The sequence below is a fragment of the Elephas maximus genome, chromosome 4, assembly GCF_024166365.1.
Source record: "Elephas maximus indicus isolate mEleMax1 chromosome 4, mEleMax1 primary haplotype, whole genome shotgun sequence".
Classification (NCBI taxonomy): Eukaryota; Metazoa; Chordata; class Mammalia; order Proboscidea; family Elephantidae; genus Elephas; species Elephas maximus.
The window spans coordinates 158,593,690-158,715,585 of record NC_064822.1 but is presented as its reverse complement, the minus strand read 5'-3'; the positions used below and the strand labels follow the sequence as shown (position 1 = coordinate 158,715,585).

Here is a 121,896-nt window from a genome sequence, read left to right as displayed (position 1 = left end):
ATGTGTAAAGCAACTGAACAATTCCTTAAGGAAATAAATGAATATTTAAATAACAAAAATTATATAAATGTATTTTATTTTCCATTTCCCTTCAGACTAACTTTTTTTTAAAGAAATTGGTATTGTTATGACTCACAAAATAAACTTGCTTGTTGAGAAGTGGTGCTATTGTTACATCAATAATGCACGTATCTCCAAATACAGGAGTTAAACAATTCTACAAAGAAATGAAATGTATATTTTATAAATTGTGTTTACAATAACAATTATATTTTCCTTTTCATTTCTGACCAATCCAGTATAACTTCACATTCAATCCTCCCTTGTGGACCACACAAGAACGCGCCAGTGGCGCTGTAATCACATGACTCTTGACATATCTGGTCCTGTCGTGCCCAAAGCAAACAAAAACTTGTCTTCAGATTGACCATACCCTTGTATTTGTGTCATGCTCTTTGCCATCGCTCTCACCTTCAGTCAGGTATCAGCAGTAGTCCAACAAACTGTGAAGACAAGCATCAAAGGATGGAAATTGAATAAGCAAGTTTTTAAGCATTATTTCAAGACAAAAACACTTGTGGAGGTCTATGAAGAGGCCGCCAACAAACATCGGATGACGAATGAAATTATTTCTGCCTGCCTTGTAAGCACGATTTCTTTTGACTATCTCAGACCTGAGGAACAAAATTACATATTCTAAATAAATTTTTTTACTTACTAATTTTCAAATATAAATTTTTGTGTTAATGTCCAAATTCGAATGTAAATTTTATTTTATAAATTTTACGTGTATAAGTGTTAATTATTTTCATTTATTCAAATGTATTTGCTACGGTAGAACCAAATTTGAAAAGTGACATGATTTCACATCCAAGTAAAATGAAATGGCAACTAAGTGGAGTACATAAATGAAAGCTCACAAAAAGCGAAGAGAAAAGGATTTGTGAATTGTGAAAGACGATTCCAAAATTAACTTCCTGTTTAAAACGTAAGGAATCAGAAGAGACGTCTTCCATTGAATGCTCCAGTTCAATGCGTGCAAATCGTCACACTAGTGCCACTAGTGTTGAAATTACTAATAGCAATATGAATATAACAGAATTTTTCCAAATTCTGCATCCATGCCTTGTTGTAGTAAAAAAATTAATAATGGTGTAGAACGTGAAGCTATTTTAAAGTGAAGCTATTTTAGAATCTGAAATTGTCACATCCCATAAATAACAGAACTACAGATCCTGCTTTGTGAAATAATTTTTCTTTGAATGATGCCAATTTTTGGATCGAAAGAGGGTCATGTGATTGTCAGCATCACAGTGGACCATTTGAAAATTTGCGTTGAAAATTTCTGGATGGTAAACAAACAAGATTCTGTAGCCAGAATATATTTCTAGGGTACAAAGCTAATGGAGAAAATTATAAGAGCAAGTGGCTACTGTATGCTCCGTCAGCCAGTTATCTATATAGTTTTGTTTGCAAACTATTCAGTCTTAAATCATTTAATTTTTTATTTGTTATGGATGGATTTAGTGATCGGTGCAACTCAAATATGATTGAAAACAGTTCAATTCACAGAGATTGTATGTTGTCATATTTAAACTGAAGACAGGGTTTTGGCTTAACTCATGAAGTGGAAACACAAATTAATGAAGAATGTCAGTACTGGGAAACCATTTTGCAATGCATTGTTGCTGTCATTATAACAATCGCTGAACGTGGACTATCTTTTCGAGGACGAAATGAAGCCTTTGGGTCCCCACAAAATGGAAATTCTGGGAGTTTACTTGAATTTGTTGCTCGGTTTGATACGTTTTTTAGCAGGTCACATCTCAAAATATAACACAGAAAAGGGCAACCTATTGTATATGTCTAAAACAACGTGTGAAGAATTAATAAACTTAATAAGTGATAAAGTTCAACTATTTTTCAGTGAAGTAAGTATAGCCAGATATTTCAGTTTGTCTATAGATTCCACTCCTGATCATTCTCGTACAGATCAGCTAAGTGTGGTATTAAAATACGTATCTCCAACAGATGGAAAAGTTGTCAACCGATTTGTTGCATTTTTGTGAAAATAATGTGCTCCTTCTACATTTGTTTGCCAATTGCTCCCTTCCACTGCGAGATATTTTCATAAGTGCCACTACACCATTACATGCCGATATAAAAAAATCAGCATAGCATCCTTATGAAAATACCTCACAGGGAGAGGGAGAGGTTGGCAAACAAACGTAGAAGGTGTGCATTATTTGCATAAAAATACAGTATCGCTTTTGCTAGCTTAAAAATCATACTGGTGAAGAAATTGCAAACAAGTACTTTATTATTTACGAGAAGTTTGCAAAATTGATTTTTCTAAGTGCAGAGGCCAGTCCTATGATAGTGCTGCCAATATGGCAGAGTGTTATAAAGGCAAGCAACAGAAAATCTTAGAACGTAATGAATATGTCATTTTCATACCATGTGCTGTGCGTTCACTTAATCTTGCAGGGTGTAGTGCAATAGGTTGTCGTCCGGAAGCAGTGGTTTTTTTTTCCTACTGTTCAGTTACTCTACGTATTTTTTGTTGCCTCGCCTCTACTTGCCGACAGGGAGTTCTTAAAACGTATTTAGGCAATGATCAAGTATTAAAATGTCTTTCTAATACACATTGGGAAGCACATGCTGTAGCAACAAGCACAATCCTGGAATCGTACGCTGAGATTCTAGATGTCTTAGAAAATATTGCTGAAGACCGGACACGAAAGGGAGATAGCAAAAGAGAAGCTGAAAACATTGCCAACAAAATGCAAACACCAAAGTGTATATCTATGTTGGCTATGTGGAATAATATATTGCAGCATTTTCATTGGATGAGTCAAGCTCTCCAAGATCCAGAAGTAAATTTAAAGACATGCACAGATCTCTACCAGTCATTAACAAGGTATTTACATAACTGAAGAGAAGATCTTGAAAATGTTGAAAACAACAAAACAAATACTGCCAAATACTGATTATCGATAGCAGTTCACCGTTACAAAAACATTAGAGAGAAATAACTAAATATGGAAGTGCTCCAGAAGTATTGAGTGCCAGAGATCAATTTTGCGTAACCATACTACACCATCATTGACACATTTGAATCTTCCATGAAAAGAAGGGCAAAAGTGTACGAAGTTCTTTCAAATAGATTTTCCTTCTTAAACAATGTAGATGTGCCTGATGAAGAATGCATAAATGCATCCAAGAAATTAGTGGAGGCTTATCCGGATGATTTAAATGTAAACCTTCATGAAGAAGCTCGACAATTTCCTTCTTACATGAGAACTAAGTTTACAGATTCAGGAAAGACAAATTTTACTCATGTAGGCATGTATGATTCCACAACAGAAGCTAAAATACAGTGTGCATTTCCCAATGTTGAAATTGCTTTATACAGATTCCTAACTTTAATGATCACAAACGGCACAACAGAACGCTCATTTTTGTCACTAAATAGACTCAAAGACCTTCAGCATACAGCAATGATTCAAGAAAGACTCAATTCATTATCCTTATTATGTATGTAAGTAGATATTAATTGTGATGAAATCATTTAAGAATGTGTAAGAGCAAAGAATAGAAATAATGTTTTTAATTATAATATGTTAGAGATGAAAGATCTAAAAATAAAATACAGCAATGTGTTGCAATATTTGTTTTCTGATCATTAAATTTTCTTTTATGATATCTTTTTATTTGTTCATTTATAATTATAGCATTTATTATGAAAAAAGCATCAAAATTGAAGTGTAATCCATTTAAAGCAAAATTGGTGAAAGTCAAGTTTTCGTTCTGGGAGACTGACAGAACTTTGCATTGATTTTTATATTCAGTTTTACATTTTTACAACTAAGTTCACCGACTCATTTTCTTTGTTGTGAAATATGTGTGTCTTAGGCTGGGTTCTCTAGAGAAGCAAAACCAGGGAAGTGTATATATATCTATAGAGAGAGAGGGAGAGATTTATATCAAAGAAATAGCTCACACGGTTGTAGAAGGTGGAAAGCCCCAAGTCTGTGGGTCAGGTGTCAGGCTGAGGCTTCTTCTGACTCACACAGCTGCAGGGGCTGGTGAACCCAAGATCAGCAGATCAGACAGCAAGCCTTTGGCTCACAGTCTGCAAAGGCTGACAAATCCCAAGATAAGCAGGTAAGCTGCTAGCTGAAGTCCTAAGAACTGGAGGTCAGGTGCAGGATCCAGAGTGAGCAAAAGCCCCGAGCTTTGCCAGAAAGTCCATGTATATTAGATGCAGGCCACACCCTCGAGGAAACTCCCTTTCAGCTGATCGGCTGCTCATAGCAGATCTCATCATGGAGGTGATTACATCATTACATAGCTGCCAAACTACATCATAACTGCAAACCACTGCGAATCATGGCCCAGCCAAGTTGATACACAACCTTAACCATCACAATGAAGGATATCCTTTTTGTAGAATGTGGTATATGGTAAAAATCTCAGTACCCTGTATCCACTAAAAACTTTATAATCCAGTTTATCTCATTCCACTGAATGGCACGTACCACTTTTGCATTCAATCGCTAACATTATAGTTGCATTTAAAAAGAAGTTATGTCATGTATAGTTAAGACACACACACATGTACATACATGTGTATATATCTCACATATCCCATTTGAAAGCATAAGTAAGCAGAAGAGTAAGCATCAGATTATCAACATTTAGGGCCCTTACACACCTTAATCCAGCCCTGGTCACCAGGAGCAAGTTCCTTAACTCTCTGAATCTCAGGGTCCTCATTTCTAAAATAGGAATAATTCTCCTTGCAAAATTGTTGTGGGAGGTAAATAAGATTGTCTATGTAAAAGTGCTTTCTTTATGTTTTCAGTGTCAATGGATTGTACATATAGAAATTGTTGAATTGCTGTGTATATTTTCAACGACAACAAAAAAAATGAAAATAAATTATTAAAAAGAAAGTGCTTTCCTTATAAATTGTAGTGCTTGTGCAAATGAGGCACAGGTCCTGGCAGACAGTTAGGTAGCAATGAAAGGCTGTTGCATCTTTTCCTTAGTTTTTTGAAAAGCAACACAATGGCATAGCCTTCTCCCCCAAAACCAGGACACTATCATGCTTCATTTTAACGGCCCGGAGGCTCCTCTGAGGATAACTCCAATTGTTATGTTTAAAGAAACCATCTCTCTAATTTTGCCCTAAACACATGCCCTTTGCAGCTATTTCCTTTGCATCAATTTAAGTCTTATTGGAATCTGTAAGCAGGAGTTTCCTGGACAACTGCTCTGGGAAACCTCTTTTACTTTTTTTGGGAGTGGGTGAGGGGGTGAATAACTACCACTTGAATAACCTCTCAGCCTCCTACTGATTTCAGTGGTTCAGTTCATTTCTCACTGGACCTTCCACCAATACTTTCCCATCCTCCTCTGAAGGACACCTCATGCAAGCTTTTGTTTGCTGCCCAGGTCCCCTTAACCAGGCCCATATGCCCATCTCACAGCAACTGAGTATGGGCTGATAAAGACTTGCAGTTGCACCCTTCTCTGGAGAATTGCGCTTCACCAAAAGGAGGCACCTTTCCCAGAAATGTTTGGGACATTTTTCTCTCTCCCTGGGGCAGCCCACAGCCAATGGCCAGCCAATACCAGTAAAAACCAGTTACAGTTGAGTCTATTCCAACTCACGGTGACCCAACGTGTTTCAGAGTAGAACTGCGCTCCATAGGGTTTTCAATGGCTATGATCGTTCAGAAGTAGATTGCCAGGCTTTTCTTCTGAGGTGCTCTGGACGGATTTGAACCGCCAACCATCCAGTTCATAATAAAGTGCTTAACTGGTTGTACCACCCAGGCTATCTTGGCTAGCCAATAGGGAAACAAAAGCCTATCCCCTTTACCTCAAGTTGGGACAACTTTGTGTTGCCAATCACCCACCAGAGCTTCTCAGGGGACCAGGCCGAGGCTACAATCACCTTTTGCCTAGCTTCTCCTCTGCCCTATTCTGCTTCACTCATGCCCTTAAAGGTATCACCAAAGAGCCTTCCCTCAACACACCACTTGCACACGAGCCTCTTCTCCAGCTCTACTTCAGGGATCCTAACCTAAAACACACCTGTAGCTTTCTACTCCCTACAGACATCTTTGAATCTTTTATGTGCCTTCTTGGACTGAGAGTTCCTTGAGAAATAATTCTGTGTCTAATTTATCTTTGTCTTCCTGTTTCCTGTAACCCCTAGTATAATGACTTGTACATATAAAATTCTCGGTAAATTTTGTGGAATGAGTATTTCGTATTTTGAAATCATTTACATGAATTTTGTTGTTGTTATGGCAACCCCAGGTATAATAGCCATCTTTATGATCATTGGTATGTATGAGTGCATTGTTACGGCCATTGTGTCAATCCATCTCACTGAGGGTTTCCCTCAGCTTTGCTGGCCCTCCAATTTACCAAACATGATCGGTCCCTCCTGATAACATGTCCAAAGTGAGCAAGTCGAAGTCTCAATGTTCTGATTTATAGGATTTTCATTGGCTAATTTTCAGAAGTAGATCACCTGGCCTTTCTTCTCAGTCTTAGTCTGAAAGCTCCACTAAAACCTGTCCACCATGACTGACCCTGCTGGTATTTTAAATACCGGTGGCATAACTTCCAGCATTATAGCAACACAGAAGCCACCACAGTAGAACAGACAGACAGACAGGTGGTGGTTTACATGGCTGTTGTTGTTAGGTACAGTCAAGTCGATTCCAACTCATAGTGACCTCATGCCAGGCAGGGTTAAATGACTGACTTGTTTTCTGTAATTCCTGTTCTGCACTCCCCAGAACCTGGCACACAAACAGTTCAATTCTCCACCCCTGAAGATGAAGGCAAAGGACTTCAGAAACTGCTGGAGAATAGGCCCCTGTGGAAATACCTCCAGGCTACTGGCATTCCTGCCTGTTGCCAGAGACACAGAAGGCTGTTCAGAGCCTCGAGTGTTTTTGTTCTTTCCAATTCTCTGCCCGATCAAGTTAAACAGTCCCTATGAGTAAATAAATGTGGCAAAGATAAAACAAATATTTTTTTCCAATTGTATTGGTTCATTCCTTGTGTGGGTTCAGATGGGGGAAAACCAGAATGTTTTGATTAAATCAGCCATTGCCATCAAACGATTTGCTTGTTTACTAACGGGCTGTCATATTTCTTGTCATTATCTACCAAAGTGTGAATTCTTGGTATTGTTGATACGACTGCTCTGAATAGGAAAATGGCAAGGTTCCTTAACCTAATGTTCTCTCTGTGTTGCAAAGTGTAAAAACAACAAATCAAAAAGTAACGGGCAAAACACAACCCTGTACAGAGAAGAGAAGCACGTGGGCTCTCTCTGTGACCCTTCCAGGGGCCTTTCTGTACAGGGGGTGGGGGGAAGGGCAGTGGTGGTTCGGTGGTAGAATTCTTGCCTTCCATGCAGGAGAACTGGGTTCGATTCCTGGCCAGTGCACCTCATGTGCAACCACTAGTGTTTGTCAGTGGATTCTGGCATGTTGCTATGATGCTGAACAGTTTTCAGTACAGCTTCCAACAGACATGGACGAGGAAAAAAGACCTGGTGATCTACTTCCAAAAATCAGCCAGTAAAAATACTATGGATCACAATGGTCCAATCTGCAACCAATCATAGGGATGGCACAGGACCGGGCAGCCTTTCATTCCGTTGTGCTTGAGTCGCCATGAGTTAGGGCCAGCTTGCTGACAGCTAACAACAACTTCTCTTTCATGGGAAAGGAAAAAATAGCTACATAAAAAAGGTGATTTCAAAGATATCTGTAAAAATTTTTTAAAGACGTTTCCAGAAAGTTATGAAGATTGGGAAGATTTACTCCCATTTCCTACATACACGCTGGCTTCATGGGTGGGTAATCTGTGCAAGCACAGGGCCCCACACTTAGAAAGTCCCCATGCTTGGATTAACGCTCTGCTCTTGAAGTTCGTAATATTTTTGAGCAAGGGACCCCCGCATTCTCATTTTGCCCTGGGTACTGCAGATTACCTAGCCAGTCCTGCATACCCATGCTATATTTATGGTCCTAGATGGTGAAAATTAATGCTCAGAATGGTGACCCTGAAGCCTGTAGGTTCCTGAGTGATCCAAGATTCAATTACAATGTCCATGTTCTTTCATTCATTCAACATGTTTATTGAGTGTCATTACTATTCTAGGTTTTAAGGATAAAGCCCTTGTCTTAGAGTTCTCTAGAGAAACAAAATCTATGTAGATACACCCATAATGATTGGTCCAAGGAAAGTTGGAGTTATGTTAACAGGCACACACACACACACATAGAGAGAGAGGGAATGAAAGAGATATACTTCAAGGAATTGGCTCAAGTTATGGTGAGGGGCTGGCAAGTCCAAAATCCATAAGCCAGGTGACAGGTTAGAGACTTTTGCTTGCTCACACAATTCAGGGGGAGGGAAGGCAGCTGACAAGTCCAAAATCCATAGGACATGTAACAGGCTAGAGATTCCTACAGGCTTGTGTCCCGAAGTCTACAGGTCAGGTGATGGGAAGAATGCAGATAGAGTTCCGCAAAAATATCTATTTATAGCCTGGAGGCAGAACACACCATAAAGAAACTCCCTTTTAAACTGATTGAGTGATTCCACCACATTGTTGTTATTATTAGGTGCCGTCGAGTCAGTTTCAACTCATAGTGGCCCCACAGAACGAAACCCTTAGTCCTGCACAATTCTCACAATCGTTGTTATGCTTGAGCCCATAGTTTCGGCTACCGTGTCAATCCATCTCATTGAGGGTCTTCCTCTTTTTTCTTGACCCTCTACTTTACCAAGCATGATGTCCTTCTCTAGGGCCTGGTCCCTCCTGATAACGTGTCCAAAGCGTGTAAGACAAAGTCTCACCATCCTTGCTTCTAATGAGCACTCTGGCTGTGCTTCTTCCAAGAGAGATTTATTCCTTCTTCTGGCAGTCCGTGATACATTCAATGCTCTTCACCAATGCCATAATTCAAAAGCATCACTTTTTCTTCGGGTCTTCCTTATTCATTGTTCAGCTTTCACATGCATATGAAGTGACTGAAAACACCATGGCTTGGGTCAGGCTCACCGTAAAGTGACATCTTTGCTTTTTAACACTTTAAACAGATCTTTTGCAACAGGTTTGCCCAATGTAATGCATCCTTTGATCCCTTGACTGCTGCTTCTATGGATGTTGATTGTGAATCCGAGTAAAATGAAATCCTTGGCAACTTCAATCTTTTCTCTCTTTATCAGGATGTTGCTTATCGGTCCAGTTGTGAGGATTTTTGTTTTCTTTATGTTGAGGTGTAATCCATACTGAAGGCTGTGGTCTTTGATCTTCATCAGTAAGTTCTTCAAGTCATCTTTACTTTCAGCAAGCAAAGTTGTGTTATTTACATATTCTAGGTTGTTAATGAGTCTTCCTCCAATCCTAATGCCCCATTCTTCTTCATATAGTCCAGCTCCTTGGATTATTTGCTCAGCATGCAGATTAAATAAGCATGGTGAAAGGATACAACCCTGACATACACGTTTCCTGATTTTAAATCACACGGAGTCCCTTTGTTCTGTTCAAACAACTGAATCTTGGTCTAAGTACAGGTTCCTCAACGAGCACAATTAAGTGCTCTAGAATTTCATTCTTTGAAATGTTATCCATAATTTGTAGAGATCCACACAGTTGAATGCCTTTGCAAAGTCAATAAAACACATATAAACATCTTTCTGGTATTCTCTGTTTTCAGCCAAGATCCATCTCACATCGGCAGTGATATCCCTTGTTCCACGTCCTCCTCTGAATCCGGCTTGAATTTCTGGCAGTTCCTTTCTGATGTACTGCTGCAACTACTTTTGAATGATCTTCAGCAAAATTTTACTTTCATGTGATGTTAATGATATTATTCGATAATTTCCACATTCAGTTGGATTACCTTTCTTTGGAAGGGGCACAAATATGAATCTCTTCCAGTGGGCTGGCCAAGTAGCTGCCTTCCAAATTTCTTGGCACAGACAAGTGACCGCTTTCCATGCTGCATCGGTTTGTTGAAACATCTTAATTGGTATTCCCACAATTCCTGGAGCCTTGTTTTTCACCAATGCCTTCGGGGCAGTACCATTGGTTCTTGATCATATGTTACCTCCTGAAATGGTTGAACGTCAACCAGTTCTTTTTGGTACAGTGACTCTGTTTATTCCTTCCATCTTCTTTTGATGCTTCCTGCGTCGTTCGATATTTTGCCCATAAAATCCTTCAATTTTGCAACTCGAGGCTTGAATTTTTTCTTCAGTTCTTTCAGCTTGAGAAATGCCGAGTGTATTCTTCCTTTTGGTTTCCTATCTTCAGATCTTTGCACATGTCGTTATAACATTTTGCTTGAGCTGCCTTTCAAAATCTTCTCTTCAGCTAGTTTACTTCATCATTTCTTCCTTTTGCTTTAGCTACTCTACATTCAAAGCAACTTTCAGAGTCTCTCTTGACATCCATTTTGGTCTTTTGTTTCTTTTCTGTCTTTTTAAAGACATCTTGCTTTCTTCATATATGATGTTCTTGATGTCATTCCACAACTCGTTTGGTCTTTGGTTATTAGTGTTCAATGCATCAAATTTATTCTTGAGATGGTCTCTAAATTTCAGTGGGGAACACTCAAGGTCATACTTTGGCTTTTGTGGACTCGTTCTAATTTTCTTCAGCTTCAACTCGAACTTACATATGAGCAATTGAGGTCTATTTCAGAGTCGGCCTCTGGCCTTGTTGTGACTGATAATATTGAACTTTTCCATTGTCTCTTTCCACAAATGTAGTCAATTTGATTCCTGTGTATTCCATCACTGAAGGTCTACACGTATAGTCACCGTTCATGTTGGTGAAAAAAAGGTATTTACAATGAAGAAACCTTTGGTCTTGCAAAATTCTATCATCCGATCTCCGGCATTGTTTCTATCACCAAGGCCATATTTTCCAGCTACCAATCCTTCTTTGTCTCCAACTTTCACATTTCGACCACCAGTAATTGTCAATGTATCCTGATTGGATGTTTGATCAGTTTCAGACTGCAGAAGTTGGTAAAAATCTTCAATTTTTTCTTCTTTGGCCTTAGTGGTTGGTGTTTAAATTTGAATAATAGTCATGCTAACTGGCCTTCCTTGTAGGCGTATGGATATTATTCTGTCATTGACAGTGTTGTACTTCAGGATAGATCTTGAAATGTTCTTTTTGATGATAAATGCAATGTCATTCCTCTTCAATTTGTCACTCCCGGCATAGTATAGTAAACCATATGATTGTCTGATTCAAAATGGCCAATACCAGTCCATTTCAGCTCACTAATGTCTAGAATATTGATTTTCATGCATTCTATTTTATTTTTGACAATTTCCAATTTTCCTAGATTCATACTTCATACATTCCACATTTGGATTATCAATGGATGTGTGCAGCTGTTTCTTAACATTTTGAATCTTACCTCATCAGCAAATGAAGGTCCCAAAAGCTTGACTTCATCCATGTCATTTAGGTTGACTCTGCTTTGAGGAGACAGCTATTCCCCAGTTGTGTTTTGAGTGGCTTCCAATCTGAGGGGCTCATCTTCTGGCACTATATCAGACAAAATTCATAAGGTTTTCACTGGCTTATTTTTTCAGAAGTAGACTGCCAGGCCCTTTTTCCTAGTCTGTCTTAGTCTGGAAGCTCAGCTGAAACCTGTCCAGCAAGGGTGACCTTGCTGGTATTTGAAATACCAGTGGCAAAGCTTCCAGTATCACAGCAACATGCAAGCCACCACAGTACAACAAACTGACAGGCATGTGGTGGACGGAAGGTCATTACATTACATTACATCATATCATATTACATTACATTACATTACAGAACAGCAACTAGAGTAATATCTGGCCAAATCACTGGAAACCATAGCGTAGCCAAGGTGACAGATAAAATTAACCATTACAGCCGTGAAGCTACCAGACCTGCTCTCCTGGTGTTTACGTTGTGCCACACTTCCTTCATCTGTCACAACAGATAACATTCACATATCAGCTATCATCTGGACATCAGCTGCAGACACTTATATCAGAGTGCACCAGATAATGTATGTCAGGGTTTGCACACCAATCCAGCAGCCCACAGGAGCTCCATCCTTCCCAGTTTCTTTCTCTCAAGAAAGTAAATCAGAATGCAAGTGAGTCAGAGTGATACTATTAGGGAGGTAGTCTTAAACCCACTCTGATTTGTGAAAATAGTAAATCTTTCATAAACTTTGCTATTTTGAATATTATTCTAGTCTCTAAAATGACAAAAAGATTCACGTTAAAAAGGTTTTCAACCATAAAGACTGAAGTCAAAGGACATTACTAAGAAATAACACTGCCAATTAGAATATTAAAAATGGCTAGATGCCATCTATTAAAAGATGCCCCCAACTTCAGAAATGTTAAAATTGGAGGATGTGGTACAATGAATCCATTTTATGTGGCCTTTCTAGCCATGGTCCTGTAACTCCCACAGAATGATTGCCTGGGGCAATGGAAATAGAGTGATTTATAGACTACTGAAGGGATTGGATTGGTCAGGTCATGGTCCTGCTGGGAGGACCAGGCCTTGATATTGACAAGGAGTAGGGTTGTATAAATGTCAACCCCACGGAGGTTCAGGGGGACCTCACTACCATCAGAAAGAGTCTGGAGTACAACGCATTCCTTGGGCCTGTGGTCCTCGCACTGAGAACCTGCTAGACCCAGAAAAGAGAGCTGTAACATTGAAGACGGCATGAGACAGCAAGAGACAGTGGTGGTGGGCTTTCTAGCCCACAGAGTGAAGTGGCTACAGTGGGCTTGCTGGCTCACAGAATAAGACCTGAGCACCTTCGGGCAGAAGGCTTGCCAGCAGGGATAAAAGAGCTATAACACTTTCCCTTGCAAGGCAGAGGCCTAAGTGTACCCCGTGCACAGGTAGTCTCAGAAGATCCTGTGCAAGGGTCTTCCTACAGCAGGGTGGAAGCCTCCGGGCAGGAGGCTTGCCAGTGTAGGTAAAAGAACTGTAACACTTGCTTGTGCAGGGTAAGAAGGGCCTGAGTATGCTGTGTGCAGGGATTGCATGCCTCCCCTCCTGGGTATCCGGGACACAGGTAGCATGGCAGTAAGAGAGCCCCATAGGCCTGAGTAGTATGGTAGGAGCCAGAGACAGAGGTGAGGTGAACACAGCATCTGACCCGAACCATAGTGTGCCTGCCCAGCAGCATAAGAATGGACATGGGTAATTTGGCGAAGGCACACTGATCTCCTTTTGAGAATCTGTTGCTGTTCACTGTTTACTTTCTATAAATAATAGTAATGGCTTTCACTTTGCCAACCCTGTGTAAGTATTTCGTGTATCTGGCTCAATCACAGATGAACGTAGCACCCACAGAATAGTCAATGCCAGTGGGTGTACGTGTTTCATTTCTAGCAGTCTAATGGCGGCCTGAAAGTTTGAGGCACAGCCTGTCTGCACGTACAATGCAGATAGACAGACATGTACATATAAAAGACTTTATATAATGAGATACAGAATATGGATGCTGGGAGGAAGAAGCTCTTTCTCCTGGAATCACTGAGCTGAGAAGATGTAAATGTGGAGTTGTGATCATACCTACCCCCTTTACACTGCATGGAGGAAGCAAGTCTGCAAAAGAAGAGAACAAGCCAACACCCAAAAGGAAATGGAACTCAAAAATGGACAGAGAAAGAAGGAGGGTGGACTAGCTGTGCTACCAGGCTTCTGTCCTTTTATTCTTAAACTATTTGGAATTCCTGATGAAAAAAAAAAAGTTGCCATCAAGTTGATTCTGACTCATGGTGACCCCATGTATGTTGGAATAGAATTGTGCTCCATAGCGTTTTCAATGGCTGATTTTTTGGAAGTAGATCATCAGGCATCTCTTGTGAAGCACCTGTGGGTGGACCCAACCACCAACATTTTGGTTAGCAGCCAAGCACGTTAAACATTTGTAGCACCCAGGAACTCCCTGATGAATATACTGCCGCCACCCAATTATCTCCAGTATGCCCAGTATGTAGATGACTTGACCATCCATCATGTTATCCAAATCACCCTTCGTCCCTTCCTCTCTCAACACTCCCACATTTAACAAATAAGAAAGGTTACTTTTCTTTCATTCTCTTAAACATCTTTCCAATTCTTCCATTTCTCTCCATCTGCTCCTCCACTACCTACCTGTCTACTGTCTCCCTTCACTGCACCACTGGGACAGCCTCCTAACTGAGCCCCCTGGCTTTAGTTATGACCCATCTCATTCATGCTCCACACTGCAAAGTGGCCTTTTCAAATCCAAGTAAGGATATGTGACATCCCTACTGAAAATCCTTCAGGTGTTCCCACTGTCCCTCCACAATATGGCTCAGGCCTACCTCCTCAGCTTCCTTCAGTCACATTGAATATTTTTTCTGCTTTAGACCTTTAAATGTACTTTTCCCTGCCTTGGGTGTTCTTTATAAGGTACTCCTGACTAACATGTATTAATCCTTCAGTTCAATTTAAACATCAAGTCTTCAAGAAGTATTCCCTGATCCCCTAGACCAGGTTGGGTACTCTAGCTTCACTGAATGCTTCCCCAGTTTCTATGGCCCCTTCATCATTATGCTTGTAAAAATATGATGTTTCCTGTACCTTTTTATGTCTGGGGATATAATGAAATCTTGTTTGCACTCAAATCTTTAGAATAATAAATGCCATCTTCTTTAGGTATTAGTAAGAGACAGGTGAGGAACCTTGGGTGAGATGGTTAAGTGCTTGGTTGCCAATCAAAAGGCTGGTGGTTCGAACCCAACCCAGCAGCTCTTCAGGAGAAAGACCTGGTGGTTTGCTCCCATAAAGATTCCAAAACAAGAAAACCAAACCCATCACCACTGAGACTATTCCAGTGCATAGCGACCCTACAGGACAGAGTAGAACCGCCTCATAGGGTTTCCAAGGAGTGGCTGGTGGATTCGAACTGCCAACCTGTTGGTTAGCACCCAAGCTTCTTAACAACTGTACCACCATTACAGCCTAGAAATCCCAATGCGGACAGTTCTACTTTGTCACATAGTGTTGCTATGAGGAGAAATCAAGTCGACGGCACCTAACAGGAGACAGACTCACTTTGGGGGTACTTGGTGGGTTAAGCATTTGTGCCAAAATGGTAATTATCTTCCAAATGACTGTCAGTCCCCTCCTAGGATGAGCCTCTGCCCAGTGGACAGCACGGCAGAGCATCCCTCCTTTGTAATGAATGAATTAACTTGCAAAGATTCAGTGTGTAACAACTTAAAATGGTTACCACCACCATCACCTCTAGAGGCAGATTGGGCTAGACGATCAAAAACCCTTACCCACTGTAGTAGGTTAAACTGTGCCTCCTCCCTGAAAAAAATATGCCTATGTCCTAACATCTGGGGCCTGGGACTGTGACCTTATTTGGAAACTAGATGTAATTAAGTTAAGGGCCTTGAGATGAGATCATTCTGGCTTAGGGCGGACCCTAAATGTAATGACTAGTGTCCTCATAAGGGAGAAGACACACAGAGCAGAAGGTGATGTAAAGATGGACACAGAGATTGGAGTGATGAGTCTACAAGCCAAGGAATACCAAGGATTGCTGGCAGCCACCAGAAGCTAGGAGAGGCATGGAAAGTATTCTTCCTCAGAGCCGCTAGCCCTGCTGACACCTGGATATTGGACTTCTGACCTCAAGAACTGTGAGAGAATAAAATTCTGTTGTTCTAAGCCACCTAGTTTGTGGTAATCTGTTAAAGCAGCCCTAGGAATCTAGTATACCCATCTTCCATTCTAATGGGGGTACCCTGCTTAAGAGGTCTGACCTAAGCATAAAAAACAAGTTGCCATTAAGCCAACTTTGACTCTGGCAACCCCATGTGTATCATAGCACTATGATCCAAAGGGTTTTCAATGGCTAATATTTGGGGAGTAGATTGCCAGGCCTTTCTTCCAAGACACCTCTGGGTGGACTTGAACCTCCAATCTTTCAGTTAGCAGCTGAGCGCTTTGACCATTTACACCACCCAGGGACTCTGACCTAAGGTATGGAAAACGAGAAATTTCAAATCTCCCTCAGGGTAGGCCTGGCTGCTTGAAAAAAGTCCAGTTACTGTTTTTTTAGTGCCTGAGGTCTTAGGGCACTCTCTGGTGGATAACAAAAAAAAAAAAATTTATTGCCACCAAGTCAATTTCAACTGCTAGAGACTCTTTAGGACACAGTAGAACCGCCGCATAGGGTTTCCAAGGCTGTAAATCTGTACGTAAGCAGACTGCCACATCTTTCTCCTGCAAAGGGACTGGTGGGTTGGAACCACTGACCCTTCCCTTAACAGCCAAGCACTTAACCACCTTATCACCAGGGCTCTTTCTCTGGTGGATAGAGGGCAGAATTTCTTTGTTTATTAAATCAAGAAAAAAAATTTAGTTCCCCTGACCAGCTCCTTTCCCAGAAAGATTAAAATTAATTTCTGGTGACAAGTACTGATAGCAGATTTCCTTGCTTGCTTTTGTAATACCAGTGATGTCACAGAACCTCCATCGCTGTAGAAAATTATTCTTCTAGGTGGTTGTGATGACATCAACAATTACAAGGAAAGAAAAGCAAAAAACAAAACCGGAAATTCTGAGCTCAGTTGTTAACTGATAAATGAAGGAGGAACTAGTTTTCAGTAAGTTTCCCTAACTAAGCAGCATTCTCCATGACTTGGCTTTATTATTTTATTTATTGGTTTGCATAATCTCACTTGTACTTGTCCCTGTCAGAAAGCTTACTCCCAGTAAATCGAAGGCTCTATCCCCTCACTTTGGTGGGAGCCCCAGTTCACACTGCCTCACATTAACAGAGGGGCATAAAACATCTGGGCAAAGTGCAAGAAGAGAATTAACAACAACAACAAAAAAGGAAGAAATGAATGTGCAGGTGGCCCATAAGCATTTGAGCCGGGCAATCTCACTAATAATAATTTTAAAAGAAACGCAAATACAATCAACAATAAGCTATTTTTTACCCAGCATATTCACAGAGATTGAAAAGAATCATACCCAGATCTGTCAAAGGTTAAGGAAACACTCATGTACCATTGTTGGGGAGCCCTGGTGACAGAATGGTTAAGAGCTTAGCTGCTAACCAAAAGGTTGGTGGTTCGAATCCACCAGCCACTCCTGTAGGGTCGCTCTGTCCTATAGGGTCGCTATGAGTATGTCGTGGATTCAATTGTGTCCCCCAAAAATATGTGTATCAATTTGACTAGGCCATGATCCCCAGTATTGTGTGATTGTCCATCATTTTGTCATCTGATGTGATTTTCCTATGTGTTGTAAATCCTCTATGATGTTGATGAGGTGGGATAGGTGGCAGTTATGTTATTGAGGCAGGACTCAATCTACAAGATTGGATTGTGTCTTGAGCCAATCTCGAGATATAAAAGAGAGAAGCAAGCAAAGAGTCAGGGGTCCATAGGCAGCATCAGGAGCACAGCGTGTCCTTTGGACCCAGGGTTCCTGTGCAGAAAAGCTCCTAGGCCACAAGAAGGTTGATGAGAAGGACCTTCCTCCAGAGCTGACAGAGAGAGAAAGCCTTCCCCTAGAGCTGATGCCCCAAATTTGGACTTCTACCCTACTAGGCTCTGAGAAAATAAACTTTTGTTTGTTAAAGTCATCCACTTGTGGTATTTCTGTTACAGCAGCACTAGACAAGCAAGACAGAGTAGGAATTGACTTGAAGGCAACGGTTTTATTTTGTTTTGTTTTACCATTATTGGGAGCACAGACACCAACACGTCTGTAGGGCAGTTTGGCAGTATCAAGACATAAAGTGAGCATCCCCTTGGGCCCCACAATTCCATTTCTGAGAACTTACCCTAAGGGGATAATCAAACAAGCACAAAACAGAGGGTAGTGTGGATGCCCGGGCAACACTGTACATAACAATAGAAAATTGGAAGCAGCTTCAATGTCCATCAGCTGGGAGCAAGTTAAGTAAATTATAGTACATACATACATTGGGATACAACCTAGACTTTAGAGTGAGGATGACCTATATTTAAGGTCATGAAAAAGTGTTTACAGTAAGATGTTGTATGAAAAAAAGCAGGTGTCAGAACATCATATAGAGTATGATTCCAATTACGTACAATTAATGAGTAAATTCATATATTTCCGAGGAAGGATATTTACCAAAATCTTAATTGATGTTATCTCTGGGTGGTGGACTTTCAATTTATTTATTTATTTTTTAAATTGTACTTTAGGTGAAGTTTATAGCTTAAGTTAGCTTCTCATACAAAAATTTATACACACATTGTTGTGTAACACTAGTTACTATCTCAATTTATTTTTGCTAATGTTTATTAAGGCAGCTTATTATGTGTCAGGCATGCTTTTAAATACTTTTCATGTATTACTTCATTTAATAATCTGTATTGTTTGTATTTTTTTTAATCATTTTTTCCCCAAAACTATGAAGCAATTTTTTTATCCCTTCAGTTCTTACACATGTACAGCCCCTGTTTCCTAAAGTTCCACAACCTTGGGACCAGCAAGAGCTTGAAACTACTCCATAGAGATCCCATCCAGTTTAAGTCTCTGGGTGGTGCAAATGGTTAATGTTCTTGGCTGCTAACCAAAAGGTTGAAGATTTGAGTCCACCCAGAAATGCCTCAGAAGAAAGGTCTGGCAATCTGTTTCTGAAAAATCAACCACTGAAAACCCTATGGAGCACAGTTCTATTCTAGTCAGTTCTACTCTCACACACATGAGGTCACCATGAGTCAGGATCAATTCCATGGCAACTGGGTTTTTTTGGTTTTACATTTCACACACATATGCATACACACACAAATAAACACACACACAAATTGAAGTTCCTCCATTGCTGTTGGAGTGTTGCTTTTTGTTTGTTTGTTTGATTGTTTTCAAGGCCCACCCCTCCTTTGATCAACTATGGATAAAGTGAGTGTGTAATGTAATCCTTTTTAATCTACATTCTTACTCCTAATCCTATCCCATAGGCAACCCTTCTAATCTGTTTAATTAGCATCATTTTGTTTCTATATGTTCTTGAAAAACGTGTGTTGTTGTTTGGTAGGCTTGTCTTATTAGTTTACATAGAGAGTTTTGTGTTTTTTATCTTATTCCAGTGTCCTCCCTGCCACCACCACTGCTGCCCCCTCTTCCTACCACACGGTGCCGAGACCCCCTTAATGCTGTCACCCTTTCTGCTTTTACTGCTATGGGGATTTCTGGAGTTGTAAGTGTGTCCCCCATCAACCCTCCATCAACCAGCCCTCCCAGTCCCATTGCTTCTCCAAAACTTAAGGTTCATTGGACCCCCAAAAGTCCATCTCGGTTTTGTTTTGTTTTTGTTTTCATTTGTGCGGTCTTCTCCACTTCAAAACTTGGTACAATTAACCCGTTTGCAAAGTGCCCCATCAACAGCATTCCTTGATGATTTCAAACTAAAGTACCAAGACAAGGCACCGACTCCCTCCAAGTACCCCTGTGCCCTCCTGCAGCACTTCCCCCTCTCTACTGGGTTGAAGCAGTCTTGTTTCCCAACTTGTGACAATGCTTATGTCCTGGAAGCCTGATCTTTAGCCCCAAGGTTCTTTTACTGTATTTTCCAGAGGACCTAACATGCCCTGCATCATCTGCCAGCCTGAGAGGCCAGAATTTGCAAGGTGAGTAGGAGTGAGTCCCCCACTGTGCCCTTTTTTAAATTTCTGTCTTCTACCCATTCCATTAGATCAAGAGGCAGTTGTTCAGACAGAACAAGGGAATACTGATTGGTTTAAAGTCAGGAAAGGTAAGCGTCATCATACCTTTCCCTATACCTATTGGCCATACCTTTCACCATACCTATTCAATCTGTATGCTGAACAAATAATCCGAGAAGCTGGACTATATGAAGAAAAATGCAGCGTCAGGATTGGAGGAAGACTCATTAACAAGCTGTGTTATGCAGATGACACAACCTTGCTTGCTGAAAGTGAAGAGGATTTGAAGCACTTACTTATGAAGATCAGAGACCACAGCCTTCAGTATGGATTGCACCTCAACATAAAGAAAACAAAAATCCTCACAACTGGACCAATAAGCAACATCATGATAAACAGAGAAAAGACTGAAGTTGTCAAGGATTTCATTTTACTTGGATCCACAATCAACAGCCATGGAAGCAGCAGTCAAGAAATCAAATAACTCATTGCATTGGGTAAATCTGCTGCAAGGGACCTCTTAAAGTGTTAAAAAGCAAAGACGTCACCTTGAAGACTAAGGTGCACCTGACCCAAGCCATGGTATTTTCAACCACATCATATAAATGTGAAAGCTGGTCAATGAATAAGGAAGACCAAAGAAGAATTGACACCTTTGAATTGTGGTGTTGGCGAAGAATGTTGAATATACCACGGACTGTCAAAAGAACGAACAAATCTGTCTTGGAAGAAGTGCAACCAGAATGCTCCTTAGAAGCAAGGATGGCGAGATTGCATCTTACATACTTTGGACATGTTGTTAGGAGGGATCAGTCCCTGGAGAAGGACATCGTGTTTGGCAAAGTACAAGGTCAGCAGAAAAGAGGAAGACCCTCAACCAGGTGGATTTACACAGTAGCTGCAACAGTGATCTCGAGCATAACAACAATTGTAAGGATGGCACAGGACCGGGCAGTGTTTCGTTCTGTTGTGCATAGGGTCGCTATGGGTCGGAACCAACTCGATGGCACCTAACAACCTTACAACAACCCATTCCATTGGCTGCTTTCAACTTCAGTGAGATTTAATCTGTAGAAAAATGCTAGGAGTGGGGCACCAACCAACCGATAAGTTGCAGTCGAGTCAATTTTGCCAAAAGATCACTAAGCCTTTTCTCCAAGGCACCTCTGGGTGGATTCAAACAGCCAACCTTTCAGTTAGTAGCTAAGCACTGAATCATTTGTGCCATCAAATGATGACTCCAGGATGGGGCACAGTCAGAGAATTTTCCTCGAAGTTACTGAAGCTTGAGCTTCAAGGCCAACAACTTGAAGACGGTCCTTCCAAGGCCCTACGAATCCTAGCAATGTACTCACAATTTCATATGTTTTTGCTAAATTTGTAAAAGTAAGATATTTTAACTATAGTCAGTTAAGACCTTTGCTCTGTACTCTGGCTTCCCACCCATCACAACCTCCATCATGTCAGAGTTTTGGAGTGGCATAGGCATTATCAGATCTAGCTAAGGGAAAGTTGCCTTAGGGCACACGTAGTTGGTCTTGTTATTGTTAGTTGTTGTTATGGATTGAATTGTGTCCCCCCCAAAATGCTGTTTTAAATTCCAACTGCTGTGCCTGTAGCTATAATCCCATTTGGGAATGGGTTGTCTTTGTTATGTTAGTGAGGCAGGATTAGTGTAGGGTGTGTCTTGCTTGAGTCAATCTCTTTTGAGATAAAAAACCCAAAAAAAAGAGATACAGGAGATTAAACAAGTGAGCAAAGCAGAGATGGGGGATGGTTAATGCCAAGCCACATGGAGATCTCCAAGGAACCAGGAAACAGAAGCTGAAGAGACAAGGACCTTCCTCCAGAGCCGACAGAGAAAGAAAGCCTTCTTCTCAAGTCAGCACTTTGAATATGGACTTCTAGCCTCCTAGACTGTGAGAAAATAAATTCGTTTGTTGAAGCCATCCACTTGTGGTATTTCTGTTATAGTAGCACCAGATAAGTAAGATAGTTGCCATGGACTCAATTCCAATTCATGGCAACGCCATGTGTGCAGAGTAGAACTGCTTCATAGAGTTTTCAAGGCTGTTGCCTTTCAGAAGCAGATGGCTAGGCTTGTCTTCCGAGGCGCTTCTGCGTGGGCTCGAACCACCGATCTTTCGGTTAGTAGCTGCGCACTTCACTGTTTGCACCACCCAGGGACTCCTAGTTGGCTTAAATGGTTATGTATATGTGTTTCTTAATCACTGCCATGTACTTTTGTTATTGTATTTGTACCCTGATTTTTAATTTTTTTTAAAGAGAGTTTCCAAAGTTGCAACACTCACCCCACCCCCCAAACACACAAACCTGAGCCTACCCCCACCGTGAAGCACAGCATAATTTGCTTCAGAATTCATGTATCCCTAGGGTAGGGCTGACCTTGGACTTTGAGGGCTCTGTCCTGATCTCAGTTTTGAAACATTCCAGTTCTAAGTGGGCCCCTAATTTCCACTTAACAGGTACAGGTCTCAGCTTAGAGTCTGACTTCCAATCTACACCTTCTTTGGCCATTTGCTTTCTGTGTCTCCTTTCCCACCACTCCCCTACATGCAAACACACACACACACACACATGCACACAAACATACACACTACATATGTATATACTCAGGCATACATACAGACACATAATACACTACGCACATACACACGCATACACCATAAAATACTACACACACATATAAAACATGCCCCCAAACATTCACACACACTTCTATATCTGCTTCAGTCACATCTCCTATTTCAGTATCAGAAGCTGGGGTACAGATTGTCAATGAGTCGGTTTTTAAAATGAGCTCAAATGCAAAAGACAAACATTTTTGGGGGGAACGCCCAAGGCTGACAGTTTTAACTTTAGAGGACAAGAGAGGGACACATGCTAACGTGGCGGGGACCCTGACAAGTTCTCAGAAATTGAGACTGTTTGCTGGGAGGTACAAATATTTTCCAACACTTCACCTAAGAAAACAGGGAAAGAACAAAGTTCTTTTCAATTACAAGAGGGATATCTCTCAGATCAGCATCTCCACAATATTTTTGGCACACAAAAAATTGCTCAAGAACTATTAAGGTAGGAGAAGTTCAGTTTAAATGAAAGCACCCCAGTACTGCAAATGGACTCTGTTGCCTTCTAAAATGTCTTGGGAGATAATTCTTTCCACTGGCCCATATTCAAGATCAAGCTTTTTATTATTGTTGTTGTTTTTGTTTTGTTTTGCTTGGGGGGGGTACATTTATCTTTTTTCCCCTATAAAATGCATTTCCAGAAGTTTTAACACTACCCATGGGGTCGCTATGAGTCAGCAACGTCTTGACAGCTACGGAGTTTTTTTTACGTTAGTTTTTAAAAATGTGAACTTTCATTTCTCTGGTAGATTTTTAAACCATCTTTTCTGATTATAAAAGTAACCCATTCATGTACTGATTGAACAAATATTTACTGAGTGTCTACAGTATTCCAGGCCCTATCCCAGGTACTTCTTTCACTAAGAGAGTTTTCCTATCCTATTGGTCTTTGAAAACATTATTTAATATCATAGTATTTTATGATAAAGAGGCTCCAAGATTCATGTAGCCATCCTTTGTTAAATGTTTAGACCATTTCCAACTTCTCCCTAGTGTAACTAGGGAAGATCAGCTGTGATCTTCCTGGTATATAGACCCTTGTTTATATCTACGATTAATTCTTCAGGACAGATGCTTTCAGTCATCATCCATCTAACATCAGCAATGATTCCCTTGTTCCACATCATCTTCTGAATCCAGCTTGTATTTCTGGCAGTTACCTACCAATATGCTTCTGCAGCCACTTTTCAATGATCTTCAGCAAAATTTTACTTGCGTGTGATATTAATGACATTATTCAATAATTTCCACTTTTGGTTGGATCACTTTTCTTTGGAATGGGGATGAGTATGCATCTCTTCCAATCAGTTGGCCAGGTAGCTATCTCCCAAATTTCTTAGCATAGATGAGTGAGCACTTCCAGCGCTGAATCAGTTTGTTGAAACATCTCAATTGCTGTTCCATCAATTCCTGGATCCTAATTTTTTGCCAATGTATTCAGTGCACGTTGAATCTCTTCCTTCTTACCATAGGTTCTTGATCATATGCCACCTCCTAAAATAGTTGAACATTGGCCAATTTTTTTGGTATACTGACTCTATGTATTCCTTCCATTTTCTTTTGATGCTTTTGGAGTCATTTAATATTTCCCCATGGAATCCTTCAATATTGCAACTCAAGGCTTGAATTTTTATTTCAGTTCTTTCAGCTTGAGAAATCCCAAGCATGTTCTCCCCTTTTGGTTTTCTATCTCCAGGTCTTTGCACATGTTATTGTAATACTTTGTCTTCTTGAGCCGCCCATTGAAATCTTCTGTTTAGCTCTTTTACTGCATCGTTTCTTTCTTTTGCTTTAGCTACTTAAAGATCAAGAGCAACTTTCAGAGTTTCTTATGACATTCATTTTGGTCTTTTCTTTCTTTTCTGTCTTTTTGATGACCTCTTGCTTCCTTCATGTATGATGTCTTGAGGTCATTCCACAACTCATCTGGTCTTGGGTTAATAGTGTTCAATGCGTCAAATCTATTCTTGAGACAGACTCTAAGTTCAGGTGGGTTATACTCAGGGGTCTACTTTGGCTTTTTTGGCCTTGTTCTAATTTTCTTCAGCAAGTTCAACTTGAACTTGCATATGAATAATTCATGGTCTATTCCATAGTTGTCCCCTGGCCTTGTTCTGACTGCTGATACTGACCTTTTCCATCGTCCCTTTCCATAGATGTTGTCGATTTGATTTCTGTGTATTCCATCTGGTGAGCTCCACGTGTATAGTCATCATTTATGTTGTTGAACAAAGGGATTTGCAATGAAGAAGTTGTTGGTCTTGCAAAAATCTTTTAGGTGATCTTCGGCATTGTTCTATCATGAAGGCTGTATTTTCCAACTACTGATACTTCTTTTTGTTTCTAACATCCACATTCTAATCAGCAATAATTATCAATGCATCTTGATCACAAGTTTGATCAATTTCAGATGGGGGAAGTTGGTAAAAGTCTTCAATTTCTTCATCCATGGCCTTAGTAGTTGGTGCATAACTTTGAATAATAGTTGTATTAACTTGTGTTCCTTGTAAGTGTATGAATACTATTCTATCATTCACAGTCTTGTAATTCAGGATAGATCTTGATATTTTCTTTTTGACAATGAATGCAACTCCATTCCTCTTCAAGTTGTCACTCCCGGCATAGTAGACCATATGATTTTCTATTCAAAATGGCCAATACCAGTCCATTTCAGCTCACTGATGCCTAGGATGTTGATTTTTATGTGTTCCATTTCACTTTGATGATTTCCAGTTTTCCTAGATTCATACTTCATACGGTCCACCTTCTGATTATCAATGGATGTTTGCAGCTATTTCTTCTCATTTTGAGTCATGCCACATCAGCAAATGAAGGTCCCGAAAGCTTGACTCCATCTAAATCATTAAGGTCAGTTCTATTTTGTGGAGGCTGTTCTTCCCCAGTTTTCTTCTGAGTGCCTTCCAACCTCAGGAGCTCATCTTCCAGCACTATATCAGACAATGCTCCCCTGCTATTCATAAGGTTTTCACTGGTTAGTTCTTTTCAGAAGTAGACTGCCAGGTCCTTCTTCCTAGTCTGTCTGTCTGGAAGCTTAGCTGAAACCTATTCAACATGAGTGACCCTGCTGATATTTGAATACTGGTGGCATAGCTTCCAGCACCACAGCAACACGCAAGCCCCCACAGTACAGCAAACTGACAGATGAATGGGGGAAGAAGGCAATGGGATGACATATATAAAGCCTTGAAGGAAAAAAATTGCCAACCAAAAATTATATATCCAGCACAATAGTCTCTCAAATATGATGGTGAAATTAGGGCATTTCCTGATAAACAGAAGTTAAGGGAATTTGTAGAAACCAAACCAAAACTACAAGAAACATTAAAGGTACTCCTTTGACTAGAGAACTAACAATAGCAGACAACAACCCAAGACTAGAACACAGGACAGAACAACCAGATATCAACCCAGATAGAGAAGTCACAAAAATAAGCCAAAGTTAAAAGACTGAAAAATAGGGAAACAGAGATGTCAATATGTAAATGATGACAACATTAAAAAAAGAAAAGACACTAAATAATGTATTCATAGAACTTTCACATGGAGAGTAAGTTAAGGTGATATCAAGAAATAAAAGATCAGTTTGAACTTAGAAAAATAGAGGTAAATTTCAAGGTAACCACGGAGGAGACTAACAAATGTACCCATTAAAATAAACAGAGAAGAAAAACATAAAGAGGCAGTAAACACAAAACTAACAATTATAAAAAGGATGAAAAGAATATATATAAAGAAAAATTGCTCAGCACATAAAATTAAGTGAACAAAGAAACCGTCAATACCACAAAAAAAAAAAAAATACATTGAAATGACAGCAGTAAACTCATAAAAAAAAAATTAAAAAAAAAAAAACTCATACCTACCAATAATTAGACTGAATGTAAATGGACTAAATGCACCAATAAAGAGACAGAGAGTGGCAGAATGGATTTAAAAAAACATGATCCATCTATATGCTGCCTACAAGAGTCACACTTCAGACTCAAAGACACAAACTAAAATTCAAAGGATGGAAAAAAAATATATCAAGCAAATAACAACAAAATAAGAGCAGAAGTGGCAATATTAATCTCTGACAAAATAGACTTTAAAGCAAAATCCACCACAAAGGATAAGGCAGGACACTATATAATGATTAAAGGGTCAATACACCAGGAGGGCATATCCATAATAAATATTTATGCACCCAACGACAGGGCCCCAAAATGCATAAAACAAACTCTGACAGCATTGAAAAGAAAATAGACAGCTCCACAATTACAGTAGAAGACATCAACACACCACTTTCGGTGAAGAACAGAACATCCAGAAAGAAGCTCAATAAAGACATGGAAGGTCTAACTGCCACAGTCAATCAATTTGACCTCATAGATACATATGGAACACACCACCCAAGAGCAGCCAAGTATACTTTCTTTTCCAATGCACATGGAACATTCTCCAGAATAGATCATATATTAAGCCACAAGCAAGCCTTAACAGAATCCAAAACACTGAAATATTACAAAGCATCTTTTCTGACCATAAAGCTATAAAAGTAAAAATCAATGACAGAAAATCAAGGAAAAAAAAATCAAATACATGGGACTTGAACAACAACTGGGTTACAGAAAAAAATCAAGGATGGAATAAAGAAATTCATAGAATCAAATGAGAATGAAAGCATATCTTATCACAACCTTTGAGACACAGCAAAAGCAGTGCTCCGGGGTCGATTTATAGCAATAAATGCACACATACAAAAAGAAGAAAGCACCAAAATTGAAATATTAACCCTGCAACTTGAACAAACAGAAAGAGAGCAGCAAAAGAAGACCTTTAGCACCAGAATAAAAGAAATAATAAACATCAGAGAAGAAATAAGTGAAACAGAGAATAGAAAAACAATGGAAAGAATCAGCAAGACCAAAAGGTGGTTCCTGGAAAAGATCAACAAAATCGATAAACCACTGGCCAAACTGACAAAAGAAAAACAGGAGAGGAAGGAAATAACCCATATAAGAAATGAGATAGGTGATAACACAATAGACCCAAATGAAATAAAAAGGTTCGTAACAGAAGACTATGAAAAATTATACTCCAATAAATTTGGAAACCTAAAAGAAATGGAAAAATTTCTAGAAACACACCACCTACCTAAACTAACACAAACTGAAGTAGAAAAACTAAATAAACCTATAACAAAAGAAGAGATTGAAGATGTAATTTAAAAAAACTCCCCCAAAAAAGACCTGGCCCTGATAGTTTCACTGGAGAATTCTACCAAACTTTCAAAGAAGAGTTAACATCAGTACTACTAAAGGTATTTCAGAGCATAAATAAGTATGAAATACTCCCAAACTCATTCTATGAAACCAGCATAACGCTGATACCAAAGCCAGATAAAAACACCACAAAAAAAGAAAATTATATACCAATATCCCTCATGGACATAGATGGAAAAATTCTCAACAAAATTCTAGTCAATAGAATTCAACAACATATCAAAAAAAAAAAAAATTCATCATGATCAAGTGGGATGCAGGGATGGTTTAACATTAGGAAAACAAACAATGCAATTCATCACATAAATAAAACAAAAGATAAGAATCACATGATCTTATCAATTGATGCAGAAAAGGCGTTTGACGAAGTCCAACATCTGTTTCTGAAAAAACTCTCAACAAAATAGAAATAGTAGGGAAATTTCTTGACATAATAAAGAACATTTATACAAAGCCAACGGCCAACATAATCCTAAACAGAGAGAGTCTGAAAGCATTCCCCTTGAGAACAGGAACCAGACAAGGATGCCCTTTATCACCACTCTTATTCAACATTGTGCTGGAGGTCGTAGCCAGAGTAGTAACGCAAGTAAAAGAAATAAAGTGTATCCAAATTGGTAAGGAAGATGTAAAAGTATCCCTATTCACAGATGATATGATCTTATACACAGAAAACCCCCAAAGAATCCACAAGAAAGCTACTGGAACTAATAGAAAATTTCAGCGAAGTGCTAGGATACAAGATTAACATACAAAAATCAGTATGATTCCTCTACACCAACAAAGAGAACTTTGAAAAGGAAACCACCAAATCAATATCATTTACAATAGCCCCCAAGAAGATAAAATGCTTGGGAATAAAACTAACCAGAAACATAAAAGACCTATACAAAGAAAACTACAAGACACTACTGCAAGAAACCAAAAGAGGCCTGCATAAGTGGAAAAACATACCATGCTCATGGATGAGAAGACTCATCATTGTGAAAATGTCAGTTCTACCCAAAGCGATCAACAGATACAATGCAATCCCAGTCCAAATTCCAACAGCATTTTTTAAAGAGTTGAAGAAACAAATCACCAACTTCATATGGAAAGGGAAGAGGCCCCAGATAAGTAAAGAATTATTGAAGAAGAAGAACATTGTGGGAAGCCTGACACTACCTGATTTTAGAACCTATTATACTGCTACGGTAGTCAAAACGGCCTGGTACTGGTACAATGACAGGTACATAGACCAGTGGAACAGAATTGAGAACCCAGGTGTAAATTCATCCACCTATGAGCAGCTGAAAAGGGCCCCAAATCTGTTAAATGGGGAAAAGACAGTCTCATTAACAAATGGTGCTGGCATAATGGGACCTGCAGTTGGCATAACTCCATCTGCACAAAATGAAAAAATCAAACACCTGTGCTCACCAAAGACTTCACCAAAAGAGTAAAAAGAGAACCTACGGACGGGGAAATATTTTGGCTATGACATATTTGACAAGGGTCTAATCTCTAAAATCTACAAGATACTGCAACACCTCAACAACAAAAAGACAAATAAACCAATTAAAAAATGAACAGACGCTTCACCAAAGAAGACATTCAGGCAGTTAACAGACACATGAGGAAATGCTCACAATCATTAGCCATTAGAGAAATGCAAATCAAAATGACAATGAGATACCATCTCATCCCAAAAAGACTGACACTAACCCAAAAAACACAAAATAATAAATGTTGGAGAGGTTGTGGAGAGACTGGAACACTTATGCACTGCTGATGGGAATGTAAAATGGTACAACCACTTTGGAAAACGATTTGGCACTTCCTTAAGAAGCTAGAAATAGAAGTACCTTAAAGAAGTACCTTACAATCCAGTAATTCCACTCCTTGGAATATATCCTAGAAAAAGAAGAGCCATCACATGAATATATATGTGCACACCCATGTTCATTGCAGCACTGTTCACAATAGCAAAAAGATGGAAACCGTATAATGTGCCCATCAACAAATGAATGGATAAACAAATTATGGTACATAACAATGGAATACTACGCAACGATAAAGAACAATGAAGAATCCGCGAAACATCTCACAACATGGATGAATCAAAAGGGCATTACGCTGAGTGAAACTAGTCAGTCACAAAAGGACAAATATTGTATGAGACCACTATTTTAAGAACCCAAGAAAAGGTTTAAACGCAGAAAAAAAGCATTCTTTGATGGTTACAAGGGTGTGGAGGGAAGGGAAGAAGAATTCACTAACTAGACAGTAGACAAGAATCATTTTAGGTGAAGGGAAGGACAACATACTATACAGCGGAAGTCAGCACAACTGGACTAAAACAAAAGCTAAGAAGTTTCCTGAACACAAACAAACACTTTGAGGGACAGAGTAGCTGGGGCTGGAGCCTGGGGACCATAGTTTCAAGGGACATCTAGGTCAATTGGCTTAACAAAGTTTACTAAGAAACTGTTCTGCATCCCACTTTGGTGAGTGGCATCTGAGGTTTTAAAAGCTTGTGAGTGGCCATCTAAGATGCATCAATTGGTTCCAACCCACTTGGAGCAAAGGATAAGGAAGAACATCAAAGACACAAGGAAAATATTAGCCCAAGAGACAAAAGGTCCACATAAACCAGAGACTCCATTCATGGATTGAATTTTGTCCCCCAAAAACATGAGTATCAGTTTGGCTAGGCCACGATTCCCAGTATTGTGTGGTCATCCACCATTTTGTCATCTGATGTGATTTTCCTATGTGTTGTAAATCTTATCTCTGTGATGTTAATGAGATGGGATTAGTGGCAGTTATGTTAATGAGGTAGGACTCAATCTACAAGATTGTGTCTTAAACCCACCTCTTTTGAGATATAAAAGAAGTGAGCAGAATGACATGGGAACCTCATACCAACAAGAAAGCAGCACCGGGAGCTGAGCACATCCTTTGGACCCAGGGTTCCTGCTTGGAGAAGCTCCCAGACCAAGGGAAGATTGATAACAAGGACCTTCCTCCAGTGCTGACAGAGTAAGCTTTCTAGAGCTGGCACCATACTAGACCGTGAAAGAATAAACTTCTCTTTGTTAAAGTCAACCACTAGATGACTAAGACACTCCATCAGCCTGAGACCAGAAGAACTAGATTTTGCCCAGCTACAATCAGTGACCGCGCTGACAGGGAACACAACAGAGCACACCAAAGGAGTGGGAGAAAGATGCAGAGCAGAACTCAAATTCATGCAAAAAGACCAGGCTTAATGGTCTGACTGAGACTACAGGAACCCCAGAAGACATGGCTCCTGGACTCTCTGTTAACCCAGAACTAAAATCATTCCTGAAACCAACTATTCAGACAAAGATTAAACTGGGCTAGAAAATATAAAATAATACTCGTGAAGAGTGTGCATCTTTTAGTTCAATCAGATACACAAGACCAAATGGGTGTCTCCTGTCCAGAGGTAGGATGAGACGGCAGGAAGGGACAGGAACTGATTGAAAGGACAGATGAAATCCAGGGTGGAAAGCAGAAGTGTACCGTCACATTGTAGGGATTGCAACAAATATCACGTAACAACATGTGTCTAAATTTTTTAAAGGGAAATTAACTTGACCTATAAACTTTCACCCAAAACACAATTAAAAAAAAAAAAAAGGGAAAAGAAATAGCGAAGGGAGCAAAAGCTATCATTGTTAGCTGCCTTTGAGTCAGCCCCCGATTCATGGTGACCTCATGGAATGAAATGCTACCCAGTCCTGCACTATCCATCCACATGATAGATTGCAGGTTGGATCTTTTTGATCCATAGGGTTTTTATTGGTTGATTTTTCGGAAGTAGATTGCAGGCCTTTCCTCCTAATCTGTCTTATTCTGGAAGCTTCACTGAACCCTGTTCAGCATGCAAGCTTCCACTGATAGGTGGTGGCTGCGCATGAGGTGCATTGGCCAGGAATCGAAACTGGGTCCCCTGTAGGGAAGGCAAGTGTTCTACCACTGAACCACCACTGCCTCACCTGGAAGCAAAGGCAGAACACCTAAAAAAGAAAGAGTATCCACACACTCATCTGCTTATGAATCACTCTAGTCAGAGAATGAAGGCCCTTGTGTTACAAATGGTTAATGCACCCCACTGCTAACCAAGAGGTTAGAGGCTTGAGTCCACCCAGAGGTGCCTCAGAAGGAAGGCTGGGCAATCTACTTCCAAAAACTCAGCCACTGAAAACCCTGTGGAGCACAGTTCTCCTCTGACACACATGCAGTTGCCATGAGTCTGTATCGACACTAAGGCAACTGTTTTGTTTTTTTTTTTAAAAAAAAGGCAAAGAAGAAATCAATCTGGGAGAAAATATGGAGTCCTGTGAAGATATGTAAGATTATACTACACTTCATTGTTGCTGTTGTTTTTGTTAACTGCTGTCAAGACAATTCCGACTCATGACAACCTCATGCGTGCAAAGTAGAACTGCTCCATAGGGTTTTCAATGCCGTGACCTTTCTGAAGCAATCTCCAGGCCTGTCTTCTGAGGTGCCTCTGTGTGGGTTTAAACGGCCAACCTTTCGGCTAGTAATTCAGTGCTTAACCTTTTTGGCGGCTCAGGGACTGCATTAAACTTTATTACTGTACTTTATTTTTGTGGGGATGGGGCTGATGTAGCTAAACACATCCCTAAATAGCCTTACAATACAACACATTATGTGACTGTGCCTTCCTAGCTCATCAACACCACGGCCAGTCTCTGAGGCGCTTTTCAATACGGAAGCAAATTTCATTTTATAGCATTTTGTCTCCTCATTTTTCCTGGAATAATTTCATGCCCTGACTCTCTACTAAGAAAACTGTCTGCTTCTCAAGAAACCCAGTGTCGTCTTGAGAATGCCCCCAGCATATGATGCTAAGGGGCAAACAAAACCAGGGGCAAGCCCTTTTGGCTTAATTCAGGGTGAAATGTTTGCTACCTTCATTGCTTTGTTGCCTCATTTGGATCAGAAGCCTGATTAGCAGGGATTTTGTTTACATAATGGTCTGCTTAGTACAAGAGCTATTAAGACTGAAACTTGAGCTTTTCTCTTTCCTGGAAGCCTGGCAGCCTGGACTTTGGCCCACCAGCTGAGTCCAGGCCATGGAGGCTTCATGATGAGGGCACAGAAGGTTTCTTCTCTGGGTGACCTAGGGCTGCTGTAACAAATTGGGGGGGGGGGGTCCTAATTCAATTTGAATGGTGTCCTATAAAAGAGAAGAGACACAGAGACAGAGGGAAGACTGCCATGTGACGATGGAGTTACGCTACATCTACAAGCCAAGGAACACCTGGGGCTACCAGAAGCCAGGAGAGATAAGAAAGGATCTTTTCCTAGAGCCTTTGGAGAGAACATGGCCCTGCCAACACCCTGAATTCAGGCCATTAGCCTCCAGAACTGTGAGATTATAAATTTCTTAAATCACTCGATTTGTGGTAACCTTTCTGGAGGAACCCTGGTGGCGCAGTGGTTAAGATGTAGCAGCCTGCTTCCATAAAGATTACAGCCTTGGAAATTCTACTCTATTCTACAGGATCGCTATGAATCAGAATCGTCTCAACAGCAGCGGGTGCGGTTTTTGTTTTTTTTAATCTTTACAGGAGCCACATCTTTCTCCCACAGAGTGGCTGGTGGGCTCGAACTGCCGGCCTTTTGGTTAGCAGCCTAGCGCTTTAACCACTTCCCCACCAGAGTTCCTTAACAGTGACTTACTGAGTGCTTCTTAAGTGTCAGAAACTAGGCTAGGCACAGTGTGCATAAAACAGACCCATAATCTGCCCTTATGGAGCTTGCTGCTAACTGAGAAGCTAACGTTAAGCAACTAATCATAAACATAAATATAAAACCGCAGTATTGGTCAGTGTTAGGGCATCAAGAACATAGAGCTGTGAATGCCTATGATTAAGGAGATTGATCTTAATGAGGGAGGTAGGCAGCTGTTGCTGGAGTTTAGATCTGAAGGATGAGTTGGGGTTGCAGGAAAAGAGGGAAGAAAGTACGTTTCAGGCAGGGGGACGAGCATGAACAGAGGGTTCAAGTTCAGAGAGCAAGGAGGAGGGGGGACTCTAGATATGTGGTCAGAGCCATGCAGGGCCTTAGGATATTAGTTGTCATCCTAGCTGAGATGCATACTGGGATTAGATACCCCACCGTGCTTAGCCCTAAACCTAAATAGTGATTTAACAAAATTATTCACCCGAGTACTACTAGCAAAAGCTTATGACTCAAAAGACTTGGGTGTGCTTTATATTCTCCAGTTCTGTAATCAATAAACTTCATAAACCTTGCTACCACTTGCTAAAAGCAACGAGTCTTTAGACCATTAAAGGCCCCATTGTTGTTCTTAGGTGCCTTCAAGTCTGTTCCAACTCATAGCAACCCCATGTGACGAGTGGAATTGGCCCATAGGCTTTTCTTGGCTGTAACCTTTATACAAGCAGATGGCCAGGTCTTTCCTTAGTATAGCCACTGGGTGGGTTCAAACCGCCAACCTTCTGGTTAGCATCTTAGCCATTGTGCCACCAGGACTCCTGTATTAAAGTCCCTATGACATGGAAATTCCACTCTTAAGTATTTTCCCAAGAGAAATGAAAACAGATGTCTTCAAAAGACCTGAACGTGAATGTTCATAGCAACTTAAAAATGGCCCAAAACTGAGAACAATCTAAATGTCCAACCAACAGGTGCAGTGCAATGAATTACTTCATATGGCCCTTCTAGCCATAGTCTTTGTAACTCCCACCAAATGACTGGGTGGGACTATGCAAATGAAGTGCTGTGGCCCACCAAGGGATTAAATAGCTTGCTAATAATGCAAATAAGGTGCATAGCAACCTTGTGAGGATGAGACTATGCAAATAAGCTATATGCAACCCGGAGCCCTAACGAGGGGAGGGGATTGATCAGTTTTGCTATTCTGCTGGGCTTAAAGGGAGACAGAGGGAGAAAGGAGCTGTAACATGGAAGAAGAGAGAGGAATCAGAACCAGGACAGGGAGGAGAGCTGTAACACTGCAGACAGTGAGAAGCAGCAGCAGAGAAACAGTGGCAGCAGAGGCAGCAGAACCAGGAGACCGGCAGGAGACTGGCCAGACATGGTATAGTGGGCTTCATGGCCGAAAGAGTGAGAAAGCTGAGCACCTTCAGGCACGAGGCTTACTGGCAGAGTGCGGTGCCTCCAGGCACTTATCAGCACAGCTAAAAGAGCTTCCTAACACTTGCTCTCGAGCCGGGTAGAGGGTCCCAGGGCCAGAGAGAGGCCTCTCTGCAGACATGGCTAAGAAGACACTGTCTTGATCGAAGAAATGTATCCTGAGTGGTCCTCGAAACTGAATTGTAACCTGTTACTTCCCTAATAAACCCCATAATTGTGAGTATTGTCTGTGAGTTCTATGTGGCCATTGCAACAAACTATCATACACAGCAGGAAAGGAGAGGGTGCCGTGGGAGGAATTATTGGTGTCAGAATTGGTAAAAATGTTGGAGGGTGGAGGCAAGTCCAATCTCCATCTCATAGGAATCAGCCTTGGGCTGTTCATCTTGATTCGCCTTCCCCCTTGTGGAATTAGAGGACATCAGTCACCCCTGCTACACCATTTTTACAGTTGGTGTCAGGACCGAGATTTGTTGTAATGACTCCAGACTCATGGAAGCATGAGACTTTTTAAAAGAAAGAATGAAGGGTGTGGGAAGTGAAACTTTTGATTCTTAGATGGTTACTTTGGTGGTTGTTACCTATAATGACTGAAAGGAAATTAAGAGCTGAGAGGGGAAAAGCTGCATCTGGGGTAGCCTGGGAGAAAAGATAGGTTGATTAAACAAGATGATTGATGGTGGGGTCAGAGTCTTCTGCTGCCACCCAGCCAGAGGCCAAAGACCATATGATATGGACGGGAAGACAGTCAAGGTGTGGAGAATAAAAGAGAAAACTGAAATGTTTTAGAAAGGGTTATGTGCTTGTCTGAATGTCCTATGATAATGAACGTTTCTCCTATCTAGTGTGTAAAACAGACCTACATGTATGATGGAAATGAATATTGGGTATTATTGATTACAGAGAGTGTACAACTTCAACCAGTACTAGATTGGATATGCTAACAGGGGAACTAGGATTTGCCAAAAGGAAACACAGGCTATTTGTTCGAATGCAGCGGCACTGTGCATAGAATGTTGTGGCCTTAGGTTGAAAACCTGAGCTCAACCCAAAACTTTCAAAGTCAGGAAATATGCATTTGAAAAGACATGCAGACCTACCCAGAACTGCTGGTAGAGGAAGAAGTTTGCATTTGAAGGAAGGGCCTGCAGAAAAAAATAAAATTATTGTTTTGCTTCTGGAATTTTGAGAACAGTTTGCCTTTGGATGGGTTGAGGCAGGAAAAGTCAGTGCCCATCAGAAGAACCCGCTTCTCAGACTGGAAGTTAAAGGAAGCTTGTAAGTAGACAGTTTTGTATGCTCACTTATAGCGACCACCTGAGTCCACTTGATGAGCAGAAGTGGGGAGGTGCAGTAATAAAGAGATGGAAGGAGTTTGGACATGTTCCATTTGTGCACGTTGACCTAACCCATGGGGACTAGGGATAAGAGAGAGAGACAGAAAGGGCTGGCTGGTCTGAAGTGCAGGGAGTTGTGTGGACTCCCAAGCCTATGGCTGGCACCCTTTGGTCTAGCCCACAGGGACTAGGGGTGAGCTGACCAGAACCCAACTGAATGAAGAGAAAGATGTTTGACCCTATGAGCTGGTGTAAATTGCCGCAATTTGATGGTTTGTTCTGGACTGGACTTTGCTTATGGATATAGATGCTCAAAGTACCAACTGGAACAGAAGATTCCTCAGATAAAGGAACATGCTGGTCTCAGAGTACTAGTTTGATAAAGGGACAGGCAATTTAAACATTGGCTGTCTCTAACAGGGGGAGATAAAAGCATGAAGTGGCTGGCTTATATGCATCTGTGACTGTGTTTACACTTAAAATGAGGGGGACAAAGGAGGATCTCCACTGAATAGATTCCTCTTTTACTGACGGGTCTGGAGAAGAGAGCGTGGGGGGAAGATGCTGATAGGATCGTGTGATTCAATTGTGAGTGTTAATTGTTAACAGGGTTAATTGTGATTATAAAAACTGTAATTGTAGAGGCTGTAAGTGTGAAAGAGTAGACTAAGGGGGAGACACTGCTGGGCTGGAGTAAGTGGCTAAACCTATAGTCCTTTAAAGGTTTGCTGTGTGCTAGTTTGTGAGGCTCAGAGCCAGGGAATAATATTCTCTGAGTTAAATTTTATCAGAGGCCAGAAAGGATGAAGCTGAGGTGACTTTTGGAGAATCTGATCAGATAAGATAGACACCTCAGAAGACCCGAGTGGCTGGTACCTGAGTAACCTCACCCTGATAACTCTTTTCCCTACTGAAGGACTAATTGTTAATTACTGTTTTGGACTGGTAAAATGATTGGGAGGGGAAAGTTATCTTTCAAGTATGAAAGAGCCAATGGCTAGAAGCACAGGAGGAGGCCTGCAGTGTAGTGAATTACTTAATATGGCCCTTCTAGCCATTGTAACTCCAACCAAATGACTGGGTGGGACTACACAAATGTGCTTGTGGCCCACCAAAGGGATTAGACAGCTTGCTAATAAAGTAAATAAGGTGATGGCGCCCTTGTGGGGGTGGCACCAGGCACATAAGGTGTAAGGAAAACTAATGAGAGGACTGGTCAGTTTTGCCATCCCATTAGGCTTAAAGAGAGGAGCCTCAGTGGCACAGAGGTTAAGCACTCAGCTGCTAACCAAAAGACCAGTGGTTTGAACCCACCAGCAGCTCCATGTGAGAAAAATGGGGCAGCGTGGTTCTAAAAAATCTATGGCCTTGGAAACCCTATGGAGCAGTTCTACTCTGTCCTACAAGGGAGCTATGAGTTGGAATCAACTCTATGGCAGTGAGTTTGTTTGGTTTAGGCTTAAAGGGAAACAACATAGAGAGAGAGAGGGAGAGAGGAGCTGGAAGACACAGAGAGGCAGCAGATTCAGGACAGAGAGGGAAAGCTGTAACAACAGAGATGGTGAGAAGCAGCAGCAGAGAAACGGCAGCAGCAGATGCAGCAGAAAAAGAACTGGCAGATGACTGGCAGGAGACAGCATGGCAGAGCCCATGGAGCGAGAAAGCTAAGCACCTTTGGGCACAAGGCTTACAGGCAGAGTGGGGTACCTGCGGGCACTTATTGACAGAGTTAAAAGAACTTTGTACCACTTGCCCAAGGGGGACAGAGGCTGAGCCGAAAGAACAAGGGCCAGAGAGAGGCCTGCCTGTGAACATGGCTAAGAAGAGGCTGTCTTGTTCAAAGAACTGTATCTTGAGTTGTTCCTAGACCTAAATTGTAACCTGTTGCTTCAATAAACATATGCAATGCTGGAGGTGCTCACTTGCCCTTGACAAGAAATTTGGAAGACAGCTACCTGACTAACTGGAAGAGATTTATATTTGTGCCCATTCCAAAGGAAAGTGATCCAACGGAATATAGAAATTATGAAACAATATCATTAATATCACATGCAAGTAAAATTTTCCTGAAGATAATTTAAAAACTATTATAGCAGTACATCTACAGGCAACTGTCAGAAATTCAAGCCAGATTCAGAAGAGGACACGGAATGAGGAATATCACTGCTGATTTCACATGGATCTTGGCTGAAAGCAGATAATACCAGAAAGATGTTTACCTGTGTTTTATTGGCTATGCAAAGGTATTGGACTTGTGGATTATAACAAATTATGGATAACATTGCTGTCATGGATTGAATTGCATCCCCCCAAAATATGTGTCAACTTGGTTAGGCCGTGATTCCCAGTATTGTGTAGTTGTCTTCCATTTTATGATTGTAATTTTACATTGAAGAGGACTAGGGTGAGATTCTAACACCCTTACCCAGGTCACATCCCTGATCCAATATAAAGGGAGTTTTCCCTGGGGTGTGGCCTGCACCACCTTTTATCTGTCAAAAGATAAAAAGGAAAGGGAAGCAAGCAGAAAGGGGGGACCTCATACCACCAAGAAAGCAGTGCTGAGAGCAGAACGTGTCCTTTGGACCCAGGGTCCCTGCGCAGAAAAGCTCCTAGTCCAGGAGCAGATTGATGAGAAGGCTCACAGAGAGAGAGAGAGCCTTCCCCTGGAGCTGATGCCCCAAATTTGAAATTTTAGCCTACTTTTACTGTGAAGAAATGAATTTCTCTTTATTAAAGCCATCTACTTGTGGTATTTCTGTTATAGCAGCACTAGATGACTAAGACAATTGTGAAGACTGGACATTCCAGAACACTTAATTGTGCTCACGAGGAAACTGTACATAGACAAAGAGGAAGTAGTTCTTCCCTATACCTCCTTGTTTCCAATTTTCCAATCATAGTCCTTCCAAGTCCCAGACCACCCACAAAACCATTGGCAGCAGCCCCTGAAACAGTATACAATCACACATCTGGCAATTTCTCCTTCCAAGTACAGTGAACAACCAGTTGCACTGCTCGAAATTCTGCCCATTGGGAGGATTTCCCTCACCACTGTCCTTTAGGGAGGTCCCAGAAAGGGGCTGTAGCGCTGCTGCTGTCCACTTTCAAACGTTGACTGCATATCGCGCAGAACCATTTGTAAATTGGGCACCAGTTTTCTCCTCCTTGGTCAACCGATCATAAGGAATTCCCCATGAGGCCATAGGTAAAGACTGGGAGATAGAAAGTAATATAACAGGAGTGGAGTCCATGGGCATTTGGGCCCCTTCCTCATGCAACTTACTTGTGCCTTCAGGTCCTGCTCGGGCCAGATCTTATATACACCACTTTCAATTAATGATGGAGTGCTGCTGTTCATGTCCGACTTTATGACTCTGTGGTCAGACAGTGCCCAGTTCATGATGGGCAATTCAGGCTGCATGGTGACTTGGTGACCCCTGGCTAAGCATTCAGTCTCTACTAAGACCCAGTAAGGATCCAAAAGCTGTTTCTTGAAAGGAAAATAGTTATCTCCCAATAATGGCAGGGCTTTGTTCCAAAATCCTAAGAGGCTGTGAGATATGATTTACCAATAGGGGCCTGCCAAAGACTCCAAACAGCAACTCTATCTGCCATTGACACTTCAAGCACCATTGGATCAGCCGGATAATATGGCCTGTCTTAGTTATCTAGTACTGCTGTAACAGAAATACCACAAATGAACGTCTTTAACAAAGAGAAATTTATTCTCTCACAGTTTAGGAGGCTAAAAGACTGAATTCAGGTTGCCAGCTCCAGGGGAAGACTTTTTCTCTCTGTCAGCTCTGGGGAAGGTGCTTGTCATCAATCTTTCCCTGGGCTAGGAGCTTCTCAGCGCAGGGATACCGGGTCCAAAAGACAGCTCTTCTTGCTCGGTGGTAATGAGGTCCCCCATCTCTCTGCTCACTTCTTTCTTTTATATCTGAAAAGGGATTGACTCAAGACACAAACTAGTCTTTTAGAGTCCTGCCTCATTAACATAACTCTAATCCTTTCTCACTAAAATCATGGAGACAGGATTTACAGAACATAGGAAAATCACATCCGATAACAAAATGGTGGACAATCACACAATACTGGGAATCCTGGCCAACCCAAGTTGACACACATTTTTGGGGGACACAATTCAACCCATGACATAGCTCATTTGGTAGAACGGCTTGCACAGCTGCCCGAATCTGTTGCAGAAAATCTGTTCTCTTGTTCAGGGCCCCACTCGAAACTAGCAGCTTTTCGAGTCTGATAAATAGGCCAGATAGCAATCCAAAATGAGGGATATGTTGCCTCCAAAGTCCAAAGATGCCTACCAGGCATTGTGCTTCCTTTTTAGTTGTGGGAGGGGCCAGGTGCAATAACTTATCCTTCAATTGAGAAGGAATATCCCGACATGCCCCACACACTACTAGACCCCTAGAAATTTCACCAAGAAATTTGGTGCCTGAATTTTTGTCAGATTAATTGCCCACGCTCTAGCACACAAATGTTTTGGCAATAAGTCCAATCATTGGCTCTTCTTCCTTACTATGCCCAATCAGCAAACTCTCATCAATGTAATGGACTAGTGTGACATCTGTGGAAGGAAAAGGCGATCAAGTTCCCTGAGGACTAAATTATGACGTAGGAATGGAGAGTTGATTCTGAGGTAGGACAGTGAAGGTGTATTGCTGGCCTTGCCAGCTGAAGGCAAACTGCTTCTCGTGGTCCTTCAAAACAGGTATGGAGAAAAAGGCATTAGCCAGATCAATAGCTGCATACCAGGTACCAAAAAGAACTATTGCTATCAAGTTGATTCTGACTCAGAGCAACCCTACAGGACAGAGTAAAACTGCCCCCTAGGGTTTTCAAGGAGTGACTGGTGGATTTGAACTGTGGACCTTTTGGTTAGCAGCCCTATCTCTTAACCATTGCATCACCAGGGCATCACCAGGTACCAGTAAATGTATTAATTTACTCAAGCAATGAAACTACATCTGGAACAGCAGCTGCAATTGGAGTCACCACCTGGTTGGTAAGTTTTCTATAATCTACTGTCATTCTCCAAGATCCATCTGTTTTTTGCACAGGCCAGATACTTGAGTTGAATGGGGATGTGGTGGGAATCACCACTCCTGCATCCTTCAAGTCCTTAATTATGGCAGTAATCTCTGTAATCCCTCCAGGAATGCAGCATTGCTTTTTGTTTACTATTTTCTTAGGTAGGGGCAGTTCTAATGGCTTCTTCTTGGCTTTTCCTACCTTAATTGCCCTTACTCCACTTGTCAGGGATTCAATGGGGGTTCTGCCAGTTGCTGAGTATATCTATTCCAATTATGCATTCTGAAAGTGGGGTTTGGGGACCCACTGGGCTCACTGTGAGCTGAACCTGAGCTAAGACTCCATTAATAACCTGACCTCCATACATCCCCACTCTGGTGGGCCACGGCGACATTTTGGGTCTCCTTGAATTACAGTCAGTTTAGAACCAGTACCCAGCAATCCCCCAAAAATCTGATTATTTCTTTTTCCCCAATGAATAGTCACTCTCTTAAAAGGCTGTAGATCTCTTTGGGTAAGGCTGGGAGAAAAATTAACAGCATAAACTTTTAGCAGTGTAGTGGGGGCCTTCTACAAGGAGACCCAGGCTTCCCTTCATTCAAGGGGTTGTAAGTCTGTAAACTTGCTCAAGTCTGAAAATTGATTGAGGGGCTGTGACTATCTATTCTGGCAATTTAAGTTAGACTGTCACTCACTTGACTTAGAATTCTTACACTTGTAGAGAAGAAGTAAAAATTTAGTGGATTTTCCATCTATTGCACTTCTAGTAACACGATGACTAACTATCCAGTGCCATAAATCCATATAAGTCAGATTATTCCGATTACTGCATTGACTCCAATGTCCATTACAGTAACCATGCCCACCTTGTCTTTTTCAATTGAGTGTCACCACATGGCTGCTACCACCATGAGGTCCAATCAGCCTCATTGTAGTTTAGGTGTCTTAGCTCAGTTAGGTTAGCTCTCGCTGTCAAATCTCGGTTACATAAAACAGCAATCACAGCAGTCTTCATTAATATCACACACTAGTAAAATTTTACTGAAGAAAATTTCAAAGATGGTTGTAGCAATACAGCAACAGGGAACAGCCAGACATTCAAGCCGAATTCAGAAGAGGATGTGGAACGAAGAATATCATTGCCAATGTAGATGAATCTTGGCTAAAAGCAGAGAATACCAGAAAGATGTTTACTAGCATTTTATTGGCTATGCAAAGGCATTCAGCTGTGTGGATCATAACAAATTATGAATAACCTTGAGAAGAATGGGAATTCCAGAGCACTTAATTGTGCTCATGTGAAACCTTTACATAGGCTGAGAGGCGGTCATTCAAACAGAACAAGAGGATACCGAGTGGTTTAAAATCAGGAAGGGTATATGTCAGGGCTGTAACTTTCATCATACTTATTCAATCTGTTTGCTGAGCAACCCAAGAAACTGGACTACATGAAGAAAGTACGCAGCATCAGGATTGAAGGAAGACTCAACTTTCATTTAATATAGGAAAATTCAACCCCTCCCCCACTTGCTGACTTCCCTAGAAATATCCATCATGGTGCAAAACAGGTGTCAATAGACCTCAAAGAGAATTTATTTTGAGAAAAAGGTTGGGAAACAGTGGTAAGAAAACTCAAGAAACCACATACAAAGGAAACAGATTGTACCAAATTTCTATTACATAGAATCTTTCCAGGCAGGATTAAAGTAATTATATTGTTTGCTAAAATTTCAAATATGGGAGGCAGATCCAAGATGGCAGACTAGTCAGATGCACTAAGGCACCTGACTGCAACAAAGACCCAAAAAACCAAGTAAAACAGACACAGACATCAATCCTGGAACCCTGAACATTATATGAAAGAATAAAGTTTTAGATGGGAAGCCACTGAGAAGAAGAAACTGATGGAAACAGCAAAGGAGTTGAGATACAGAGTGGAGGTTCCTGGCCAAAGAGAATGACACAGCGTGGCCATCTTGAAATAAAGCCAACAACTACACACTAAGAACTCAGAAAAGCTCCTCCACGGAATTCCCAAAGGAGTTAGAAATACAGCGCAGACACACTCAAGTCTGAGACCACTCCCTTAAAACTCAAGGAGAAGCCCAGACTCTTTCACCTGGTAACCACAGGACCATGCTCCTACAATCCCCACCTTCTGGTGAAGAGTGGCAAGAACCGCCCCATCCTGGCAGTCCAAGCCATAGTACCAACCCACCCTATTGCCCTCTTCCATCCAACTCACTCCACCCCTGCCTTTGCCCTCCACCCCACCCCCGCCTCCTCTGCCCTGTCAGCCAGACTCCAGACCCTTCACTACCAGCTCTGGCCCCACCTTGCCACAATGCACATTCCTGAGGGGAACCAGCCCAGCACCCAGACCCCTCCCTGAAGGCTCTGGCCCCACCTCACTGTGCTCTGTGGCCCCAAGGGGAACAGGCCTGGCCCCAAAGGGAACAGGCCTGGCCCCCAGACCCCATCCTACCAACTCAAGCCCCAGTACACCACACTCCACAGGCCCAAGAGGAACTGGCTGACACCCCTACCCCTGCCTTCTGGTTCTGGTCCCTCCCCACCACACCCCACAGCCTTGATCAGAACTGGCCCGGCTTCCTGAATCCCCTCACCAGTTCTGGCCCCATCCCACAGTGCACCATGGCCCCAAGCAGAACCACCCCACTCCAGCCCTCAGTCTCAGCCCTAGCCAAGTCTGCACTGTAGACAAATGACCCTTCTCCACCCCTCCCCCCTCACTGGACCCGCCCTGCTGCACCATACCTGGGCAAACAGCCCTGCACACTCAGACAAGGTGGTGAGAACTGTTGTGCCCAGAGACAAGCAAGCAACAAAGTACACCCAGCCTACCCGCCCAGACATAACCAAACAAAACAAAAAAGCAAGACAAACCTATAAACGATCAATCAATAAAATAACACCTGAATGTCAGAGACAGCAGACAGTAACAAAACATATATATACATAAAAACAGGACAAGAAGGCTCCAGTAAGTGACCAAAATAAAGCACCAGATTACCTTCTGTCAGAAGAAAAGGCTCTGGAACTACCTGATAGGCAATTCAAAAACCAAAAAAAACCAAACCCATTGCTGTCAAGTCAATTCCAACTCATAGCAACCCTATAGGACAGAGTAGAATGCTCTGTGGGGTTTCCAAGGAGTACCTGGTAGATCTGAACTGCCAACCTGTTGGTTACCAGCCAAACTCTTAACGACTATGCCAAAAGGGTATTCAAAAATCTAGTATTCAGGACTCTCCAAGAGATTAGGAAAGAGATAAGGAAAATGTAGACAAAATCATGGAAAACTCAGGTAAAACCAATGCAAACATAGACAAAATCATGGGAAACACAGAAAAAGCAATAGAAGTCAGGAAAATAATACAAAAACAAAATATCAAAATAAACAAACAATTAGAAATCATACAAATACAGCAATTAGAAATCCAAAAGATAACAAAATTTCAGAAATGGACAAAGTGATAGAAGATTTTAGGAGCAAATTTGAAACAGACAGAATCGGCAAAATTAAAGACAAATCCATGGATGCCACTTTGTTTAAGGAAAAATCAGAGAAAAACATGAAGAAAACCTGAGAAGTAGGTGGGATACAATCAAGAGCAAAGATTTGCTCATGATTAGAGTTCCATAACAGGGGGAGAAAATGGAAAACACAGACAGGATCATTGGAGATTTGCTGACAGAAAATTTCCCTAACCTCATGAAAAATGAAAAGCTGACCATCCAAGAAACTCAATGAACCCCATATAGGATAGACCCCCAAAAGAAAGTCACCAAGACACAAATTAATCACACTCAACAAAACCAAAGGCAAGGAAAGTATCATGAGAGCAGCTTGAGAAAAATGAAAAGTCACATACAAAGGGAAACAATAAGACTAAGCTCTGATTGCTCAGCAGAAACCATGCAGGCAAGAAGTTAATGGACGACATATATAAAACCTTAAAAGAAAAAAATTGACATCCGAAAGCAATATATTCTGCAAAACTCTCTCTCAAATATGATGGTAAAATGGAACATTTCCAGATAAACAGAAGTTAAAGAAATTTGTAAAAACCAATCCAAACTTGAATTATTAAAGGGAGTTCTTCAGTTAGAGAACCCAAAACATTAGACAACAACCTGAATCTAGGACACAAGTCAGTATCAGCCACATATCAACCTCGAGAGTTCTCTCAAGGGTAAAAGAAAACTAAAAGTTTTAAAACAGAGATCCAGAGACTTCAATCTGTAAATGATGACATCATCAGAGCAATACTCTGCGTCTTAATCATCCAGTGCTGCTATAACAGAAATACCACAAGTGGATGGCTTCAACAAACAGAAGTTTATTCTTTAACAGTCTCGTAGGCTAGAAGTTCAAATTCAGGTTATCGCTTCCAGGGAGAGCCTTTCTCTCATTGTCAGCTCTGGAGAAAGTCCTTCTCATCAATCTTCCCCTGGACTAGGAGCTTCTCTGTGCAGAAACCCTGGGGCCAAAGGACATACGCTACTCCCAGAGCTGCATTCCTGGTGGTATGAGGTCCCCAACTCTCTGCTCACTTCCCTTTCCTTTTATCTTCTGTAAGATAAAAGATGATCCAGACCACACCCCAGGGAAACTCCCTTTACATTGGATCAGGGATGTGACCTGAGTAAGGGTGTTACATCCCACCCTAATCCTCTTTAACATAATCTAAACTTGCTTCATTAACCACAGGCAGAGATTAGGATTTACAACACATAGGAAAATTCTGTCAATCACAAAATTGAGGACAGTCACACAATACTGGGAATCATGGCCTAACCAAGTTGACACATATTTTGGGGAGACACAATTCAATCCATGACACATGGTGAAGGTATAGCACTTCCAAATGGAGAGGAAGTCAAAGTGATATCAAGTAACAAAAGACTGGTTCAAACTTGGGAAGTTAAGGGTAAATTTCAAGATAACCATAAAGAAAGTTAACAAACCTATTCATCTGAATAAAGAAGAAAAACAAAGTCTCAGTAAACACAAAATCTATGCTAATGAAAGAAGTGAAAAGAAATTCCACAAATGAAAGGAACTCAGCCCAAGAGATTAAAAGGAACAATGAAAAAGTAAGCACTGCAAACAAAAGCCCTACAAAATGACAGCAATAAACTCACACCTATTGATAAACATACCAAATGTAAACGGTTTAAATGAACCATAAAGAGACAGAGTGACAGAATGGGTAAAAAACATGAACCATCAATATGCTATCTACAAGAAAGACACCTTAGACACAAAGACATAAATGTATCAAAAATCAAAGGATGGAAAAAATATATCAAGCAAACATCTACCAAAAAAGAGCAGGAGTGGCAATACTAATCTCAGATAAAATTAGACTTTAAGGCAAAATCTACCATAAAAGACAAGGAAGGACATTATATAATGATTAAAGGGACAATCCACCATGAGGACATAACCTTAATAAATATCTATGCACCCAATGAGAGGGATCCAAAATACATAAAACAAACCCTTAACAGCTCTGAAAAGAGAAATTGACAGTTTCACAGTAATAGTAGAAGACTTCAACACACCACTCTCAGTAAAGGACAGAACACCTAGAAAGAAACTCAAAAAAGATACAAAAGATCTAAAGGCCACCATCAACCATCTTGACCTCATAGACATACATAGAACACTCCACCCAAGAGCAGCAAGATATATATTCTTTTCTAACACACCCAGAACGTTCTCCAGAATAGACCACATCTTAGGCCACAGAGCAACCCTCAACAAAATCCAAAACACTGATATAATACAAAGCATCTTCTTTGATCACATCATATAAGTAGAAATTAATAACAGGAAGAACAAGGAAAAAACCAAAAACATGGAATCTGAATAACACCTCACTTAAATCCACTGGGTAATAGAAAAAATCAAAGAAGGAATCAAAAAACTCCTAGAATCAAATGAGAATGAATATATATACACATACCAAAACCTTTGGGACTCAGCAAAGGCAGCACTAGAGGTCAATTTATAGCAATAAAAAATATATAGACACATCAAAAAAGAAAAAAGGGACAAAATCAAAACATTAGCTCTACAACTTTAACAAATAGAAAGAGAACAGCAAAAGGAGCCCACAGCCACCAGAAGAATGGAAATAATAAAGATCAGAGCAAAAAAAAAAAAAAAGAAAGAAAGAAATAGGGAATAGAAAAACAATAGAACCAACAAAGCCAAAAGTTGGTTCTTTGGAAGTTCAACAGAATTGACAAACCACTGGCCAAACTGACAAATTTCAAATATGTAAAATGCTTTCTGCGATTCTCTTTCCCACAACTACATTTTCTTCTGAAAGTAAGAAATCTAGCAGGCTGGAGCTGGTTGGTCCAATAAGAAGGTAAAGATGATCTTTTACCATATTTGGAATTGACAGAATTAAAATGAGATAAGATAGAGTCAGATTATGCCTGAAAAAGAACATGGGCATTATTATAGCAGTGAAAAAGGGCGTGGGGGCAGGAGGATTATGTTGTAGACTCACATGCTAGATCCTAAAGAGTTTACCCTAGGCACTGGTACAAAGTGATGGCACTTGCTCGCTTTAAAGAGCTACGGAATCTAAGGATTTTAAAACTTGGAAGGATTCTTAGAATTCAAGCCTATTCATTTCACAAATGATGTGCAGAGGTAAATAGACCAAATTGCCCAGGAATATTCATAACTAACATTTGTTTATCATTTTATCAAATGCTTCTACATTTATTATCTCACTTAATCCTCATAAAGTACTGACAAATAATAATTTGTTCTTATTTCCAGAAGAAGAAGTTGGGAATTCCAGAGTAAAGCAGAGAAAGCTGCTGCTCGCCAAAGCTTGAGTTTCTTCTCTTCTTCCAGGGCATACTGCTAGGTTACATTTCCTGGTTCTCTTGGAGTGAGTGGCCATAGAATTGCATTGTGGCCAGTAGGATGTAGACAGAAGTGATATGAGCCCCCTCCAGGGTGGGCCACTAAAACCTCTCATACAATCTTCCATATTCTTCTTTCCTCTCCTTGCCAGGCAGATGTAGAGAATCCAGTGACAGAGTCTGCAGTGCAATGGATCTCTTTTGTGTGACTTTTCTTTGGCAGGACTGTGTGATAGGGTAACTGTGGCCCACCAAGGGAATTGGTCAGCTTTGCCACCCCACTGGGCTTGAAATGAGCCACCCCAGAGGCAAGAGAGAAAGGATCCCATCACCACAAAGGAAAAACAGCCAGGAGCCAGCATGTCCTTTGGACCTGGGATCCCTGCACTGAGAAGCTCTTGGACCCAGGAGACAGAGAGTGAGCTGTAACCTTGAAAATGGCAAGAAGTGGCAGCAGAGAAGCAGCAGCAGAGACCCAGCAGCAGAGACCCAGCAGCAAGCTTCCTGGCCCACTGAGAGAGAAAGCTGAATGCGCATGGGCAGAGGCCAAGAGCCAGGGAGAAGTATGCCAGCGAGAACAGCTGGGAATAGGCTGTCCTGATGGAAGAACTGTATCTGAGTGCTCCTAAATCTGAATTGTAACCTATTACTTCCCTAATAAACCCCATAATCATGAGTATGATCTGTGAGTTCTGTGTGGCCATTGCAATGAATTATCAAACCCAACAGAGAAATAGAGAGTGCCATGAGAGGGACGGTTAGTGTCAGAATTCATAAAGATGGCAGAGAGAGGAAATATGTCTGACCTCCACCTCATAGGAATCAGCCTTGGGCTGTTGATCTTGATTATTCTTCTCCCCACCCCCCCAACTCCCGTAAAGTTAGAAGTCAGATGCCGTCTCCATGCAATTTTTACAGCGTCCAAGGCCCCTGGGGATAACCAAGCCACCACGTGGAAGGAGCCTGCGTCCCTGGATGTCTGAGATTTTTCTCAGTTCACTGACCCAAGTTAAACCGTAACATGAGTGAGCAATAAACCTTTAGGTTATAAGGTACTGAGGTTTGGTGATTATTGTAGCAGTTAGCCTAACACAGGCAGATTAAAGGATTTACATAAATCCATATATTAATTTACTTAACAAAAGCTTACTGAGTACCTATTATATGTGACAGACACTGTGTTTGGCATTGGGTATACATCAGTTAATCTAGACAGATAAGGACCATGCCCGCATGTTTACAATCTAGTGGCTCTCACAGTAATGGACTGAAAAGGGATTGAAATGAAAGTCTGTTAACTCCATATTTTTTTTCCATTTTCTACTCCACATGCTCGTTTCCAAATAATTCTAATTAAAATGTTTAACAGTCCTCAAAGATCACTTTGAAAAATAGAAGATTTGCTTTCCTTCTGGCCCTACCAGCTGAGTTAACAGATGGGAAAGCAGAGGTAGAATTATTGGTTAAGCTTTCTGTGCTCACTAAGGCCTAAAAAGGCCCAGCCATGGTAAAAGTCCCTTGCATAGTAGAACCTCAGTGGAAGGGATTTGAAAACCATTGTTTTCACATATGTAATTTGTCAGTTATTTAAGGATTAACCAAAAACATGTGTTTAACCTGTACTGTTGAAAATGGCAACAGTCCATTTTACTGCCTTACTAAGCAGTTATTGCTGTTGTTAGCTGCCATCAAGTCAGTCCCCAACTCAACAACCTCGTGCACCATGAATGAAGTGCTGCCCAGTCCTGCACTATCCCAGTGATGGCTTGAGGAACAGACCGTTGTGATCCGTAGAGTTTTCATTGCCTGAATTTCTAAAGTAGATCACCAGGCCTTTCATCCTGGTTTGTTTTAGTCTAGAAGCTCTGCTGAAACCTGCTCAATACCACAGCAACACGCAAGCCTACACTGACAGATGGGTGGTGGCCGCACACGAGGTACACTGGCTGGGAATTGAACCCGGGTGTCCCTCAAGGAAGGTGACAATTCTACCACCGAACCACCACTAGCCCCTTACTGAGCAGAGATGATATTAACTCCCTCTGGATCTAAATTTCTATGAGCCTATGAAACTTTTTCTTGTTAATATGGCTTTCATGGTGTCTTGGGATCACTGCTCAGAACTAGTGTTCTCATTGTAATAGACTGTTGCCCTAGAGAACATAAGAGACTGTGTTAAATTCTCAGACTTGAAATATCCCAAGAAACAGACAGGGTTTTTTAGGAGCAAATGTTCAGAGCCATGTTTCTTATACTTTATTCTCTTTTCTAGAAAAATAATTGTGGCAAACATACAGGTGCAAGCTAATATGGTCAATAGTTTCTGTGTTTTCATGTTTCATGGATCTTGCTCTAAAAAAAAATCCAGTTATATTTGTATTTATTCAGTTTTTCCTTTTACTCAAGTGAATTTTATGTGATCATTATTACATCAGTTACAATCCTTTTGAAGGAGCCCTGGTGTCACAGTGGTTAATGTGCTCCAGGTGCTAACCAAAAGGTCAGCAGTTCAAGCCCACCAGCCGCTCCATGGGAAAAAGAGGTGGCAGTCTGCTTCTGTAAAGAGTTACAGCCTTGGAAATTCTATGGGGCAGTTCTACTCTGTTTTACAGGGTCTCTATAGTCAGAATCGACTAAAGAGCAGTGGGGTTTAAGACTCTTTTGATTGTAAGTAACAAACAGAAAGATCAATCCAAATGGCTTAAGCAAAAAGTTAATATTTTGGCTCAAACAATTAGGACCTGGCTTCTCTTTTCTCATCTCCCTTCTTTTAGTTTGGCCCCATTCTCAGACAGGCAGTTCCTCATAGCCAGGAGATGGCTGCAGAAATGACAGCCTCACAGATGTTTAAGCTCGTGTCCAAAAGAAGGAGAACTTATATGTTAGTAGCAACCATAAAGGTCTTGAAATGTCCTCTGATTGCACTGATTTAGGTCATTGTGGCCGTAGAAACCCATGTGCAGGCTGTCTTGGGCCTGGGTCTTGACTCCCCTTTTGATGTTAGAGTACCACTCAGATCTCATAGACCAAGAGTGGGTGTATGGGACAAAAAATTCAGTTTGGTCTTTGTCTCTGGTTTTTGAAAAATGTTGTTGTGTGCCATCGAGTCAATTTCAATTCATAGTCACTCTATATGACAGAATAGAACTGCCCCATAGAGTTTCCTAGGCTGCAATCTTTTTGGGAGCAGATTGCCAGGTATTTTGTCCCATGGAGCCACTAACCAGTCTTTTGGTTAGCAGCTGAGCTTTTAACCTTTGTACCACCAGGGCTCCTATTTTTTGGAAAATAGCCCTTGGAATTTCTCAAGCAATCAAGGTACTTTTGTTTTCCTAAAACAGTCAGGTAACACTTGTTGTTGTTAGGTGCCATCAAGTTGGTTCCAACTTATAGCTACCCTATGCATAACAGAACAAAACACTGCCCAGTCCTGCACCATTCTCACAATTGTTGTTATGCTTGAGCCTGTTGTTGCAGCCACTGTGTCAATCCATCTTGTTGAGGGTCTTCCTCTTTTTTGCTGACCTTTATTATTATGCATTAGCTTGAGAAGACAAAGTAAAGTATTATAATGACATGCGCAAAGACCTGGAGATAGAAAAACAAAAGGAAGAACATGCTCAGCATTTCCCAAACGGAAAGAAATGAAGAAAAAATTTTGCTTGCGTGTGATATTAATGATATTGTTCAATAAATTCTGCATTTGGCTGGATTGCCTTTCTTGGGAATAGGCATAAGTATGGATCTCTTCCAGTTGGTTGGCCAGATAGTTGTCTTCCAAATTTCTTGGCATAGACAAGTGAGTACTTCCAGCACTGCGTCCGCTTGTTGAAACGGTATTCCATCAATTGGTATTCCATCAATTCCCAGAGCTTTGTTTTGTGCCAATGACTTCAATGCAGCTTGGACGTCTTCCTTCAGTACCATCCGTTCCTGATCACATGTAACCTCCTGAAATGTTTGAACGTTGACCAGTTCTTTATGGTATTAAAAAAGAAAAAAAAACTTTTTGGTATAGTGACTGTATATTCTTCCAATCTTCTTTTAATGCTTCCCCTACGTCATTTAATATTTTCCCCATAGAATCCTTCAGTATTACAACTCGAGGCTTGAATTTTTTATTAACACTACTATTATTATAAGCATTTAACCAAACCCATAGTTCTTTTTAAAGAACAAAGCCATTAACCAGATTGGGTATCTGTACTTGAAATCAGAAAATCTCTGGGTAAACACAAAAAGTAAGATTTCTATTTAATCTTAAGAATTGGAAAACCTGAAAGTATAAACAGGGAGAGTAAAGCCTGTTAAAATAACTCTTGGTTAGACCCAAGAGACAGAAAGGGCCACATAAACCAGAGACTACATCAGCCTGAGACCAGAAGAACTAGATGGTGCCTGGCTACAACTGATGACTGTCCTGACAGGGAACACAACAGAGAACCCTGGAGGGAGCAGGAGACCAGTGGGATGCAGACCTCAAATTCTCATAAAAAGACCAGGCTTAATGGTCTGGCTGGCACTAGAAGGACCCTGGAGGTCATGGTCCCCAGACCTTCTGTTAGCCCAGGACAGGAACCATTCCCAAAGCCAACTCCTCAGATAGAGATTGGACTGGACTGTAGGATAGAAAATGATGCTGGTGAGGAGTGAGCTTCTTGGATCAAGTAAACATGTGAGACTATGTGAGCAGTTCCTGTCTGGAGGGGAGATGAGAATGCAGAGGGGGACAGAAACTGGCTGAATGGACATGGAACTAGAGGGTGGAGAGAAGAAATGTGCTGTCTCATTAGGGGGAGAGAAACTAGGAGTATATAGCAAGGTGTATATAAATTTTTGTATGAGAGACTGACTTGATTTGTAAACTTTCATTTAAAGCACAATAAAAATTAAAAAAAAAAAAAACTCTTGGTTAGAGAAAGTCTAAGCATGAGTAGGCACTTGGGAAGTTCTTTGTAACTAAAGGGAAGAAAAATAAGAAAGTAAACATACTTCCTCTTACAAATGACTTATTTTTGTTTTAGAGAGGGAAGGATTTAAAAAGAAGTGACAAGATAATATAGATTCAATATAATAGTGTGATGGGGAGGTAAGGGATAGAAATATAATTTAAACTAAGGTTGTTAATAAGAAAGAGGTCCCTGGGGAATTGCCTGGGCAGATGTTCTACTATTAGGCTTAAACAGAAAATGAAAAAAAAAAAAAAAAAACTTGAACATAGGAGCACAAAAGAAGGAACCAGAGATCCAAACATCAACCTGGAATCTTGTTTTTCCATTTCTTATCTCTGTTTGTGTCTTACTGGTTTTCTTCCTAGGAATTATGCCACAAACAGATCTAATGTCCTACCTTTCCTAGGTTTGTCTTAGAGAGGGAATGAGCCTTTTCTCTCAGCTCCAGTTTTGCAAATCCTGAGGAAGGACTCTGATTGGCCTGGCTTAGATCATGTGCTCACTCAAGGTCAAAAACTATACTCTGACGACCCTTATTTGATGTGGTTACTCATCACTAGTCCAGTCGACTTTGGTCAGGAGGCAGAAGTCCCTGCAAAGTGTTTTGGTGGTAGAAAATGGGCCTTTTCCAGAAAAAAGAAGATTGAACATTGGGTCAAAAAAACCAGAGACATCCACTCCAATTATCCAATTCTTTTCTTAATAACGAAGTGTACTAAAGTCAATAAAAACACTTCATACTTTAACAAGTAGAAAGTTATAATTGCAAGGCTAAAGCTCACACACCAGGATAAAATGCTCGGCACAAATAGACAACCCAAATATTTCACTGGTGGTTTCAGGCTTTGCTTGGTGCCCAGTCTCTGAAAATCACCTCTCTCCCCAACAGAGGTCACTTAATGCCTGTTAAGAGGCAGAGCTCTGCCCAGGTTCCTAAAAATCCTAGCCTTAGGGGAGAGACATTAGGGAGCTCTATGTGCCACTCACCGGAAACACTGGTGGCGTAGTGGTTAAGTGCTATGGCTGCTAACCAAAAGGTCGGGAGTTCAAGTCCACCAGGCGCTCCTTGGAAGCTCTGTGGGGCAGTTCTACTCTGTCCTACAGGGTCGCTATGAGTCGGAATCGACTCAACGGCAGTGGGTTTGGGCAGGGGGTATGTGCCACATCATTGAGGCAGTGGTGGTTCAGCAGTGGTAGAATTCCTGCCTTCCGTGCTGGAGACTCAGGCTCAATTCCTGGCCAATGCATTTCCTGGGCAGCCATCACCCGTCTGTCAGTGGAAGATTGTGTGTTGTTATGACGCTGAACAAATTTCAGCAGAGCTTCCAGGCTAAAGTGGATTAAGAAGAAAAGCCTGGCTATCTACATCCAGATATCAGTTAATGAAAGCCCTTTGGATCATAATAGTTGGATCCCCAACCAATCACTGGGATGGTGCAGAACCAGGCAGCATTTTGTTATGTTGGGCATGGGGTCACCATGAGTGGGGTGCCAACTATATGGCAGCTAACAACAACAGCATGTGCCTACTCAAGGTCAAATCACCTCTAATACCTGTTTCTGATTTTATGCCTCTGTACTGGTGAACAGATCTCTGCTTTGCTCATTTTTACTCAAGCCAAGTGTCCCTTTCTCTATCCTTCCATCCCCCTGTGTGACCACCATATAGCTATAAACCTTCAAAGACAATCTTCTTAAAAGGAGTAGTACACCCAGATCTTCAGTTCTAAATACCATTTCCACTAAAAGGAAACAGGATGTGGAGAAAAGACTGAGCCCAGGGCTAGGGCAGAGAAGTATAAGAAGAACATAAAACATGTTATTGTGCCAGAAAGTAAAGAAGCATTTTAAAAATGATGGAAATATCAAAGAACTTGAAGGGCTCCTTTTTTTATTTGACTTCTTATCAGCATATAAAACCACTATACTCATCCTCCTTCTTCAAACTCTCATCTTCTCTGACTTCTGGCCTGTTTCTGACTCTGATTCTCTTCTTTCCTAAATGACACTTCCTTCTAAGTCTTTTCCAGGTGCCTTATTTTCTGTCCACCTCTTAAATATAGTTGTTCTTTGGGATTCTGTCCTCAGCCTTTTTCTTGCTCTACTGCCTCCCTGGGTGATCTTAGCCAATCCCACAGCTTCACGTATTATATAAACGATGGCGCTCAAATATAGATTTTTATGTATATTTCTATGTGGATTGGAGATGATGATGCTAGATAGGTAGTGTTAGAACAAAAATCATATTAAGCCAATAACAGAAATTGAAGTTTACTGAATATACCATTTGCAAATCAGGTAACATTTCAACAGGAGTGTTAGATGTTTTGAAGATGAGAAGAACTTCCAAAAATCATATACCAAATTTAATCAGCATTGCCATGGAAAAAAAAAGGGTGGGTACAGAACTGATAAACAAATTTGTGGTCAGGAAGAATTTATATACACCATTGTCTTAAGGAACAATTAAAATAATTACTGATTTACCCTAAACGTAGCTACCAATCTGACCTTTGGAGTCTGTTTCCCAAAACTGACTGAATTCTTCAAAGTGCATGATGCCCAAAACAGAATGTTCTTACTAGTTTATCTGGACCATTATTTGACTCAAAAGTGGGTTTTAGGAACCAGTCTTTTCAAGCCAAAAAGTTCAAAAGGACACCTAAGAGCAATATCCTATGTGAGTTACCACAGTTTCCATGAAAGCCAAAAATCTGGATCCCAGGAAAATTAAAACTTTTTTGTCAATAGATAGATAGGCAAGTAGATAGATAGACAGACAGACAGACAGATAATTAGATTCCGGGCAGATATCTCTCCTAAGCGCCAGAACCATATATCCATTCAACTGCCTCCTAGATATCCCCACTTGGTTTAACCCACAAATATCTCAAAGGTAGTTTGTTAAAAATTGAAGACATTTCCTTCCTTCCATCCAGTATTCTTTAATTCTATTACTGGCACTACCAACACCAACATCAATCAATGTCCTTCAGCCAAAGGCCACCAGGAACACCACTGTAGCTGAACAAGTTGAGTTTATTACTCATTGTAGCAAAGAAGAATGGTGATGCATGAGGCATCTCAGTAAGAGGGCGTTAGGAAGGACTTACAGGGTTTGGGTTTTGGTTGGGTGATTTGGGGGATGGTCTAAGGAAGCAGGGGTTCACTCTAGATGGAGTGTTGTCAGGAATCAGGGGTATTTTATGGTTGGGTATATCGCAATAAATCTTATCTACAGGGAGGGCAGACTAGAGCAAGGATAAAGCTGTAATTGGTTAAAAAGTAGCAGACATTCATTATAGTTGAGGAACAGAGATATTTGGTATTTTGTGGATGGCACAGGGATGCTGTTTTTGTCTGTGCTTAGTCAAAATTATGACGTGGACTTGTTTTGTCTCATTTTGTCATGGTCTCAGAGTAACCTTGGCTGATCTTGGTATTCTGTGAAAGTTCCAAGTCCAACAGGAAAATTAGGCCTAGCTGTGAATGGGAATTCCTGGGTGACACAAATGGTGAAGCACTTGACCACTAGCTGAAAGTTTGGCGGCTGAAGAACACTCAGAGGCACCTTGGAAGACAGGCCTGGTGATCTGCTGCCAAAATGTCACAGCCTTGAAAACCCTAGGGAGTGAAGTTTTACTCTGCACACATGGGTCACTATAGTCAAAATCAACTAGGCAGCAACTAACAACAATAAACTGTGAATACCAGATCAGTTTCCAGATGTCAGGGGCTGTTTTTTTTTTTTTCCCTTTCTCATTAATTACTCTCTGACATTCCCACATAAATAAGTTAACAAATCCTATTAATTTTACTTCTTCAGAATCTCTGGAATCTGTCCCCTTCTCTCCACCCTTTTTCTAGTTCCCTAATCCAGGCCATTATCACCTGTCATCAGAATTATATCAGTCACTTAACAGTTCGCCCTGTATCCCATCTTGCTTCCATTCCAATTCATCCTCTTTCCTCTAGCCAGAACAAACTTTCTAAACACATCGCTCCCCTGCTTAAAATCTTTGGTTATATTACCAGCTGTGTTGCTAACATCTTAAATGGTAAAATTAAAAATCAATGAGATTATCAATGAAAATAAACTTTTTTTCTCCCTAAAAGTAATTAAGAAGAGTAGAAGAGCGTGTTTACAGAAAGAATTAATTGAATTTGAAGGCTATTTTGATGTTCTGAGTCCCTCTTAACTCACACTAAATAGGCAATAGTTAAGTGGTAACTTTGGTGAAGGGTAAGATAATACACAATACTGGGGAAGCCAGCACACCTTGTACAAGGCAAGGTCATGGAAGCGCCATGGACACATCCAAGCTCCCTGAAGGACAGAATTGCTGGGCTGCGGGCTGTAGGGATCATGGTCTCAGGGAGCATCTAGTTCAACTGGCATAACACAGTTTATAAAGAAAATGTTCTACATTCTACCTTGGTGAGTAGCATCTAGCGTCTTAAAAGCCTGTGAGCAGCCATGTAAAATACAACACTGGTCTCACCCCTTCAGGAGCAAAGCAGAATGGAAAAAACTAAAAATACAAGGGAAAGATTAGTCCAAAGAACTCATAGACCACATCTACCACGGCCTCCACTGGACTGAGTCCAGAACAACTAGATGGTGCCCAGCCACCACCACCGACTGCTGTGACAGGGATCACAATAGAGGGTTCCAGACAGAGCTGGAGGAAAATGTAGAACAAAATTCTAACTCACACAAAAAAGACCAGACTTACTGGTCTGACAGAGACTGGAGAAACCCCAAGAGTATGGTCCCCAGACACCCTTTTAGCTCAGTAATGAAGTCATTCCTGAGCTTCACCCTTCAGCCAAAGATTAGACAGGCCCATAAAACAAAACAAGACTAAAGGGGCACACCAGCCCAGGGGCAAGAACTAGAAGGCGGGAGGAAACAGGCAAGCTGGCAAAATGGAACCCAAGTTTAAGAAGGGAAAGTGTTGACATGTCGTGGGTTGTTAACCAATGTCATAAAACAATATGTATACTAAGTGTTTAATGAAAAACTAGTTTGGTCTGTAAACCTTCATCTAAAGTACAATTAAAAAAAAAAAATTACAGCCTAAAAAAATTTTTTTATTTAAAAAAAATTATGACTCAATATGAATCCACGGAGTGACATGATTGCTAAAAAATGTTATGCATGATCGGCACCATTTGTAGAAGTATGTTGTTTGGAAAATTACGTTCAGTTCTGGATGACACATTTTAAGAAAGACATTATTAAAAGTATGTGTCCAGAAAAGGACCACCAGGACAGGGAAGATTCTGGAAACCATGTTGTATGTATAGTCAATGAAAGTAGAGCTTAAAGAAAAACAAGGATATGACATGTTTTCAAATATCTGAAGAACTGTCATATGTAAGCCTGAACCAAACCTATTGCCTTCAAGTCGATTTCCGACTTGTAGCGACCCTATAGGACAGAGTAGAACTGCCCCACAGGGTTTCCAAGGCTGTAATCTTTAAGGAAGCCAACTGCCACATCTTTCTCTCACTGAGTAGCTGGTGGGTTCAAATTGCTGACCTTTTGATTAGCAGCCCTGTGCTTAACCACTGTGCCATCAGGGCTCCTTGTCATATGTAAAAGGGAGTCAGTTTATTTCGTACAGTTCCTGGGGGCAGGAACAAGCCTGAGGATTACAAACCATAGGAAAAGTGATTTCAACTCAATATAAGGAAACAGTTTCTAATAATCTGAACTGTTCAGCAAGGGAGTTAGCTTGCTGGAAAGGGAGTATACTCTCAGTTAGTAGAAGAGTTCAAGCCCAAACTGAGTAACTATCTGGAAAGTATGCTGTACAACAGCGGTTATCAAACAATCTGTGATGAAGGTACCATTCTTTCATTCATTGTGGACCAGTACATTTGTAAGTTATACTTTTGTAAGTAGAAATGAAAAGAAAAAAAGACATAAAATATGCAAGGCCAAATTTTTTATTATCTGATTTAATGGACATAAAATTAAATTTCAATAAATAAAATTAGAAAAAACATATAAGGGAAAGAGAAAAGAATGATAAAACTTCAGCTCACTGAAAATCTGCATTTAAGATTAGTATACAGAATTTCTATAACTCATAACTTTTTGTCATTCTTCAATTGTAACTGAACAAAATTATAAGTGAAATAGTGATTCCCTAGATTAGGCCATCGTATGCATACTTTGAATAAACATCACGTATATCAATATTTTCAAGTGCTTAATGTGACAAATGAGCTTGTTTCTTGCTTGTTAAAGTATCTAATCCAGGTTGCATTGACAGCAATGCTACTATCAGGGAATGATGTATATCTAAACTGTTCTGTGTTTTGTTTTAATATCATTCACAAGACAGAAGTCAGACTTAATAAAGCGATGACAATAGGAATGAAAAAAAGAGATTATAGAATACCTTCAGCATGATCTGAATATTCATTTTTAACTTTATCCAAAATGAAGCAAGTGAGGCTGTGTTTTCAAAATTCGTCTTTCATCCTTCATTACTTGCCAATTTGAACAAAGTATCTTGTAAATTTATAGTTAAATTTAAATCATCATTTGACTAAAGAAAAGGTTCCCAGGTCTACGAATTTGCTGTATATGGATTTTCTTTTTAAAGTTTAGAAAGTTTATTCATTGGAATAATCTGTCAATGATTGCTATGTTTTTTTTTGTTGTTGTTGTTATTGAGAATATGTATAGAACACACTCCAACAGTCTCTACAATTCAGTGACATTGTTCAATTTGTGCAAATTGTTCCTCCCCTATTAACATAAACTCACTGCCCCCTGAAATTCCTATCTAATTTTTCAAGTTGCTATTGTCATTTTGATCCCATATAGATAGTTCTTGGAAGTGCACAATGTTCAAAGCAGACATTCTTTACTGATTAAGCTAAACTATTTTTTGGTTTAAGGAAGACTTCTGGGAATAATTTTGGTTTAAGGATTATCTCAGGGCAATAGTTAAGGGGGTTCATCTAGCCTCAATGGCTCTAGAAAGTCTGGATTATGGACCTTCTTTTGATGGAAAGTAAAATTCAAAACATTTGATCAAATTCATAATGATTCAATGATAATTTTTCAGATGTGCATCATCAAGATAACTACCAACTTCACTGACAATTATTGTTAAATTATAGGACATATAACAATCTAATAGAAACTGTTCTTCCAAGCTCCTCCTACCTTTTGTTTTTGCCCTTCAATTTTATCTGCCACTGAAAAACATGTTGCATTCCTGCCTTGCATGGAAGAATTGTGGAGATTGAAAATTCTGAAGATATCAGACAAATTAGCAAGTTTAGCTGTCCAATTTACTTCTTCAAAAAGCCTGGACCAAACTGGTTTCTTATCTTGCAGAAATGTCAAATGTTCATATATGTTCAAAAGAACTTACTCCCTAGGTAACAGTCATACTTTAGCATGCAATAACAGTTATTTATAATTGTCTTCCATATTATCACATAATAAAGAGAAAAATCTTGAATTTAATGCATTAGGCTTTACATAATTCATAATCTTTCCTAAGTCACTAACCACATTGTTTAGTTTGCATGACATTTGGAGCAAGAGTTTCTTAAAGAAACAAGAAGTATGTTGATTTACATTCTGCAGTGAGTTCCTTAATCAGGTAACTATTCCAGACTGTTTTTCTGTCATTATAGCTATACATCCAATTGCATTCCTACACAAAATTTCAACTGCAAATTACATTTATTGACAATGTAATTTTCATAGTTTTCTATCGTTTATTGTTGTTGTGTTTGGCAATAAAGATGAAAAAAAGAGAATTCTTTCATATTGCCATATTCAAATCATACATATACTAAAAGAATTGTCTTGTTAGCAATATCTGTATATTTATGTACACCAATCAGGTTGCTAGGAAAAATAATTTATTCAGTTTATTTCTTCTATGAGTTGATGTTCTTGAATATCCAAGTTATTGTGTTGTTGGAAAGTGGTATTTGAGCTACCATCTTTGCCACAGAATCACTCAACATTCCCAAGCAAGCATCTTTGATGCAGATTCACTAGGATCTTGATGACTGTATATATTTTAGTTTTATCAACCTGAAGTACTACTTTATAAGAAGCCCACGAAGAACTAAATTTTATTTGTGAAATATGACATCTGCTTAATTCATTACTCTTTTTCAAAAGAGTTCTTTTGGTTTTGAATTTAATTCTTTATGTTATGTATGTAAATTCTGCTTTAGTTTTGGAGATCTTATTGCTTCATTTGTCAGGACTTCTCAGCAAATAACATACTTTGGCTTTAGCATTTTGCCACCATTATGGCTACAAAACTGAACTCCATATATGAGGAATCATATTTATGAGTAAAACTAGTACAGACTCTTTAAAAAAAAAAAAAAAGACTCTTTTAGCTTACATTTATTCAGAATCATTTCCATCACCATCACTGGGTTTTACTACTGCTGCTGCATTCAGAAATGGTAAATGTTTTCTTGACAAAAAAAATCTAATGATGCTTGTTTTGTTTTTAATAATTTTGGGTTAACAATAAATGATACAAATTTACTCCAAGCCTTCACATCTGTTGCATCCCTTGCCTAGAATGTTCTCTTTCTTTTTCATTAATCATATCTAATCTTAAAACTGGCCCTCCATAAAAATATTCTCAATACATATGTCTAACAAAAGACTCATATCCAAAATATTTAAAGAGCTCTGACAATTCCATAACAAGAAGATAAAACAATTTTAAAATGGATTAATGGCCACAACAGGAGTCTAAAAATTAGTGGTGCCTCCCAGTTCCTCCAGCCAACAGCACCGGCTACCCAAGGACCAGCTGCAATAATCCCACTCCCCTACTATGTGCTCTAGGAGACAGGGACATGCTCTCCATCCAGGTAACTGGGGGCAGCTGTCAGCCCCCTGCCTTGCCTCACACATAGCCCCCCACTGCAGGCAGGTACCTGTGCCTGCTCTGAACACCCCCACTCAGCCCTATCCACCTAGGACTGTAGGTGAGAGTCTGTACCACACACATGGTAACCAACAACCTGGACATCTGTGCCTTAAATAACCATACCCCCGCAAGAAAAGTGAACAAACTCCTGGGCTCACACACCTAGTAGCAGCTCTGACCACCAGGAGACAGGATGTGAGAGCCTCAAAGACTCCAACAACCAAAGTAGCTCACACGCCCACCCTACTTTGGCATTTCAAAACAATAAGTCAGGATGCAGTAAACAAACATACAGTAAATAAATAACTTACTGATGCCTCGGAGACAACAGTCAATATCAAATCACATAAAGAAGCAGGTCAAGATGGCTCCAGCAAGTGACCAAAATAAAGAACAAGGAAACCTTCTGGAGGAAAATAAGTCAATGGAACTGCCTGAGAAAGAATCCAAAAAGTTAATATACAGAGCTCTCCAAGAGATCAGGAAGGAGATCTGACAAAACTCTGACCAAGCCAAGGAACATACAAACAAAGCAATAGAAGAATTCAGGAAAACAATACAAGAACAAAATGATAGAACAAACAGACTGCTAGAAACCATGGAGAGATAGCAACTAGAAATACAAAAGATTAACAATAAAATTTCATAATTAGACAACTGAACAGAAAGTCATAGGAGCAGAATTGAGACACTGGAAGTCAAAATTAGTATGATTAAAGATAAATTCCTTGACACCAATTTATATGAGGAAAATTCAGAAAACAGAATGAAAAAAGTGAAGAAAGCCTAAGAATTAAGTGGGATACTATCAAGAGAAAAAACCTACAAGTGATCGGAATACCAGAACAGGTGGAGATAACAGAAAACACAGAATTGTTGAAGATTTGCTGGCAGAAACTCCCCTAATATGAAAGATGAGAAGATATCTATCTAAGGAGCTCAATGAACTCCATACAGGGAAGACCCCAAAAGAAAGTCACCAAGACCTATCATGATTAAAGTTGCCAAAACCAAAGACAAAGATAGAATCTTGAAAGCAGCTATGGATAAACAAAACACCCACCTGTTGCCATCGAGTTGATTCCAACTCATAGCAACCCTGAAGGACAGAGTAGAACTACCCCATAGGATTTCCAAGGAGTGCCTGGTGGATTTCAGCTGCTGACCTTTTGGTTAGCAGCCATAGCTGTTAACCACTATGCCACAAGGGTTTCTAGAGATAAACAAAAAGTCACCTACAAAGGAGAACTGATAAACTAAACCTTGACTACTCAGCAGAAACCCTGCAGGCAAGAAGGCAATGGGATGACATATATAAAACCTGGAAGGGAAAAAAATTGCCAGCCAAGAATTATATATCCAGCACAATTGTCTCTCAAATACAATGGTGAAATTAGGTCATTTCCAGATAAACAGAAGTTAAGGAAATTTGTAAAAACCAAATCAAATTACAAGAAATATTAAAAGGAGTCCTCTGGTTAAAAGCCAACAACATCAGACAACAACCCAAGACTAGAACATAGGACAGATCAACCAGTTATCAACCCAGACAGGGAATTCACAAAACGAAATCAAAGCTAAAAGATTGAAAAAAGGGAAACAAGGACTTCAATATGTAAACAATGACAACATCAAAATGAAAAAGAGGGAACAAACAGTATAGTCAAAGAACTTCCATATGCAGAAGTTAAGGTGATATCAAAAAATAAAAAATTGGTTTAAACTTAGAAAAATAAAGGTAAATTTCAAGGAAACCACAAAGGAAGTTAACAAACCTACCCATCAAAATAAAAAGTAAGAACATAAAGACTCAGCAAACACAAAATTACAATGAAAAATGTGAAAAGAAAATACATAAACAACACAAACTCAGCACGGAAAGTTAAGTGAAACAAAGAAACTGTCGACACCACAAAAAATAAATCAAACTGACAGCAGTAGAGTCGCACCTATCAATAATTACAGTGAAAGTAAACGGCCTACATGCACCAGTAAAGAGAGACTGGCAGAATGGATTAAAAAACAATCCGTCTACATGCTGTCTACAAGAGAAACACCTTAGACACAAAGACATAAACTAAAATGCAAAGGATGGAAAAAAACATATCAAGCATTCTTTAAAAAATATATCAAGATAAAATACATATCAAAAATAAAAATATATCCAGCAGTCTGGGAACCATGGTTTCAGGGGACATCTAGGTCAATTGGCATAACAAAGTGTTTTAAGAAAATGTTCTGCGTTCCACTTTGGCGAGTGGTGCCTGGGGTCTTGAAACCTAGCAAACGGTCTTTAAGATGCACCAACCTACCAAAGCAAAGGAAAATGAAGAACACCAAAGACACAAGGAAAGTATTAGCACAAGAAACAAAAGGGCCACATAAGGCAGAGCCTCCATCAACCTGAGACCAGAAGAACTAGACAGTGCCTGACTACCACCAATGACCACCCTGACAGGGAACACAACAGACAGCCAAGAACTCAAATTCAAGTCAAAAGACCAGACTTAATGGCCTGACTGAGACTGGAGGAAAACCTGAAGCCATGGTTTCTGGAGGTTCTGTTAACCCAGAACTAAAATCATTCCCAAAGCCCACTATTCAGACAAAGTTTAGACAGGTCTATAAACATAAAATAATACTTGTGAAGAGTGTGCTTCATAGTTTAAGCAGATACAACAGACCAAATGGGCAGCTCCTGTCCAGAGGCTAGACGAGAAGGCAGGAAGGAACAGGAGATGGTTGGATGAATGGGAAACCCAAGGTGGAAAAGGGGAGTGTGCTGTCACATTACAGGGATTGCAACTAGTGTCACATAACAATATGTATATAAAAATTTATATATATATATATATATATCCTAAGCAAGCAGCTACCAAAAAAGAGCAGGAGTGGCAATATTAATCTCCAACAAAATAGACTTTAAAGCCGTATCCACCATAAAGGATAAGGAAAGACACTACATAATGATTAAAGGGTCAATACACCAGAAGGACATAACCATAATAAATACATACATACCCAATGACAGGTTTCCAAAATACTTAAAACAAACTCTAACAGCACTGAAAAGAGAAATAGACAGCTCCACAATAATACTGGGAGACTTCAACACAACAGTTTCAGTGAAGGACAGAACATCTAGACAGAAACTCAATAAATATTTGGAAGATCTAAATGCCATAATCAATCAACTTAAACTCATAGACATATACAGAACATTCCACCCAACAGCAGCAAGGTTTATATTCTTTTCTAACCCACCTGGAACATTCTCCAGAATAGACCACATTTTAAGCCACAAAGCAAGCCTTACCAGAATCTAAAACATTGAAATAATACGAAGCATCTTTTCTGATCATAATCCCATAAAAGTAGAAATCGATAACAGAAACAGCAAGGAAAAAAATCAAATACATGGAAACTGAACAACACATTGCTGAAAAACTACTGGGTTATAGAAGAAATCAAGGGTGGAATAAAGAAATTCATAGAATCAAATGAGAATGCAAACACATTTTATCCAAACCTTTGAGACACAGCAAAAACAGTGCCTAGAGGTCAATTTATAGCAATAAATGCACACATCCAAAAAGAAGAAAGGGCCCAAATCAAAACATTAACCCTTTAACTTGAACAAATGGAAAGAGAGAAGCAAAAGAGTCCTTAGGCACCAGAAGAAAGGAATTAATAAAGATTAGAGCAGAAACAAATGAAATAGAGAATAGTAAAACAACTGAAAGAATCAACAAGATCAAAAGTTGATACTTAGAAAAGATCAACAAACCACTGGCCAAACTGACAAAAACAAAAAAACACGAGAGGAAGCACATAACCCAAGTAAGACATGAGATGGGTGATATCACAACACACCCAACTGAAATAAAAGGATCATAAGAGAATACTATGAAAAACTGTACTCCAGCAAATTTCAAAACTTAGAGGAAATGAATAAATTTCTAGAAACACACTACCTACCTAAACTAACACAACCTGAGGTAGAAAAACTAAATAAACTGATAACAAAAGACATTAAAGAGATAATTAAAAAAAGAAAAAAACTCCCAACAAAAAAAAGCCCTGGCCTGGACAGCTTCACTGGAGAATTCTGCCAAACGTTCAGAGAAGAGTTAACACCAGCACTACTAAAGGTATTTCAGAGCATAAAACAGGAACAAATGCTCTCGAACTCATTCTATGAAGCCAGCATAACCCTGATACTAAAGCCAGGTAAAGACACCACAAAAAAAAGAAAATTACAGACCGATATCGCTCATGAACATAGAAACAAAAATCCTCAAAATTCTAGCCAATAGAATTCAACAGCATATCAAAAAAACAATACATTGTGACCAAGTGGGATTCATACTAGGTATGCAGGGATGGTTCAACATTAGGAAATCGATCAACGCAACCCATCACATAAATAAAAGAAAAAAAATACATGATCTTATCCATAGATGCAGAGAAGGCATTTGACAAAGTTCTGCACTCATTCCTGAAAAAAAGCTCTCAGCAAAAAAGGAATAGAAGGGAAATTCCTCAACATAATGAAGGGCACTTATACAAAGCAAACAGCCAACATCATTCTAAACTGAGAGAGACTGAAGGCATTCCCCTGGAGAAGGGGAACCAGAAAAGGATGCCCTTTATCACTACTCTTATTCAACACTCTGCTGGAGGTCCTAGCCAGACCAATAAGGCAAAAAAAAAAAAAAAAAAAACTAATAAAAGGCATCCAAATTAGTAAGGAAGAAATAAATTTATCCCTATTCACAGATGATATGATCTTATACACAGAAAACCCCCAAAGAATCCACAAGAAAGCTACTGGAACTAATAGATTTCAGCAAAGCAGCCAGATACAAGATCAACATACAAAAATCAGTAGGATTCCTCTACATGAACAAAGAGAACTTCGAAAAAGAAATCACAAAATCAATACCATTTGCAATAGCCACCAAGAAGATAAAGTACTTAGGAATAAATCTAACCAGGGATGTAAAAGACTTACACAAAGAAAACTACAAGACATTACTGCAAGAAACCAAAAGAGACTTACATGAATGGAAAAATGCTTATGGATAGGAAGGCTCAACACTGTGAAAATGCCAACTCTACCCAAAGCGATCCACAGATACAATGCAATCCCGATCCAAATTCCAACAGTATTTTTTAACAAGATGGAGAAACAATTCACCAAATTTATATGGAAAGGGAAGAGGCCCCAAATAAGCAAAGCATTACTGAAGCAGAACAAAGTGGGAGGCCACACACTGCCTGATTTTAGAGCCTATTATACAACATGGTAGTCAAAACAGCCTGGTACTGTTAAAACAGACACATATAACAATGGAACAGAATTGAGAACCCAGATGTAAATCCATCTACCTATGAGCAGCTGATATTTGACAAAGGCCCGATGTCCATTAAATGGAGAAAAGACAGTCTCTTTAACAAATGGTGCTGGCATAACTGGATATCCATCTGCAAAAAGTGAAACAGGACCCATACCTCACACCATACACAAAAACTAACTCAAAATGGATCAAGGAAGTAAATATAAAATCTAAAATGATAAAGATCACGTAAAAAAAATAGGGACAATGCTAGGAGTCTTAATACATGGCATAAATAGTATACAAACCATAACTAACGATGCACAAACACGAGAAGGAAAGCTAGGTAACTGGAAGCTCCTAAAAATCAAACACTTAAACTCATCAAAAGATTTCACCAAAAGAGTAAAAAGAGAACCTGTTGATGTTGTTAGGTGCTGTCAAGTCACTTCCAACTCATAGTGACCCTATGTACAACAGAACGGAACACAATCCAGTCCTGTGTCCTCCTCATGATCGTTATGCTTGAGCCCACTGTTGCAACCACTGTGTCAATCCATCTCATCCAGGGCCTTCCTTTTTTTTGCTGACCCTCTACTTTACCAAGCATGATGTCCTTCTTCGGGGACTGATCCTTCCTGATAACATGTCCAAAGTATGTGAGACAAAATCTCACCATCCTTGCTCTAAGGAGCATTTTGGTTGTACTTCTTCCAAGACAGATTTGTTTGTTTTTTTTGGCAGTCCATGGTATATTTAATATTCTTCCCCAACATGATTCAAAAGCATCAATTCTTCGGTCTTCCTTATTCATTGTCCAGCTTTCATATGCATATGAGGTGACTGAAAACACCAGGGCTTGGGTCAGGTGCACCTTAGTCTTCAAGGTGACATCTTTGCTTTTTAGCACTTTAAGGAGGTCTTTTGAAGCAGATTTGTCCAATGCAATGCGTCTTTTGATTCCTTGACTGCTGCTTCCATGGGTGTCAATTGTGGATCCAAGTAAAATGAAATCCTTTCCTCTGTTTATCATGATGTTGCTTATTGGTCCAGTTGTGAGGATTTTTGTTTTCTTTGTGTTGAGGGGTAATCCATACTGAAGGCTATGGTCTTTGATCTTCCTAAGTGCTTTAAGTCTTCTTCACTTTCAGCAAGCAAGGTTGTGCCATCTGCATAACACAGGTTCTTAATGAGTCTTCCTCCAATCCTGACGCCCCGTTCCTCTTCATATAGTCCAGCTTCTTGGATTATTTGCTCAGCATACAGATTGAATAGGTAAGGTGAAAGGATACAACCCTGACGCACACCCTTCCTGACTTTAAACCACATAGTCTCCCTTTGTTCTGTTTGAACAACTGCCTCTTGATCTATGTAAAGGTTCCTCATGAGCACAATTAAGTGTTCTGGAATTCCCATTCCTCACAATTTTATCCATAATTTGTCATGATCCACACAGTCGAATGCCTTTGCATAGTCAATAAAACACAGGTTAACCTACAGACTGGGAAAAAACTTTGGCTACAACATATCCGATACGGGTCTAATCTCTAAAATCTGCAAGATACTGCAACACCTCAACAACAAAAAGGCAAATAATCCGATTTAAAAATGAGCAAAGGATATAAGCAGACACTTTAGCAAAAAGACATTCAGGTGGCTAACAGACACATGAGGAAATACTCATGATCATTAGCCATTAGAGAAATGCAAACCAAACTACAGTGAGATGCTACTTCACCCCAACAAAGCTGGTACTAATCCAAAAAAAAAAAACACCAAATAACAAATGTTGGAGAGGTGGGGGAGACTGGAACTCTTATGCACCACTAGTGGAAATGTAAAATGGTACAACCACTTTGGAAAGCAAAATGGCACTTCCTTAAAAAGCTAGAAACAGAAACACCACATGATCTAGCAATCTCACTCCAGAATATACCCTGGAGAAATAACAGCCATCACACGAATAGACATATGCACATCCATGTTCATTTCAGCGCTATTCACAATAGCCAAAAGATGAAAACAACCTAAATGCCCGTCAATAGATAAATGGATAAACAAATTATGGTACATACACACAATGGAATACTATGCAATGATAAAGAACAATGATGAATCCGCGAAACATCTCATGACATGGATGAATCTGGAGGGCATTGGGCTGAGTGAAATAAGTCAGTCACAGAAGGACAAATATTATATGTGACCACTATCGTAAGAACTCAAGAAAAGGTTTACACATAGAAAAAATGCAATCTTTGATGGTTGTGAGGGTGGGGAGGGAGGGGGAAGGTAAATCACTAACTAGATAGTAGACAAGTGTCAACTTCGGTGAAGTGAAGGACAACACAAAAACAGTGAAAGTCAGCATGACTGGGCCAAAGCAAAAGCAGTTTCTTAGACACATCCAAACACTATGAGGGACAGAGTAACAGGAGCTGGGGCCTGGGAACCATAGTTTCGGGGGACATCTAAGTCAATTGGCATGACATAGTTTATAAAGAAAATGTTCTACATCCCACTTTGGTGAGTAGCATCTGGGGTCTTAAAAGCTTAAGGGATGGTTTCAGTTCTGGGTTAACTGAATGTCCGGGGGCCATAGTTTCGGGGGTGCCTCCAGTCTCTGCCAGACCGTTAAGTCTGGTCTTTTTACATGAATTTGAATTTTGTTCTACATTTTTCTCCTGCTCTACCCGGGCCTGTTTTGTTGTAGCCAGGCATCATCTAATTCTTCTGGTCTCGGGATGGTGAAGTCTCTGGTTCATGTGGTCCTTTGGGCTAGTATTTTTCTCGTGTCTTTGGTTTTCTTCACTCTTCTTTGCTCTGAGTGGGATGGGACAAATAGATGTATCTTAGATGGCTCAGGCAAGTGTTACACAGTCCTTTAGCTCTGCCAATAAGTGTCCAGAAATACCCACTTCACCAGTAAGCCTCAGTGGTCCAAAGGCACTGAGGTCTCTTGCCCTGCGGATCATGGGTCAGCAGCTCCCAAGTGTCTGGAGGCACCCCACTCTGCCAGCAAACCTCCTGCCCAAAGGCACTCAGCTCTGTCACTTCATGGGTCAGCACACCCTCTGTAGCCACCTTACTCCATGGGCCAGGAAGCCCACTGCGCCAGTTTGCACTGGTCTTCTGGTTCTGCTGCTGCCGTTTCTCTGCACTGGGCTCGTCATGCTTGTTGCCACTTCTTGATGTCTCTGGCGTTTCATTCTATCTCCTGGGTCTAGAAGGTACTCAGCACAGGGACCCCAGGTCTAAAAGACACACTCCGCTTCCAGCCCTTCTTGGTACTTGTGAGGTTCCCTCCTCCAGCCCCTGGGATTAGCTCATTTTAAGCCTAGCAGACTGGCAAAACTGATCAATCCCCTGTTGGTGTTCCATACACCTTATTTGCATGTTTCCACCCCCATAAGGGCTCCATGAACCTTATTTGCATTATTAGCAGCAGTCCAACCCCCTTGGTGGGCCACAAGCACCTTATCTGCATAGTCCCACACAATCATTGTCACAAAGACTATGGCTAGAAGGGCCATATTAAGTAATTCACTGCACCACATACACTTACCATGTGACCCAAAAATTTTACTACTACCCAAAAGAAATGAAAATACGTGTCCACACAAAAACCTGTACACAAATATTCATAGATGCTTTATTCATAATAGCCCCCAACTAGAAACAATCCAAAAGTCCATAACGTATGAACAAGTTGTGGTATATCTACACAATGGAATACTACCTAACAGTAAAAAGCAAAAAAATATTAATAAAAGCAACACAGATGGATCAAAAACTGTTAATTTTGATTTGTTATTTAGCATTAGATAACTGATATTCAAGGATTCATCCAAAGTTCCCTTAAAAGGCAGAACTCTACAAGTAGTTTTAAACAGTAGTAACAAGTCATTAAATCCTTAACAGAAACTGAAATAGAAGGAAGGGTAGCTGACATGTAAGGAGTAATATCCCCCTTAACATGTTAATCAGGAAATAAGGTAAAGTATCTCTGAATGGATAACTAGGATGAGGGAGGAAATGATCTAATATTTTAAGAGTAAATGTATGATTTCAGGGGCACATCCTGTGATATGCTGGAGCCAGCTCACACCAGCTTGTGAGATCCAACTGTCAAAGTTTCAGGAATTTTGTGAGCCAGTTGTTAAACCATTGGTAGCTTGAAATTAGCCCTTTAAAAAATCATCTATATCAGATCAAACGGTCAACATTTACTCTAAAGCAAAGATGAGAAGATAAAGGGGCTAGGGAAACTACCAGAAACAGAACAACTAGAACGGAAGTAATGAGAATATTGACATATTATTGTGAAAAATGTAACCAATGTCACTGAACAATTTGTGTAGAAATTGTTACATGGGAATCTAATTTGCTGTGTAAAAATTTGCCAGAAACACAATAAAATATTATTAAAAACAAACAACAACAAAAAACCAGCATGCACAGTCTTAGTCATGTAGTGCTGCTATGACAGAAATGCAACAAGTGCATGGCTTTAACAAAAAGAAACTCTCACAGTCTAGGAGGCTAGAAATCTGAACTCAGGTGCTAGCTCCAGAGGAAGGCTTTCTTTCTCTGTCAACTCTGGGGGAAGGTCCTTGTCATCAAGCTTCCCCTGATGTAGGACAGGAGCTTCTCAGTGCAGGGACCCTGGGTCCAAAGGACAAGCTCCCCTCCTGGTTCTTCATTCTTGGTGGCATGAGGTCCCCATCTCTCTGCTCGCTTCTCTTTTATAAAAATCTCAAAAGTGATTGACTCAAAACACAACCTAATCTTGTAGATTGAGTCCTGACTCATTAGTATTACTGTCTCTAATCCTGCCTCATTGTCATTATAGCAGTAGGATTTATTACAACGCATAGGAAAATCACATCAGATCACAAAATGGTGGGCACCCATACAATACTGGAAATCATGGCATAGCCAAGTTGACACACATTTTGGGGGCCACTATTCAACCCATAGCACATAATAAGCCCTATTTTTATTTTTTTGAAGCATATTTATGCAGAGAAATAAAAGGGAAGAAGGTACATAGAAATGTTAACAGTGTATCCTTGGATGGAACACGGGCAATTTTATTTAGTTAGTCTCCTATTTTAAAAAATAATGATACATTACTTTCATAATTAGGGAAGAACATCATTAGAAAAATTAAGTAGTTCAGTAGATACTGTGGTCCTTATAACAAGGGACCATTTTTTGCTATTGGCCTGGCAAAAAGTATAATGCCTCCTCACGTCTAAAACTCAAATCAAACTTGTTGCCGTCCAGTCAATTCCAACTCATGGTCGTAATGACCATACATGACAGGGTAGAACTGCCCCATAGGGTTTCTAAGAAACGGCTGGTGGATTTGAACTGCAGACATTTTGGTTAGCAGCTGAGATAAACACTGCACCAGGAGGGTAGGTGCTTAATAAATGTTTAACGAATGGATCAACAGAATAAATAATGGTCTCAGAATATTCTAACACTTACCCAAACAACCAAACCTATTGCCACTGAGCCAATTCCGACTCATAGTGACCCTACAGAATAGAGTAGAACCACCCCATAGGGTTTCCAGGGAGCAGCTGGTGGATTCAAACTGCTGACCTTTTGCTTAGCAGCCAAGCTCTTAACCATTGTGCCACCAGGGCTCCATTTTAACACTTAACCAAAATCCACACCCACTGCAGTCAATTCCGATTCCTAACGACCCTATAGGCTTTAATAATTTCACCACTTCCATTTATTCCACTAGTTATTCTCACCTAACGAACATACAAATTCTCTGCTAATTAAGTGCTTTTAAAAAGTCACTACCTTTGGTAGTCGTTAAGAGTTGGAACTGACCACGGGCAGTGGGGTACCTTTGGCAATGTTCAAATTGAGCCCTATGTAAGAGCGCCCTCTGGTGGTTTCACCAACAATGCTTTTTATCAATTAAATTCTATGTGTGTTAATCCAAAATTCTCAGATGCTCTTCAATTCCCACCAATGGAAATATGAAAACAAGGATTGTGTAGTGAGTTTTGCATGACACTAAGTTTACTCAATTTAAAGGGTTGTCCTATCTTCTGCAATTTTTTAAAAAATGTCTGCAAAAACAGAGTTATCTTTTTTTGGCTTCCTGTCATAAAATGTCCACGATGGTGAAGAATAGGTTCCCTTCCCTGGTGGGGATAAGAGGTGTGTAGGGCAGGTCACGGTGGTGAGGAATATGTATTTAATCAGCAAAATTAAAAATCAGCAACCTATGAAAATAAGAAATAAGGAACTACAGTGTTAAACTATATTTCCAGTATAATGAAAAAAAAAAAACAAAACCCAGTGCCGTCGATTCGATTCCGATTCATAGCGACCCTACAGTACAATAAAGTCAATGTTAATTCCCCAAAACATTGACATAGGAATAAGTGACTTGGGCATCTTAGAATTGAGAAAGTTTGTATTTTATTGTGGCTTGGTTTTTTATTCTCCCAACATTTATAACATATCTCAATCTGTAAAATTTTTGATATAAATCAACCTGAAAACTAGCCATTTTTCAAGGCTATATCAACATGGCTAACAAGTATTTCTGATTATCAAGTTTATCAATTTGCTTTTTCTTTGATCTTTCAAAAATATTAATAAAAAAATAACCATTTAAAACATTTCCTTTGGGTAACAGAAGGTTACTGCCTTTACTTTGTTCTATTCACTATTCCTCATATTTTACTGGAACATTTAAACCCTCAGTTAGAGTTCCTTTACTAAAAGAACTAGGCCAAATAACATACCTTGAATGAAAATTATTTTTCGCATCATTTGTACAAATGTCACAAATATTTTACAGGTTTGAATAAAGCACCTTTCCACCTTAAAGGATTCCTCACCCCTAAACTGAAATACAAGGAGGCAATTATAATTATAGATCATTTATAAACTGGTGGGGACAACCAACAGCAGAATAATCTATTAACATTCTCCTGACACCAGACTAATGATATTAACATTTTAATCACAGAGTTGCAGCTATTTGCATGTGTTCTGAAGCTAGCATGATTTCTGAGACAGCCAGGAAATGAAAAACCTAAAACAGAATTATATACAATATTCCTTTGCCATCATAATGCACTAAAAAAAAAGGTTTGGCGCCTGACAGTTTAAATCCTGTCTTTCTTACCTGCTAGGGAGGGTTCCTGGTGGCACAATGATTAAGAGCTCAGCTGCTAACCGAAAGTCAGTAGTTCCAATCCACCAGCAGCTCCTTGGAAACCCTATGGAGCAGTTCTACTCTATCGTACAGGGTTGGAACTGACTCGATGGCAATGAGCTTGGTTTGGGTTTAGGGAGCGTTCACATCATTTAGCCTTATCTGTAAAATGGGGATGAAGTTTCCTTCTTTGAAAAATTACTTTGAGAATTTATTAATGATGTATGCAATGGACCTAGCAGATAACAGAAACTGACTAAAACGTAAGTAATGTATTTTCTTCTCAAGCCACAGAAAAGGAAACACTGTGACATCTACTTTCTGGGTGGACCTCATAAATTTATTCTCAAAGCCAATTAAAAAAAAACCTTCAGAAGGAGAATCACAGTTTTATTAACTATACTTATAATACTAACAATGTTAAGCTACTGATATAAAAATCATACTTGACACATAAAAATAAATGACAGACTAATATCTCAAAAGAGAAATAAAGATGTAATAACCCGATGCCATTGATTCCAGCTCATAGGAACCATATTGGACAGAGTAGAACTGCCCCGTAGGGTTTCCAGGAGCAGCTGGTGGACTCAAACTGACAGCCTTTTGGTGAGCAGCCAAGCTCTTAACTACTACACCACCAGGGTTCCAAAGACGTACTAGGCTTCTCTAAATAAGAATGTCAAATCCAAAATTATTTATGTAAAGAAATACACCTTCTAGTATACGAAAAGGTATTTTATTGTTATTATTTTATAACATAGTAGTGAAAACACCGATTGCATTTTCTCAAGTGGCAAATGAGGCAAAGGATAACGTTTCTCTTTGATTACTGATGAGAACCTTGAAATCATCTGTCTTTTGGAGGATTCAATTTCACACGACGTCTGTGATACCTTAAAAAAAAAAATTCACAAAGAAGGATTTCAATAAAAGTTAATTGCTAGACAGAAATATTAAATTTCTGTTGTTTGCTGTTTATTAGAACCATGTTTTTTTAATCAATGAAATCAGGTATTTCTTAATAAATAAGCCACATTTCCTATGAAAATTATATTCTATTAAGCATTTTAGAAAATTTTCTTCAGCTCCTTAGAATAATTTCAACATACTAACTTATATTATTGATCTTTAATTTGCATTGGACAAATTTGCTTCAAAGGCCCTCTTTAAAGTGTTGAAAAGCAAAGGTGTCACTCTGAAGACTGAGGTGCGCCTGACCCAAGCCATGGTATTTTCAATCGCATCACATGCATGTGAAAGCTGGACAATGAATAAGGAAAACTGAAGAAGAAATGATGCCTTTGAATTGTGGTGTTGGCAAAGAATATTGAATATGCCATGGACTGCCAAAAAAAACAAACAAATCTGTCTTGGAAGAAGTGCATCCAGAATGCTCCTTTAGAAGCAAAGATGGCAAGACTGTGTCTTACATAGTTGGACATGTTGTCAGGAGGGATCAGTCCCTGGAGAAGGACATCATGCCTGGTAATGTACAGGGTCAGCGGGAAAGAGGAAGACCCTCAGTAAGATGGGCTGACACAGTGGCTGCAACAACAGGCTCGAGCACAGCAACAACTGTGAGGACGGCGTGGGCAGTGTTTCGTTCTGTGGCGCACAGGGTTGCTATGAGTCGGAGCCGACTTGATGGCACCTAACAACAATTAAATATTAACGATTGCTTGCCTTTGTAGTAAAAAAATGCCACATCGTGGACATGGTGAAAATTCTGTTTAAAAGTTTCATTTAAAAAGGAACATATTCCTCTAAATGGAGGCTTCTTAAGCTGCAAAATTATGTCTTAATATACAACAGGGAAAAATGTACAACAGTCTCAAAAACAGAAGAAATGCAAATTAAGATAATGAGGAAACATTTATTTGCTTTTATAATCACAAATATTTTTAAAATCTTAATGCTCAATGCAAACATGGGTGTGGTAAAATAAGCAATATCAGGCCTAACTGATAAAAGTATTAATTGATACAGTACTTTTGAAAAGTATGGAAATATTATCAAATTTTTTTTATACATTAATAAATTTTATCTAATAATTTCTCTTTTGGAAATCTTAAAACAATATAGAAAAGCAATTATAATATCAAGGGGAAATGCAGGTTGCAAATTTGTATTTACAGTTTGATTACACCCACTGCTATTGAGTCAATTCTGACTCATAGCAACCCTATAGGACAGAGTAGACCTGCCCCATAGAGTTTACAAGGAGCGCCTGGTGGATTTGAACTGCTGACCTTTTGGTTAGCAGCCATAGCACTTAACCACTACGCCACAAGTATGATTAGAACTGTATAAAAATAAGCAAACTAACAAAACTTATGTGTAGATTTTAAAAAATGAAATGCACTGTCAGCAGTGATTATACCTGAGTGATGACACCACGGAGAATTTTCTGTTTGCTTTTCAGCATTTCCTTATTTTCTTTACTGATTTAAGAAAATTTCTGTACAGAGTACATGTGATACGTTCTCTCTAAAAATTGCCTTAAGCCCAGATTTTGGTATGGTGGTCAGGGGTTAAATTTTTTTTTTCCCCCCAAATTTTTGCTGAAATGGAAAATTCAACTTAAGGATTTCTGGGTACCATAAATGGCAGCCCTGGTGGCATGGTGGTTAAGAGCTATGGCTGCTATATTAAATGACAAGACATGTATCTTATGCTCTTAAGTTGTTGTGATTAAGACATCTACAGCCTTTTTATCTTAAGGTTTCATGAAATAGGCCACTTTTCTATAAATTGTTATTTCTTATATTGATTTTTTTTTAACTTGCAAAAAATAGAAACTATATTGAATAATGTACATCTGTATTTACTAACATAGAAAAGTAAATTGCAGAATAATACACATAGCATGATACTATTTATATAAAAGAGAAAAAACAAAATAAATATTTCCACGTGTACGTATCCTGGCATACAGAAGACTATGGTTTTCCTAAGGATTCCAGTTGCATGGCAGATAGTCAAGGTTTTATTACTGCAATCATATCCCCAAAAGGTGTTCTCTCTCAAAGCAGTTGGTCACCAGAACAGAGGTTCTGAAATGAGATCTGTAATCAACGCCCATGGAAGCAGCAGTGAAGAAATTAAACAACATAATGCATTGGGCAAACCTGCTTGCAAAAGACTGCTTGAAAGTGTGAAAAGCAAAAATGTCACTTTGAGGACTAAGGTGCCCCCAACCCAAGTCACGGTATTTTCAATCGTTTCATATGAATGGAAAAGATGGACAATGAATAAGAAGACCGAAGAATTGATACATTTGAATTATGGTGTTGGTGATGAATATTGGATATACCATGGACTGCACAAGAAAAAGTATAGCCAGAATGCTCCTCAGAAGCGTCTCACATACTTAGGACATGTTATCAGGAGGGACCAGTCCTTGGAGAAGGACATTATGCTTGGTAAAGTAGAGGGTCAGTGAAAGAGAGGAGGACAGTCAACGAGATGGACTGACACAGTGGCTTCAACGATGGGCTCAAGCATCGCAACAATTGTGGGGACGGTACAGGACCAGGCGGGGTTTCGTTCTGCGGTACACAGGGTCAGTAAGAGTCGGAACTAACTCAACAATACCTAACAACGACAATGAATTTTGCTGGGAAGTGGATTCATAGCTTTTGTTAGATTCTCAGTGAAGTCTGTAGCCCTAAAAATGTTAAGAACTATCCTAAAAAAAATAAGATTCAGCATATGTTGCTTAACTGTACTATACTCAAGACTAACTGAAAATGTTTGAGATCCTAATAACCCGAAGCCTAAGTCAAGTTCTAAAACACGCTCAATGAATATCAAGTAACATTTACAGGTTTCTTATACAAAAATTTCAAGGTACATTACAATCACTAGCCAGAGCAGGCAACTTAATTTTAGGACGGCCTTGTAATTTATTACCCAGACTGGGACCCTTTTGAGAATAAAAGCCAGCACTATTAATACTTAATGCAACAAGCATTAAACTGAGACTATTCCTGGCAAACCAAGACGCATTGTCATCTTTGTTAAATTGCAAAATGATTTGGTGACATCTGGAATATCGGTCCCTGATTCTTAATCCAAAGTAGTACTTTACCTCCTAGTTCATACTGCAGCAAAATCTTTAAATCTGTGTCCTACTAATACAGCAGCTAATTTTTGTTGCCACCATGCAGAAAACATTAGTCTTTTAAATAAAGTGGTACTGCTATTCAGGCATTCACAAATCCTATCTCAGAAATTTAAAATTACTTTTCAGATCCTTCCTGCTTTCCATTCAACCTTCCTTCCGTTCTCTCATCTATCTTTAAACATCGTTTTACGTTCACGGGGGCTATGTTAGCTTACTACTTTCTTGTTTAAGAGGTATTATGAGAATCAGTATCATTCATTCTTTCATTTATTTATTCATTCGAAAAATGTGTGTGTATCTACAATGTGCCAGGCACTATTTCTAGGTGCTAAAGATTCTGTAGTACACAAAACAAGACAAAAATCTCCACTCTCATGGAGCTTACATTCCAGGGCAGAAGTCAGGAAAACAAGATAAAAAAAAGTTGGCCAGGGAAGGCTTCAGTGAATCAAGACCTGAAGGAAGTGAGGGAATGAGCTTTGCTGATTCCTGGAGGAGGAACATTCTATGCAGAGGAACAGCAAATGTAAGAGCTCTGAGGTGGAAGGAAGGGCACGTTCAAGAGACAGCAAAGAGGCCATGTGGCTGGAACAGAGTGAACAACGAAGAGAACAATAGGACATGCGGGCAGAAGACAAGCTAGTATCAGATCACAAAGGTTCTTGTAGATCATAGTTAAGGCCTATGGCTTCCTCTGACTGAAATGAGAAGCTGTTTGAGAGTTTTTCACAGAAAGATTACAAGAATGAACAGAACTTTCAACAGAGTTACTCTGGCTGCTGTGCTAAGAAAAAATGGCAGGGGGGCACAGACAGAAGCAGGGAAACTAGTTAGGAAGCTACTTCAATAAATTAGGCAAAGGATGGTAGTGGCCTAGACCACGATAGTGGCAAAGAGAATGGTGAAAATCTGGACGTAAAATCTGAACACATTTTGAAGACAGAGCTAACAGAATGTGGTGACAGGCCAAAGGATGGGTATGAGACAAAGAAAAGAGTCAACGGTGACGTCAAGTCATGGCCCAAGTGGCTAGAAGGGTACAGCTGATGTTCACTGAGACGGAGAAGCCGGTTTGTGGAGGACCCTCAGAAGCTGGGTTAGTGACACATTAAGTTTAGAGATGCCTATTAGATGTGCAGAGTAGGCAGCCAGATATACACATCTGGAGGTCAGGGAGAGGTCTTCAGCAGACATAGACTTGGGAGTCATTAGCATGCAGATGGCATTTAAAGCATTGGGACTGAATGAGATCTCTACCTGGAGAATGGGACATTAAAGAGCAGAGGTCCAAGGGGGCTGATCGTTACGGCACTCCAACATTTAGAAAGGGGAGATGAAAAGGAACCAGCAAGAGGGACCAAGATATGAACTTTAAATATGCAAAAACAGTTTTGATAAAGACATCAAGGTTGAATAAACACAGAAAAGTAATCGGAAACTCAGACACAACCATCAGGAACTCTGGAATAGTGCTAAAAGGATGTGTTCTTGAAAAGAGTGCTATATTGCTTTTGGGTTTTTTCTTTTCATGCCAAATGAGAAATACTGAAGAAAGGAAGAGCTTTTATGCAGATGCCGGCTGCTGAGGACACTAATTTTCAGCATGCCATGCTTCCTAAATAATGGCAATGCTAAAGGCCAACAGGGGCAAATGGTGGAGGACAATAGCAAATCAGAATTGTGACCTCAACAACTATTTACATTAAAAAAAAAAAATTTTTTTTTTAATTTTATTTACATAGGGACTAAAAAAATATCAAATGCAAATTCCAGTAAGTACCTAAAGGTACCTGTTATGCAAAATAAATAGATTTGCGTAAAGGGTACCTTACAAGGAATATGTTTGAAGCTCCATGACTTCGGGCAAATATAGTGTAAGAGTTAAACTAGTTTATTTTCATCACCTGTAATATCAGCAAACAAGAAGTAGCAGTAGCCTTATGGTTGTATATGTTCTTTTGTGAAACTAACCTTTGTGCTGCTGAATATAAAAATAGTCACTCAGCCTTATGCAGTACTGAGTTTTGGTTTATGGTGATAGATAAATCTCATTGGTTAAGGGTAGGTTTGCACAGCCGATGAATGTAATTGCCATCAATAAATGGTACACCCGTAAAAAGTAGAACCGGCAAAAGTTGTGTGATAAATGTATCTACAACAATGATAAAAAAAAAGAAGAGCAGCTTCTGCAACTACTTATGTACAACTACACACCTCATGGAATTGGTTTCTTGGTTCGGAGGTTTAAAGTCAAGGTTTTATGGGACATCCCAGTTAATTGGCCTAATAACTTGATCAAGGCTCTATTCCACCTCCTAGTTAGTTGCACAGCGCCTGGGGTCTTAAAAGTTTGCAAGTGGTTATCCAAGGCACAACGATTGGTCTTTGCTTGCCTGAAGTAACAGAAAAAGGAGGAGAATCAGGAATAGGAGGAGGAAATGGAACGTGTGGCTAACTGCCTCCATGAACAACTGCCTCCTATGCATGAGACCAGAACTGAACAGTGCCAGGCTACTGAGTATTTTGATAAAAGAGTCTATAGAAGAATCCTGATCAAAAGGAAAAAACTGCAGATGAGAATTTCAAATTCTCACGGAACTCAGATTTTCTGGAGCCATAGAGGCTGGATGAACCCCCAAAACTACTGCCCTGACATAATCTTTAAACCTTAAGCCAAAAATATCCCCTGAAGTCTTCTTAGAACCAAACAACACTTTAGCTTAACTAGTAAAGAATGTCTGCCTTCAGCACTGTGCTCTTTTAAGATCAATCTCATATCAGATCAAATTGACAACAGTAACTCAAAAGATTAGATAGGAACCTTAGTGGTCAGTGACTTTATGTTAATCAGGGAGGAACAACTCAGAAAAGGAAGGTGAGAATGGTTACACAACTCAAAGAATGTAATAAATGTCACTGAACTGTAGAAACTGTTGAATTGGTGTACGTTCAGCTTTATAGATTCTCAACAGCAACAAAAAAGTAAAACAATTTTTTTTAAAAGCCAGTTTAAAAAAAGTCATCAGACAAAAGCAGGTGGAAGGGATACAATCCCAAACCTAGTATCTTCTGTTTCTTCATCAACCTATCTCCCACACTAAGAATTCAAACAGTTCTAGCATCCAATCTCAGTACAAAGCCCAAATCCAAGCAGACTCTTGAAGGTGCCATCCTAAAGTAAACAGGATCACCGAGAGTAGGAAACGTAAAACCCAATTCACAAAGTTAGTAGCAGCAATTTACCTGAGATAATCTAATTACTGATGTCTACTGGTCACTAGAGTACTTCAGGACTCGACGGCGCTGGGTTTTTTTTAGAGTATTTCGGCATCAATTCTGTACAGTCATACTGCCTACAATCCCAACCCACCCACCCACCTGGGGTGAGGCCAGTAATTAACTGCAGGTAGGTTCAGAACTGAATAAGGTGAGGAAACACCCTTGGCTCATAAAGTCTTTGCTGACCTTGATTAAGAATCTGATAAGGATGAACACCTTCAGCAACTTGTGACAAACCTAGGTAAAATGCAAACTGGATAAACCCATAAAACCTGATAGCTGAGCTCTGGGAATGAAACTTCCAACAATGCTGGGAAATTTACCAGTGGACCATCCCAAAGACTACTATAAATAAGGTATCATTTCAAAAAGGAACTGAACAGGGAACAGGGTGTGAGTTGGTACAGATAAGATTTCTACTTTATATTTTAAATACCTCACCATTGTTTAAAAACATTTTTTAAATGAGTTTTATATCTTTTAATAAAAACTTACTTTAAAAGATATTATACATCCCCAGTTATTAAATTCATAATGGGTCCCAATCTTTGGAATGCTGCAATTTACTAACTGTGAAATACTTATTAAAATATCCTCCTATAGGAAAAATGGTCTCTGATATCTAGAAACAAACACAAAGCGTTCACATTAATCCAAAACACATAGGTATATACCAATACATGTTCAATGATTAGTGACCACACATATGGTTATTTAAAATTCTGAAATGTGATGCCCCTGTGGTTAAAATTTTTCTTTATATACATAAGCTCGTTACTGGGTTTCTTCTGCTAGCTCTTATATTAGGACACACACAGGCACAATCAATTCCACAAAATTAAAGTTTGCTTACAACTGAAGGAGTCCTGGTGGTGCAGTGGTTAAGAGCCTGGCTGCTAACCAAAAGGTCAGCATTTTGAATCCACCAGCCACTCCTTGGAAACCCTATGGGACAGTTCTATTCTGTCCTATAGGATTGCTATGAGTCGGAATTGACTTGACAGCAACAGGTTTGGTTTAATGGGTTTTACACTTCAAAATGTCTAGTACATAATTCTGATAAGACCTACTAGGAAATTAAATTAATTAGCAGTCAAAAGCTAATCAGCAGTAAAAAGATTAAATAAGTTATTAAGACTAAACATAAGTGGGGTACTAGATTTAAATGTCTACAGAAGTTAACATGCTTGGTGTTAAGATTCCTAATGGTCTTCTTGCCTTCGGTCTTGCCCCGTCCAAGTTACACATCTTTAGAGGATTTTCATAACTTCAGTGATTTCATTATGAACAAAGCTTACAAAAGATTGCAACATTATGGTACACGCAGAAAGGAAATAGGAAATGAAAGTCATTACAACAGAAGTCCAAGGCAGGGTGAACTAAAATATCTGGCTACAGGGACAGAAACAAAACATAAACATGAGAGATGTTATGAATCATAGGAAGAGATGTTAGAATATGGTAATGACTGAGATATGGGGCTACAAAATGGCCTACTATGCTCCTTAGAAGTGAGAATGATGAGACTTTGGCTCACTTACTTTGGACATGTCATCAAGAAAGACCAACTGTTAGAAGAGGACATGATGTTTGGTAAAGGAGGGGGTCAGTGAAAACAAGGAAAAGCCCTCCTCAGTGAGATGGATTGACACAATAGCACAACAACGGACTCAAACATACCAAGGAACATGAAAACGGCACAGGACCACGCAACATTTCATTCTGTTATACATAAGGTACCACCACTTATCTGTCAATTTGTCATACTGTGGTAGCTTGCATGTTGCTGTGATGCTGGAAGATATGCCACCAATATTTCAAATACCAGCAGGGTCACCCAAGGTGGACAGGTTTCAGCAGAGTTTCCTAAGACAGACCAGGAAGAAGGACCTGGTAATCTACTTCCAAAAAAAAAGTAGCCAGTGAAAATCTTATGGATAGCAGCAAAACAATATCTGATGTAGTGCTGGAAGATGAGCCACTCAGGTTGAAAGGCACTCAAAATATGCCTGGGGAAGAGGTGACTCCTCAAAGTAAAGTCACCCTAATGATGTGAATGGAGTAAAGCTTTTGGGATCTTCCTTTGCTGATGTCCCAAATAAGAAGAAACAGCTGCAAATACCCATTAGTAACTGGAATGTGGAATATATGAAGTACGAATCAAGGAAAATTGGAAGTTGTCAAAAATCAATGAAATGCTTGAAGATCAATGAAATGGACTGATATTGGCCATTTTGAATCAGATAATCATATGGTCTATTATGCTGGGAATGACTAATAAAGAATATCAGCTTAGCATTCATCATCGAAAAGATCATTTCAAGATCTCTCCTGAAGTGCAATGCTGTCAGTGATAGGATAATATCCATACGCCTACAAGGAAGACCAGTTAATACGACTATTATTGAAATTTACACACCAAAAACTAATGCCAACAGCGAAGAAATTAAAGATCTTACCAACTTATGCAGTCTGAAATTGATGAAACATGCAATCAAGATGCACTGATAATTACTGGAGATTGGAACGAGAAAGTTGGAAACAAAGAAGGACCAATAGTTAGAAAATACAGCTTTGGTGACAGAAACAATGCCAGGGATTTCATGATAGAATTTTGCAAGACCACTGACTTAGTCACTGGAAATACTTTTTTCAACAACATAAATGATGACTACACAGGTAGACCTCACTGGATTAAATATACAGGAATCATACAGACTACATCTGTGGAAAGAGACGATGGAGAAGCTCAACATCATCAGTCAGAACAAGGTCAGGGGCCAACTGTGGAACAGACCATCAATTGCTCATATCCAAGTTCAAGTTCAGGATGAAGAAAATTAAAACAAGTCCATGAGAGCCAAACTACAACCCCAAGTATATCCCACCTGAATTTAGAGACCACCTCAAGAACAGATTTAACACACTAAAAACTAATGACCAAAGACCAGACAAGTTGTAGGATACATGAAGAAAACAAGAGTTCCTTAAAAAGACAGGAAAGAAAAAAAAGACTAAAATGGATGTCAGAAGAGGCTCTGAAACCTGCTCTTGAATACAGAGTAGCTAAAGTGAACAGAAGAATTGATGACATAAGGGTTGAACAGAAAATTTCAAAGGTGGCTCAAGAAGGCAAGTATTAAAATGAAATGTGCAAAGACCTGGAGTTAGAAAACCAAAAGGGAAGAACATGCTTGGCATTTCTCAAGACGAAAGAACTGATGAAAAAATTCAAGCTTCAAGTTGCAATACTGAAGGATTCTATGGGCAATATATCGAACAATGCAGGAAGCATCATCGTATCAAAAAGAACTGCTCAATGTTCAACCATTTCAGAAGCATATGATCAAGAACTGACGGTATTGACGGAAGAAGTCCAAGCTCCACTGAAGGCAGTGGCCAAAAACAAGGCTTCAGGAATTGACAGAATACCAGTGGAGATGTTTCAACAAACAGATGCGACGCTAGAAATGCTCACTTGTCTATGCCAAGAAATTTGGAAGACAGCAACTTGCCCAACCAACTCAAAGACATCCATGTTTGTGCCTATTACAAAGCAAGGTGATCCAACAGAATGCGCAAATTATCGAACTTTATCATTAATATCACACGCAAGTAAAATTTTGCTGAAGATCATTCTAAAATGGTTGCACACATTCTTTTGTGGTTACGAGAGGGGGGAGGGAGGGAGGGTGGGAGAGGGTTATTTACTGATTAGATAGTAGATAAGAACTACTTTAGGTGAAGGGAAGGACAACACTCAATACAGGGGAGGTCAGCACAACTGGACTGGACCAAAGGTAAATAAGTTTCCCAAATAAACTAAATACTTCGAAGGTCAGTGGAGCAAGGGTGGGGGTTTGGGGACTATGGCTTCAGGAGACATCTAAGGCAATTGGCAAAATAAATTCTATTAAGAAAACATTCTGCATCCCACTTTGAAGTGTGGCGTCTGGGGTCTTAAACGCTAACGAGCAGCAATCTAAGATGCATCAATGAGTCTCAACTCACCTGGATCAAAGGAGAATGAAGAACACCAAGGTCACAAGGTAATTACAAGCCCAAGAGACAGAAAGGGCCACATGAGCTAGAGACTACATTATCCAGAGACCAGAAGAACTAGATGGTGCCTGGCCACAACTGATGACTGCCCTGACAGAGAGCACAACAGAGAACCCCTGAGGGAGCAGGAGAACAGTGGGATGCAGACCCCAAATTCTCATAAAAAGACCAGACTTAATGGTCTGACTGAGACTAGAAGAATCCTGGTGGTCATGGTCCCCAAATCTTGTGTTGGCCCAGGACAGGAACCATTCCCGAAGCCAACTCAGCAGACATGGATTGGACTGGATGATGGGTTGGAGAGAGATGCTGATGAGGAGTGAGTTACTTGCATCAGGTGGACACCTGAGACTATGTTGGCATCTCCTGTCTGGAGGGGAGATGGGAGGGTAGAGAGGGTTAGAAACTGCCAGAACGGTCACAAAAGGAGAGACTGGAAGGAGGGAGCGGGCTGACTCATTAGGGGGAAGAGTAAATGGGAGTATGTAGTAAGGTGTATATGGGTTTTTGTGTGAGAGACTGACTTGATTTGTAAACTTTCACTTAAAGCACAATAAAAATTATTTTTAAAAAATTAATAATAAAAAAAAAATGGTTGCAACAATACATCTACAAGGAACAGGCAATAATTCAAGCCAGATTCAGAAGAGGACCTAGAATGAGGGATATCATTGCTGATGTCAGATGGATCCTGGCTGAAGCAGAGAATACCAGAAAGATTTTTACCGACTATGCAAAGGCATTCAACTGTGCAGATCATAACAAATGATGGATAACATTGCAAAGAATCCAGAACACTTAATTGTGCTCATGAGGAACCTATACATAGATCAAGAGGCAGTCGTTCAAATGGAACAAGGGGGTACTGCATGGTTTAAAATCAGGAAAGGTGTGTGTCAGGGTTGTATCCTTTCACCATACTTATTCAATCTATACACTAAGCAAATATTCCCAGAAGCTGGACTATATGAAGAAGAACATGGCATCAAAATTGGAGGAAGACTCATTAATAACCTGCAATATGCAGATGACACAACCTTGCTTGCTCAAAGTGATGAGGACTCGAAGCACTTACTGATGAAGATTAAAGACTATAACCTTTAGTATGAATTGCACCTCAGCATGAAGAAAAACAAAAACTCTCACAACTGGACCAATAAGCAACATCATGATAAATGGAGAAAAGACTGAAGCTGTCAAGGATTTAATTTTACTTGGATCCGCCATCAACATCCACGCAAGATGCAATCAAGAAATCAAACAATGCATCGGGTTGGGCAAATCTGTTGCAAAAGACGTCTTTAAAGTGTTAAAAAGCAAAGATGTTACTTTGAAGACTAAGATGCACCTGACCTAAGCCATGGTACTTTCAATTCCCTTATATGCATGCAAAAGCTGGACAATGAATAAAGAAGACTGAAGAAGAATTGATGCCTCTGAATTATGGTGTAGGTGAAGAATATTGAATATACCATGGACCGCCAGAAGAACGGATAAATCTGTCTTGGAAGAAGTATAGCCAGATGTTCCTTAGAACCAAGGATGGTGAGACTTTGTCTCAGGTACTTTGGACATGTTATCAGGAGGGACCAGTCCCTGGAGGACATCATGCTTGGTAAAGTACAGGGTCAGCAAAAAAGAGGAAGACCCTTGAAAAGATGGACTGCCACAGTGGCAGCAACAATTGGCTCAAACATAGCAACAATTGTGAGGATAGCGCAGAACCAGGCAGTGTTTCTTTCTATTGTACATAGTGTTGCTATGAGTCAGAAGCAACTTGATAGCACCTAAGAACAACAACAACATACATGAGAGTGCTTTGAGCTGGAGCCTATTAAAAATAATAACAAGTTAGAATTACAAGGAGAAAAACCCAGATAGCATACATAAAGTGTGTACTAAAAAAAAAAAAAATCATGGAAGAGTATGTAATACAGAAACAGGAATTCAAAGACACCACATTGCAAAAAGATTCCCAGATTTTTCTCCTTCAGAAGCTGATAGAGAAATACCACCTTTATTACAGAGACATTATTATGGAAGGAAAACTCTTAGAAGAGCTGTGTCAGAGTAGAACTGTGCTCCATAGGGTTTCCAAGGCTGTGACTTTTTGGAAGCAGATGGCCAGGCACGTCTTCTGAGGCACCTCTGGGTGAGTTGAAACTGCCAACTTTTTGGCCAGTAGCCAAGCCCTTTACCATTTGCACCACCCAGGGGTTCTGTTGGTCAACTACTATTGAAAATTAAAGTTCTTAAACACCCGTCCTCTCTTTTATTCTTCCCCTTTCTATTCTCATTTGCTGATCCTTTCCTTTAAGTTTTCAATATTTTCCACCTAAGCTATCTTAATAGTTTCCTAACAGGTCCCTCTGACTCCAATTTGTCCATACATCACTTTATCCCAAATAACCGAAAAAACCAAAATGGTTACCATCAATTCCAACTCATGGTGACTCCACATGTTAGGGTAGAACTGTGCTCAATAGGGTTTTCAATGGCTGACTGACAAGCTTTTCTTTCAAAGTGCACCTGGGTGGACTCAAACCTCCAATCTTTTGGTTAGCAGCCAAGCACTTAACCATTTGCACCACCCAGGGACTCCTATCCTAATTAACCAAACAAAACTCAAAACCTGTTGCTGATGAGTTGATTCCAACTCATAGCAACCCTATAGGACAGAGTCGAACTGCCCTGTAGGGTTTCTAAGGAGCAACTGGTGGATTCGAACTACCAACCTTTTGGTTAGCAGCTAAGCTCTTAACCACTGCACCACCAGGGCTTCACTGCAAATAAAGAGCCTCCTTAATGATTCCCTAATTCATAAAGATTGAGAATGTCAGTTAACTTCTTAAAATCTGACACTGAAAATAAAATCTAAACTCCTCAGCACAGCACAAGACCCTTCCTATCTTCCTCTTATTCTGGGTTCCATTCAATCTGAACTATTCGCAATTTCCCCAACATACTTTGCCAGACATTCTGTTCCTTCTATCTGTGGAATCTTTTCCCCATTCTTCACGGGTAACTCCTAACCATTTTCAAGGTTCAATTACACTTGATCATAATTGTTTTACTCAACTATCCCCCCCAGCCCAGATAATAAACAACTTGCAAATAGGGACTGTGTTTTTGATTGCTGTACTCCTAGCACCTAGTAGAACAGCTCAATGAATGCATATTGATTAATTTCATAAATGTGTACTGAATGTCTACGTGCCAGCCCACTGCTAGGTTCTGGCACAAATGAATAAGAACAAAGTCCACTCAAACAAATATAAATAATAAAAAAACCCACATAGTTGGGTAAGGTAGAAAAAAGATATGAAAGAGAAGAAACTAACTAAACCCAGATTCTGATTGGGGATAAGAATCAGTGTAATAAAATGTGAGTACTTGCAAACAGAAGGACAATTGCAGCTTCTAAGAAACAGAACAATATATATTGCCCAATTCTGTGCTATCCTCAATTTTTTTTTTTTTTTGGCAGTAACTCTAACCTGTCAAAGAAATAAAAAGAGCTGAAGAAAAGATCAATTCTTTTGCAAGAAGGTGAATAAAAGCAACACTCTAAATGACTATATCATAGCAATCACAGAACGTAAAAGTTTCTAAGAACTCTTGCAAAATTCATGAAAGCTTTGGCTAAAGGAAAAAAGAAACAGTATTTCATTTTAGCTATGGCATGTGTTGATTTAAAAGTACAATACAGTACGTGATCATACTGGGTGTTAACTTCCCCATATAAAACACTACTTCAAAAGTCTGTTAATGCAAAGAATGCTATGTGTTCTTTTACTGTGCCTAGCGGAAACTGAAGAATAGAAAATAGAACTTACTGTCCATGAGGATACCAACGGTGCTTAGTGGTAAAGAACATTTTGCTAAGTTGTTCTATCATGGGTCCTTGCTCAAGGGGCTCATCTTTTACTTCTAATCTGGTTTTCAGTACTTGATCATGTGTTTCGTCACTATTATACACAGGATCCGGGCGAGGGATAGGCTACAAAACAATTGGAAATAAACAGCATCAAAATGTAGGAATGTTCACCAGTATTTGATTGCATTTGCAATAAAACAAATACCACACTCAGTAATGCATTATCAGTTGGCAAACAAATTATCGGAACAGAATTTCACGTAGTTGCATTATTCATTAAGAAAAAATCAGAAAAATTTTTCTTCTCACACCAAATTTTTGTTTTTCCGATGATAAACTTAATACTTTCTTTTTTTCCAAATAATAAAGTACTTATTACTTTAGTTATTCCCCAAACGTATAAATTGTACCCATTATTATTTAATTTAAAAGTTCACAATTTCTCTCATGTATATTATAAGGTAAGATACCATGAAAAACTTTCATAAATGACATTTCTCATATCCAACGGAAGCAGGAATAATTTCAATGTTTTCATTTCAGGTGACTGAAATGCCATCAAATGATGCTTTACAGTAAGTAGTTTGAGTATTTAGTTTTTCCCACAAAGAGGCTGGTTACTAAAAATCAAACCTCCTCCCCAACACACCTGAGTGATATAACACATTCCCATCAGTAAGTGGCTCACTAAAGTCTTCAAGAGTCACTATCTTGGAGGGTCAAGTTGCCTACATTTTAAATAGTAAGCAACAGTAATGTCTGTAAGATAACCACAAGAATGTAACATTGTCTTGCTTTCAGAATTCCATACGTATGTATTACAATACAATGAAAATCTGAATTAACAACCAGAGACAGCTCAAACAAATTTTTTCTTTTACACTGATACACTATTACTGACACTTCTAGATTCTACCACTGTATTAAATGTGATAGCATATAAGGTCTCCAACTCAAGGAATCTAAAAACTATGGATAAGGCATGACTTATATCTAGCTCATGTAAATAAAATAATAAGATCTCTTTAAAAGGCAATATATAAGTATATGAAAGTGACACAATTGACCAAGTACTATACCAATGCAAAGTAACAAAGATACCAGCAAGAAGCAGAAAGGGAGGAAAGCCAAGGCCTTGTCACAGATTGCAGAACATAGTCTATGAGGGAGAACAAACATTAAGAGTAAAGGAATGTAAGCAAGAATATACAAGATGTCATTTTTTACAAAACAGATCCAGAGAAATTAGATTATGAAAGGCCTTCAAAGCTAGACTTAGAACTAACAAGTAGACATAAGCAGAAATAAGGAACCACTTAGTGTGGAAGGAAATACAGTATAATGAAGAGGTTAAGAGTCTGGGCTTTGGCCTCTGATTTCCACACGTACTAGTTCTGTGACCTGGGGCAAGTTATTTAGCCTCTTAGGTTCCCTTTCTGTAAAATCAGAGGAGTAATACCTACCTCATGTTATTGTTGGGTGCCATGGAGTCAATTCCAACTCACAGTGACCCCACGTAACACAGCAGAACTGCCCCCATAGGGTTTTCTAGGCTATAATCTTTACGGGAGCAGATTGCCAGGTTTTCTGCCCATGGAGCTACTGGGACTCTTCGAATTGTCAACTTTTTGGTTCACGGCCGACCACTTAGCCATTGTGCCACAAGGGCTCCTTACCTACCTCATAAGGGTTTGATAAAGATTAAGTGAAATAATAATAAGTATTTCCAAAGTTCATTCAACGGGGGAAAAAAGTCTCTTTAACTAATGGTACTAGACGTCCCTCTGTAAAAAAAATGAAAAGGAAACCACACATCACACCATACACAATAACTAATTCAAAATGGATCAAAAACCTAAGTATAAAATCAAAAGCTGTTAAAGGTCATGGAAGAAAAAAATAGGGACAACGCTAGGGGCCCTAATATACAGCATAAATAGGATATAACTCATAACTGACAATACACAAACACCAGAAGCAAAACTAGATAACTGGGAGCTCCTAAAAATCAAACACTTACGCTCATCAAAAGATTTCACCGCAACAGTAAAAAGACAACCTACAGACTGGGAAAAAAATTTTTCCAATAAGGGTCTAATCTCTAAAATCTATAAGATACAGCAATACCTCAACAACAAAAAGGCAAATAACCCAATTAAAAAATGGGCAAAGGCCTGACAGGGAACACAACAAAGAGCCCCTGATGAGCAGGAGAAAAGTGGGATGCGTAACTCAAATTATAGTTAAAAGAGCAGACTTAATGGTCTGACTGAAAGTGTAGAAACCCTGGAAGATATGGCCCCCATGAGACAGATAGGGTTAACTGCTGGCAGAACAAAACAGCTGCTAAAAGATTACCACCTAGAAGTTGGGTAAACAGGAACCACAGCCGGTCAACATAAGATTGAATCAACCCATGAGTTACCATCTCCTTCTTAGTGTTTTTCTAGTCCCTTCCCCCTTTACAGGCTCCTGCATGCACAGAAGAACAAAGCGTGACCGCTGTTTAACCTTCCTTAGCCCTCCGAAGATGGTGATGTAGGGCCAAAGATCAGTGCGCTTGCGCTATATCCCATTAAGTGATGCCAAGGGCTGCCGAGAGGACTCCATCTTGAATATCTGTGGGTTCCATTTTGAACTCCAAATGTGCAAGCAAGGTAATTAACATGTACCACCATTCTGAGAAGTACCCACCCCTTGAAAGAAGCCCACTAAATATTCATTACTGTCTCCACCAAACCCATATAAGCCCTAGCCTTGCTTCCCTTTTCAAGAGTCAGCCTTTTGGAAAGGCTTAGTCCCCCGCTGACCCCTTTTGTTTGACTCAAGCAAAATAAAGCTTGCAGAAGATAAAATCTTTTGCGTGTATCCTTACTTGGGAAAAGACAAGGACGCTTTGTGTCCGATTGGCAACTGGTAACACCCCGACTCTGTGTTAACCCAGAACTAAAACCCTTCCTGAAGCCAACTCTTCAGACAAAGATTAGACTGGACTATAAGACATAAAATGATGCTCACGAAGAGTGTGCTTCTTAGTTCAAGTAAATACACGAGACTAAATGGGCAGCTCCTGTTCTGAGGCAATATAAGAAGATAGGGGGAGCTGGTTGAATGGACACATGAAATCCAGGGTGGAAAGGAGGAATGTGCCGTCACATTATAGAGAGAGCAACTAGGGTCACATAACAATGTGAGTACAAATTTTTGTATGAGAAACTAACTTGAGCTGTAAACATTCACTTAAAGCACAATTAAAAAAAAAAAAAAAATCAGCAAAGAATATGAACGGACACTTCACCAAAAAAGAAATTCAGGCAGCTAACAGATACATGAAAAATGCTCATGATCATTAGCTATTAGAGAAATGCAAATCAAAACTACAATGAGAAACCATCTAAGCCCAACAAGGCTGGCACTAATCCAAAAAACACAAAATAATAAATGTTGGAGAGGCTGTGGAGAGACTGGAACACTTATGCACTGCTGGTGGGAATGTAAAATGGTACAACCACTTTGGAAATTGATTTGGCACTTCCTTAAAAAGCTAGAAATAGAAGTACCATACGATCCAGCATTCTCACTCCTTGGAATATAACCTATAGAAATAAGAGCCATCACACAAATAGATATATGCACACCCATGTTCATCTTGGCACTATTCACAATAGCAAAAAAATGGAAACAACCCAGGTGACCATCAACAGATGAACAGATAAACAAATTATGGTACATACACACAATGGAATACTACACAACGATAAAGAACAATGATGAATCAACGAAACACCTCACATGGATAAATCAAGTGGGCATTATGCTGAGTGAAATAAGTCAATCACAAAAGGATAAATACTATTTCAGACCACTATTATAAAAACTCATGAAAAGGTTTATACACAGAAAGAAACTAGTTCGGGGCGCAGGCTGGTGGAGGCTATGGTACTTGTGGTCTGTTAGTCCTCTGGACTAATATTGCACTTGTGTCTGTTTTCTTCATTCTCCTTGGCTCTGGGCAGGATGGGACCAGTAGATGTATCTTAAATGGCCTCTCCCAAGCTTTTAAGACCCCAGATGCTACTCACCAAAGTAGAATGCAGAACATCTTCGTTATGAACTTTGTTACACCGGTTGACCTAGATGATACCCTTGACCATGGTTCCTAGCCCTCAGTGGCCATTCCCTCGAGGAAAGAGAGGGTTGGGGAGGGAAAATCATTAACTAGATAGTAGATAAGCGGTAACTTTGGTGAAGGGAAAGACAGTGTACAATATAGAGGAAGTCAGCACAACTTGACGAAGGCAAAGTCACAGAAGCTTCATAGAACATCCAAACACATTGAGGGGCTGGCCATTGAGGGCTAAGGACCATGGTTGAAGGTATCATCTCAGTCAACTGTCATAACAAAGTTCATAATGAAAATGTTCTACATTCTACTTTGGTGAGTAGCATCTGGGGTCTTAAAAGCTTGGGAGAGGCCATTTAAGATACATCTACTGGTCCCATCCTGCCCGGAGCCAAGGAGAATGAAGAAAACAGACACAAGTGAAATACTAGTCCAAAAGACTAACAGACCACAAGTACCATAGCCTCCACCAGCCTGAGCCCAAAAGAACTAGATGGTGCCTGGCTACTACCACCAACTGCTTTGACAGGGATCACAATAGATGGTTCAGGACAAATGTAAAACAAAATTCAAATTCACAAAAAAAAGACCAGACTTATTAGTCTGACAGACACTGAAAGGACCCCCTAAGACTATGGACCCCAGACATCCTTTTAACTCAGAGTTGAGGCTACTCCCAAAGTTCACCCTTCAGCCAAAGATTAGACAGGTCTGTAAAACAAACAAAAACACATGTGAGGAACATGCTTCTTAGTTCAATCATTTATACAAGACCAAAAAGCAACACCTGCCCGAAAGCAATGATGAGAAGGCAGGAGGAAACAGGAAAAGTGGATGGGTGAAAACTGGAAATTAGGGTGTGGAAGGGGAGAGTGTTAACACATCATGGGGATTGCGACTAATGTCACAAAACAATTTGTGTATAAATTGCTGAATGAGAAACTAATTTGCTCAGTAAAGTTTCACCTAAAGCACAATAAAATAATAATAATAAATAGTATGCTTCGCTGTCCCTGGTACAATAAATGGTAGGCAGCTATTATCATTTCTTTTTAGGCCCTCAAACAGGAAAAAGTTATACAAATTTCTTTTAAAGAGAAAGTGTTCTTTAGATATTTAAAATTGTTTTAAAAGGTCATCTTTTTCATACAAAGTGATATATAAAAAGTATCTTTGTAAATTACTATCAAACCCTGAGGGGTACTAAAAAAACATGATTAGAGCCAATAAACAGTTTTTCTCCATTCTAGGTTACTATGCAGCGATCCCCACAGTTTGCTCCCTCATCTCCTTTACGTCTTTCTTCATTTGTCATCTAGTAAAGGCCTCTCTTGGCCACTCTATCCCTACCCTCATACCCTGATATATGTATGTATATATGTGTGTGTGTATATATATACACCTGTGTGTGTGTATTTGTGTGTTTGTATGCTTTGTTTCCTACCACTAAAACGTAAGGGCCATGAGGACAGTGCCATTCTGTTCCCTGCTATATCCTCAGCACCTAGAATAACACCTTGTACTTGACAGGTGAGCACTAAGTATTTTTTAATTAAATGAAAACATTTGCTCCTCCCTCTTCTGTGTTAAAAGAAGTCCTGGTAGCAAGCCGGTTAAGTACTCAGCTGCAAACTGAGAGATCGGTGGTTTTCCTATTCCTAAACAGGCTTAATCTACTCTATCATAAATTCTGTTTTGTATAATATATATATATATATTTTTTTATAGTTTTCCAGGTGCATAGATAAAAAGGCACCGGGATTAATGAATTCTTCAAAGTTATGCCAAGAGCAAATTCAGAATTGATTTTTAGATAGTATTTGATCTTCTTGATAAAACTTCAAGGAAGGAAAATGTGAACGTTCCAGTAAATAGGAAAAGCCAAAATAAACCTGAGTGTCAACTTTATAAAGCATTCAGAATTGTCACCCCGAATTTCCCTCGTTTTTCTTAAGATTTTCAAAATTTGAATTTAATGTGTTAAAATCAACTACTAAAAAGACTTACCTAATACTTACATTTTTACTTTATTTTTCCAAATCTTTATTTTTTGTCCCTAATGTAATGCCTCTTTTTTTCCTAAACTAAAAACCCTAAATTCTAGAAAAACATTTTTAGAATATTAGTACTTTTCATATAACACACATCTGGAAGAAATAGAATGAAGTATCTTTTTACCTGGATTTATGGGAAATAATCAACATGTTTTAGATTCAAACGTGAGTGGATTACTAAAAAACCAAAGAAGCAAATCACTTCAACTTTCTTAAAGCCCATCTCAGTTAATATTTCTACATATGACCAGGATCTTTGCATGCAATATGCTTTCCAGGGACTAGAGAATCAAAAAAAAAAAAAAGAGCCCACTAAATCTGCAGCCCTACTTCGTTGAGAAAAGAGGAAAATCAAGTCTACATTTTAAGTTATGCTGGAGGATATTTATGTAATGTTATGTACTATCTCCATGGGATTTGTAAATCTAAATTCAGAAAGAACACATCATATTATAACAGTGACCTGTTCTAAAAAATATTCTTATTATGCAGTTCTAATCTATAACCTGCTACTTGAGAAAGAAAAAATTTTCATGCTTCCCCATGTGAACGTTTCTTAACCCTAACACAGAGGAAATAAAACCAAATCCACTGCCGTCGAGTCAATTCCAACTCACAGTGGCCCTATAAACAGAGCAGAACTGCCCTATAGGGTTTTCAAGGCTGTAATCTTTACAGAAGCAGACTGCCACATCTCAATCCTGAGTAGCGGCTGGGGGTTTGAACTTCCAACCTTTCGGTTTGCAGCTGAGAGCTTTAACCATGCACCACAAATGTTTTCATTTAATTAACAGATACTTACTGCTCACCTATCAAGTGCAAGGTGTTATTCTAGGTGCTGAAGACATAACAGGTAACAGAATGGCCCTGTCCTCACAGCACTTCTATTTTAGTGGTAGGAGACAGAAAGCAAACAAAAATATATATATATGATATACCAGAAATGATAAAAGCAATTGAGAAAAGTAAAGACAGAAGAATAGGGAATATGAGGGTAGGGATACAACTTTAAATGGCAACGCCTCACTAGGTGACAAATGAAGAAAGACTTAAAGGAGATGAGGGAGCAACCTGGGGATTTCTGGTGGGAAAAGCATTCCAGGCACAGGAAGCAGGAAATACAATGGCCCTAAGGCAGGAGCCTGCCTAATGCTTTTGAAGAACAGCGGGGGCTGCCAGTATGCGGCCAGTGGAATGAGTATTTGTGAACTCACAAGTACTAAAGGGAGGAATACCTGTGGGAGAAGAGACAATGGTACAACAGGACAGCAACAAAGAGAGGTGGCAGGAAAGCTGAACAAATACACAAGGGAGTGATTATAATGATAGACCATGGAATCTAGGCTGAGACAGAACATGTGAGACACAGATGAGGGACTATGAAAAAGTTGTTGGATCAATGAATGAAAATTCCAATGAGGGGATGAATAATTCCTGGAGCTGGGAGACTAGGGGGAATTGGTAGTTAGTTAATGGAATTCTTAAAATTTAGATTGGGACCAAGGAGGAACAGTTACTGGTAATGATGAAGTTTCTAGGGTATGACCATGGGAGTGAGTGGCTGAGGTAGGGAGAGAAGACCAGCAAGTGAGAAGCCAGAGTATTTGACAGATCATCTACATGGTTACTGAAAATAACAAAGAATTAAGACAGAAACAGAGTGGGAGAGTAAAGAGCCTAAAACCTTTAGGGAAGAGGGAAGAAAAAATGACCTAGTCATTGGTATAGGACAGCAGCAAAGAAAGACAGTAGATGATTCACTTCAATGATACAAGTTACAGAACTGGAAATTTTTAGGGAGGAGGGAAATCAGTATGGGAGTGCAAAGACGAGCTACAGGGACACATACTCCACCTCTAGGCCCAGTGGTAAGAAGAGTATAGCACAGAAAACAACAACTACTTAAGAGGAATAGTGGGGAAACAATGTTTCCAAGGTGCAGCCAAATTTCTGTTAGAGACAGAAGGTAAAGGAGTATTCTGAAAGGGGTTAAGGTTATGAGAGGTTTTACTGACAAGTGATAGTAAGTTCTAAAAAGTACAGTGGAAACTGGGAGGGGTAGGAGAAGTGAGAGATTCAAGTATGTAAAGACCCTTAAGGGGATGAGAGTCTGCATGCTGACAAATGACCTGGCAGTCTTGGGCTTCTTGGTGAATGCATTCTTGGTTTCAGCCCTTGCTGAAACAAGGATAAAGCATATAACCAGAGAAGAAGGCACAATATAATAGAGTGTGCTGAAGGGTTTACAGGCCCAAAGTCAGTAACTTAGGCCTATTTTTCTACATATTGCCCAAATAAATGAAACGAAACAGGGATTGCGTTAGTGCCTAAGATATCTGGCTAGAATAAAAAAAGGCAGACAAAATGATGAGGTTAAAAAGGGTAATGAAAATTAGCAAAAGAACATTAATCTATTTTGTCAAATCAACCAGTACAGTGGCTCCCAATGATGATTTTTAGAAAAATAGGTATCACTAGAGATATACCATATGATAACAAATTATCTAATTATTTTCTCCTCAAAAAGCACGTCAAACATCACAAATATAGCAGAAGGCTTAAAGAAATTGGAGAGAGAATTTAGAATATAAAATAATAAAATGACTTGAGTCAAACTAAAGTAAACTATATCAAAACCAAAACCTCTTCTATTTAGTGTCCTGGCTTTTAAAGAAATATGGAAAAAAATTAAACTAGTCCACTTAAAATGTATGCCCATGCTGGCCCATTCCAAAAACTAACAACAACAAAAATATTCACCAAACATTAAAAGGGTTATCAGAGCTAACAATACAAAAGTTATGAAGCAGCACTCTAAAATACAAGTTTTTCATAATTCATTAGATTATAATATGAGGTAAAATGGGATAATGTGTTTAGTAAGTTCGAACTTGGTGTGTTTGATGCATAGCCGGAAATCTACCAGATTTTTAGATCAGAAAATTGATGTTAATAATTGTCTTTAAATGGTTCACTTTGTACACTGTGTAAAGCTTTTAAAAAGATTTTTTTTTTTAAAGCCAAAAGATCAAAGGCAAATTAAAGAAATCCAATTACTCCCTTCTCTTTGAAAACTCTAAGTAAACATAAACATTTCTAACAGCAAATTAAAAACAAGACATTTTATCATACATACTTTTGTGTGTTCGTATGGAATGTCCACTGAAGGGTGGTAGCATACTATGGTCCTGCCATCAGATGTCAAAGCAAGCTCTACCTTGCTAAAAAAGAATATTTTAGAAACTGTTATATATTCAAGGCAGAATGATTATTCTTAGAGCTAAAACTGATTAAGCACAAATTCCTGGGGAGAAGATACTGTATCACTGGACTGGCAAAGCTGATACCCATATATCATAGGGGACAACTCAGATCACTCCAAAAACTAAGTCAGCTTAACTCCCACAAAAAACCCTTATGCCATCATGATTTTATCCAAATTACTCTTTTAATTGTTTTTAGCCCAACCAACCTCTTTGGAAGAGACTTTCATATGTATTGTCAGAACTTCTTTTCCTTGTCTAAAAAATGACTTTAAAAAGCTGCACAAAGGACAGTACATAGTTGAATTATTAAAGCTGAAGATCAGCAAAGCACAAAATCTCCCAGATAAAGAATCGTCTGAATTCCAGTCATAAAGATGGTAGCTGAGCACTTTTTCTAAGGCAGCATTTCTCCAAACACCGGTAGAACAGTAAAACTTCGAGAAACCTGCCTTAGAAAGGGTTCTGTGATCAAATAAATTTGGAAACTGTTGAATTTTATCCCTTCCCTCCATTAATATTCCTCAGAAAAACACATTTTGGGTAACACTCCTCTAAACATTTCTTCCAGGAATATTCTGGCTGGATCTTGTTCCTTTAGATACCAAATAACTAAGCCAGTTTTCCAAAGATCCTGACAACTGCTAATGTTCTTAGATCCATACGCATTCTAAGAAGCAAAACTTTCAGCTTTTATCTAACTTATGTGTTCTCTAGATGCCTGTAAAAATTAAGTTTTTTGGATTTTAATGCCAATCAGACTTGAACCAGACTGGCAATTAATTATAAAGTATATTTTAGCTAACAGAGAATAGTAAGACAGGAGGCTTTTTTACCATGACTTTAAAGTTGAATACTGTAATATGGCTACAGTGAATACTGTTATCTATTAAATGATTTTGGTGAATGATGGAGTTTTATATAATGCAAAACATTTAAAAGACTCAATCTTTATCAGGTTCAAAAAGTGTTACCTAGTCCACTTTCATCTACTAAATGTACAATTAGAATTTAAAACTAGCATCAAGAGAGTATATATTTTTACTAAAATTTGCTATATAGATTAAGAAAATATGTTAGTTTCTGCATATGACATACTGGGACAGAAAAAAAAAAGACAATGTCTTTCAAATGTCATTCCTAATTTTCACTATAGTGACTGGAGTTGAGCAAGTACCAAATAAATGGTGAGTGAATTAAATATTTGTAATTTAGGATCATTCAATGTCAAACAAAAGGTAAGCTAAATAACTGCTTGAACTAGTAGATGTGAGCCCTAAGACAAAACTATAAAACCTGTTTAACTTTTCCATGAAAGCTAAAGCATGCTTTAGGAAGAAAAGATGAAGATATCATCTCTAACAGTATGTCTTACAACAAATTAAGTATTCACTGAAACACAATGATAATGATTTTTATTTAAAACGCTTATAAACCCAGATACTGGGTAAATAAGATCATTGAAATAATTTTTTAGAACAAAATTAAAGAAAGAATATCAGAAAAAAAATCACAAAACAAGAAATTAAGTCATTTCAGACAGCTAACCGACAGTTATTTTTTCAATTGAATTTGAATACATACCAATTATAGTCATCTGGAAGAGACGAATATGTAGATTTATGACACACAAAATATAAAACTCCATCTGCAAAGACCCCAAACAGTAAAACGGATTTAGTAAACTTCAGCATATGATCTCACAAAAATGTAAAGCTAGTTTCACTCATTCAACCAATATTTATTGTCTTTCTTATGAACCAGGTCTGTACTAGAGGCCAGGGATTCAGCAACAAATTAAGATCCAGCCCCTGCTCTCAAAGAGTGTATGTACAGTTCAGTGAGAGAGGCAAGTAAACAAATAAGTCCAATACAGAGGATAAGCACTATTAGGGTGGATAAGCAACAGGAAAGAGAGGAGCACGCGGACAGGCTACCAAACACAACTGCGGAGAATCAAGAAAGCATTTCCAAAGGAGATGATGTCTAAGCTATTCTGGAGGATGAGGAAGTAAGTAGGAGTTGACAAGGGATGAGTACAATGTTTCTTGCAGAGGGAAGTATAGGTGCCAAGGACCAAACCAAAGCAAAAACCCATTGCCATCGAGTCGGTTCCAACTCACAGGCGACCCTACAGACGGAGTAGAACCGCCCCATAGGGTTTCCAAGGAGCAGCTAGTGGATTCAAACTGCTGACCTTTTGGTTTGCAGCTAAGCTCTTAACCAATGAACCACCAGGACTTGGCCAGGGACTAGAGGTAAGAAAGAAAATCTATATGGACATTCTAAAAACGTTAGTGTAGCTGGAGTGCATAGTTCACAAAGGGGGAATGTTTAATGATAAAATATGAAAGAATTTAAAATGAACTTTTCTTAATCAAAATGCTCATCTTTCAAAGTATATTTTCCTTTTTTGGAATACCTGGGTGTTCAAGAGCCATAATTACTTTAAAAATGTCATGAAAGGTTCTCCTATGTTCAGAGAGAAGATATTTTTTTAAATATTAGAAAAAATTCAAATGCAGTGCAATATAGCTTTTTAAAAAAAAAAAAAGCAGGTATCTTGGCTAAAGCCAAGGGTCTACTCTCAACAGAATCTCTTGGTCCTTCTACATGGAGTAACCTGTTCTGTCCATCCCTTTATGACGACCTTAGTATGGAATGCTATCCCAGCTTTGTTCAAATACCATTCATCCTTCAAAGTCAAATGCTATTCATCCAGGAAGTCTTTATCCTCCTTCTCTCTAACCCTCATCGCAGGGGAAAGAATTGTCTATTTCACGTGTCCTCCAACCTACACTTCATATGACACTGCTATTGTCTTCTTTGTAGTCCTTTTTTTTTTTTCCTGCATCAGTTATTCATGTGTGTCATCTTTGAATACCTCTCCTCTACCCAAGGATTATATATATTTAGGGGTATGAATATAAATTCCTACCCTAAAGCATAAAAAATTCCTTAACAAAATTCACTGTTACAATGCAAAATTGCTCAGCAAAATGTCTGCCTCAAAATTCTATTGATATTAAAATAACAAAACACAAAGAATTAAAAAATTAACTTTCAAAAGATTTATTAATTCTCAATTACCTGTGCTAATACAGAAAAGCATTTGGTAAGATAAATTAGAGAATAATGTAAAAATAATTTACATATACTTTTATTGTTTAACACTGCTAGGGAGCTTCCTAATTATGCATGAATCAGGTTTTTTTTTTTTAATGTTTTCTCTGAACAGAAATCACTAGGTGATGTACACGTTCACTAAAAGAAAAAAAGTGGGAAGGCAGAGGCAGGATAGACAGAATTAAGTTTTCTATAAATAGGCAGGAGGAAAAACTCAAGGCAACTATATTCTATTTCAACTAGAATAACTCAGTAAAATTTTTACTCTGTACTTACACAGGCATTTGTTTGCACCCATATTCTACCTCATATTCTGGTTATTTCCATATATGTCTGTTTTATCTACAAGTCTAAATAAGTTCCTTACGGCCAGGAGCCACACCTTATTTATCACCATGTCTTCCACAGTGCCTAGGAATAAAAAGTGATTGCCGGTCCAAGAGACAGAATGGGCCACATAAACCAGAGACTACATCAGCCTGAGACCAGAACAGCTACATGGTGCCCAGCTATAACTGATGACTGCCCTGACAGGGAACACAACAGAGAACCCCTCAGGGAGCAGGAGAGTAGTGGGATGCAGACCTCAAGTTCTTGTAAAAAGACCAGACTTAATGGTCTGAGACTAGACGGAAACCGGAGGTCATGGTCCCCAGACCTTCTGTTAGCACAAGACAGGAACCATTCCCAAAGCCAACTCTCCAGACAGGGATTGGACTGGACTATGGGATAGAAAATGATACTGGTGAGGAGTGAGCTTCTTGGATCAAGTAGACACATGAGACTATGTGGGCAGCTCCTGTCTGGAGAAGAGATGAGAGGGCAGAGGGGGTCAGGGGCTGGCGGAATGGACATGAAAATAGAGAGTGGAAAGAAGGAGTGTGCTATCTCATTAGGGGGACAGCAACTAGGAGTATACAGCAAGGTGTACATAAATTTTTGTATGAGAGGCTGACTTCATTTTGTACACTTGCACTTAAAGCACAATAAAAAATTTTTTTAACTTAATTGTTCAGTTAGTTGGGCAATATATGCCATAAAAATGGCTGCGAAGCCAGTTGTACAGAAAATAATACAATTATAACATGTTCTATAAATATGAAAAAAAAAACTAAAAAAGGTGACTGCTGAGCTGCCTCTAAAATGTTAATTTCTTCATAATCAATACTAAAAAATTCATTACCTGACATTTTGCCAAAAGAAAAATTGTAGGAGTGAAAGAATCAGAAGTTCTAAATATATAATGCCAAAGTTAACAATGAAGTCAAAGCAATTTAATATGTCAAGAAGAATTTCAATGAGAGTCAGCTCTCCATAACTTATGAGCTATTCTTATTGCACATGTTTAATTGTACTTTGATAAGATCAACAAAAGCTGAAAGTGGTCCCACTTAATTTTCAAATGCTCCTACAAGAAAGGAAATATAGCAGAAAGTGTACTGGACTAACACAGGGAGACAGTTTTTGGACACAGCTCTCATTTACCAGATATGTGACCCTGGGTAAGTTTCTGAGGCCCAGAGACCTCAACTTCCTTCACCATTATAAAGAGGGTAATACCACATGGCCCATGAGGCATTGGTGGTTCAGTGGTGGAATTATCACCTTCCATGCAGGAGACCTGGGTTCTATTCCCCATCTGTCAGTGAAGGCTTGTGTACTGCTATGATGCTGAACAGGTTTCAGCAGTTTCCAGACTAAGACAGACTAGGAAGAAAGTTCTGATGATCTACTGCCAAAATTCAGCCAATGAAGACCCTACAGATCCCAACAGTCCGATTCCCAGCCAGCCTTTCGTTCGTGGGGTCACCGTGAATCATGGGCGGACTAGACTGCCGCTAATAACACCAAAACCACAACTTATTTTGATGAGAGGCATAAGGACACCAAAATAAGATGGACGTGATACAAAATGTATAATCTAGTGGGAAAAGTATAGACAACTTCCAATTATCTAGAGATAGATCTGGTTTTCAGATTAACATGTTTGAGGACTAATTGTTCTTTAGGGCATGGACTGGGTAAAAACTGATAGCCTAAACTTCCCATCAGCCTTGGGGCTAGGTTCCTGTCAGGGCAAAGGGGAAGCCAAAGGGTAGGGGTCTTTCTCCTAATTCTCAATGAATGAAAACTGCTCCCAGATAATCAAGAGCTGACTGTAGTTTTATTTTCACTGATTTTAGTTTATAACTAAAGTCTCTTAGCAATCTCCTACTCTATTAGTTAATTCTGAGTTGATGATATGACAAATGTTGCTATGCTCAGAACCCTAAAGAAAAAGAAAGCAGGAACTGGGGAAGAGGGCAGTGACAGAATGCTTCCTTTAAGAATAGGATTGAGCAAACTTCTGAAAATTCTATTCAACAAAGGTTTTTACTGGGTATGTGAAACATCTTTTCCTTACCTCAAGTCCCCCCAAGTCCTTTGCTTATTTATTACTCTTCTTTTACCCTAGTCTTCAAACTGCTTCTTTCCCCTCAACTCAATAAACAAACTTCCAATCACAAACGGTGGTAAGTAGGCAACACAAAGAAATAGATCAAATTCAGGGCAGAGATACATAAATAAGTTGGGTGACACAATTAACTAGGAAAAAGCAAATCTATTGTAGCCTTCTAACCATGTCTAGTTCAGAAATGGTGAACACAGATACTGTTCACAGACAGAGGAAATAGAAAATGAAAGCACGCTTGGCTGGGAAATAAGATTTTAATATTCTATTTGCTTATATGGGTCAAAGAAGCCGTGGTGGTGTAGTGGTTAAGTGCTTTGGCTGCTAAACAAAAGGTCGGCAGTTTGAATCTTCCAGGTGCTCCTTGGAAACTATTCTACTCGGTCCTATAGGATCACTATGAGTGGAAATCCACTCAACAGCAACGGTTTTGTTTTTTTTAATATGGGTCAGTGCTTCGACTATCAAACATGCATTAATAGGCTTTGAAGAAAATGTTAGACTACATATAATTTCTTAGGAAAGGTAGAAATTACTTTTTTTTTTTTTAAATACCTAGGTACGTAGAAAAAAAACACAAAGAGAATACGCCAAAATATTAACAGTGATTATTTATGTAAGCTGGGACTGTAAATCTGCCCTTTATTTGTTAATTTTAAGAACTATTAAAAAGTACATGAAAGCATACTAAGTATGAATGATTCAAACAAGAGAAAGTTCCCCTATACCCTTACTCCTGCCCTCAGTTAAATTCCACTCATGCTTTACACAGATAACCACTGTTTAGGCCAGACTTTTTACTCTGCATTTATACATAAACCTGTACACATACATATGTATATGGTGGATCATCTTTTAATCAAACAAGCGGGATCATATTGTTCTGTGACATGCTTTATTTCTCTTCTATTTTGAGATTTTCCATGTTGACAACAGCTGCATGATATTCATAGTGAAGATTTCCCTTTTGATAGACATTTAGGCTTTCCCATTATTACGAACACTCCTGCAATTAACAGGCATATTCAACGACTAAAGGTATAATCAACAACTAAATGCTTTAAAATTTCTATTATAAATACGTATTCCTACAATATTTGGAAGTTTAAAACCCTTTTTAAACATTAAAACAAATCACTTACTTTGAATTGGAAATAAATGTTTCAAGACAGTTGTGTTTGATACTGCCCGTTTTACTGCTGCTACTGCCATGATGAATCAAGATGCTTATCATGTGGTATGAAAAAGGATGTTTTGAAGAAAACTGCTTTTAAAATCTGCTTTTAGGCACACCTATTTTCATCCCTGCTTAAGAGAAATAAAAATCAGTGTTACCAATGGTCAAGTGATACAATATATTTAATACAAGAATAAGATAGAAAGCAATACCTAGAACTAAGTCACCTGAAGCAAAGCCTTTAAACAACTTTACATTTCCACTCAATTTAACAGCAGGACAAAGAGCAACATAATCAAAATGTAAGACCAGAAACCCCAGAGCTATGTCTGTTATCATTTTTCTTAAATGCAAGCTCCTCAGCACCCAGTATTATTCTTTCCACTTAGTAAGTACTCAATAAATGTGTAATTGCCTTTAGAGAAATTCACTTACATAGTACATAGGGCATCCTCTCTTACATTGCTAGTGTATCTGCGTACAACCTACCAGTTATTACACCACTTAAAGTAGTATTCTGTTCCTGATTAAATGAAATATTAAAGAAGGCCTGTCATTAGCCTATTAAACACTGATTTAGAGGAACACATATAAATATACTAAAGTCCCAAATAAAATTTCAAGATTTCATTGAGACTTTTAACTTTCCAAGGTACTTTCACCACCATTTCATTTTACAGTCATATTAATCCCGTGAGGTATCTTTATTTTGATTCATGAAGAAACTAAAACACAAAATTTAAACGGCTTGCTTCCAAGGACTTTAGAAGCAGTCACTTAAAAACTTGGAAACTTCAGTGGTAAAATGGGGATAACAATCACAACCTCCACGTTGCAAAGAAACGACATATAACCATTGTTACATCCCTTGTACTTAACTGGCCTTAGTGACTATCTGCTCCCTTTCCTTGGACAGTGATAAAACAGAATTAGGACACATGTCATGCAGTCTTATTTGCAAGACTAAACTATACGGGCTGGTTCCTTGCACAGTCAGTACATTAGCACTGCTAAACCTGAGTTCATACAGTGTGCTTTTTAGTTTACAACCCGTTTTCAGACATATTATGTGCTCTGACTTTCACAAATCTGTGAAGTAGACATCTCCATTTCACAGATTAAAAACCGAGGCTCTAAGAGGTCAAACATTCTGCTAATGCGTGGCACGGGTGGGACGCAAACTCATGTCTTGTGCCTATGAGTCCAAGAACAAAACATATTGGGGGACATTAGGTCCCCTCTGTCCGAGGCCACTGCAGAGGCAAGCACACCCAGCTGGGGGGTCAGATCAGAGGCAAGCACACCCAGCTGAGGGGTCAGATTATCCACACACACCACCCCCAAGACAATTTCAGTGGGTCGGTCCTTGGCCCAGAATTCAAGCCCCGAGGCAAAAAGCTACGGGGTCTCGGAGGGTCCAAGGGCTAAGGAACAGGCTACCAGGAACACAGGGACAGACACGGAAGACGTTGACCTGGAGAGGTCCCTGGAGCCACGAGCTCCACCAGCTTCACCAGGGCAGCCAGCCCGGCACGAGAAGAACTCTACGTGAAGCACGCGACTATACAGCGGCCCTTCTGGAGGACGGACAGAGCCTGAGGAATGCAGGTGGCTTCTTCCTGCCGAGAACGACCGACAGGAGACCTCGACACCTGCCGATAAACCTTCTGGGCCTGCCCAGCAACTCAAAACTACTCGACCGGAGGAGTAGAGGGAAGCGGTTACCTTGACAGCTCTTCACAGGGAACCCGCCATCTTGTCTCAATCCGGCTCCTACGAGATACCGCCCGCGCCCTTCCCAGGCCGCGAGGCACTCTGGGAAGTGTAGTCTCCGCGGGAAAGTGGCCCCCGTGCCGCGGAACGGTAGGGACTGACCCTACGCTCTTCCGCTTTTAGCTGCAGTAGCGTGGCGGCAACGTTTCCTGTTGTACCCCCCCCCCAAAAAAGTTACGGCCACAATTACACATCCTTAAATTATAACAAGCATTATTTTTTAAAATTATGCCAATATTCAGAGGAGCGCGAGATCGCTCATTGATGAGTGAGTCATGATTTCCCAGAGCAAGAGACATTCCAAGGAAACAAAAGTGGAGGGGTTAGGATTTGGGCTTTTGAAATGAGGTGAGGAGGCCCTCTGAGATCAAAGCCCAGGTTACCCATTATGGGAGAGAAAAAATGTACAGAATCCTGGACCTTGCCTTCTATTTTGGGAGGGAGAAAAGATCCCTGATTCTTGGCACTTTCTGGTCTCACTCTTCTGGCCAGCATAACCCTGATACCAAAACTAGACGAAGACACCAAAAGAAAAGAAAATGACAGACCAATATCTCTTACGAATACTAGTGAATAGAATCCAACAACATACATAAAAAGTCATACACCATGACCAAGTGGAATTTTTTCCAGGAATTAGAGATGGTTCAACATTAGAAAATCAACCAATGTAACACACCACATCGATAGTACAAAGGAAAAGAATCCCATGATCATCTCTATGGATGTAGAAGTACTTGATAAAATCTAACACCCTTTCTTGATAAAAAGCCTTCAGGAAGACTGGAATAGAAGGGAAGTTCCTCAGTATAATTCAGGGCATATACAAAAAGCCAACAGATCTGGATCAAGAACCATTTCAGAAAGGACCACACCATTAAAATAGCCTCAGCCACCCTTATCCCCTCCTTTATTTTCCTTCATAACACTTACCACTATCTGACATTATCGTTTGTTTAATGTCTCTCTCCTACACTTGTTGAAGAACAAAATTAATAACAGACATCTTCCTTTGGTTTTAAGTTTTTTCTTATCTACATAACCAAATACCAAACAAACCAAACCCATTGACATGAAGTAGATTCATTGGAACCCCGTAAGACAGAGTAGAACTGTCCCATAGGGTTTCCAAGGCTGTAAATCTTTACAGAAGCAGATTGCCACATCTTTCTTGCAAGGAATGACTGTGAGTTCCAGCCGCCAACCTTTCAGTTGGCAGCTGAGCGCTTTAACCACTGCACCACCAGGGATCCTACTAAACCAAAGATTAACCATGAAAAGCCTGACCTAAACTTCAAAAGCCTGCCAGAAATTGCTCTATAGCAATGCAAATTTGTCTTACCCTGCTAGAAAAGGATTGTCATTAAACCATTACCTCGTAATTTAAATCTCAAAAGGTCTCGTGGCTGCAGGTAGGTGGAGAGCCAAATTATTAGCAGCCAAGCCAGGGGAAAAAAAAAAGCCAGAAGTAACCTGATATCAGTTGATCTCAGTAAAGGGGAAAGCCAAAAACAAAACCCATTGCCGTAGATCGATTCTGACTCCTAGTGTGACTCTATAGGACAGAGAGAGTAGAACTCTTCATAGTGACCCTATACGACGACCTTTTGGTTAGCAGATGTAGCTCCTAACCAGTATGCCACCAAGGTTTCCAGTAAAGGGGGAAAGGCAGGGTTTAATCAATCATACTGAGATTAAAAAAAAATTAGACAATGGTTAATCTGTACTTCTCTCTTTTTCTCACTGTGCCCTGGTGGTGCAGTGGTTAAGAGCTAGGCTGCTAACCAGAAAGGTCAGCAGTTTGAATCCACCAGCCTCTCCTTGGAAACCCTGTGGGGTAGTTCTACCACGTCCTGTATGGTCATGCTTTAGGAAATAATACTGGAGTCGTTATTCCCTGTCCTTGAGCATAGAGAATGTGACCCAGCTGGAACTGGGCTCACAAGGACTCACAAGGACACATCAACTGGGCCCTGAGGTATAAAGACAACAGATAGAATAATCTTGGAAAATGTCGTTTAGGGGAACTTTCACATAAGCTGGAAGCCCTGGTGGCGTAGTGGTTAAGTGCTACAGCTGCTAACCAAAAGGTTAGCAGTTCGAATCTGCCAGGCGCTCCTTCAAAACTCTACCGGGCAGTTCTACTCTGTCCTATGGGATCACTATGAGTCAGAATCTTGGTTTCACACAAGCCAGAACACAAAAGACTTCCCACTCTTATCTTTTTCTGTTAACATATAGTGAATAGAAATTTGTTGGACTGATGAAGACCCTCCTGACTGTCCTTACTGAAACCTGTACCAATGACTGTTAAGAAAGATAATTCAAAATGTAGGATGACAGTTTCTAGCCAATCTGTGAAAAGTGAAGCTCTCAATGGTTTTGTCCATTTGTAGTGTTAATGTATACTGATGACTCTGTAACCTTCCTTGGTCTTGGGCAGCCATGGCTATGACAGCATGCTTGTGTTTTCCCACTTGTCTATTCTGTAATAATCTCTTTGGACTCGGGCAGACATGGCTGTGACAGCATGCTTGTCCGTTTTCCCACTTCTGTCTATTTTGTAGTATTTCTCTGCACTCGGGCAGACATGGCTCTAGCAGCATGCTTGTCCACTTCCCGCTTTTGTCTTTTTGAATATATACCAAATAAAACTTTCTTTTTGCTTTACTAAACTTTGTGATTTTTTTCCCCTACAACAGTCAGTATGAGTCAGAATTGACCCATGAGTTTGGCTTGCTGTTTTTTTCTCTTCATAAGTCCCACTGTACTTACCCTCTTCAAGCCGTTTGCTTTTTCTGGAATCAAAACAGTCTCCCTATATGCATATAGAATAACTGCTCAGAATAAACCTTACGTTCAAGTTTCAGTGAGTTTCGATTATTTTTAAAACACTAAACACAAACTCCATAAAGGTAGGAACATGTATCTGTGTTAGTCCACACTGTATACAACCCTGACTACTACAACTGTGGCTCATTGTAGCCCTTTGAGAAATAACTCTTGAATGAAATAAACAATTAGATAACACTGCAAATATCCAAGATAATAGATGATTGATTTCTAAAGCAGAAGCTTAGGTAGGAGCCCTCATACCCCATGATTTGCAAGTTTTTGTGTATATGCGCATTTTTCTTTGAAAAGTATCCATTGTATTTTAGGGCCTCCCCTGGTGGTATAGTGGTTAAGTGCTATGGCTGCTAACCAAAGGGTTGGCAGTTTGAATCCGCCAGATGCTCCTTGGAAACTCTGTGGGGCTGTTCTACTCTGTCCTATAGGGTCACTATGAGTCGGAATCGACTCGACGGCACTGGGTTTTTGTTTATAAATTCTATAAACTCCTCAAAGAGCCCTGGTGGTAAGACAGGGAACAGATGGCCCCCCAAATTTGCAAACAAAGTAACAGGAAATGGACCAGGGCGCAGAAACAAAGCCATTCCCCAGAATAATGGGGCAGGCTATCAGAGAATAGCCCACAAACTCCTTTAAAGTTGTTTTACAGGAGCAGCTGGATAAAACCAGCCCCAAGGACATGCCCAGAACATCCACCTGTGACTGCTGTGTGACCTTTCACCAAGGGCAGTGAGGGGCAGCAGCAGCAGCAGCGGAAAATCGAACTTGGGGAGCAAGAGACTGCACAGGCACAACACCCCATAATAAGTCCTGCTACAAATCCCAGAGGCCTCCGGGACAGAAGCCATCTTAGAAAGCTGCTGCCAATGCACCTTAGTTAACCTATCCCCACCCAAAACAGGCTACTTGCTGGAAAACCCCGCCTATGCCTGTGAATAAACATGAAACTTTTCTCACCCAAGAACTTTAAAAAACCTGGGTGGGTCTTCTGTGAGACTGGGGTAAGCTTTGCTTTAGGCCCTCCTCATCTCCGCTTGCAAGTATCTTCAATAAAGCTTTGCTCCTGTGGAAAACCCATGGTGCCTTACCTGCTCATTGTTGACCAGTGAGAGGCAAGAACCTTATTCCGGTAACAGTAGCTCAGTGGTTAAGCGCTTGGCTGCTAACCGAAAGATCTGCAAGCCAAGCCCACCAGCCTCTCTGTGGGAGATGGATATTGAAGTCTGCTTCTGTAAAAATTTACAGCCTTGGAAACCCGATAGAGAAGCTTACTCTGCCCTATAGAGTCCCTGTGAGTTGGAATTGACAAGCATGGGTTTGGTTTTTTGTATAAAGTCCTCAAGAAGTTAAGGACCATAGTCCAGAAGCGAAAGTATTGAAAATAGTTGAACATAAATTCAGAATAAAGAAAAACAAATGTGGGCTTCTGTGGTGTCTCATTGTCCCACAAAATACCAGGTACCTTCTTGCTGTTAATCTTTGCTCATGTGGAAGGCCATATAGAGGGCCCATCTCTGTCCTTCCCAATCTTGCCCATCCTTTAAAGCCACCCTTTGATGACTTTCTGGGCTATACTATAGGAAAGGACAGAAAGAAACAGATTTAAATGAACAATTAACTGGACTTGTTGGACATTCACTGTGTGAGACAAAAGAGGGATTAAGACAGGGAGCAAAGGCCCTGAGATCAGAGGGTGCTTATTTGAAAAATAGCAAAGAGATTGGTGTGGTTAGAGGAGAAGCAAGTAAAAGAGAAATAGGCTATACTACCAGGGAGGTAAAAAGGTGTAGAGTGTAGAACCTAGAGACTTAGTAAGACAGGGCACAGAGGGGCCCCCAAATCTACAAACAAAGCAACAAGAAATGGGTCAGGGCACAGAAACAAAGCCATTCCCCAGAACAATGGGTCAGCGTATCTAAAAATAACATGCAAACTTCTTTAAAGTTGCCTTTCAGAAGCAGCTGGAGAACACCAGGCCCAGAGACATGGCAGAACATCCATCTGTGACCGCTGTGTGACCTTCCACCAGGGGCAGTGAGGGGCTACAGCCCCAGCCGGGGAATCAAACCTGGAGAGCAAGAGACTGTGCAGGCGCAACACCCCATCATAAGTTCCGCTACGAATCCCAGAGGCCTCCAGAACAGGAGCCATCTTGGAAAGCTACTGCGGGCACCTTAGTTAACACATCCCCGCCTATGTCTGTGAATAAACATCAATCTTTTCCCAAAGAACTTTTAAAAATTCAGGCCCATCTTTTGTTTTCTGAGATGAGGGTAAGCGTTGCTCTAGGCACTCCTCGTCTCCTCTTGCAAGCCTCTTCAATAAAGCTTTGCTCATGTAGAAAACTATGCGCCTTACCTGCTCATTCTTGACCAGTGAGAGGCAAGAACCTTATTCCAGTAACAGGATGGATCAAAGATGACTCTGAAAGTGAAGTTTTGATTATTGTGTGCTGAGTGGGTACCACTGCCCAACAAGGACATTCATTAGTGGAGCCAGGGAAGATCTCACAAAATTGAGATCAGAAAAGACACCGTGTGGGTGGGGAGAAAGGACAACTTGAACAAAAGCCAGAAGGAAATAGCTTACCATATTTTGCAGTATGGTGGGCAATGTAGAGGAGAGTGGCAGGAGATGAGGTGGGTAAGAGCCAGGTCATGCTGGGCTTTTATCACACAGAACTAGGACCCAGGCCTTACTTGAAGATTTTATTCTAAATGCGGTAGGGAATCATCGAAGAGTTTTAACGTAAAAGGAGTAATATGACATGGGTTTTTAAAAGGTTACTCTGGCTGCTGTGAGTAGAGAATGCTGTGGGAGGGATAGCTGGTGTCGGAATTGGTAAAAAGGTTGTGGGGTGGAGGTGTGTTTGACCTCCATCTCATAGGAATAAGCCTTGGGCTGCTGGTGCTGATGAGTCTCTATCCTTCCCCTTGTGAGGTTAGACTAGGAAGTTAGACACCCCCGCACCATCACTTTTACAGTTGGCGTCAAGAGTGAGGCTCATTGCAATGGCTCCAGAGTCATAGAAGTGTTACCACAATTTCGCGAGTTACAGCCACTTGTTGCAAACAGCCAATGCTTTTCTTTTTTTTAATTTTTATTGTGCTTAAAGTGAAAGTTTACAAATGAAGTCGGACTCATACAAAAATTTACAAACACCTTGCTATATACTCCTAATTACTCTTCCCCTAATGAGACAGCACACCCCTTCCCTCCACTCTCTCTTTTTGTGTCCATTCGGCCAGCTTCTGTCCCCCTCTACCCTCTCATCTCTCCTTCAGACAGTAGATACCAACATAGTCTCGTGTGTCTACTTGATCCAAACAGCTCATTCTTTACAAGTATCATTGTCTATCCCATAGTCCCGTCCAATCCCTGTCTGAAGAGTTGAACAGCCAATTCTTGAAACACAGGCGAGGTGGGTAGCAAGAGCTTTACTGTATGTACCGATATATGGAGACAGAGGGGAATGATCTCCTAAAGCTGTCTGTCTCGAGAAACTGGAGGCCAGCTAGGGTTTTAAAGGAAAAAAGGGCCATAGGTTTTCCCATAGGTTTTCGGAATTTGTACAACGTCCCTTCTCTTTCTGTTTGGTTTCAGTGGTCCCATCTCAAACATGTTGGTCTTTTCCTGCCATTATCCCATTAGCCCAGGGGGTGTCTGGTGCCATCCTGATGAGCATCATCCTATTTGACAAGCTTAGATCAATATCACTTGCTTTTCCACGGTCCTAGGGGAAACATTGGTTAACATTTAGGTTTTAGAGGGGCTAACAGCAAAATCATACTTGGGTACAGAGACGAGCTAGGGAAGGGAAAGAAAAGACAGAAGAAAGGAAAAAAAAAGGCACAGGTACTGTTCAAGATATGGCTGAGCAGCCTGTTTCAGGAGCATGAGACTTTATAAGAGAAAGAATGAAGGAGTGTGGGAAGTGAAACTTACAATTCTTAGATGGTTACTTTGGTTGTTACCTGTAATGACTGAAAGGAAAGTAAGAGCAGAGGGGGACCTCACTACCACCAAGAAAGAACAGCTAGGAGTGGAGTGTGTCCTTTGGCCCCAGGATACCTGCGGCGAGAATCTCCTAGACCCAGAAGAGAAAGCTGTAACAGATGGCACAAGACAGCAAGAAGAAGTGGCAACAACGGAACCAAGAGTCCAGCATGAGATGGTGCAGTCGGCTTCCTGGCCCACAGAGCAAGGCAGTTACAGTGGGCATGCGAACCCATGGAGCAAGAGAGGTGAGTGCTTTTGGGCAGGAGCCTTTCTGGCAGAGTGGGTTCCCTCCAGGCACTTGCTGATACAGCTAAAGATCTTTATTTATAACACTTGCCCAAGCAGGGCAGAGGCCGGGCTGAGGGGCCAGCTGAGGGTCTGAGAGAGAGGCCTGCCTGTGGGTATGGCTGAGAAAAGGCTGTCCTGATCAAAGAACTGTATCCTGAATTATATAACCTGTTGCTTCTTTAATAAGTCCCATAACTGTGAGTATGGACTGTGAGTTCTGTGTGGCCATTGAAACAAATTATGGAACCTATCAGAGAAGAAGAGAGTACCGTGGGAGAGACGGCTGGTGTGGGAATTGGCAAAAAGCTTAAAGGGTAGAGGTATGTTTGACCTCTACCTCATGGGAATCAGCCTTGGGCTGTTGATGCTAATAGCCGTTCTCCCCTTTGCCCCCGTGAAGTTAGAGGGGGTCAGGCTGCTGCCATGCCGTTTTTACACATACCTATTAGCCCACCCAATTTAGAAATGAGACTCTGAATCCAGAATAGAAGTGTTGGACAGGAAACTGGGGAGGTGAGTCCCTTGGCCTCCTTCCTTGCCCAGCTCCAGAATGTCAGTGCCCTTTGTTCCATGGTGTCTTCTGAGCCTGGTATGCAGGTTTCCCTGTGATCATATGAACCACCTGATGTCCTCCCAATGAATTCCTTTTCTATTTAAGTTGGCCCGAGCCAGTTTCTGTACCTGTAACCAAGAACTCCATCTAAAATAGTATTTCACATTTATTCTGTGCAAATTTAATTAATATGGCGCTCCATTCATGCTCCATGAGGGTGGGTTCTGTGTCTGATTTTACTCATCATTTTACCTGCTGAGTCCAGCATAGTGCCTGACACTTAGTGGGCACTCAATAAATGTTTATTGAATAACTGAATTAATGAAGCTGTCCCTGTATTTATATACCTCAATTATAGACCTTATCGCATCAAATTGTATTAATTTGTTTAAATGCCTATTTCCCCTTTGTTGGAGTCTGTGGGTGGTATAAACGGTTACCATACTTGGCTGCTGTTGTAGGCTGGGCTCCCTAGAGAAGCAAAACCAGTAAAGCATATAAACATATACATGGAGAGATTTCTATCAAGGAAACAGCTCATGCAATTGTAGAGGCTAGAACGTCCTAAATCTGTGGATCAGGATAAAGGCTTTTCTCGGTTCACGTAGCTGCAGGGGCTGGCGAATACCAGCTCGGCAGGTCGGAGAGTAGGGTTCCTGCTCTCAGGCTGTGAAGATCTACGAATTCCAAGATCTGCAGATAAGCTGATAGCTCAAACCCCAAGAGCCAGAGGTCAGATGAAAAGGAGGCAAGAGTAAGCAAAAAAAGCCAGAATATCTGCTTATACTCAAATACAGGCCACACCCCCAAGGAAACTTCCTTTCAACTGATTGGCTACTCAAAGCAGATTCAATCATGGGAGCGATCACACATAAACACTGAAAATCATGGCCCAGCCAAGTTGGCACACAATCTTAACGATCAGAGTTGGTAACCAAAATGTAGGAGATTTAAGTCCAGCAAGAGGTGCCTCAGAAGAAAGTCCTGTCGATCTACTTCTGAAAAATCAGCCACTGAAAACTCTATGGAGCATAGTTCTCCTTTGACACACACATGAATCAGAGTCAACTTGACAGCAACTGGTAGCTGGTTTCCGTTTTAGAAATCAGAGATCCTACCTTGTTCATTTTTTAAAATCAGTTCCTAGGGAGGATCTAGGATATAATAGGTGGAGAATGCAGGAAAGAAGTTAGGAAAGACGGAATATGGGCAAGTCATTACGATACTGCTGGGCACACAGCAAAGAAGAATATGGTTCTCCCTGTCTTAAAGAGGTGCACACCACATTGAGGGAAATAGGTGAAGAGTTCATTACGAGTAAACATTTGTTAGAACGTAAAAGTACAAGGTGTTTTAGGAGCAAGGGGGAGACTTCCCAGAGGAGGTCAAGAGACCAGCATGTAGAAGGAACAGTGTGTGAAAAGGCAAAATGATGTGGAAATTACGATATAAGAGTGCACGTATGGTCCATTACAGGAAATGCAAAGCAATGATGAGACCAGCCAGATTGCGGTCCGAGGTTACAACGGTTGTGATAGAAAATGGGCAGTAGGTTAAGAAAACAAACCTCTGGTAACCAAAAGTCTGAATCAAGTGGTTTTGTGATTAGAAGTGAAGACGAGCATGTTTTCTTTGAATTTGGAAGAATGAACTGGCCTGCTCAGCCCTGTCTCCCTCCTCTCTGTCTTCTCCCCTTCCCTTTTTCTCCCTTTTCATCTCTTCTCTCCTTTCCCTCTTCTTTCTTTCTCCCCTTTTTTGATTAAAAAAAATTATTGTGGTAAAATGTATATGAAATGTGTCACTTTAACGATTTTAGTGTGCAGTTCAGTGACGTTAATCACACTTGCAGTGTTGTACAACCGTCACCACTCTCCATTTTCAAACATTTTTCATCACCTGAAATGCAAACTCAGTATCCATTAAGCAGTAAGGTTCCATTCTCCCCTCCCCAGCCTCTGATAACTACTCCTTGTTTTGTTTTTGTTTTGTTTTTTATTGTACTTTGGATGAAAGTTTACAGAGCAAACAAGTTTCTCATAAAACAGTACACATATTATTTTATGACATTGGTTAATAACCCCACAACATGTCGACACTCTCCTTTCTCAACCTTGGGTTCCCTATTACCAGCTTTCCTGTCGCTTCCTGCCTTCTAGTCCTTGCCACAGGGCTGGTCTTATTTAGTCTCATTTTATTCCATGGGCCTGTCCACTTTTTGGCCAAAGGGCGAACCTCAGGAGTGACTTCACTACTGAGCTGAAAGGGTATCTCGGGGCCATACCTTCAGGGTTTCTCCAGCCTCTGCCAAGCCAGCCAGTCTGGTCTTTCTTTTTGAGTTAGAATTTTGTTCTATGGTATTCTCCAGCTCTGTCCGGGACCCACTATTGTGATCCCTGTCAGAGCAGTCAGTGTGGTAGCCAGACACCATCCGGTTTTACTGTACTCAGTAAAACCATTATGTCTTTAGTTTTCTTCACTCTTCCTTGCTCGCGAAGTGGTGAGATCAGTAGAGAATCCCAGATGGCTGCTCACAGGCTTTTAAGACCCCAGATGCTACTCACCAAAGCAAATGTAGAACATGTTCTTTATAAACTACGTTATGCCAGTTGAGCTCGATGGCCCAGAGACCATGGTCCCCACAGCCCTCAGACCAGCAATTCGGTCCCTCTGGGAGTTTGAGTGTGTCTATGGAGCTTCTACGGCTTTGCCTTGTACAGATTGTGCTGGCTTCCCCAGTATTGTATACTGTCTTACCCTTCACCAAAGTTATCACTTATCTATTGCCTGTTTAACCACTCCTTGTTTTTAATTGGACCATCTTCTTGAGCCCTGGTGGCATAATGGTTAAGCTCTTGGCAGCTAACCCAAAGGTCTGCAGTTTGAACCCACCAGCCACTCCATGGGAGAAATATGTGGCAATCTGCTTCCGTAAGGATTATAGCTTTGAAAACCCTATGGGGCAGTTCTACTCTGTCCTATAGGGTGACTATGAGTCAGAAGTGACTCGACAGCAACAGATTTGATTTCCCCACCCTGCCCCCTTGTAACCACTAACAAAACTTTGGACTCTGTCTTTGGCTATCTTAGGTAAGTAATGATGATGTTTTCATCATTTTATGTTGAATCCAGCATGTGTCTTTCAATTGATCGTTATTTCAGAAAGGGAAAAAAGATTTTATTGACTCCTTCAAACTCCAACAGGCTGGAACACCTAATGCTTGAGCCAAAAGAATTAAAATATTAAAATAAGCAGGTGGAAAGACTTGAGGATTGGATCAGAAGAGTTCAGAAAAACAGAAGCAAGTAAGGTATTAAGTCAAGTTTGCTGTTGCAACCATTTTTCTTGAATGGATCATATATTCTAGGATTAAAAAAAAAAAATTGCCAACCAGTCGATTCTCACTCATGATGACCCTATAGGATAGAGTAGCACTGGTCCATAGGACTTCCAAGGCTATAATCTTTATGGAAGCAGACTGCCACATCTTTCTACCGTGCTCTAGAGTAAAAAAGAAAAAACAAAACAAAACAAACCTGTTGAGTCGATTCCGACTCAGAGCAATCCTATAGGACAGACTAGAACTACCCCATAGAGTTTCCAAGGAGCGGCTGGTGAATTCAATCTGTTGACCTTTTGGTTAGTAGTCATAGCTCTCAACCACTGCACCACCAAGGTAGTGGCTCTCAAACATTGACCTCTCCAGTTCCTGGAAAGCTTGTTAAAAACAGAGATTCAAGAGCCCCAGGACTTGTGCTCAAAAGATTTGGGGCAGGGCTTCAAGTATACATATGTTTTACCAGTCTCTTGGGTAAGTACTCCAAAGTTTGAAAACCTCTGCTTCTAATCATTGTACACAGAAGAAAAACAAAGATTTCGAAGCATTTTTAATCATAGTAGAACCAGGTGGGCAGTTTTCTGTAGAAAGCAAGTGACATAAGGGAGAAGCATTCGAGAGAGCAACAGGACTTGAGGTAGACAGGTGATGATCAGGAAGAAGAAGGAAATGGGAGTGTCTTGAAAAGAAGCTTGGGCAGGGCACGCCAGGTGAGAGGAAATGTAAGAACAGTTTAGGGTGGGTAGGCTGAGTATGCAGTCAAAAGCAGGAGTTAGGCAGTGACTGAGGCCAAGGGCATGGAATGCAAACAGTTCTCCTGGGAACCTGAAAGGGTGGCACACAGAGGCAGCGGGGGAGTCTTGCTTTCAGAGTTCCTGTTCCAGCCAGGCTTCAGGCTACATTTCTTGAGTCACCTCTTCTGGAGTCCTGTTTCCATTGGGAACTGGCCCAGAGAAAGGAGAAAAATGTGTGTGTAATTATCCCCTCTTTTTTTTTTTTTAATCAACCTTTAGCCTCCACCCATCTGCCATCTGTCAGTTTCTCGTACTGTGGTGGCTTGTGATGATGGGAGCTATGCCACTGGTATTTTAAATACCAGAAGTAACACCCGTGGTGGACAGGTTTTTGCAGCACTTCCAGACTAAGACTGGCTATGAAGAAAGCCCTGGCGATCTACTTCTGAACATTGTTATTGTTTATCATTGGGTGCCATCGGGTTGGTTCTGACTCCTAACATTTCATACAACAGAATGAAACACTGTCTGGCCCTGTTCCATCCTCACAATCTTTGCTATGTTTGAGCCATTGTTGCAGCCATTGTGTTAATCCATCTTGTTGATCACTCTTTTTCATTGACCCTCCACTTTACCAAGCATAATGTCATTCTCTACGGACTAGTCCCTCCCGGTAGCCTGTCCAAAGTACTTGAGACCATGTCTCGGCATCCTTGCTTCTAAGGAGCGTTCTGGCTGTACTTCTTCCAAGACAGATTTGTACATTCTTCTGGCAGTCCATGGTATATTCAATATTCTTCACCAACACTGTAATTCAAGGTGTCAATTCTTCTTCAGTCTTCCTTATTCATTGTCCAGCTTTCACACACATACGAAGCTATTGAAAATACCATGGCTTCAGTATTTTAGTCCTCACCTTAGTCCTCAAAGCGACATCTTTCCTTTTTAACACTTTGAAGTGGTCTTTTGCAGCCAATAAAAACCCTATCGATCACAGAATATTAAACTCACTCACTTTTGAAGCATCATCAGGAACAACCGATAGCTTTAGAAAGACATCACGTTTGGGTAAAGTGGAAGGCCGGTAAAGGGAAGGGAAACCCTCAATGAGATGGATTGACACACTGGCTGCAACAATGGACTCAAACATACCAGTGATAATGAAGATGGTTCAGAACTTGGCAATGTTTCCTTCTGTTGTTTTACACGGGGTTGCCATGACTAGGAGCCTACTCTGTTACAATCCCACCCTAATCCTCTTTAACATAAAATTACAATCACAAAATGGAAAACAACCACACAGTACCGGGAATCATGGCCTAACCAAGTTGACACATATTTGGGGGGACACAATTCAATCCATGACAAGGGTCTTCTTCTTTTTTGCTGATCTTCTAGCTTTAACAAGCATGTTGTCCTTCTCCAGGGACTGATCCCTCCCATTAACAAGTCCAAAGTATGTAAGATGTAGTTTCTAGTTATCCAGTGCTGCTATGGAAACCCTGGTGGCATAGTGGTTAAGAGTTACAGTTGCTAACCAAAAGTTCGGCAGTTAGAACCCACCAGACGCTCCTTGGAAACCCTATGGGGCAGTTATACTCTCTACTATAGGGTCACTATGAGTTGGAATCGATGACAACAGGTTTGGTTTTTTTGGTTTAGTGCTGCTGTAACAGAAATACCACAAGTGGGTGGTTCTAACAAACAGAAATTTATTTTCTCATAGTTTAGGAGGCTAGACATCTGAATTCAGGGTGCTGTCTCTAGAAGAAGGCTTTCTTTCTCTGTTGGCTTTGAAGGGAGGTCCTTGTCTCTTTTGAGCTTTTGCTACTGGGTGATCTTCATGTGGGTTGGCATCTTTCTTTCCCTATCTATTCTTATTTCTATCTCAAAAGAGATTGAATCCAGATTCGCCCGACACTTATCTTGCCTCATTAATATAACAAGGCAACCCATTCCCAAATCGGATTATAGCCACAGGCATAGAGTGTAGGATTTATAACATGTTTTTTTTGGAACACAATTCAATCCTTAACAAACAACAACTACCTTTATAGAAATTTGTATAACAAATGAAGAGGTCCTACAGAATCCCTGAAAGGGCATGCCCTCAAAGGCTCTCCCTAGATGGGATAACATTCAAAACCACTTTGTAAAGCATAAAACACTAAACAAATGTATTCTAATTCACTGGGGCCTCCTCTTTCACCAGGC

General features: G+C 40.0%; 1 protein-coding gene across 3 annotated transcripts; it reads right to left on the bottom strand.

The window, feature by feature from the left end:
* Positions 1 to 288: 288 nt before the first annotated feature.
* On the bottom strand, positions 289 to 107,958 carry MRPL42 (mitochondrial ribosomal protein L42). Of its 3 annotated transcripts, none has more exons than XM_049884076.1 (6): positions 107,873 to 107,958; positions 106,113 to 106,275; positions 100,977 to 101,040; positions 99,266 to 99,350; positions 89,912 to 90,075; positions 289 to 503 (listed from the first exon to the last, which is right to left on the bottom strand). In XM_049884076.1, exons 2-6 carry the CDS (start codon positions 106,180 to 106,182, stop codon positions 485 to 487), a joined length of 402 nt encoding a protein of 133 aa, XP_049740033.1. In that variant the 5' UTR covers positions 106,183 to 106,275; positions 107,873 to 107,958; the 3' UTR covers positions 289 to 484. The 3 variants fall into 3 exon arrangements, with proteins under 3 accessions (XP_049740033.1, XP_049740031.1, XP_049740032.1); XM_049884074.1 differs by lacking the exon at positions 289 to 503 and adding an exon at positions 75,329 to 75,501; XM_049884075.1 differs by lacking the exon at positions 289 to 503 and adding an exon at positions 75,329 to 75,501 and having other exon boundaries at positions 106,113 to 106,278; positions 107,873 to 107,931.
* Positions 107,959 to 121,896: the final 13,938 nt, after the last annotated feature.

Coding starts and splice junctions, on each gene's coding strand:
- MRPL42 (XM_049884074.1), bottom strand. CDS start 106,182: ATGGCAGTAGCAGCAGTAAAACGGGCAGTATCAAACACAACTGTCTTG. Junction 101,041..106,112: donor ACATTTATTTCCAATTCAAA/GTAAGTGATTTG, acceptor GGGTCTTTGCAG/ATGGAGTTTTATATTTTGTG. Junction 75,502..89,911: donor CGTTGGTATCCTCATGGACA/GTAAGTTCTATT, acceptor TTTTTTTTTAAG/GTATCACAGACGTCGTGTGA.